Genomic DNA, 139,256 nt, shown 5'->3' with positions numbered 1-139,256 from the left:
AGAGTATCTTACTTCCTCCCGCTTCATCTTGATCTTTCCCCTTTTCCTCTCTTCCTGCATGTAGAAGTTCATTAAGAGATTACAGTTAGCCCGTTAGACGAACGTATCTTCCGCCCTGTACCACGATCCCACCGCCTCTTCTATTTATACTCTTTTTGTCTGGGTTATGCCTTTTAATGAACAAAAACTGTTGTTCATTAGAAGGCATAATGGTAATAGTACCACCAAATTCTGGGCCACCATGCACAAGACTAAAAAAAGGCTCTCCAGTGTCCCCACCCTATACGCACACACTTGGTATGTTTACATGCACCAACAACAAATGATTAAATAAATTTGGCTGAAACCGGCTTTTAAAAAAACATGCAAAAACCTTGATTAGGTTTTTGACTTTTTAACATATCTATAACCTATCTAGATAAACCTCCCTAAATAATTTACCTTTGTTTACAAAAAAGATCGTTTTTTGGCGGGGTTTTTTTACAAAATATTGCCAAAAAATTGAAAATAAAGTGGTCAGAATATGACTTTGAAAATCATATAACCTGTCTATAAATTTTAGTTTTCCTTTACTTCGGAATGTACAGTTGAGATTAGCTGATACATATAAGATTATTAGTGGATAATACGAATCATAATAATAGATCATTATTATGATCATATCATTGTTAGTGCATCTCCTGAGGGTTAAGTCTCCTCTGTCTTTAAAACCTATAGTGAGGCCTCTGTTTCTAACTTTAATCAAGGGTCTTTGAACGAACCACAGCTATGTGCAATGAGATGCAAAAGTGAAACTTGTACGTAACTTTCTACTATGCTGCTACTTATAGATTTATTATATTTTCTTACCCCTCCACTTTGTCGTCCATGATAATAATAATGTTGAATATTTTATCAAAAAAACTTTGCTTCGTGTATCATAGCTTGGACTGGAATAAAGATGGTAAACAGTCAAAGTAAACTTAAACGGGAACTGCACTTATGGAGCAAAAAGTGCCTACAATACTCGAGTTACATATCGTGACTTGAATATTAACTAAGTATTGGTTGTTTTGGTTTTATAAGCGAGCCATTTATAGCGGCACCGTGATAGCGTATGTGCCTATGTTTACATCATCAAGTGGTCAGCTGCTTCTCCGCTTCCCTGCTCGTGAAAGTTTATTGAAGATCATAAATCATGCCTCTCACCTGGATAGTCGAAGGACGAGGATGTAATTAGACCAGTTGGTACACTTTGACAGCCAATTTAGACCTGAAAATGGCTAAAACGACACAAAAGGACGCATGGTTCCACCCCCCTTTTCTTCGCGAGGATTATGAATCATTTTTCATTTAAAATTGGAATATAACAAGCCAGCAGTCAGTCAGCATCCCAATGACAGCAGACATTGTTCAGTAAATTATGTTTTAATATGTATGTTGACTCTCATGAAGTCTGCAGTGAGTACAAATCAGTGTTGTAGTGGCAAATAAAAGTAAACTTTGTGATGCGGTTTTTGAAATTAATGTGACGCAAATGCTTAAAATGATCAAAATACGTAAATATTAAATGTTATTATAAATGTGCTTGTTACTACATTACATACATACTTACAGCATATACATAAACCCTTAATGGAAGTGTTTGGATGTTTTTAAGGGCTTTTATAGGCAGAATGGAGCGACTCCCATAGGCTTCATTGTAAGCGGACTTTTGAGCGCATTTACTTAATATTTATGTATTTAAAAAATACATTGTCTTACATAAGGATTGTGAATGATAGGCACAATGTAAAAAACAGGTGCAGTTCCCCTTTAAAGGACTACTGAAATGATTTTTTTTTATTTAAAGGGGGATAGCAGATCCATTCTATGTGTCATACTTGATCATTTCGCGATATTGCCATATTTTTGCTGAAAGGATTTAGTAGAGAACAACGACGATAAAGGTCGCAACTTTTGGTCTCTGATAAAAAAAAGCCTTGACTATATTGGAAGTAGCGTTACGTCACCGGAGGAAGGACTCCTCACATTTTCCCATTGTTTACAATGCAGCGAGAGAGATTCGGACCGAGAAAGCGACGATTACCCCATTAATTTGAGCGAGGATGAAAGATTTGTGGATGAGGAAAGTGAGAGTGAAGGACTACAGTGCAGTACAGGACGTATCTTTGTTCACTCTGACCGTAACTTAGGTACAAGGGTTCATTGGATTCCACACTCTCTCCTTTTTCTATTGTGGATCACGGATTTGTATTTTAAACCACCTCGGATACTATATCCTCTTGAAAATGAGAGTCGAGAACGTGAAATAGACATTCACAGTGACTTTTATCTCCACGACAATACATCGGCGAAGCTCTTTAGCTACTGAGCTAACGTGATAGCATCAGGCTCAAATGCAGATAGAAACAAAATAAATAAATCCCTGACTGGAAGGATAGACAGAAGATCAACAATACTATTAAACCATGGACATATAAATACACGGTTAATAATTTCCAGCTTGGCGAAGCTTAACAATGGTGTTGCTAACGACGCCATTGAAGCTAACTTAGCAACGGGACCTCAAAGAGCTATGATAAAAACATTAGCTATCCACCTACGCCAGCCAGCCCTCATCTGCTCATCAACACCCGTGCTGACCTGCGTTCTAGCGATCGACGGAAGGACGAAGGACTTCACCCAATCATCCGTGCGGTCGGCGGCTAGCGTCGGCTAGCGTCGGCTAGCGTCGGCTAGCGTCGGCTAGCGTCGGCTAGCGTCGGCTAGCGTCGGCTAGCGCGTCTGCTATCCAAGTCAAAGTCCTCCTGGTTGTGTTGCTACAGCCAGCCGCTAATACACCGATCCCACCTACAACTTTCTTCTTTGCAGTCTTCATTGTTCATTAAACAAATTGCAAAAGATTCACCAACACAGATGTCCAGTATACTGTGGAATTTTGAGATGAAAACAGAGCTTTTTTATATTGGATTCAATGGAATACCAATACTTCCGTTTCAACGATTGACGTCACGCGCATATGTCATCATATATCGACGTTTTCAACCGGAAGTTTAGCGGGAAATTTAAAATTGCACTTTATAAGTTAACCCGGCCGTATTGGCATGTGTTGCAATGTTAAGATTTCATCATTGATATATAAACTATCAGACTGCGTGGTCGGTAGTAGTGGGTTTCAGTAGGCCTTTAATAAGATATAATTTTGCTTGGTTGTACTTTACTTAGCTTAACAAAAACTCTGACAAACTGAGGACATGCACGAAGCCACATCACCAACTACTGGCCTGTCATGTATTTTACAGCTTGTTCAATCGTTTTTTGGAAGAACAGCATGACTTGGGATCATTATGATCAATGTTGGTGTTGGAATGTCCAAAGATATCCAGTAAAAAAACATTCCTATTTTTACTTGGTCATTGTCATCTAATAATACCCTCAGTATGACGATCTAGTTATAATGATGTGCTTTAAAGGAGACACCAACGCAAGAAAATACATTTTATCGTGTTTGAGAACCATTAAAGTCAAATATCTTTTTGCAAACTTCCCATCAGTTCTAACCCTGACTTTGCTCACAGAGGCCTTTGCTGACCACGATCCACCTTGAGGAGTACTCTCAGTGGTGTAAGCCCCCACTAAACTCTTCCAAACCCACTAATGAGATTCGCTGACGTGCCGTGCTGCGTAAGCCACACTGCAGCACTCTCGCTCTCTTGCTGTGTGAGTGAGCAAATACGTTCACGCCGCTTTGTCCAATGTGTGGAAACAGTTTCTTAATAAAAAGCTCGCTCACAGCCCTCCATCCCTGTTGCTCTTTTGCAGAGGAGTCATTAGCAACAGAGAGTACATCTGTGGCTCTGTTTCCTGTATTGACTCACGGTCAAAGATGTGGAGACCTTATTGATACCTTATATGTTTGTCAAATGAGATCTCGGCTTGAAATGATCTGTTTGTTCAGGCCCGCCTAAAGCAGGATGTAGAACAAAACAGGAAATCTGTATTTGCTAAAATAGCGGTGCAGCAGATTGAGCTTTTAATTACCTTAAAGTCTCAAAAACATAACCTGATCTAATGCAGCCCACCATGGCAAGTCTAAGAATAATGGACTTTGTCTAACCAGGCTAAAGGGCATCTTTCCTTACAAAGGTCAACTGCTTAAAGGAGCTACAGCGCCATCTGCTGGAGACCTACTCTTAACCCATTGTATTGCAGACTGTACTCTTGGTGACGCTGTTTTCCTGCAGCAGCCTTTAGTTCATATTCGTTAATGTTGTTTTAATTAAACATGAGCGCATGTGTTTGCACAGCTGTGCCTGCTAGACAGCATTCAGTGTCCTTGAGCGCAGCAAATTCTAATCTAGATGGTAAGAATGCACCTCATGTTCAAAGATTGTTTACATGTGACTCAGAGTCATGATACAGGCCTTTGTTTTTTCAAAAAGTGCTGACATGTTGGTCTGGAAGGCAGGTTGCTTTTTTGTGACTCATCCCGACCTCTTCGCATCAATTATTTAACACTTATTTTCTTTCCTTTTGTTTTTTTGTTTTTAGAGAAGATCATATTATTTTGTTGCCATAGCAACAGCACCCAGTTTCTATTAAGTGGTCACTCTTGAATCAAAACACAATCCAATTTTAAAATTGGAAATCATTGGATTATAAATAATCCATAGATGGACAGCTTGGTTTGAGGATAGCTAACTAGCTAGATGGATTATAAATGGGTAGACAAAAACTCACTAGATCGATGGACGAGAGCTATACCTAGATGTGTGATGACAGCTAGATATATGGCTGAAGACTTGACTGATTGGTGTGACTGTTGCATAGAAACTTTCATCATTTTGAATTCTTAATTGACTGTGGCAAGTGTAGAAAGAAGTTTACCCTTGCAAAACTTAAAAATGACCATGTAGTCCGGTCTAACTTTGTCTTTTGACACTCCAATGAAAGCATGATACTATCAGCTGTATGATGACATATCACATGATTGTGGTCCGAACTTGAGGTTTTGTACTGCTTTAGAGGCGTATACTTTGGTCAAAGTCAGAGGGTATTTTGTTGACCATGCTTTGAATCACTTCAATACTTTTTATAATTTTTTTAGACCTGCATGATTATCTAGCCATAGAGTAAGCAACAGCACACAACTGTACCCTCTAACAAAAAGCTGCACCAGGGGTCCCCAAACTACGGCCCGCAGGCTGGATCTGGCCCGCCAGTGTCCACAATCCGACCCGTGGATCTTCCCAAGTTTACAAAAATAGTTTTTTTTGTTTTTTCTTATATCTGTCCTGTCCAGCCACTCAGGCAAATCATATATTTGATGTAGATGCCCATATCTTGTCCATATCGAGTCGTCGTCATCATGGCGCCGATGAAGGCTGCCTCGGTGCTCTCGTGCGCTCTGTTTTGTTTGTTTTTGTACATAAATTGTGTTTCCGGGTGCTCTTACACCCGTGAAGAGCTACTGACCATCAGATCCATCATCCCTATGGACTTGTTACCAGTCATCTTAGCGTAAGAGGGAAACCGCATCGAAGAGGAAAGAGAGCAGGCGCACTTGTCCGTCTTCGCGGACGGGGATTACGCACGCCTCTACCAGGCATCTTCCTCTCCAACGTCCGTTCACTTGCCAACAAGATGGACGAGCTAGCGTTGCTGATGAGAAGGAACAAGGACCTCTCCTCATCCTGTGTGTTGTGTTTCACGGAGACTTGGCTGAGCGCAAGTGTCCCGGACAGCGTGCTTCAACTGGAGGGCTTTCATCTTCTCCACACGGACCGAGACGCGGCGCTCTCTGGCAAAAAAAGAGGCGGTGGACACTGCTTCTTTATCAACAATAGCTGGTGTACAGACGTGACAGTGATTTCCAGACACTTATCTTCTTCTCTGGAATATTTCTTCATCCACTGTAAGCCCTTTTACTCACCGCGTGAGATTGTTTCATTCATTCTCGTGGCTGTTTACATCCCGCCCGGCGCGGACGTGTGTGACGCTCAGCGCGCGCTCGCAGGACAGATCTTACATGTGGAACGGTCTTTTCCTGACTCTCTTGTTATCGTGCTTGGTGACTTTAACAAGGGAAATTTGAGCCAGGAATTACCAAAGTATAGACAGTTTATTAAATGCCCGACCAGAGAGGAGAACACGCTGGATCACTGCTACACTACATTGAGCAAGGCTTTTCATGCCGTCCCGCGCGCTGCTCTTGGACTATCAGATCACGTGATGGTGCACTTAATCCCTTCATACAGACAGAGACTGAAACTGGCTAAACCTGTTATGAGGAACATCAAGTGTTTCACCGCCGAGTCTGTGGACGAGTTTTGTGCTTGTTGGGAAACGACAGACTGGGAGGCATTTGGAGCGGCCACAAACAATCTGGACGGGTATACGGACACTGTGACCTCATACATACAGTTCAATGAGGCGCGCATCATTCCAACGTGCACCAGGGTTTGTTATAACAACGACAAGCCCTGGTTCACACCCAAGCTCCGACAGCTGCGCAAGAAGAAGGAGGCTGCGTGGAGAAGCGGGGACCGAAGTACATACAGAGAAGTGAAGTACCACTTCACCAGGGAAGTGGAGAAAGCTAAATCTGTGTACTCTAACCGTCTACAGGAACAGTTCCGCTCCAATGATTCTGCGGCAGTTTGGAGAGGTCTAATGGCCCTTACGAACTATAAGCCCAAAACCCCCCAGGCCCTGAATGACCGGACTCTCGCTCAGGGCCTCAACACACACTACTGTCGTCATGAACGGCCTTCAGCTCATCAAAGCCATGCTCCCCCCCACCATCACCCTCCCCACCAATGCCAGCACTTCATTAAAGGAGTTAAAGGACTCAAAGGACTCCAATGACATCACAGGACTCCAAAAACATCATAAGACTGTAAAGACCCTCTCCATCAAAGAAGAGGATGTACGCCGGCAGTTCTTGAAGCTGAATACGCGGAAGGCCCTCGGGCCGGATGGTGTCTCCCCCTCCACTCTCAGACACTGTGTGGACCAGCTGGCTCCTGTCTTCACTGACATTTTTAACACCTCTCTGGAGCTATGCCGCGTGCCGTCCTGCTTTAAGACCTCTACCATTGTCCCTGTCCCCAAGAAAGCACGGATCACAGGACTAAATGACTACAGGCCGGTCGCGCTGACGTCTGTGGTCATGAAGTCCTTTGAACGCTTGGTCCTGCCCCACCTCAAGGACACCCCCCCCCCCCCCCCTGGACCCACTGCAGTTTGCCTACAAAGCCAACAGGTCTGTGGATGATGCAGTGAACCTGGCCCTCCACTTCATCCTGGAGCATCTGGACTCCCCAGGAACCTACGCTAGGATCCTGTTTGTGGACTTCAGCTCTGCCTTCAACACCATCCTCCCTGGACTGCTACGAGACAAGCTCTACCAGCTCAGCGTGCCCGACTCCCTCTGCAGTTGGATTAATGACTTCCTGACAGACCGAAGACAGCACGTACGGCTGGGGAAGATTGTCTCGGACAGTCGAACCACAAACACTGGTACTCCTCAGGGCTGTGTACTCTCCCCCTGGCTCTTCTCCCTGTATACAAACTGCTGCACCTCCAGTCACCAATCCGTAAAACTGCTCAAGTTTGCGGATGACACCACCCTCATCGGGCTCATCTCGAATGGCGATGAGTCCGCCTACAGGAGAGAGGTGGACCGGCTGTCGTCCTGGTGCAGCCTCAACAACCTGGAGCTGAACGCCCAGAAAACAGTGGAGATGATCATGGACTTCAGGAAAGTCACAGCCCCACCATCCCCCCTCACCCTGATTCACTCTCCCACCCCGTCCCCATTGTGGACTCCTTCCATTTCTTGGGCACCACCATCACCCAGGACCTCAAGTGGGAGCTGACCATCAGCTCCCTCATCAAGAAGGCCCAGCAGAGGATGTACTTCCTGCGGCAGCTGAGGAAACTTAAGGTGCCAACCGAGATGCTGGTGCAGTTTTACTCAGCCATCATAGAGTCCATCCTGACCTCCTCCATCACAGTGTGGTTCCCCGGCGCCACAGTCCAGGATAAGAATAGACTGCAGCGCATCGTACGTGCTGCTGAGAAGGTGATTGGCTGCAAGCTCCCATCCCTCCAGGACTTGTTCTCCTCCAGGACCAGGAGGCGTGTGGGTCGGACCACAGCTGACTCTTCTTACCCTGGACACACACTATTCTCCCCTCTCCCCTCAGGCAGGAGACTACGCTCCATCCAGACCCACACCTCCCGCCACCTGAACAGTTTTTTCCCCTCGGCCATCAGGCAAATGAACAATAACTCCTAACAGCAGCTCCTTGAATTCCTTCTAAGTCTATCTGATAGCTCAGTCACAGCTCTTTTTATTACCAAATATGTGTTATATGTGTTTTATGTCGCACGTTTGCACCAAGAAAAATTCCTAGTTTGTGAACCCGTTCTCAAACAATGGCAAAAAAACTATTCTGATTCTGATTCTGATTCTGATTCTGATTCTGATATGTCAGGTATGTTCTTTGTAGCTAAAGGGTTGTGACCTCAAAAGGCAGAGGACAGCAGGCAGTGTACCAGTGAAGAATATTTAATGTGAAAAATACTAAACAAGAATAGAGTGCACGCTGGTTATTGCACAGAAAAGCAAAGGGAAAGCCTTGCATTAAAAATAGTGCCTCAGAGGGAGCTTTACAACGATAAGTGTAACAAAAACAAGAATCTCAAAGTACCACCAACCGAGTTCGTAACCTCAACATCCATAGACACTACTATGTGCACATGGACACATTTAATCGGATCAAAAGCCTAACCGGAATAAAAATGCTTCATGTAAAAATGCCATTTGGAATATTCTGACCCGATCACACATGTTCTGGTCAAAATTGAATTCCGCTCGAAACGTGTGATTTATGCCGAAAGTAATTAGGATTGTAGCGCATGAAAACACATCTTCCGAAATTCAGGTTAGAATTATCCTTACTGCGCATGTCTTTGATGTCAGCTATACTTTGATGGTGGAGTGGGGACTAAATTTAATAGTCTCAGAATGAAGAGATTGTCTTGCTGCTGTCTCCCCCGTATTATATACTGTTGAGTTTGTTGCTTTAAAACGATACTAGCAAAAACAAAAGTATGGTCTGGAGTGTCATGAGTTGGTGTAACAATGAAAGGATGCCTAACGAGCTGTTTTATTCACAACATTACAGCTACTCCAAGTGCTAACTGATCGCCTCAAACACATACAAAGTCGTAACATGAAGACGCGCCACAACCCGTACATAACCACAACATAAAAAGCACATTACAGCTCCATTTCAAAAAGAGAGGCTAAGCAAAAGTAGTGAACGGAAGAAAAAATCTACTGCTTCTTCAGCACCTGCAAGGAGCGAACTCAAAAGATAGCGCCATAGCACAAATAAAATCACACTTTCCGTTTGTTAGGTTCTGCGCATGTCTAAGTATTCCGATTTAAGGTGTGATGCATGAAAATGTACATTATAATCAGATACATTTTTTTCAGGGTCCATGTACACAGTAACATTCAAACCCGAATGATGATCACTTTTATTAAAATGTTGACCATGTACACATGGCTACTGATCCCACAACCAACAACTAAGGGAGACTGGTTTAAATAGCCCTCTAGTGCTCATTAACACCAGGTGAGATAATCAACACAAACAACCCGCAGGTGAGGAGGGAAGCGCTTAGAAGCAGAGTAAAGCTACTGCAAGAGAATACAAACATAACAGGAAGTGGAACCAAACTAAGCGCAAAACAGGAAGTGAAGCCAAAAACACAGGAAAAACACCCAAAAACGAATCAAAGAATGGCGTGACTTACAGGTCTTAACGATACCCCCCTTAAGGGACGGATTCTAGACGTCCTAGAAAACCCCCAAAACACCAGTCCAAAGCCTCGAGAGGGTGAAGGGAGGAATTGGCGGCGGGTTGCCAGACAAAGTGTCCCTGAAGCCACCAAGGACAAGTCAGGTGGCGGCGGCGAGTGGACCGCCTCTGCAGCTGGCGAGGTGGGCGTCCTTGAACTGGCCACACTCGTGGAAAACAAGGAGGAAAACTTGAGCCAAAATGTAGCTTCAGCAGTTGTGGAGCTCCAAGCCCTGGTCCTGGGAATTGCTGCTTATGGCGCGAGGGGCGTCCATGGACTGCTGACGAGGAGGCAGTCCGCGAGAACCTGACAGACGCTTCCACGCCAGTTGAGCAGGCTGCTGGGCTCGAGGTCGAGCTGGAGCAGGCTGCTGGGCTGGAGGTCGAGCTGGAGCAGGCTGCTGGGCTGGAGGTCGAGCTGGAGCAGGCTGCTGGGCTGGAGGTCGAGCTGAAGCAGGCTGCTGGGCTGGAGGTCGAGCTGAAGCAAGCTGCCGGGTTAGAGGCAACGTTGTGGGAAGACCCACTGGAGGCGAGGCTGGAGGCGGCGTCATGGGAAGATCCACTGGAGTTGGCATCGTGGAAAGACCCGCTAGATGCAAGGCGGCGTCTGCGGCCCAACTGGAGTAGCTGGAGGCAGCATCTGCGGACCCTCTGGAGTAGTTTGTGACGGCGTATGCGGACCCACTGAAGTAGCTGGGGGCGTCTGCTGACCCACTGAAGTAACTGGTGGCGTCAGACCCACTGGAGCAGCCAGTGTTGAAACCGTAACAATATTTGCTTGAGCGGGTGTCGAAGCTGGAGCGAGCTTGGTTTGAGCAGACTTTGACCTTGGCTGCTGGCGGTGTAGTCACAAGAAGCGAATCCTCCAGCTCCATCAGCACCTTCCTGTATCAATGGTCTATCCACGCCGCGCTGTGCTTCTGCGCAGGGTCATTTGTTGGTTGGAGAGTGGGAACAGGAAGTGGAGCTGAAGACAAAGCTGATGGCACCCCCACTGGTGAAGAGGCGGACCTCAGTGGAAGGAGCTGTGCCTCCCCAGTCACACAGCTGCCAGTCTTAGCCCCCCCTCAAGGAGCAGATTCCGGACGCTGTCTCAAGCTCAAGGGAGGAGCTGTTGACCCATGACTTCAGCGGAGGCAGGGAAACAGGAAATGTGGGAAATTGAGTCTTGGGGAGCTGGGAATCCAAAAGGGTCAGGGATTCAGCTTTTGAAAACTAAAAAGTCACTGTAGGCCTCAGGGAGAGTATTACAACTATAAGTGTAACAAAAAGAAGAATCTCAACCAACTGTGTTTGTAACTCCATCATCCATAGACAATGATCCCACAACTAATAATAATAATAATAATAATGAATTGCATTTGTTACGCACTTTACATTTGTTAAAATCTCAAAGTGCTACAAATTATTAAAAATAAAAATAGAAAGTAAAAATATATAATAAAAAATTTAAATAGAAATGAATCCTGACACACACTAGATAAAACAGAAACATAGATAAAGTAGAAATAAGAGCCTGAAAGCACTGGATAAAAAAACAGATAAGCAAGCAGTGCATTTAAAAACAAGAAGGCAGAGAAATTAGATAAAAGCTGTGCTAAAAAGGTGGGTTTTTAGTCCCTTCTTAAAATGGTCGACCGACTGTGGTGCTCTAAGATGGTCGGGGAGAGTGTTCCAAAGTTCGGGAGCGGTCGAGCAGAAAGCCCGGCGGCCCATAGATTGTAACTTTGTCCTGATGGGTTTGAGGAGGTTAGTGTTTGAGGAGCGGAGGCTGCGGGTAGGGGGTTGAGGGAAAACTAGGTCCTTGAGGTAGGAGGGGGCGTTGCCGTAGATGCATTGGTGAGTGAGCAGGTTGATCTTAAATTGATGCAATAGGGAGCCAGTGGAGTGATTTGAGGATAGGTTTGATATGATCACGCTTGCGCACTCTCGTCAGGATCCTCACTGCGCTGTTTTGAATGTACTGGAGCTTTTTGATGCTCTTTTTGGGGACCCTGACGAGGAGTGCGTTGCAGTAATCAAGCCTGGAGGAGATGAAGGCATGGACGAGTCTTTCAGTGTCGGCTGGGGTGAGTGAGGGGCGGAGTCTTGAGATGTTGCGGAGGTGAAAGAAAGAGGTTTTGCGCAGATAGTTGATGTGGGCTTCAAAGTTCAGGTGGGGGTCCATTTTCACTCCCAGGTTGGTCACAACTGGGGAGAGTGGCAGGTCCTGTCCAGAGAAGGTGATGCTGGTTATGGGGCATGTGTTGATCTGGTGTGGGCTGCAGGAAGTTGATGCTCATCCATGCCTTTATCTCCTCCAGGCAGGTGGTGAGAATGGAGAGGGGCGTTGGAAATGAGGGTGAGGTTTGCATTGTTTGCAGGTAGAGCTGTGTATCATCAGCATAGCAATGGAAAAGGACATTCCATGCCTGCTGATGATACGGCCAAGGGGTAATAGATACAAGGTGAACAGGGTGGGGCCGAGGACAGATCCCTGGGGTACACCGCAGGTGACAGGCAGGGTGCGCGAATGTGAACCTCCCAGGGAGACATATTCTGACCGACCGGAGATGTAGGACTTGAACCACTGTAGTGCTGTATTGTTGAGACCGATGGTGGATTGAAGGCGACTGATTAGGATGTTGTGGTCGACAGTGTCAAATGCGGCTGTAAGGTCCAGTAGGATTAACAGAGAGGGGGAGCCAGCATCCGCCGCCATCAGGAGGTCGTTAGTGACCCTGACCAGGGCGGTTTCTGTGCTGTGGGCAGAACGGAAACCAGATTGAAATTTTTCGCTAATGTTGTTGAGTTTGAGATGAGTTTGGAGCTGTGAGGAGACTACTTTCTCCAGTATTTTAGAGAGGAATGGTAGGTTTGAGATGGGCCTGTAGTTGGAGAGGGTATCTGGGTCGAGGGAGGGTTTTTTAAGAAGAGGGGTGAGGATGGCGGTCTTAAGAGTTAGTGGAATGTGGCCGGTCTGAAAGGAGAGGTTGATGATGTTGGTGATCAGGGGGCTTATTGTACAGATGTTGGTTTTGACTTGGGTGGTGGGAAGAGGGTCCAGGGCACAGGTAGAGGGCTTCATTCCTCTGACAATGTCCTCAATCTCTTGCTGTGTAGTGCTGGTGAAAGATGAGAGGGGGTTAGGGATCAGAGGCAGTGGGACGATGGTTGGGACAATTTGAGTGACGGGGCCAGAAAGGAGGGAGCGGATGTTGTCTACCTTAGTTCTGAAGAACTCAAGGTAGGTGTTGCATTGATCAGCTGTTGTGTTATGGTGTTTGGAGGATTGTGGTTGCAGAAAGTGGTTGACGGTGGAGAAGAGTGTTTTAGAGTTGCCAGGGTTTTTGTTGATTATGTTGGAGTAAAATTGTGACTGTGCCTCCCTGAGAGATCTTGAGTAGGCCTTTTGGTGTTCCCTAAAGGCATGTCTGTGGACAGTTAGCCCAGTGGAGTTTCGCCGCCGCTCCAGAGCCCGCCCGGCCGTCTTCATTTTCCTCAGCTCGGGTGTGAACCAGGGGGCTGAGTGTGAGAAGGTGACTGTACGGGTTTTAACAGGGGCGTGGAGGTCGAGGAGGTTTTTCAAATTGGTGTTGTAGTGGTCGACTGCATCGCTCAAGGATGGGGGGATTGCAGCAGAGAGGAGTTCCAGGTCGAAGGTGAAAGTGGCGGGGTTTATGTTTTTTAAATTACGGAAATTGATTTGGCGTTTGGGCTTGATATGAGAGGTAGGGAACTGTAGCTCCATGGAAATTACCTTGTGGTCAGACACGCCCAGTGAGTAGGCGACCAGATTTTTGATGGGAGTGGAGTCTGTGATGACCAGGTCAAGAGTGTGTCCCCTGCTGTGTGTGGGGGTATCCACATGTTGTGTGAGGTCCAGAGAGTCCAGTAGTTGTAAGAAATCAGATGCAAATTGGCAGGATGGGTTGTGGATGTTGAGCAGAGGGTGGTGAGGAGGTCAGAAACTTCGGAGATGAAAGTTGCGTTTTGTTTGGGTGGTCGGTAAATGAGGAGCAGGGTCATGGAAAAGGGGGGTTTGCAGTTGAATGCAAAGCATTCGAAAGTGGACAGCGGAGGCAGGGGGACAGGGGACAGTTCCAGGTGGTCCTTGTGGAGAATAGCTATGCCACCACCACGCCCCATGCTGCGGGCCTTCTCCAGGTATTTATAGCCAGGAGGGCATGCACGGTTGAGGTTGATGTATTCCTCTGGTTTGTGCCAGGTTTCAGTGAGACACATTAGGTCTAGTCCCTTGTCGAGGATGTGAGTATGAATGAGTGCTGTTTTGTCAGTGAGAGATTGAACATTGAAAAGTTCAATTTTGAGTAATGGGGAGGGAGTAAATCTCTGGAGAGGGCGAAGTAGATTGAGATCCACTCTACGTTTATTTTGCAGCCTGGTAAGTGGAAGCCTCACGGTGTGAGCAGTGGAATCCACTCCAGTGACTCGAAGCTTCACAGTGTGATCCACTCCATGTTTTCCACGTAGCTTATGGTCGCGTGGTCTCGCGTCATTTCCGGGGTTGCTACATGGTCCCATGTTGCCGGCGTTCTGATGACGCGAATTGGGTGCGACTTGGCGTTGTGTTGAGCAGATGGAAGGGATAGAGGACTGGCTGTAAACAAATTGTCGTCGGGAGCCTCTATGTTTGTAGCGGGATCGGCATAGGAGTCCAAGTTTTTGAATTATTGAGATGCATGCTGGAATGACGCTTTTGTTAAGCTCCAGCAGCTTCGAGAAGGAGTATTTCAGCATAGTGGCAGCAAGCGGAGGGAAAATGTTTGTCCGGGATCCGACGTTAGCAGCCGGGAGTCCAAGGCTAGGCTGCCCGGATTTAAACCACACAGCAACAGGTAGTCAGGCTGTATGTGCAGTCCAGTCGATGGGCCACCACCGCCAGACAGCGGCAAGAGAAGGTGGGAAAGACACGCCGACAAGTTCTCTCAGCGAGGGACAGGTGGTAGCACGATAGCAGGTAGGATGGTTTTGGAGCTGTATAGCTTTTTTTTTTTTTAAAAGTGCTCAAAGTCACAGCAGTAGGCTGAAAAGACAAAAAACTAAACAAAAAACAAAGCGAGACAAACACCTAAACTAAAACGTTTAAGGCTAAAATATTAGAGCTGAAGTTCACAGATTCAGTGATGGAGAGGCGGCGACAGCAGTGCCTGCGTCCTCTCACGTCCAAGTCCAAAAAAGGGAGAGTGATTTAAATAACCCTATGGTGTTTATTAAAATGTTGCGTTTGACCAGATGTTCCTCCAAGTGGGATGTAAAACGCTGGCCAGTCTCAAGTTCCTTAGATGACATATAAACTGAACTCAAATGTACCACCAAACACAGGATAGGTATTTTGTAATTTATTTTCAAATATTCGAGAATAGAGACCAGCCTCGAACAACACATACAAATGCATAGCCCAAGTTGATCTGACCACCTTCCGTAAAACACTCTCCTCTTCAATATCTCTCTCCCCCCCCCCCCCGCCCTCACTTGTCTCACCTCAAACACATGCTCATTGTGCTCCTTATCTAGAGTCGGCCTGAAGGGAAGCAAGGAGGATTCCTTCTCTCTGCCTTCCACCCCAAGGCCATCCCCAGTGCAAGCACTTTGTCATGAGATGATTAGAAAAGCAAAGAGTACAATATGGAACATTAGCTATATGTAATATGACTATGAAAATTAATAAGTAACACAAAATTATGGATAAATGTGGATATATGAATCCGTCAATTCCCCTTTTAAGATCTTCTAAAAAGATCTTCATCACTAGTTCAACACTTCTAAAACACGCCCCTTTTTGAGCAAGCTAGCAATAAAACAACAGCATAGTTACATGGAAGATAGATGGAGGGAGTCCACGTCAATGTCGTCATGGTCAGGGAAGGAAACCAACAATTCTCGAAAGTCTCCATTTTGCTTGACCCCCTTCAGAGACATAGCAAACCTAGAAACAGGGTGGGGTTGACCTTTGACAGCTCTAACAAAGATGCGGGTGCATGGGCGATAAAGCAACCGCATGGGGCTATAATGGCCAAGAAAACTTTAAAGGAGACTAGGGCAGACTTAATTATGTCAGTCCACCTGCCAAAGGTGGTCTAGAGCCAATCTTTAAAGGGGTCAGAGACACCGGAAACTTCAGTAAGTTCCTTAGACAGGGCTTGGAGGCCTTCTAAGGCCTTCTGAACCAAGCCATTTATGTCAGTCAACTTAAAGGGGGCGGGATAAGTGTGGGGAAAGGGGACGTCCAGCGGAACAAGCAACACAGTCACCCAGGTTTTGGCATCCACCTGAGCCACAGGTTTACCTGTACCCGCTCCTAAGGTCAAAGTTACCAGGCCTTCGGTGGTGATGTCATTAGCACGCACAGATGTGAGAGCCTTTGAAACACCACCAAGGTGGGGTGGTACTTTAGGTGCTACAGAGGGTGTAGAGGTAGTTAACGCCCTCTCAAGGACATTAATTTTAATAATTCCTTTAGAGTCTGTATCAGTCAGGTCAACCCCCAAAACAACATAAAAGGGACGATGGGCACCACTTACCATAGTATGTTGTCTGCATCCGACACCAATGGTTCACGGTTGAGTCGTAACAAATATAGAGGTTATTACCACGGTAATAGCTATTGTGTCCCCCGTAATTAATCACACTGCACAGGTAAAAAAAATAAGTCTTGCTATCCCCTTTGACCCAGTCTATTTAAAGTCCGCTGTATGTTCTAAGACATTTGTCAGTCACTGTCGTCAGGAAGGAAGAACTGAGACACAAAGACAGTAGAACAAGCCCAAGCAGCAGTCTGTCAGGGAATACTAGTCGGGTGTAACATCCTGCCTTTCGTCTATCAAAATCAGAGTAATTTAGGTAACAAAACGGGGATAAACATCAAACTTTTCACTTAATGTAACGACACAGATAGTTATGCTGCAAACAAGCAAGAGAAATTGGATAACTTCGAGTATAAAGGCTGGTCTCAAATAAGGATATACAATATAGAAGTTGAAAAGAGTAATATTGGTAGAAAATCTCTCTCTCAGCGTCGTCTTCTGGGCTGTAGGATTATGTGTGTGTAATTAAAGCCTCGCTCTTCTATGACCTAGAGGGGGAGAGGTTACTAGCACAATCACCCCTTATGTGTGTTACTTCGTTAACACACATACTAAAAATGAGTCGTTTTCTGCTCCCGTTCTTCTTCAGATGCCTCAGGCTCAAAAGGCGCTGCTAGGGGGTCGAGTGGGGCAGATAGTGTGGCGATGTCAGCAATGACATCCGCTGGTGATCTGTCAGGTTCTTCAGCAGGAGTGCAGAGGGAGAGGTGGTACCAGGTGTCCCTTTAACCAGCCAATCGAAGGGCGTGGGACGTCCGTTCCACGACCTTGAAGGGACCAGTCCACCCGGGCTCCGTCCACTTCCGTTTGATGACCTAGATCTTGACCCTCTCAGCGGGCGGAAGGGAATCTGGAGTGGCGGGCTGTCATCCTCGTATCTGTACAGAAGAACTGGCACACAAATTCTGCATTTTTTGTGTAAAATACCATTTTGGTTTTACGCTGAGTCCTCCTTCCATGGGGGCTGCTGGTCCTGGGCTGACCTGTATGCAGCTCATAGGGTGAAAAACTCAAAGGGCGGTAAAACAGTTTTATTCACGGACCTTCGAATGATCATTAACGCTAATTGCAACATGTCAATCCAATTAAATTTGGTCTGTGCACAGATTTTAGCCAATTAGTTTTTAATGTTCTGGTCCATCCTTTCAACCTTACCTTGGGACTCAGGATGGTACCCCAAACCTGTGTTCTAGTCCGAAAGCCTTTTCGACCAAGGCTAAGTGAGTTTTTTTTTTTTTAAATGGTTGCCGTTGTCTGACCTAATCTTTTTGGGGAAACCATGTCGGGGTACTAGGTCATTCACATGTCATTTAATTACTGATATTGCATCCTCTTTTGAGGTTGTTGTTGCTTCCGGCCAACCACTGTGATTGTCAACACAAGTCAGTACGTACCTTTTCCCTTGTACCGTATTGATCATATCAGTGAAATCAAAGACTATACATGGTTCACCCTCACCTCCTCCATATTCTAAATTTGATTTACTAAACTATTATCGATGTGTAAAATCGTTATTTTCAAATTAAAATTAGTTATAACTTCTTACCCACGGGAAAAACGTTAAAACTATGGAATGTGTCAGAGTCGGATTTATTGTCGATTTTGTTCCAAGGAGTCTGTATCCACCCTCACTCACCCCCTTCTGTTTCTGAAAAAAGGACTGTGTTAGTAATACTATCACTTTCAGAAACATATAAGAAAAAGGTCAACTAATAGCCAAGTAGCAGAGGACAAGACATGTTTGAGGTCAATGATAGTCTCTTTAGCCTCTGTGGTCCACTGGGGGGTGTTGTTAGGGTAGGGGACCCCTTAGCAATATCACAAATAACTCAAACTCCACTAAATATGCTTATATTTTATATTGTCACAAATACTAGAAAAATACTACCCTTATGGCGGATGCTTTATCAATAGTATTTTGAAATTTTACCACACCTGGTGGCCCCAATAATTGATTAAGTCAAGCTCATGTTGTAGAAAGTCGAATGATGCGGACACATTTGTTACTGAATACTTTCTATCAGACTTCTGCCATGGCAACTTTGTGTATGTAATGAGCAACTATAATCATTTGATATGCTTAAATGTGTAATGTGTCGTTTTAGCTCAGCTGTTGTGTAGCTGCTAGCTCCTCGTAGCCTACAGGTGTCTAAAGTGCAGCCCATAGTTATGTGTTTAACACAACTATGTGCTAAACCTAAACAATTGAAAATGTGGTATTTGGGTGTCGGTGTAATGTTTGGCAGCTACGCCGTGTCTTATCATTGCACCTAAGTTCTTTGGTTTTGTAGGCGAGACAGAGAGCAAGGGAACAATGTGGGACACTATTGTGTCCATCTTATACCATGCTAGCTGTTGCAAAGATAGGTCAACATGAGCAGCCACACCTTGAGTTCCAACATATATAAATAATCATAACATATGGCAAGTTGTGTGGCAGAACACACGGAAGCATCTCAGTCAGTCAGGGTTTTCACTGTTAGAGCAGTTGGATGTCAGCCATTCCTGTTGTTTCAGGCTGTGGTATGAGCTCATGGAGGAGCCTTGGTAGTGGTGTCGCAGCTTGGTGGTTGAGCCGTCAGGTAACACCAGGAAGGTTCCTTCTGTGCGATATTGAATGTCAGGGTACAGTCTGTAAAGGAGGTCATTACCAATCTGGCAGGGTGTGTGCAGGTCAATCACAAAGGGGTGCTTTAGTGTGTGTCCCGCAATCTGAACCGGAAGTGGTTTGGTGACAGGTAACCTTCTTGTGACCCCAGCGAAGCCTTCAACCTTTAAAGAGGAAGCACACAGTTTCTTTGGTACCTCTGCATTCAGAATCGAATGGGTGGCGCCAGTGTCAATCACGAACTGATAACATTGTCCGTTGACACTCATGTCCAGCAGGGGGCCAGTCTGTATCCCCTGCTGGGGCTCCTGCGGTGGGCGTCCTTTGCCACGCTTTTGTGTTCGTTTGTTGGCACTACGGAACATTTCCTGTTCGGAAATGTTCGGACAGTCACGACTCCAGTGACCAGGCTGGTCACAGCCGAAACAGTTTCCACCCCGGACTGGCTTTGAAGCACCGTGTTGTCCACCACCCGAGTCCAACCGTCTGGTCGCACGTCTGTTAAGGATTCTTTCCTCCACCTGTTGGAACTCAGAAGCAAGGTCACCCAGTGCTGAATATACCCTAGCTGATTTTTTACTAATTAGTTCTTTTGACCTTTTATCTTCAGCGATCTGTAAATAAAGGAGTCGTTTCCTTGTTGCTCTGTCATTAGCCCTATTTTGCATGGGATGAATAAAATGTCCTACCATATATTGTTTTTGGCACCGTGTATATCAGGGTTAACTTTGTCCAAAGTGTTTGGCCAAAGGTTCCCTCCCGGAGGTACAGGTGGGAAAGCAAGGTCAACAATGGCTTGCATGTATGCATCGGCAAGAGACTTATATTGTAGTATGTCCAAAGTGTTAATGTCATGTGTCAAAAATGTCTGCCGGAGAAAATGGTCAGACGTGTACAAGGGGTTAATTTTCGGAGGCAGGATTCATCTTAGAGGGGCCGTGTTAATACCTCCTTCTCTTGTCACTGGAGTAGGGGGCGGTGGTCTAGTCAAAGTCTGGGCGGGTCGTTTGAATTGTCTTGCGCATGCGCGGCAGACAAAAAACCAATCAGTCAATTCTGTCATTAATCATCGGTTCTTTTGCTGCATTTCGTTTTTCCACGTAATCCCCGTTTACTTTTATCATACGCCAAACTCTTAAATTCTCACCCTGTGTTCCATTTTCACCAGCGCACGCACACACACACACACACACAAACACACTCAGCAGCACACACACACACGAGCACGCGTAAGCACTCCCGCACACGCACACACTCAGCAGCACACACACACACGAGCACGCGTAAGCACTCCCGCACACACACACACACACACACACACTCAGCAGCACACACACACACAAGCACGCGTAAGCACTCCCGCACACACACACTCACACTCAGCAGCACACTCTCTGCGTTTCACTTTACTATAAAACTTCCAGTTACTTTTTTTTTTTTTTACCAGACGTTTGAGTTCACGACTTTTCGAGTATTATAAACTCCCTCTTAACCCTTTCAAGGAACGTTCTCCTTTTTTTTTTCTTTTTTTCTTTTTTTTTTCTCTACCTGCTAGTTCCATTGTCGACAACCGTCCATTCAATTGATCATTACACAGTAATGATTAATCACATTTTCCCCAGCCGCCATCACATTCTTGTCTGTCACACTCCTTGGCCATTGTGTCCATTTTTTTTTCAGGGGCCTCGAACCCCTGAGATTTATCGTACAATACGCAGCTAGAGCCTCTAACTCTAACCCGTGCAATTTATCGTACAATACGCAGCTAGAGCCTCTAACTCTAACCCGTGCAATTTATTGTACAATACGCAGCTAGAGCCTCTAACTCTAACCCGTTACTATTTGCTTACTCGTCAGTGAAGCAGCCCGTCACGATAATCTTGACACAATGACGTGAGTGGTATTCACAACTTTTATGCAATGGTGGCTACGGCAAAATGCAACCAATCTATCAAAATGCAATCAATCAATCAAAATGCAATCAATCTATCAAAATCACCACTCTGTGTCTGGGGTACAATTCTGTGTTTGACTTACAGACCTCAGGACAGACTCCTAATGCAGATTTTATCTAAAAAGAAAGGTTCTGCTTACCTTGAATTATGTTTTGGCCATGTGAGTCTGTCCAGAAGATTGCAAAAGAAGGTCCAATTGTCAGCGTGTCATCCCGGACGAGCCCCCAAATTGTTGCGTTTGACCAGATGTTCCTCCAAATGGGATGTAAAACGCTGGTCAGTCCCAAGTTCCTTAGATGACATATAAACTGAACTCAAATGTACCACCAAACACAGGATAGGTATTTTGTAATTTATTTTCAAATATTTGAGAATAGAGACCAGCCTCGAACAACACATACAAATGCATAGCCCAAGTTGATCTGACCACCTCCCGTAAAACACTCTCCTCTTCAATATCCCCCGCCCCCCCCCCCCCCCCCCCGCCCTCACTTGTCTCACCTCAAACACATGCTCATTGTGCTCCTTATCTAGAGTCAGCCTGAAGGGAAGCAAGGAGGATTCCTTCTCTCTGCCTTCCACCCCAAGGCCATCCCCAGTGCAAGCACTTTGTCATGAGATGATTAGAAAAGCAAAGAGTACAATATGGAACATTAGCTATATGTAATATGACTATGAAAATTAATAAGTAACACAAAATTATGGATAAATGTGGATATATGAATCCGTCAAAAACCAGGTGAGATAATCAATACAAACAACCCGCAGGGGAGGAGGGAAGCGCTCAGAAACTACTGCAACAGAATACAAAAAAAACAGGAAGTGAAATCTAAATAAGAGCGCAGAACAGGAAGTGAAACCAAAAACAAAGGAAAAACACCCAAATATTGAACAAAAAATGGTTGTAACAATATCTGCTGGAGATATTTACTTTACAAAAGATAAGTGTGGGATTCTAGTTGTTACTTTATTTGTATTTTACTTTATTAAATGTTTCCCCATTCACCCCCATCCATTTTCTACCACTTGTCCCTCTCGGGGTCGCGGGGGTGCTGGAGCCTATCCCAGCTGAATATATTTAGTGTTTGGCGCAGCCGGACCGGGGCAGGAGGGGAATAGATATACAGATATACAGATAGTCCGACCCCCATCTAAATTCTTTTAACCCAACATGGCCCCCGGGTCAAAAAGTTTGGGGACCCTTGAGATACACTAAAGTAGCCATCTTTGTTTTGACACCCCGCCCATGATTAATGTTCAAAAAGGATGCAAAAGTGGAAACAAATGCCTTGGAATCGGCGTCTGTTCGTGTGTGTGTGTGTTTACATTTTGGAGGTTGTAATCTCTTTGTAGATTATTGATATTGTTTTACGTGCCACAGATTTGTGCGAAAAGGGAGTACAGTTCATTGAGACGTTCATTCCTGGCCTTATGTCGTGTGTGTTATCAAAATTATTTATCAGACTGCATTCTTTGCCGTTGTATCATAAATAATTGCTGCAAGTTTATAATCACAAACTCTTCCTGTTTAGGGCGCCATCATGAAAGATGTGTGTGTGTGTACAGTGCATCCAGATGGACTATGTCATCACTCGTATACATGCTAAACTGTTCAGTTTATTCATTTAGTTTACTCTTTTATGCAGCACGTTTAAAAACAACCCCAGTTTGCCAAAGTGCTGTACAGACATAAGAAACAATTTGAAACAAAAAAGGTCACACAAACTAGCCAAGGTTACATTCAAGGCAGACAATGCAACAGTGCAATGCAACATCACAGCAGTGTTGCAACATTCCTCACACATTTCCTCTTGGCAGATTTGGCCAAATTCGACCATAGGAACGCTAGAATTTGAGAATTGAGCTCAGCAGCTGCTCGTTGTTTGGCCCAATCCTTCTTTTTTGTCTGCGCCAATAAATCAATCCTGCAGTTTTATGCTAGTTTTCTAATCCATCATTTCAATACAACTCATGTACAGTAGATGTTAATGTAAGATGTCCTCATAGGTGAGTTATTTTAGACAAATTATTTGGCACAACTGCAAAATCTAATGAAATCTATTGCTGGTAAGAAAACAAAAATCTAAACTCTTGTAGTTTTATACGAAATAAACTTAAAGCTTATTGTAATAATAATTTCAAAATATATATGTATACTTTATTTATTTTTTGTGTAGTTGGGGGAATCTTACGGAAATAATGAAAATATCACTCAGATATATGAGATTTGTTTCTATTTTACAACAAGAAACATGTTTCATGTGTTACAACTAGTTACTAGTAAAAATAAGGTTGCCTCCTGATTGTTATATGGCTGCATTATTCTTATGTTACTACACTTTTAGTGTATTTTTTACTTAAATTGTGTACCTTTAGTAACTTATGTAGTGGGTATAATCTCATACACCGTACTTACAAAGCTAGAACAAAAAACTAAATGCATCCTGTTTAAAGTGGGTTAGTTTCTTCCAAATGGACGCAGAAATGTTTGGAAGCGTCGTGTTCGTCCATGTGCTTTCAGAATGAAGTTGGCCAAATAATATCCTTATGTCTCTCAAGATAGAGAGGACTTTTCTGCTAGATTCCCAAACACTGTGAACACTCCTATGTGGTCTCACAGTCTGAATGGCAGTATAGGTAAATGCTTTCAGTACGAATACAAGTAATAAGCTTGTATAAATATACATACATATACATATACTGTATATAAATTTATATACATATATATATATATACATATGTATATATGTATGTATGTATATATATGTATGTATGTATATATGTATATATATACTATATGAATATATATATATATACATGTATGAATAAATACAGTATATGTGTATATATATACATATAGGCTGTATATCTATTAGGTTCCATTTAAAGTGTCAATTCATTACAGTTGGCCCGCAGCAACATTGAATCGTAGATCTCATGTGACCATCCCCAGTTAGACACAGCTGTTTTCACTTCGGCAATTGTTTTGTATCGGGTATATCTACACGTCCTTTAATGAAGTGTTGGACGATGGCGGTTATCATCACTACATGACTTGGAAAAAACACAGGACACAAAAGGCTGTAAACATAATTGAAGGACCACACACGTATGCATACAATAATGCAGCTAGACCAACAGCAACAAACACTTCCGAGCTACACAAGGCAATGATACAAAACAATTCAATAAAAAATCCTCCCCATGCTGATGGAATAATAGCATGATGTCAAGTTAGCATGTTAGTTCATTCTAAAGAAAGGTTTACATTGATTATTTGCCCTTCTATCTGAATGATTTGTAATATTTCAGCTACAGAAGCGCTCCCCTTTGTTGACCAAGTGTCAAGATAATACCATATAGACAATGAACTATATTACTCTGTTACACGTCTTCAAGCATCAAGGAGAGGAGCTTTAAAGGAACCCGGAGGAGCTGCAGGCAAGAGTGAGTCACAAAAAAAGAGTAGCAGTCAGTGTTGACCTATCTATCTGTTTTCTTTGTATTAGCTGTCGTCTAGACCAGTCAAAACCATGAATGTTGTTGTTTCCTCTGCAGCTGAGGGCTGGAACAGTGATACAAAACTACAGTACTGTTCAGCCACACATCATATTATTTATACACTGTAGATACATAGTAAATTATAGCTGCCTAGATGGATGAATGATAGCAAGCTAGACAGATGGATGATGGCTAACAGACTTGCTCAATAGCTGTCGAGCTGAATATAGTCCATGTGCATGCATTATAAGGTCAGATCCTGTCTTCCTCCTCCCCTGTTTGTTCATCTCTTTCTGTCAAAGCAACACAAACACACATTTCTCATTTCGTCTGCTGGATGTGCTCCAACCAAAACATTTATTCAATCTTTTCATCCTGTCTTTTCATTAATTTAGTTTTCCTCATGACTGCGGAGGGACAACAATCAACCACATAATAATCCGGCGATAACCTGGCGATAAATATTTTCTAATATGATAACAAAACACACACCAGACAATATAAGATGGCAATCACTAAAATGGGTTGCTAAAGTATACAATAAACAGGAAGCCTGCTGTGTAAATGTTCACCAGACGTTCTGATTTGAACATTTTTGGTTGTTGTAGTCAACACTCAGTGGATTTGAGGGGAAACAGCGGTTAGTGTCAAACATGATCGTTAATCATGATTCACAAACACTTCCGTGGGAAATAAAATACACTTTCAACCACAAATGCTCCAACTCTATTTTGGTCTAATATCAAATTAAAAAAGAAGGAAATATTAAAAGCCAACTTCATGGCTGGCCCTCTGTTGCCTCCTTTGGTATACCATAGTGTTACATGAAAACCACTCATGTCCCCTCTGCATCAGCATGTCTGATAAATAGAACAAACTAAATGTATAACAAAGTTAAATTGCCACCAAATTAATGAAATATTACAACCTGAAGAAACATCACTTTCAGTGTACAAAATGTGTTTATTCTCCCCAAAATATCAAGACTTATTTCCATGTGGACCCAAAATGTGATGTCCGTATGTGATCAACATTCAGCAACTTGCAGCCTACCCCTCCAAACACCACTGTTCCCACCCCCTCATCACTGTGGGATGCACAGTGGATATCTATTGGGATGGAACTGCTGAACCACGCGTCTTTTAAGTTGTAGGAACTTTTACTGGATCCTGTTTGTGCGCATTCAAGGTAGGTTTTGAATCTTGACCCTTTTGCATTAAGCGTCTTTGCTGAATTTCAGCTTTTAGGTGTTTTGTACATATGTTGATGATGCCTAATTTGTCGTCATAAACTGCATAATGGTTAAATGTATTTTAGTTCTGTTATGTTTTATTTATTTGCGTATATTATTAGGTTGATTTGCTGTTCTGCACATGTATTACATATTGATAGTATTGTTAATGCAGACAGGCTTGCTCCCTTGGTGAGGGCTTCAATGTTGATTTTGGCAGCATCTTCTGGCTATGGTTTAAAAGCAGCACTTTGTCATAACTGCATGTTTCTAGCAACGTCATGTTTCATCATCAGAGTTGTGCTGAATTCCGTAAACCTGGCTAATCTGAATGTTCAGACCCTTCTGCTAGGAGTGCAATGAAACACTGCTGGAAGTTTATTTGTGTACGTTATGTATCCATAAAATGTAACAACAATGATTGACGCTAACAGAACAGATTAGGTTTGTTGTCAGAACTTAAAGAAACAAAACAAATGCAATCTTCATTGTACCGGTAGTTGCAGCCATTATGATTTTTTGATTTTAATGCTCAATGTGGGTTATTTCTCTGTATTCTTGTCCCCTTGCCCTATTTATCATTTAGTTTATCTTTTTTCCAGCTATGGGTTTCCTAGAACTTATTTGTCTACTGCTTTGTGCGGCTTTCTATCCAGCAAGCAGCGATTTGCACAAATGGACCAAGCAGAACCTTCCAATGCTAATGGATCGACACACTGAACTTCAAACAAAAACTTTGTTCAGAACCCCAAAGCAGGATGCAGATGGAAACGCTGTGGAGACACTATGCGGGATAGAATGTCAAAGACGCCTACCGGACTTAACTACGAACGAACAAGAGAGGATTCTAGGCTACGAAACCATGTACGAGAATGGCACGTGTACACGCACTGATGTCATACTGCAGGGTTTCAACCCTATGAGACCACCTGAGAACGTTCCAGCTCGCCGGAAGCGGCAGGTTTATGGACCCGATGGACGTTTTGTCATTGCAGACTCACAGTTCATCACCAACTACCCCTTCTCCACCTCTGTGCGCTTGTCCACCGGCTGTTCAGGGGTCCTAGTCTCCCCAAAGCATGTGCTGACGGCGGCTCACTGCATCCATGATGGCAGCTTTTACCTGGATGGTGCTCGAAAGCTAAAAGTAGGAGTGCTACAACTCAGAAATATAAGTGGGGGTAGGAGAAGAAGGAGGCGACCGAGGACTGCTATGAAAGGAAACAGGAATAAAATGGAGAATGAAGAAAAGCAGCGTAGCATTGATGGAGATTTAGTCAGAGGGCAACAAGGCGGCGTGGTAAAAAGGGGGCAAAGGAGGACAAGAGTCAGTCGCCTAAAGAGGAAGCCTGTCTTTCGCTGGACACGAATCAAGCAAACGCACATCCCTCAAGGTTGGATGCACTCCAAGAACTCCACTGCTTCCTTGGCTGCCGACTACAACTACGCTCTCCTGGAGCTCAAACGACCTGTCAAACAGAAGTACATGGAGATCGGTGTGGCGCCCCCCACCCTCCTCCCATCCCGGATCCACTTTTCAGGCTACGACGATGACAAAAATCTGCTGGCCAGCCTTGGGGGTGAGAAGGTGGTCTACCGCTTTTGCTCGGTGGCCAAGGAGTCAGACGATTTGATGTACCAGCATTGTGACGCTCGGCAGGGTGCCACGGGAGCCGGTGTTTACATTCGCTTGAGACAAGACGGTGGAAAAGGGAAGTGGCAGCGGAAGGTGATTGGGGTGTTCTCTGGCCATCAGTGGGTGAAGGTGGATGACGGCGAGCAGAGGGACTTTAATGTGGCAGTGAGGATAACTCCTGTAAAATACGCCCAGATCTGCCACTGGATCCATGGAGACCTGAGTCACTGCAAGGCCGTTTGAATGACAGTTTTAAAGGACTTCTTGTGAAACCAATTTTGTCTATTTTTTTTCACACAAATTATAGACTACTCTGGCTGCTTTTAACTTTTGTTCTCTTTCTCCAGCCCTGGTCAGTTTGTCAGACCTCTATGGTAAAGCATCGTAAGTTTAAGTGTACTTGCAGAAACAAAAGACCAATTGTCACTTTTGAATAGTCATACAGTACGATGATTGGTCAGGATTTTGGTCTCCTCCAAAAATGATATTGGACAAATGTAGCCAAATTACAAGCAGATTTCCGTATCTCCTATTTTTCGCTTTTAGGTTTAACAGTACACTGTACGGAAATAATGTGTATGGAGTTCCGTTGTTGTGCACCACTGAATTTACACCTGTCTATTTCTTTATTTTGTTGCACAGCTCAAAGCCCCATGTCTCCAAGCGGGTTCAGGGGGGTAAACTAGAGTTGAATTCAAACGCACCAAAGCGTACCCGTGTAAAAGCATTCTTAAAACTATTGCAAATATTGGTCATTGGTCTTAGACCTTTCACTGTGTTTTACCAATGTTCCCATAATGTGTTAAAACTTTGGTCAAACTCTGGTCATGCTCTATTAAAACTATGCTGAATGGGTCAACATAGTGTTTAGTATTCAACACGTTCCGGGTCATAGGAGTTAACCGATGGCAATGTTTCATCAACCAACGGAAAAGACTGTATGCAGATAAGTGAGGAGCCGTGAGGGTAGTTGGTGTCAGTGTATTTGTATTTTATTGCATCTCATATGAGAGACTCACATGCAAATTGAACAGGGAGGGAGGAAGGAAGGAAGTGGGGTGGCCAATCTCAGAAAAACTACACAGCTGTCACAGAAAATACTGAGCAAACATTTATCCACATTCTGTTTGTATGTAAATGTCATTGTCGTCTTTATTTTCCTTTTCAACACGTTAAATGCCACAATGAGATTAAGATGCAGTCACTTTTTTGGGAAATAAACAACACAGAAGAACATCCAGCATATGTATACATGAGGGCTTTACAGTGAGTCTTCCCAGTCAACAAATGTACCGCACGGCGTCCAATTGCATGCATCGATGCAAGCATGTCTCAAAAAACCTTTTGGAGACCAAAAATGAAGGAAGGCCGGACCTGTCTCCATGCATCCACACCAGCAGAGGGCGCCACACAATAATGTTTTTATTCAATACTGTACTGACTGTACCAGACTGATAGTTTTTTTATTTTCAAAAGTCATGCTTCTCCCTCAATATGTAACTAAAATATATGGTATTTTTTCATCATCAAAATAAATAAAATATGTAGACTGTCTTAAACATAGTCTCGAATGCATATGTTAATTTGAGTTCTAAGAAAAAGAAAGAACACAGTAGATAAAGTCGTATTTGCATGTATTTTTGTTACCAATTAGGAGCATGGAGGGCTTAGCGGACATACTGGAGGTACAACCATGACACAAACATCGCTCAGTGTTAGTTGGGTCAACGAGGATAGCTCAGTATTAGTTGGGACAAGAAAGTTAGACGATAAAAGAGTAGGGGGTATTGTTGGCCAGTGAAGGTACACACATCGAAACACAGTCCACATTTAATTAACAACACAGTCCTTGTCCCCCAAATGCACAAAAAATCCAGTCCAAGTCAGCTTGTATGCAGAAGTCCAGAAGGAATCTAAATACACATTTTTTCCCTCCCCCTCATAGTATATATTAAGTAAAGATTAACACTGATTTACACACACACCCACACACACAAGTTTTTTCTGTATCTATGGTTCACATTCACAGTTGTGCTACAACAGTACATCATGATGGGCGGGGGAGTTTTTGAGGGGTTGCAGCCTCTAGAGGTGGGCGAGGATCGTTGGGCTGATGGTTAATGTGGGGGGCAGTGGGGAAGTGCAGACATCCACAGAGCTCCAGACACAACAATCCAACCTACAGCAGCAGCAAGACATTGGCGTTAGTAAACATAGCCCTAAAAAGTATTTCTGCTGTCTTTTTGGGTGTAAAGCAGAGTGCTATTATTTTTCTGACAAATACTACATAGTGGCCCTGTTTGATTCCTATAGGTGGGGCTTACTTTTAATTTCTCACACAGCTTACAAAACACACACAACTTTATGGTTTTTGGCCAAATTGCCATGAAATTTAGTACATGTCTTCTGGGGGACAAATTTAAGCAAGATTGTAGTGTGTGAATGTGAGTGTGAATGGTTGTTTATCTGCGATGGTGTGGCTGCCATCAAGCTGGGCCCTACCAACTTATTGTCCATAAGTCATTGACCAGTTGTCTTATGAAAATGTCCCTTTGAGGATATCTGTATTACATGTATCCTTGCATGTCTACAAATATTTTGACAACAACACATACGGGAATATAGGAGAAACTGTAATTTTCATGGGAAAAAAATAACAAGTAAGTCAGTACTGTACTTGAACTTAAAAGGGCAGTGTTTACCTTTAAAGGTTTTTGTCGGCCCGTCATAAAGCCCTTGATATAGGGGACAAATTTGAGCAAGATTGTTTGAAAAACATGGCCTCCATCAAGCAAAATGTCTTATGATTATGACATTTTGAGGATATCTGTAGAACATGTATCTCCAAATATTTTTGATCGCAACACATAGGGGGCGCCACTAATGACACTCTTTCGGGTCTAAAAAGCATATGTAGGTCAAAACAGTACTTGGTCTTGTAAGTGCCATGTTTACCTTGAAGGTCTTTGTCGGGCCTACATGAAGTCCTTGATGTTGAGGTCATCCAGAGCGTTCCTGGGTGGAGGAGGCTTTCTGGGGCTCTGGGCTATTCCAGGAGACATCTGAACACATGCATGGAAAATTGTCAACTGACGCGCACTGACTGACACGTAATCAAATCCATTAATTGGTTACCGGGCTGCCCGGGGTGGCACCGGTGGAAGGGAAGCCCGGCCTAACCATACTAGGCATCATGGGAGCGCCGACACCCGGTGCCCCAGGCTTTCACAGAGACAGACACAAAGAAAATGAGACACTAAGAAACAAGCTATGACTTTTAAAGGAAGGAACACCTAACAAGGGGAAGTCCTTTGCTTTCCGGTAATGTCCGCATTGTTATGAGGGACATTACTGGACAGGACTATATGTGGTCTTACCATGCCGTAGCCTGGGTGGCTCCCCATAAATAGAGGAACACCCATGGGTGCTGGCTAAAGGTGTAGAGGGGAGGGAGAGGAGGCGGAGTTGGGGTCACTAACATATAAGACAAACAATGCAAGACAATGCATGGCAAAGACAAGCACACACGTAGACACAGACACACTAACGCAGGGATGTCCAAAGTGCGACCTGGGGGCCATTGGCGGCCCGCAGGTCATTTTTTAATGGCCCCACGGCCAATTTTAAAATACGATTAAAAAAATTTAAAACATCAAAAGTGGTATGAAAGACCAAACAGGTGAAATGTAACAAGAAAATGTTGCAATGTTTACTCTAATAACACAAAGCTGCCATGCAGGCTGTTTCTTTCTTTAAAAAATAATAACGAATCAAAATCAATGTTATTATGAATTATTTACCTATCCAAGGTTCCAATTACATCACATTAAATATTGCACTTTGAGATATTTTTTTGGGAAAATGTTGCATATTTTGTGTTTGCCATATAAAAAATTGAGCTTTTTTTTTTTTTTTTAAAGAAGGGCCTAAAACGAACAAACAAAAAACATAAACAACAATACAACGTATAATTGACGGATAGATCTGAAGTTGATCTCGAGATTATTGTGTTAAAAGTAAACAGTAAAAAAAATGTATAATTTATTTTTTAACACTTTAATGAGTAGGACCCTTTTGGTTCCCCAATAATTTTTGCGTGATTTGTTTTTAAGTGTCATTGCTCAAAAAATAATAATGAATTAAAATCAATAGTGTTATGAGTTATTGACCTTTTCAAGGCTCCAATTATTATATAATCTGAAATATTCCTCTTAAAAATTTTATTGGGTGAAAATATTGCATATTTTGTGTTTTTTCCATAAAAAAACAGGGTTTTCTTTGACAAAAAGAGCATACGACTTAAATCTTTAAAAACGTTATATTGACAGATTGACCTAATGTTGATCTAGAGATAATAATACTGAATAGTGACACATTTTAAATATTTTTTGGACCAAAACCCTTTGGGGTCCCCGGGATCAAGCCTGAGTGGAGGCCTTAATGTATATTTTGTATACATATATTGTATTGGTTTTTAAAATAAAAAAAATATCAAAATGGCCCCCGCTTGCTTTGATTTTTCAGTGTGCGGCCCTCAGTGGAAAAAGTTTGGACACCCCTGCACTAACGCAACAAAACCTTTCAACATGACAAGTTAATAACACCAGTGGTTTACACACATTAACACTAGCATTCGCTTTCTAGCATGCAAGGTAGTGGCTGTGCACATGCACAACGATTTAAGAGTAGGTTTTTTTTTGTAGCAGGCAGCCTTTGAATGAGAAAGTGTAACTCAAAATCTGTTTAAAAAAAAGCAAAAGTCCGGGGCGGAGTTTAGCTGCAAAGCAAGTAGGAACTCCTATCTCCAAGTAACAGCTTCAATCATTGGCCATTTCATCACTCTCCAGCAGATACTAAAGAAACTACATCATGGTTTTAAAAAGGACATTTAAAGGTCCTCTATGCATATTGATGTATATTGATATTATATCAATAATATGTTCCTAGAGTGTGTTTATGAGCACCAAACATCAGAATAATCTATTATCTTTGTCACTTGTTTGCTCCACTTTTGAAAGAAAAAGTGCTGAAGCGGTGGTTTCTTCAGGCTTCACTACATATCTTACTTTAAATCCTGGAGCTCTGCCAACTATCTGTCGGTCAGCTACAGACGAAGGAGCTGTAAGTTTAATCATTTTGTTTTTCTTCAGCGACTATGCTAACCTGGCACGATGTTAAAATGTGAGCGTGATGTTAGCACTGTAGCTTATATAGCTATGCTAGTGTTGCTAAGGTTTGTGTCCTCCTGTCCCATTCCTTAATGTTACTTGTTTGTGATATATGGCATCTATTATGTTGGACAAGTGTAGAGTTACAGTGGAAACACTGGATAAAGTGAACACTAGTGCTTCTTGTAGTCACACACTGTGAGAGACAGGCATGGACAAACATGCACATTAAAGCTACAGACACGCAAAATGGCTTGTTCCCAGTAGTGCTTGTACTAAAAGCACTTTTAAACTGTTTATATTCCAGCATCAAGGCTAGATTTTAAACAACAAAAATCCACTACACTATTGTGGAGCCACTCACACTTATTCAAACGTGATAAATAATATCATAATATGGGATCTTTAAGTAAAGTATTTAATCTTGTTTGCTTTCTTGCTGCCTTTTTAAATACAAGTGGACCTGCGATCAAGGAGAGCACGATGAAGGCAAAGCGTCTCCCCCTGCCTGGCACGGCCATGCGGCTCCACTCCATGCTAATAAGGACACACACAACATTTACCATGGGGGCACCCCAACTGGGAGGAGCTACCTGGGGGGCCGCTGGGGTTCCCATTGTGAGATCTGACGTGGACGAGAAAGAGATAAAGTTACTGCAATATTACCGTCTTCCTAAACGTGAGTCAAATAAGTCAACATTTTGGGGAGCATTTCATCTTTGTATTTGTATTTTTTGTAATTATTTCATAAATGTTTCAGTTCCGAGTTTTCCACAAACTGCTGTAAAAATTAATGACTAAAATGACTACTTACTACTTGCCATGTTAGCCATGGAGGTGTCAACATCGCCCGCTTGGGGGGTCAAGGTGGGCTTCATTACATCTCCTAGCCCATCAAATGCTACAGGAAGGAAGGAAGGGGGACACAATGGGAGAGGAAGAATTTAGCTATCTACGCAGTCTTGGAGCAGACACACTTACTACTTGGAATCACCATGACAACCAGCTGCAGTCACCATGACGACAGAAGAAGGAGAGGAAATGAGCAGCGGAGCCGATAACTACGAGTTAGGCTTAGAGGGAAGTCATTTTAGTCCCAAACAAACTGCATTACTTATTCAATATTACAGTTTCACTTTTAAAATAAGATGCTACTTAATGGTGTAAATTAATGCACTGAAATTCATAATTAGACAAAATATTAGGTAAAAATGGATTGATCTGTATGTTTAATTCCAACTCTATTTCTGTGTTATATCAAAAAGAAATAACTATGCTTTTTAACTAGAGTTGACCATTTTAAGGCAACACCTTAATATATTTAAATGTAATATATTATGTAGTGTATTTATACATTTTATTATTCTCTTAATGTTTTAGAAATTGAAGCAAAACATGACTTTTTAGTAACATATATGAAGGAATTACATGTTTTGTTTGTATATTTTTTTCAGCTTTGTTTAATTAAATTTTTCGAATTGAAGGCATCATACAGATGCATTTTAATCATTTCTATGCCACTCCTGTCATTTTATTATGGGCTTCATAGTGCTTTATGGGAAGGGAAAGTAGCGCTGCAGCAATGATGGCGGGCGGGGTTCCCTCTTAAAGGAGCACTGCACTGCAATGCAGTACTGCACCGTGAGACACCATGAGCAAGGCGTTAAAAAGAGCGAGGAAACTCACCAAGTCAAATGGCGGGAAGCAAGCAATGATCCAGCCCGAGAGCCAGATAGGAAAAGAGAGCGAGAGAGCAGGGAATATATGAGAGGAAGATAGAAAGAGGAAATAGAATGCATCAATGCCAAGTATATAAGAGACAATAGTAGAAGAAGAGTTAAGCCTCAAAGCATCCACACTGCACACTGTCAATTGTATAATAATTAGAATGATATGATGCAGAGCGGTGGCAGGGGCTAGCTGTCTCAGTTACCATAGTTACCAATGACACAGTGGGGAGTGGAAAGGTGGAAGGAATTCCCTCAAGACGCATTAGCTCTACATCGGCGTACAAACGAGGTGATGCTGTGATGACACTAACATGTCTGAGTGGGATTTAGTAGTAAATGCACTATAATTAGTTATAACTGTTAGTTCATTTAATAGATACAACATAAAAAAATCACATGTATCTACAATATGTCATGTGGAGATGAAACGGATGAAACTGCATGTTGTTATTAGCCCTTCAGTGTGCAGAGTTGGGGGTCAATATTTCAGAGGGTTTACCTGACATGAGTTCCGCCCCGGGGGCGGCAGGTGCAGGTGGTTCTCCTCCTCCGGTGGACTCTGTCAGGTCAACAGGGCAATTGTGTCAGAGCAGAGCCCGCAGAGATCCGTCCATCGCAGCATTAAGGCACAGAAGGGGGAAGGAATAGTCAGCCTCGGGCTTCACAGCACACTGCTAACACCAAAAAGCACATGTACACACCCATCCAATACACCAGGAAGTACATTACATTTCTGCAGTCATCATCAAAGCCATAAAAGAACCCACACGTGCAGCACTCTTAAGTGGGCATCTTTCGAAGTCTTCTAAAAAGTTTGACACCCTGCTGTGAAGCTAGCTACCCACCACAAAACAGGCTCATGATGTCTCCACTGTCAGTTTTGGGTGGGGGCACAGAGGAAAGGATGGGTGGGATTGCGGACGAGTTGAATAAATCCGCTGGGGTAGAGGTTAACATGAAGATGGTGTTAGAATGGAACAATAGCAAATCATTTCATGGCACGCAAGAGCCATACATCCTCAAATAGTGGCCTATGCGCTTTTAAACGCCTTGCTCTAATTAGTTGCCAAATTAATTTTAGCATTAATGCTTTCTTAATGGACATCTCCTCTTTTCCTCTCAATATAGGAAATATAAAAAAGGTATTGTCTTGCATGGTCTTACAACCATGCTAATGCAAACTTAGATGTAACTTTTTTTCATTTTTTTTCATTTATTTATTTATTTCAGGCAATGACATAAAAAAGTACAAGTTGACAACACATAATAATATAAATTAATATAGTGCAAAAGGTAATGTATAGTATGTAATGCATGATTGTCCAGTTTTGCCTGAAAGGGAGTGGGAAGAAGATAATTTATTTAATCCCACCCCCAGAGCTGCACTTTTGTTTCACAATCATTATGAGAGATATGACGATGGATGTTTTTTTTTTTGGTTTTTTTGCTTTTTGCATTCTAAATATTAAATAAATGCGATCAAACCTCTTTTTGTGTCCTTCTCGCAATTTCCGGGCCCTAAATGGCTGTGTACCAATTTGTCGGATTACCTCCTCAGACTTTTTCTGTGCAGGTGAAATGAATGATTTATGATCTACAATAAACTAAGCGAGAAAGCAAACATAGGGACATACAGTAGTTATCACGGCGCCGCTATAAATAGCTTGTTCGCGTTAGCGCTTATAATAACAATATTACTATTACTTGGTTAATATTCAAGTCCCGAAATATAATTATTACAATTAGTATTGTTGGCTGTTTTTGAGTGGTTATTTATTGGATTTTATAGGCGAAATAGCAGACTATTATTTAAAAAAATGTTTTTATTATTTGGAATGCATTAAAAAAAATCCATCCGTTGTAATGTTTTTCATGATTGTAAACGATAGGCAAAATCCTCCAAAAAGTGCAGTTCCGCTTCAAGCTCATCAGCATCATGCCGTTCGATCAAGCGTGTTCATAATATGTGACAGTGAGGGAACAAGCAGGAGGGGACAATTAGTTCCTTCTCCAACTGCACTACGTTGTTGATAGGAAATAATACTCACAAATGAAAAACGCAAATAAAGCAGTTACACATTTTATTGACGGAATTGATAGTTTTCCTTCGACAAATACACGCTGCACGCGCGTTGGTGTGGCCAAATGTTTTCCAACATTGGCCTTTTCAATATTTAGAATTTTGTATATAGGCTAAAAGTGACTCAAAGCTCTTTACATAGTGAAACCCATTATCTAAGTTACATTTAAACCAGTGTGGGTGGCACTGGGAGCAGGTGGGTAAAGTATCTTGCCCAAGGACGTATGGCGGAAGCAGAGATCGAACCTGGAACCTTCAAGTTGCTGGCATGACCGCTCTACCATTCGAACCACGTCACAAAACCAACCCATCTAGATGTAGATATACTGAGATGTATACACTGTAAAAAAAATATTCAGATGTTACAGTAAAAAAAACTGTCAGCTCAGTCGCCAGTATTTTACTGTAACATTTAAAGTGTTTTTTTACAAAGACATATTGTGAATTGAAAAACAGTATCATTATTATTTTTACAGTAGAATTTTGGCAACTGAGCTGCCAATCTTTTAATGCATAAGCTACAGTCATTGTTTTTACAGTGCATTACTGTAAAGTTAAAGTCCCAACGATAGTCACACACACATCCAGTGGTGAAATTATCCTCTGCATTTGACCTATCCCCATGTTCACCCCCTGGGAGGTGAGAGGAGCAGTGAGCAGCAGCGGTTGCCGCGCTAGGGAATTATTTTAGGGATTTAACCCCCAATTCCAACCCTTGATGCTGAGTGCCAAGCAGGGAGGCAATGGGTCCAATTTTTGTAGTCTTTAGTATGACTCGGCCGGGGTTTAAAATTCTCGACCTTCCAGTCTCACGGCGGACACTCCAACCACAAGGCCACTGAGCAGGTAATTGGTAAATTGTAATGTAAATGTTCAACTGATCACCACCTGTAATGGTGGGGGAGGACGCCGGTCAGACCTGGCAGGCCCAAACGCATTGTGAGATTCTGCTGGGAATGGCTGGCAGAATCTCCCATCAATTCCCACCTCTGGAAGAGCATCGAACATGTTCGAGGGAGGCAGGGGACATAAAGTCTGAGTGGGCCATGTTCTGTGCCTCTATTATCGAGGCAGCTGATCAGAGCTGTGGCCGCAAGGTAGTTGGTGCCTGTGGTGGCGATAATCCCAGAACCCGCTGGTGTACACCAACGGTGAGGGATGCCGTCAGGCTGAAGAAGGAGTCCAATCAGGTCTTTTCTGGCTCATTGGACTCCGGAGACAGCTGACAGGTATCGACAGGCAAAGCAAAGTGCAGCTTTGACGGTTGCCGAAGCAAAAACTCTGTTTGGAGAAGCCATGGAGAATGATCTCTGGACAGTTTGTCAACACTGTGTATGGTTGGGATGGTGTCTTCAAAGACTTCCTTAATCCCACTTACACATCTTCCTATGAGGAAGCAGTGCCTGCGGACTCTGTGGTGGGCTCTCTCATCTTTGGGTCTGAGGTTGTCGAAGTAGTTAAGAAACTCTTTGGTGGCAAGGCGCCGGGGGTGGACAACCTCCACCTACATCTGGGTGGAGGTTGGCTCTGTATGCTGTGGGGCTGTCTTGGTTGACAAGACTCTGCAACATTGTGTGGACATCGGGGGCGGTGCCTCTGGATTAGTAGACCGGGGTGGTGGTTTGTCTCATTAAAAAGGGGGACCGAAGGGTGTGTTCCATCTATTGTTAGGTCACACTCGTCGTCAGCCTTCCTGGTAAGGTCTATTTAGGTGTACTGAGAGGAGGTTACACCGGATAGTCAAACCACAAAATCAAGAGGAGCAATGTGGTTTTTGCCCTGATCATGGAACTGTGGACCTACTCTACACTCTCGACAGGGTCCTTGAGGGTGCATGGGAGTTTGACCAGCCAGTCTACTTGAGTTTGGTGGACTTGGAAAAGGCATTTGACCATGTCCTGTGGGGAATGCTCCAGGAATATGGGGCATCTGACTGTCTGATTACAGCGGTACGCTCCCTGTATGATGGGTGTCAGAGCTTGGTCCGCATTGCCGGTGTTCTGTCAAATTTGTCTGCTTCCTCAAAAAAAATCAACTTAACCTACTCAGTGGCCTAGTGGTTAGAGTGTCCGCCCTGAGATCGGTAGGTTGTGAGTTCAAACCCCGGCCGAGTCATACCAAAGACTATAAAAATGGGACCCATTACCTCCTTGCTTGGCACTCAGCATCAAGGGTTGGAATTGGGGGTTAAATCACCAAAAATTATTCCCAGGCGCGGCACCGCTGCTGCCCACTGCTCCCCTCACCTCCCAGTGGGTGATCAAGGGGATGGGTCAAATGCAGAGGACACATTTCACCACACCTAGTGTTTGTGTGACAATCACTGGTACTTTAACTTTTTAACTTTAACTTAACTTGATAGTGGGGTCTACCACGTCATTTTTGCTGTCGAATTTTGTTTTACTCAGGTTCTGCTTAGTATTCAGACACGACTCGTCATAAACTGTGATTAAAACGAAAATGCAAGCTACCATTGTTTGCGTCAATGTGAACTTCCTCACGCTGTATTTGTCTACATGCTTGTTGTCTGTTAATATACAATGTGAACTTCCTCACGTTGTACTTGTCTACAGGCTTGCTGGTCAGAAGATACAATGAAAGAAATATATTTTAAAATCACTGCTCATTTGAGCACGAGGAACACGAGACAGTTGTTTTCTATGGGTGTTTCGTTCTAGGCAAATGTTTGAAATATTTGCGCGCGCATGGCATGCTCAGTAGAGGTAGGTTGCAGACATCGATAGGTTACAAACATCGATAGAACACCGGCAGTAGGTCAAACCTGTTCCCAGTGAGGGTTGGACAGCGCTGAGGCTGCCCTTTGTCACCGACTCTATTTATACGTTTTATGAACAGAATTTCTAGGCGCAGTTGGGGCGTTGATGGGCTCCGCTTTGGTGGCTGCAAGATTTGGTCTCTGCTTTTTGCAGATGATGTGGTCCTGCTGGCTTCATCTGGACATGATCTTCAACTGGGCTGAGAATCAGCACCTCTAAGTCAGAGTCCATGGTTTTATCTCAGAAAAGGGTGCAATATCATCTCCGGGTTGCGGATGAGATCCTGCCGTGGGGTCTTGTTCACGAGTGAGGAAAGAGTGGATCGTGAGATCGACAGGCGGATTGGTGCAGCGTCTGCAGTGATGCAGATCCTGTATCGATCCGTTGTGGTGAACAAGGAGCTAAGCCGGGAGGCAAAACTCTCAATTTACCGGTCTATCCTTTCCTATTGTCACAACCTTTAGGTTGTGACAATGACCTTCCTCCGTAGGGTGGCTGGGATCACCCTTAGAGACAGATACAGAAGCTCTGTCATTTGGGAGGGGCTCTGAGTAAAGTCGCTACTCTTCCACATCGAGAGGAGCCAGATGAGGTGGTTCAGGCATCTGGTGAGGATGACCCCTCGGAAGACTTCCTGGGGAGGTGTTATGAGCACGTCAGACCTATAGGAGGCCTGGGAACGGCTTGGGATCCCCGGGACAAGCTGGGCGAAGAAGCTGGGGAGAGGGAAGTATGGGCTTCTCGGCTCAGGCTGCTGCCCCTGCGACCCGACCCCAAATAAGCAGAAGAAGATGAAAAGTTGGATACTATAAATGGAAAAACTGTGTCACTTTTATTTTCACAGTAAAATTTAGGTGAATGAGCCGCCAGTATTTTTTGTACTTTTTTGTACTTTTTGTACAGCGTAAGTAATTGTAAATAAAAGCCTCCATTTAAATACAATCCTTAAAATTAACAACTGCTGCACGCTCAAGTTGAGGAAACACATAGGCCACTATTTAAGGAAATATTATTTACAGGTAATGCAGAGCATGCAAAACATGCTGAATGAGTGTGTGAAAATTTCAAACACGTTTTCTGTTGTAGTTCAAATAGAGGACAACGCCACCATGTGACACCGCAAGGCAGGAAATGTGAGCACACCAGACGGGACAGCATGGATGCAAAAAGGGGGTACCTGCTGTGAACAAGCCAGCAGTGGGTGTGGCCTCTGCTTGGATGCACCTTGTGTCAGGCATGGGCTCAAAGAAAGCTACAAACGCATGACCAGAAAGCTCAAAACATGACAGCAGACAAGCGCAAGATTTCTTCCAATAAAGAGAAGTGATTCGGGCACAGTGAAAGAGGAGAGGCAGCGCAAACACGTCCGTTGTTTACCGCTGAAAAAATCGACCGCAGGTGCTGAAACAGTTGCCGTGGTGATGACAACCATGGTGGATGCGGCGGTAGACAGCGATGAGGGTGAAGGTGCGGGCAGTGTAGAGCTAAAACCTGTGTTCTCCATTGACATCACGCCAAAAAGGTCTAGACCTGGAGATGCTGCGGTGGTGGTATTGGTGGTGGTGCTACCATCTGAGGGGGCAAAGGGGTCTTGTGGAAAGATGAGGGGGGATGTTAGACACACAAAAACACAATAGATGTTTGATGTGGTTATGAAAGCTGTGAAAATTGGAAAGTTGTAAGGGGAACAGCACTTTTTTTCAAATTTTGTCTATTATTGTTTCCAATCATTCTGAAAGATATGACAACAGATGGATTTTGAAAAAATGCATTTTAAACATTAAATAAACTTGATCAAAAGTCAGCTTACATTGGAGTCTATGGGAGCCATTCAATTCTGCCTATAGAGCCCCTAAAAACATCCAAACACCTCCATTAGGGTTTTATATACATGATGTAAGTACATATGTAATGTAGTAACAGGCACTTTTATAAAAACATTACATATTTATATATTTCAAAAATGTTAAACATATGTGGTGCATTAATTTCAAAAATGCATCACAGTTTGCTTTTTTTTCCTCTTCATCACTGATGTTTGCTCACTGCAGACTTCACTTACTGTACAATGTCTCCTGTAATTAGGATGCCTACTGCTAGGATGTATACATATTCCTATTTAAAAAGTTAAAGTACCAATGATTGTCACACACACACTAGGTGTGGCGAAATTATTCCCTGCATTTGACCCATCCCCCTTGATCACCCCCTGAAAGGTGAGGGGAGCAGTGAGCAGCAGCGGTGGCAGCGCCCGGGAATCATTTTTGGTGATTTATCCCCCAATTCCAACCCTTGATGCTGAGTGTCAAGCAGGGAGGTAATGGGTCCCATTTTTATAGTCTTTGGTATGACTCGGCCAGGGTTTGAATTAGATGAAAAATGTCTCATAATCCTAGCGAAGAAACGGGTTGGGGGAGCGGGGGAAGAACAAGCGCTTTTCGTGTCATCCTCTACAGTTCCAGGTCCAAAATGGCTGTCAAACTATCCCAACTTGTTGGATTATATTCTCAGCCACCTTCTGTCCAGGTGAGATGCACGATTTATGATCTACAATAAACTTACAGGGAGCAAGGAAGCGAGAAAGTGACAGACCACTCGATTATGTAAATATAGGAACACAGGAAGTGATCACGTCGCCGCTATAAATAGTTTGTCTGTGTTAGCGCTGATAATACCTTTATCACTAATACTTGGTTTGTATTCAAGTCACGAAATGTAAATTGAGTATTGTTGGCGCTTTTGACTGGTTATTTATCGGACTTTATGGGCGAAATAATGGAGCGCCCATCGGCTCCGCTCTCAGCGGACTTTCATAATGATTGTGAACGATTGGCAAAATTCCCAAAAAAGTGCAGTTCCCTTTTAAGATGTTGGACTCAGAAAGAAGAAGTTGAGGAAAATGGATGATGTTTAGCTTTTAGCTGTGGTCAGCGATGTTTTCTGTTTAGATTCAACCATGTTCACCTTTCAGACTGTACCTCGACACGATATTCCATGCTTCCCACTGTTCTTGAGTAAAGCAGAGAGGATCCTATCCGCTCCTGTTATCTGTTGTTGGCTAAACGTCCCAATGCAAAACAAAGGCAACTCTTTCTAACTCGACCCAAAAACCAGCCATCTGCCGCATGTCCTCCTTTTTTTCGCAGACGTGTGAAGGCAAGTAATGAAAGCGAAGAAGGGAAGTTCATTGTCTTCTGTCGCCATGGAAACAACAAAAGCAAAGGCACCAGCAACACTCAATCGGTGCACCTCCTGTCCCCACACATAGAGGGATGTCAACTTTAAAGCCATACTACTACAGTTACCACTACGACAATCATTGTTGGACTACTCCTTCATCTTAGTGAGACATTGTGGACAGTAATCATTTCCAACTGAACAATTTGGCCAGTTCCCTAGCTCCTTAGAGGGATTTTTTGGGATGAACTACAAGAGAGGCTATAGCAAAGCCTGCAGGCCGTCTCTCTGGTCTAACATCAATTATTTCCGAGCTCACAAAAGGCCCAAAATTCCCAGAGACACAAAATCTTCTAGCTAGCATAGCCACAAAGGATGGAATCAAGTCCACATTTCCTTCCACGTCCATCCATCCCCACTCGTTCACACCGTCTTGTTGACTTTATGTCACCCACCAGCTCCAGTGGTAGTGGATGTTGCAGTGGCAGCAGTTCCGCCGTCCGTTGCTGCAGCAGGGGTCTCCGTGGTGGCGGCGGGTGTGGAAAAGGCGTCTGAGGTTCACACGCAGAAAAAGCCCAATGGAGGATAGACAGAGGAGGAGCCCAAAGTGGTCAGAAGAGAAGAAAAAAGTCAAGAGAGGAAAAGAGAGTCAGAAAAAGAAGTCAATAACATGCATCCAGCAGCACTGGCAGGTTGCCATGACACAGAAGTGACAGACAAATGGTGATACAGACAAGGAGGCATTTTAGCTTTTTGCTAACAGAGTGCAGAGAATGTTCCATACAAATAGCCGATACACTGTAACAGCATATGTTTCAGCACACGTTTGCAGCAGTGACAAGTTTGATAGAAGTGCTTTTTTTGCTGCGTTGAAGGAAAGCACACCAGTCTATCAAACACAAACTTCATATACAGTAAAATGTAAGCTGATTGGGTCACCAATGGCCAGCATTTTAACATCAATGCATCGCTATGGATCGATTGATTTTGTTGATTCAATTCAATTTGATGCATTTTGCTTGCAGATTATAGATTGAGTGAAATACAGTGGAACCTCTAAATGTCAAAAGTTCAAAAATTCAGTCCTCCAATGTCGCACCATACATGATGCTTGCATTGGAACTCACTAGGCATTAAATAAATTATTATGGGTGTTTTGTTTTTTCCTTCCTTTTTTACTACACATTTTCCCCAAAAAGTAGAGTCATACATGCTAAGAAAAGAAAAATATACAGAGGAAGTGACATGACGTTATTAGACTTGCATTCAAAGCAGTGAGATGCCAGCGTCACATACTCACACCCCAGAGTTAAGGTGGCATGCTTTTTTTTTTTACTTCTTTTTTATACTCTATCATTTACAGGTATTACAAAAACTAGATGCTTAACTACAACTTTAAAGCTTTATTGTTTTAGATCAGTATATTCTATTATTAAGACAGTGGTAGTGGTTAATGTTGGAGTTTGTTCGTTTGTACATTACTCAACTCATAAAGTTATGGGTGGATTTTCATGAAACTATGTATAAATGTCTGAAATGAAATAAGAAACAAGTGATTACATTTTGTGGGTGATCCAGATCATTTGTACTGTTACCTTTTGTTTTGGTTCTGAGCCACAACTTCTGTGGGTGTATACTAACGGTCCTGCTTCCCACCAACAATGAGTGGATTTAATTTCATTCTGCTATAAATAGCTCAAAAAGTTCCAGTCCAGATCACCGTCTGGATTCAGGAATTCCTTTTTACTATTGAAAGTTGTGGCTTGTGCAGCCCATTGAGACACTTGTGATTAAGGGCTGTATGAATAAACGTTGATTGATGATTGATTGATTGAAAGGTAGAGCTTGGTCTGCGCTCTCCCAAAGTGCTTTTCTAGTTTACACTGGTTTGAGCCAAAAGGTTTGAGTTTGAGTTTGAGTTTGAGTTTGAGTTTATTTCGAACATGCAAGCATACAACATGATACATCACAATTTCCAGTTTCTTTTCAACATGTTCGAAAAGGAGTAGGAAGAAGCAGAGCTTATTTAATCCTACCCCTTTTCTTCACATAACAGTTGCAAAACTTTTTGTTCACTTCCTGTTCACAATTTTTTCACAATAAACTCCATAAGTAATCACAATAAAAATAAATAAATAAATAATAGTAAGAATTTAATAATAATAATTGGTGAAGTAAGTCATATTTCATATGATGAGATAAGTAAGATTACTTTAAGAATGAATGAATGGATGGATGAAATAAATTGAGAATATTTGTCATGGTTCTTCTTCTTTGTACTTTGTAAACACTTTAAGTTTGAAGAGTTTCTTGAAGTGTATCATATTAGTACATTGTTTGATTGCTTTGCTTAATCCATTCCATAATTTAATTCCACATACTGATATACTGAAGGTCTTAAGTGTTGTACGTGCAAACAAATGTTTTAAATTACGTTTTTCTCTAAGATTATATTTCTCCTCTTTTTTTGAGAATAATTGTTGTATATTCTTGGGTAGCAGGTTATAGTTTGCTTTGTGCATAATTTTAGCTGTTTGCAAATTCACTATGTCGTGGAATTTCAGTATTTTTGATTCAATAAATAAAGGGTTTGTATGTTCTCTATATCCAACATTATGTATTATTCTAACTGATCTTTTTTGTAACACCGTTAATGAATGAAGTGTACTTTTGTAATTATTTCCCCATATTTCTACACAGTAGCTCAGATATGGTAACACTAGTGAGCAGTAGAGAATATGAAGGGATTTTTGGTGTAGAACATTTTTTGCTTTATTCGTTATTGACGTGTTTCTTGCAACTTTATGTTGTATATTTTTTACGTGAGATTTCCAGTTCAATTTATCATCAATCATTATACCTAGAAATTTGGTTTCGTTTACTCTTTCAATTTCTATTCCGTCTATTTGTATTTGTGTTTGACTTTCTCTTCTACTGTTACCAAATAGCATTATTTTAGTTTTACTAAGATTCAACGATAGTCTGTTTTTGTCAAACCATCTTTTTAATTTGTTAATTTCTTCTGTTATTATTTGTATTATCTCCTGTGTTTTCTCCTGAACAAAACGCTGTTGTATCATCCGCAAATAATACTAACTTTAAATATTTTGTAACTTTACAAATGTCATTTATATAGAGATTGAATAATTTAGGTCCTAGTATTGATCCCTGAGGTACACCACAGGATATATTTAGCGTTGTAGACGTGTGTTCGCCTAGCTTCACGTATTGTTTCCTGTTCGTTAGATAACTTCTTATCCAGTTTAAGACTAACCCTCTGATGCCATATCGTTCTAGTTTTTTGATTAAAATATTGTGATTAATTGTGTCAAATGCTTTAGTTAGATCAATAAAAACCGCTGCCGCACATTTTTTACTATCTATTGCATTGGTAATTTCTTCTGTAATTTCAATTAAAGCCATTGAAGTTGAAACATTAGCTCTGTATCCATATTGTTTCTCTTCGAGTATTCTATTTTTATTTATGAAACTTTCTAATCTGTTATTGAACAGTTTTTCAATGATTTTAGAAAATTGTGGAAGTAGAGAAACAGGTCTATAAATTGTAAATTGATGTTTGTCTCCAGTCTTATAAATTGGTGCAACTTTAGCTATTTTCATTTTGTTTGGAAATGTACCTGTTTGAAATGATAGGTTACTAATATACATTAATGGTCCTGAGATCTCTTCAATAACCTTTTTTATCGTTTCCATATTAATTCCGTTACAATCAGTTGAAGTCTTAGATTTACATTTTTTCACGATTGTAACTATTTCCTCCTGTGTCACATTACTGAGGAACATGGAGTTGGGATTTCGCTCTATGGTATCATTATAGTCCTCAATTGGAACTGGGTCTGGAATCCTTTCTTCCAATTTTGGTCCAATATTTACAAAATAATTATTGAAGCTTTCAACTACTTCCTTTATGTTGTCATTTTTTTTATTTTCATCTAAGAAGTATTGAGGGTAGTCCCTCTTAGTTCCATTTTTAATAATGCTATTGAGGATGCCCCATGTTGCTCTCATATTATTTTTGTTCCTGTCCAATAAATCACTGTAATATTATTTTCTACATGATCGTAGTATGTCTGTTAACTTGTTTTTATACTTTTTGTACTTAATTTCTGCCTCTATAGTTCTTTGTGCTATAAATTTTCTATATAGTGTATTCTTCTTCTTACAAGCATTTTTTAATCCTTTTGTCATCCATAGTTGATTATTCTTTCTCTGCTTGTTACTGAGTTGTATCCATGGACAATATTTGTCATAAAGTATTATGAACTTGTTTAAGAAATGTTCATATGCTTCATCAACCTCTTTTTCATTATACACATTGTCCCAATCTTGCTTTTGTAGCTCAATTTTGAAGGCAGTCATCCTCTTCTCTGTGCATAGTCTTCGAAATGTCCTTTTGTCTTCCATGTTCTTCTTGTAGTTTCCATCATATATTGTAAAAACTGGCAGATGATCACTAACGTCGCTTATAAGTAGACCACTTGTAGTGTTATTATCAAAATCATTGGTAAAAATATTATCAAGAAGCGTGGCTTATTGTCCTGTGATTCTGCTTGGCTTTGTGATTTTAGGATATAGACTGATGCTTTACATTGTATCAATGAAGTCATCAATAGACTTTTGCTTGTTGGGGTTCAATAAGTCAATATTAAAGTCACCACATAAGAACATTATTCTTTGACCATTGTCCATGTAAGTTGCCTTGATCCATTCTTCAAATGTTTCTATACTTGACTTAGGTGATCTATATATACAACTGATTAATACGTTTTTGCTTTTTTCCTGACATATTTCAATGGTTATACATTCTAAAATATTATCTATGGCAAATGACATGTTTTTTACCACTTTGTAGTTCAGGTTCTTCATCACGTACACAGCTACTCCTCCTCCATTTTTGTTGGTTCTGTTGATGTAGTTTAGTTCATATCCCTCCAGATCAAAATCTATTCCTTTTTTATCATCAATCCATGTTTCTGTGACAGCAATCACTTTGAAGGGTTCGTTGATGTGTTCCAAAAAGTTCTTAATGTTGTTGTAATTTGCATACAAGCTTCTACTATTAAAATGAATAATTGACAATTTGTTATCACATTCAATGTTGCTATTATATTGATCATCTGTATAATAAAAACAACTATTGCTGATGTGGGAGAAAAAAATTGTATCTGGATCTATATCATTTTCCAAATCCTGGTTTTTGTGATCTTTGTTGCAGAAATTTTTTAGTTCCATATTTTCTTGTTCAACAAACTTTGATGTTGTTTCAATAATCTCTATAAGTGTAGGTGGATGCAATCCTGAATCTAGGTCCTCTTGTTTAGTCGTCCCTTGGAACATAGTAGTACCGATGCTGAATTTAGGTGCTTGTTTTCTGTCAGAGTCCATTATCATCGTTGTTGTGGTAGCTGTGTAAACTTTAAAAATTGTCCAGGTCCTTGATGTCATGGACAACAATTACTCTTGCTTCTGGACTTCCATTCAGCTTGATGTAGATTTTACAGTTGGTGCTCCAAGTTCCCTGGATTTTTCCCTGCCTTCTCAAGTCGCGTGCTTTCTTGGCGATTTCAGCATTACGTTTTGTGAGATGCTCATTCATGTACACATTTGTTCCCTTCAGCTTCTTTCCCTGTCTCAGCAGTGCCATTTTAGATTTTCTGTTTACGAGTTTCACGAGCACGACTGGAGTGGCGTTGTTGTTTCTTCCGTTCAGTGGGATGCATGTTTCGATGGTATTAATGTCAATTTCAATTTCTTTTGATTGCAGAAAGTTGACCACTTGCTGTTCTGCTGAGACCATATCCATTTCATCTGGTTCACCTTCATTATTCACAGCTTTCGCATAGGATCTTGGTTTAATTCGGTGCCCTGTCACAATGATATCATTCATTCGTTTATCCTGATCCATTTCATCTATGATGTTCCTCAGCATGTTGTTGTCTTCTTGAAGGATCTTCATTTGTTTGCTCATTTCAGTGGCTTCTTTATTTCTGGAGTTGTTCTCTTTTTTCATTTCTTTAATTTCTTCTTTCATTTCTTTCATATCCTCTTTCCATCCATCCATCAATTATTCCAATTTTTCTATCATTTCTTCTTTAAATTCGGAGTATTTTTTGTAGTATCCCTTCTTGAATCCCATCATGTCCTGTGCCCAGCTTCAAATCAGTCTTTCCAGTCAATCCTTTTAACTTTTGGCATCGCGGCAGTCACTGACGTCAGCGCCTCTTATGTCTTAAGGGCAGTTACTTCTTTAGCGACTTGCGGCACTTTTAACTTGTTTTTTCAACAATTTCGTACCTTGCGCCGTTCAGAGATCAATTTGAGGTGTCAGCCTGTCAACTTATATCACTCTGCTAGGCAACCGCTTTGAACTGCGGGAGGCGCCTTTGGCTTGAGGCTAACGGCTCTTCCACTCGCCTTATTTCAGCGTATCAGTGCCTCTCAACTGACCAAAATCAGATCGAAGATGCCAGGTGACTCTCCTGTGGCTGTGATCGCAAATCAGTGGTCAAATCAGTGGTCAAAATCTTCAGACTTAACAAAAACTCCGGTAGCAGAAGCGGAGCTTTTTTTCTTTGCGTCCTTTCTCATTGACAGGAAGTGACGCACTTACTTAGAAATTGTACAATATTGAATGTTTGATGATAGTTTGATATTGGGACAGATTGTTTCTATCTCCATAGTTCTTATGCGAGTAATGATTTAAAAATATATATATATATATATAATCTGTGGTAAACTGTCATCTTGGAATATTTATTGTGTTTAGGGATGGGGTACCTTTCACATTTAAATTGATACTGTACACATTTTTGGTACTTTTGTGTGTGTTCATGTATTAATAAATGTGTGTCTACCAGTAAAATATATATATACATATATTTTATTTAACATTTAACAGTGAGTTGATAATAACTGTGCTATCCAGTTGTGATCTTGTTTTGTTACACTTATGACTTTCATTTGCAAGTATTATATAGTAGACTTTGCATGTAGTTGCAATTCTAAGACATGTATAGACTTTGGTGTGTTGCCCAGTCAGGAAGTAGTCTTTGCCATATGAAGCTGATTGTGCCAATATTTTCTTTTGTTGAGCCCTACAAACTGTTTGTACTAAGGCTGTCAAAAATAACGAGTTAACTCATGTGATTAATCACAAAGAAATGTATAATTAAGCAGGTATTCACGCAGATTAGTCATGCCATTTATTTAAACCTTTATCCTAACCATGAATGGGTACCTAAAATGTGGCACTGGTAGTTATATGGTCAGGGATCACGTCAATGCATAAATCAGTGCAAAGATGAATGAGGAAACTGTTGTGCTCACCGGAAATGTTTTACTTCAAAATACACCCTACTGGACTTTAGATAAAGCTGTTGCCAAGTTTTGAGCAAACAAAGACGCACATTTAAGTAACGCATTGTAATTTTTTTTCCTGTATGACATTCTGACAATAAAATTGCATTTGTGTCCAAATATTTTTGTCTTTTTAAACTTCAAATATGCCAGGGAGCAATTAACTCAAACTTCAAAAGTGTGATCGATCTATTTTTTTTAAAAATATATACTTTTACAGCAGTAGTTTATGCTGTAATTATTGTACTTATTACACACCAGATGTTTGATTGTAACATGCATCTTAGTTGCAGTTTTCAATTCCAAATTTGTAGGTGTTGAAATTAGCATGTAAAATCGCTAATGCTAATCAGTAACACATCTATGGCAAATCCAATGTAAATTAGCAACTCACTAGCACAATTGAAAAGCGGGACCTTGCTGTAATTTTGAGCGCCTTCCTCTAGGATTGTTGGCAGGGAAAATTGTAACATTACTTTAAGGCAGTCTGGTTGAGTCCACTCTGAGTGCTTGACTGCTTGTTTCCCAGCCAAGAGCCTGAGCCGGTGCCGGGATGTCACGTGCAACAAAAAGTATCAAAATATGGCACCATTTGATTTTACATGAATTGGTACTCGTTACTACGGACGGACTCCGGTCGGTACTTACAAAAATACCAAATTCGGTAACCATCCCTAATTGTGTTTGACCTTAAAGGTTCCATTGTATAAGCATTTTTTCTGTGGTTGCACTTCTGATTACAGCATGAAAATTCCAATCAAATGATTTCCTCAATAAAAAGCTTCTAACAATGTTACAAGGTAGAGAATAACATAAACTTCATAGCCAGTTTATGAGGTGCTTTTAGAGAAACAATAGTAAGTATTGTCATTTTAGTGATAACTGCTACATGTTATCCCTATGACTGGCCCTCATCACAGAAACTACAGTACCATTTACCAATCTGAAAAAAGTGCTGACAAGAATTTGGGCTGTAATTTAAAGCGCTACCATGTCAGTCAGTAAACTGTATGTGCATGCAACTGAGTGTGGCTTCACACCATCAAAAGGGTTCTGGGGTGCGTGAATTGAGCTTCCCAGAGTGGTTCTGTGGTACAGAACACCCAAGAAGCCCACTAACCTCCTAACAGATCCATATTGGTGGCGCCAGGGGAAGAGGTGGCCGCTGTGCTAGTGGGAGGAGCTACGGGGACTCCGGCCTCTGGTGCCGCAGGGGTGGGAGACGCCGCCGAAGGTGACTGGGCGGCCTCCGCTGCGAGGGTGGGCTCGGCTAGCAAGGAGTCGCCCATTTCTGCGAGTGGCGGCGAGGAAGGGGGGAGTGCGAGGGTTGGCGTCCCCAAATTAAAGGCGCCAAAGTAAAGAGGAAGCAAAAAGAGCCAGCCATGGCACCCATACACAAAAATAAAATTCAAAAAATTCAAATTAAGATTATTTGGAATTAAAAATCAAAATCCATTGAAATCAAAAATTAGCAAAGAGACAACAACAAAAAAGCCCCCGTTATAAACCAAAACCACAGAATGGAGGATGCGGGAGGTAGGGAGGAGAGAGAGAGAAACCAGGACACTCAGACGAAAGAAAAACAGCTACAAGGAGACAAACCAGGAGGTAAACATGACACATCCTAACACACTGACATTGTTTACAGGCTGGTTTTGATCAGGTTCAACAGACAAAAACACATGGAAACCACCTGGAGGAGGAGGGAAGAACACTCACCCGAGCCGAGAAGGTCTGTGGACAACACAAGAAATATTAAACTGTATATAATACTCCCTAAAATAACGTGCATGTACATGCAAGCACGTGGATGAAACACTGCCTTACCTCCCCAGGATGTGGGGGCGGCCGATGTTGCCGGGGGGCCAGAGGAGGAGAGAGGATCCAGGTCCAACAAGGAACTGGAGAATAAGGTTTAAGAACAATTAGTCCCTAAATTCTTAAAATGTATTGTTAAAATGTACATAAACGTTTTGCTTGGTTAGCTGCAGTGCCCCACCATATTCAACAGATGGCAATGTAGTGGGGAAAACAACCAGTACCACTTTACAATATATACTGTATACTGTACTTACAGTAGCTAAATGTGGGTTCACTATTTGGCAAAACATGTGTACTATTGCCTTTTCACTCAACAAATGATTATATATTTAATATAGTGCAGTCATTCAGTTCCTGTCAGACGACTCCCTATGCCGGATCCACCTGCCCTTTCTTCGCTGCGTATGGCTTGCCTTGTTTCCACCTCAACTAGCCAAGAAACTTTCTAGTTTCATCTGCTTTTACACAAAGTGATGTCATACAGTAAAAATATAATTTTCCTGCAAAGATGTGTTAACATTTACACCGTCTATGTTACTACAAATTACGGGGGAAAAAAATGAGGATATCATTATATTGTACAAAACCCAAAACCAGTCAAGTTGGCACTTTGTGTAAATCGTAATTAAAACAGAATATAATTATTTGCAAATCATTTTAAACATATATTCAATTGAATAGACTGCAAATACAAGACACTTAACGTTAGAACTGGAAAACTTTGTTATTTTTTGCAAATATTACCTCATTTGAAATTTGATGCCTGCAACATGTTTCAAAAAAGCTGGCACAAGTGGCAAAAAAAGACTCAAAATGTTGAGGAATGTTCATCAAACACTCATTTGGAACATCCCACAGGTGAACAGGCTTATTAGGAATAGGTGGGTGCCATGATTGGGTATAAAAGCAGCTTCCATGAAATGCTCAGTCATTCACAAACAAGGATGGGGCGAGGGTCACCACTTTGTGAACAAATGCATAAGAAAATTGTCAAACAGTTTAAGAACAACATTTCTCAACGAGCTATTGCAAGGAATTTAGGGATTTCACCATCTACGGTCCGCAATATCATCAAAAGGTTCAGAGAATCTGGAGAAATCACTGCACGTAAGAGATGATATTACGGACCTTCGATCCCTCAGGCGGTACTGCATCAAAAAGCGACATCAGTGTGTAAAGGATATCACCACATGGGCTCAGGAACACTTCAGAAAACCACTGTCAGTAACTACAGTTTGTCGCTACATCTGTAAGTGCAAGTTAAAACTCTACTATGCAAAGCAAAAGCCATTTATTAACAACACCCAGAAACGCCGCCGGCTTTGCTGGGCCCGAGCTCATCTAAGATGGACAGATGCAAAGTGGAAAAGTGTTCTGTGGTCTGATGAGTCCACATTTATTATTGTTTTGGAAACTGTAGACGTTGTGTCCTCCGGAACAAAGAGGAAAATAACTATCCGGATTGTTATAGGCGCAAAGTTCAAAAGCCAGCATCTGTGATGGTATGGGGGTGTATTAGTGCTAAAGACATGGGTAATTTACACATCTGTGAAGGCGCCATTAATGCTGAAAGGTACATACATGTTTTGGAGCAACATATGTTGCTATCCAAGCAACGTTATCATGGTTATCAGCAAGACAATGCCAAGCCACGTGTTACAACAGCGTGGCTTCATAGTAAATGAGTGCGGGTACTAGACTGGCCTGCCTGTAGTCCAGACCTGTCTCCCATTGAAAATGTGTGACGCAATATAAAGCGTAAAATACCACAACGGAGACCCCGGACTGTTGAACAACTTAAGCTGTACATCAAGCAAGAATGGGAAAGAATTTCACCTGAAAATCTTAATAAATTGGTCTCCTCAGTTCCCAAACGTTTATTGAGTGTTGTTAAAAGGAAAGGCCATGTAACACAGTGGTAAAAATGCCCCTGTGCCAACTTTTTGCAATGTGTTGCTGCCATTAAATTCTAAGTTAATGATTATTTGCAAAACAAAATTAAGTTTCTCAGGTCGAACATTAAATATCTTGTCTTTGCAGTATATTCAATTGAATATAAGTTGAAAAGGATTTACAAATCATTGTATTCTGTATTTATTTACAAATTAGACAACGTCCCAACTTCACTGGTTTTGGGTTTTGTAGATATTACAAAATAAAACTAATGTTTATAAATAGTGCCGTTCTTGCCGACTCTGCTTTTCCTTTCCTGGCCTTGTGGGATTGCTCTCCGCCCCTAGTCAGACACCGCAATTGTGAGTAACTTTTTTGTCGATTTATTTGGTGTTTGCAGGAATTGAACAAGTCGGTACATACTCTTCCACTGGCTCGGGTGCAGCCGGAGCAGCAGCAGCAGCAGCCTCCCCAGGCGGAGGCTGCAGTGTGGGGACGGCATTTGAGGATTTGGCCGGAGTGGAAGTTGGAGACACATTGTTAGTGGGAGACCCCTGGAAGGTACGTAATGGCAGCTCAGTCAGTGGTCCAGCAGACACAATCTAGAAACTGTTTAAAATGTGAAGCTTACCTTCGTTGGAGACCTGAAAGGAAAAGGAGAGTATTTTGATTAAGTGGTGGAAGATTTACTTTTATAGATTTTCTCCAAGAAATCTGGTAAATTACTCCACAAAGTGCATCATGTAAGCATATGAAGGGTTTAATTCCATTCATCACATTGATGAATGATGATGATGATGGTTTAAAATACTTTTTGTCGGCTAAACTTTTTTTTTGCTAAATTAGCAAATAATTCATGAATCAAGGAATTAACCACTTCATATTTTGCAGCCTGCTCTCACAAGAATTTAGTAGCAATTATTTTAGGTACATTCACATTTATTTCATTGTAAATGAAATACATTTGTGATTATTTGATTCATTGTATGTGTTATATTATAACAAATAAAAAAATCAAATTTTCTGTGAGATTAAATATTTTTTCAAGCAAAATTGTAAAATTATATTTGAAAATGTTATACAATTTTCCCCTAAATTCTTATGGTTCGTATTGCAGGTGTGAATGAGACAACACACAGTTTGTCTCTGGTAGCATGTGCGTCTTGTAGAGTTCACACATGTATACACACACACACACACACACACACATCACATGTAAAATATAGGTTACTAATAGAATCTATTCCCATGGGAAACACCTACTTGCTTCCCATTGGAATAGCACATCAGTTTACCTGTTAGATGTGTGATATAGTAAAAAAAAATAACATTCAAAGATATTACTGTCCGCTGCCCCAAAGCCAACACACGGTTGATGCTCACCCTTCACTGGGGATTCCAAATGAACAAAAAAAGAGGATAAGAGAGAGGAAGGGTTAAAGGAAAAGAAATAATTACAACAACTGCCATTGACTAAAGCCACTTGCCACAACAAATATAAATGTCCGAAAATACATATAATTTTACAAAATATTTTTTTATATATTCTGTCATAATAATGATGATATACCGTAATACCTAAAATAAAAATAGTACATCTTCAAAGCAATGGGAATTATTCCCTAAGTAAAACAATACAGCAGTACCTTAACTCAAGAGTGTTTTGAAATAAGAGCTGTCTCTCAGCTAATTATTATGCTTAGAGTTCCCATAAAAATTTTTTTAATTACATCCCTGCCATTAGTTGGCATAGTAAAAGCCAGAGTGAACCCCTTAATATAACCAAATCATCTGGTTTTACTCGCTAGCATTAGCTTAAAGCTAGGGATGGACATTACTAACTTTGCAAAATAATTCGAGCATGTCACTGCTAGTCTGCACCATACTGAAGCAGAATGCGTCTTACAACATCCAAAGATATTAAAATAATATTGAAACGGTGGACATTTATCCATTAAAAATATGGAGAAACTGCTGATGATGTTTTTGACGGGGAAGCAGCTAGAAAGAGTTCCCGTAGAAGTCCACTTTAAAGCTAAATGCTGTACATTATTATTACATTACTTCATAAAACTATTGTAGTTGTTAGTAGTACATTATATTGTATCGTTTCTATACAATATTTATTGTCTAAAATGTTATTTTCTTTTGAAAAGGCATGTTACATGTTCACTTTTTTTTTTTTGGTGGGGAGGCAAGCTCCAATTAAATGTATTTTAATTAATTTCAACGGGAGATGTTGAAGTGTTTCAAGTTAAGAGCTCCATCACAGAACCAATTAAACACATAAGTTGAGGTACAACTGTATTTTAAAAATTGGGAGAAAAATCCAGAAAAAAATGTAGTTGTGTTTAATTTTTTTAGGTAGCTTTTGCGTAATCCTACTCACTAGCAAACAAACAAAACCTCTTTGGCAATAACGAGAGTCTAAATATGAGCATCTGATATTTTAATTAAATGGCAAAACAATCACGTTAAAGCCTTGAATTAATGAAATTGAAATAACACAAATAAGCTCCAAAATGACACTCAATTCAGAATTACCCCTTTTTGCCGCCTTTTACATCCTCCAAGCCATTCATGTGTGTTTCCAGAGACTCCAGGATACTGCTGGGAGCCTGACAAAAAAACAAAAACAATCATCAAGCTTAAAATAAAATCACATGAAAAGCTGCCACATCAGAACACACAACAGTGTACGTCTACCTGATTACTTACCAGGATTTATCAAAAAACAGAAAACACACACCCGCCGTGCATGCACACACAAACACATAATCAGTGTGTGTATCTGACTCGTGTCACACAGAATAAGGCTCAACATGCCGACACTCCATCCTTCAAACAGGCACTCAGCCCACGTTACTATGGTTACCGGCTCCTCGAGAGGTTCAAAAGGACAGTCGTCATCGTCTGAGTCCGCTAGGTCCACCACCGTCCCCGGGTGGAGACACTGAGGTCAAGGGTGTTGAGATGGCAGTGGGTGAAACATGGCATGTGTTTACATGCAGCCACATGCCATGCATGTTACCAATCCGAGTATGTTGTGGGAATTGGTTTGAAATATCATGTGGTGACTTACGTAGTTGATGTCAGGAATGTCATTTTTCTCAACACCAACTGTCTGTAGAGAGAAATAAAGTTGAAGAAAAAAACCACCACTATTTCTGCTGTGTTTAAGGGGTACCTCCGCCAGCTTCATGAATTCGCCAATCTTTGTCACTCGGGTCAGGAACCTCTTGTAGATCTCCAACGCCTCCTTACAGTCACTTTTTTTCATCTTGAAGTATTTCTCTGCACAAACAAACAACATTTGTTTCTACTGAGTGCCACATACTAAAAAATGAAAGAAAAACGGGGGGCCACTCTGATACATTTTGTACATGCCTTAACCATTTCAATGTACAGTACATCAGAATATGCTAAGGTATTTTAAAAAACATATGAGCAAATAGTTGTTGTAATCTAACACTCCTGATTAATAACCACTTTATTTCATTTTCAGAACATGTCAAGGGACAATAAAAAATATTATTAAAAAAATATCACTTTGGAGACTCTTGGTTTATATGGTAGGACCTCAGAGGATGCTGGTCCAGCAATATTTACCATTGACAATTAAATCAATGTTTTCCAGTTTCCAGTTGCATTATTAGCTGTCGTAAGAAAGTGTAAAAGAAGTTAACGCCTGTATCTCTACATAGACTTAGACTTACAAAAACTTTATTGATCCACACAGTAGCTCAGTTACAAATAACGGAAAGGGTAAGGATGGAAAGGATAATGCAGTATAAAGTAGACTAAAAATGTACCATAGTAACAATATAAAATATAACATATATGTAATATTTACATATTATATATACAGTATATAATATATACTGATACATCATATTATTATATTATATTTTCATATAATGTATACAATATATAACCAATCCCAATTACCATGTACAATATTACAGTATATGTAACAGCTGCAGCAAAAAAAGGGCAGCATAAAATAGAGAGTAGATCCAGCAGAAAATATACATTATATATATATGTATGTATGTATGTATGTATGTATGTATGTATGTATGTATGTATGTATGTATGTATATATATATATATATATATATATATATATATATATATATATATATATATATATATATATATATATATATATATATATATATGTATATATATATATATATATATATATATATATATATATATATATATATATATATATATATATATATATATATATATATATATATATGACTAAACACAATTAACTAACTCACTAGCTTTTATGTAAGTAGAAAGGGAAGGTTGCAGACTTCATGGATGCGTTTTCACAGTCTTAACTCTCATACAAGTGCAAAAAGAAGTTAACCCCTTTAATCTCTATACAACTAAACATAATAAAATAGCATACAACTACTCACTAGCTTTTAAAGAAGTAGAAAAGGAAGGTAGCAGACTTCATGTATGCTTTTTCAAATTCTTAACTGTCATACAAGTGCAAAAAGAAGTTAACCCCTTTAATCTCTATACAACTATCCATCCATCCATTTTCTACCGCTTGTCCCGTTCGGGGTCGCGGGGGTGCTGGAGCCTATCTCAGCTGTATCCGGGCGGAAGGCGGGGTAAACCCTGGACAAGTCGCCGCTTCATCACAGGGCCAACACAGATAGACAGACAACATTCACACTCACATTCACACACTAGGGCCAATTTAGTGTTGCCAATCAACCTATCCCCAGGTGTATGTCTTTAATAGCATACACACTACTCACTGGCTTTTAATGAAGTAGAAAGAGAAGGTTACAGACTTAATTTATGCTTTTTAATATTCTTAACTGTCATACAACTGCAAAAAGAAGTTAACCGATATAGTGAAACAACTAACTTTGCGATGTATATGTGTTTTTTTTTCTGATTTATTGTCCATCTTTGGAGGTGGTAAGAAGCCGGAGTACCCGGAGGGAACCCACGCAGTCACGAGGAGAACATGCAAACTCCACACAGAAAGATCCCGAGCGCAGGATCGAACCCAGGACCTTCATATTGTGAGGCAGACGCACTAACCCCTGTGACACCGTGCTGCCCTGATTTATTGTGTTTGTCAAAATGATAAAGCCAAGACAGAAAGATGTGTACCACTTTCCATTTCTGTCTACTATGGTGATCGTCACCCTTTTTTAGAGGTTCCACTGTATTGTGTTTGTTGCCATGACTGACCTAATAGGTTGATGATGCCATCGTTGTAGGAAGCAAAGAGTTTGACCAGATCCTTGAAGAGGAGCATGAAAGCACCATTGATGATCCCGTTGTTTAGCTCCTTGGGGTGAACCTGTCCGGAGTGATGTGAGAGCTTTCTTATTGCCTTGTTATCAAATCCAATCATAAATGTCGCCAAATAGTAAGCCTTTTAACCGAACTTACGTCAAACTCCAGGAGCGTGTCGATCTGAGTCTGCAGGACAGGCATGCCCTTCAAGAGCTTCTCTGTGGTCATGGTCCTCATCACGCCCTCAGCCCTGGTTTACAAACACAATATGGTCACACCAAGACACGGAAACAAGCCAATTCAATGACAATGGCCAAATACTACACAGAATGGATTTTCAACCAATGGTTTTGGGGTGTACATTTCCAAAAAGCTAAAAACCAGGGGGCTGGACTTCTCCCTTCACTGTCAGTCTTATGTTGTATATTCTGCAGAACCAGTGTCCTCTATAGTAGACATTTGATTTTGGTCTATTTATTTTGTCAGAGTTACGGAAGCGCTCTGCTGTATTTTAAGGACTTTCTGCAAAACAGCAAGTCAAAGGTCATCTCTGTCACAGCACGCTAGTGTTTTTAAGTATCAACTGCAAAAATATAAGTCTATGACAAGTTTTTTTTTTAACTGAATTCGCCAGTTGCATAGCCCACATTAAGAAAAAGAGAGGACCTAAAATTGAACTTTGAGGAACACTTGTAATACAACTGATAGCAACAAGCTACAGGAACACCTTAGTTACATAAATCACATTATGGAAAAAATGTGTAAGGAGAGGACTTAAAGGCCTACTGAAATGAAATGTTTTTATTTAAACGGGGATAGCAGATCCATTCTATGTGTAATACTTGATCATTTCGCGATAGTGCCATATTTTTGCTGAAAGGATTTAGTAGAGAACATCGACGATAAACTTTGCAACTTTTGGTCGCTGATAAAAAAGCCTTGCCTGTACCGGAAGTAGCGTGACGTCAAAGGTTGAAAGGCTCCTCACATTTCCCCATTGTTTTCAATGCAGCGAGAGCAATTCGGACCGAGAAAGCGACGATTACCCCATTAATTTGAGCCAGGATGAAAGATTCGTGGATGAGGAACATGAGAGTGAAGGACTAGAGTGCAGTGCAGGACGCATCTTTTTTCGCTCTGACCGTAACTTAGGTACAAGCTGGCTCATTGGATTCCACACTCTCTCCTTTTTCTATTGTGGATCACGGATTTGTATTTCAAACCACCTCGGATACTATATCCTCTTGAAAATGAGAGTCGAGAACGCGAAATGGACATTCACAGTGACTTTTATCTCCACGACAATACATCGGCGAAACACTTTAGCTACGGAGCTAACGTGATAGCATCGGGCTTAACTGCATATAGAAACAAAAGAAATAAGCCCCTGACTGGAAGGATAGACAGAAAATCAACAATACTATTAAACCATGGACCTGTAAATACACGGTTAATGCTTTCCAGCCTGGCGAAGGTTAACAAAGCTGTTGCTAACGACGCCATTGAAGCTTACTTAGCAACGGGACCTCACAGAGCTATGCTAAAAACATTAGCTATCCAACTACGCCAGCTCTCATCTGCTCATCAACACCCGTGCTCACCTGCATTCCAGCGATCGACGGTGCGACGAAGGACTTCACCCGATCACCGATGCGGTCGGCGGCTAGCGGCGGCTAGCGTCGGATAGCGCGTCTGCTATCCACCTCAAAGTCCTCCTGTTTGTGTTGCTGCAGCCATCCACTAATACACCGATCCCACCTACAACTTTCTTCTTTGCAGTCTTCATTGTTCCATCCATCCATCCATCCATCTTCTTCCGCTTATCCGAGGTCGGGTCGCGGGGGCAGCAGCTTAAGCAGGGAAGCCCAGACTTCCCTCTCCCCAGCCACTTCGTCCAGCTCCTCCCGGGGATCCAGAGGCGTTCCCAGGCCAGCCGGGAGACATAGTCTTCCCAACGTGTCCTGGGTCTTCCCCGTGGCCTCCTACCGGTCGGAGGTGCCCTAAACACCTCCCTAGGGAGGCGTTCGGGTGGCATCCTGACCAGATGCCCGAACCACCTCATCTGGCTCCTCTCGATGTGGAGGAGCAGCGGCTTTACTTTGAGCTCCCCCCGGATGACAGAGCTTCTCACCCTATCTCTAAGGGAGAGCCCTGCCACCCGGCGGAGGAAACTCATTTCGGCCGCTTGTACCCGTGATCTTGTCCTTTCGGTCATAACCCAAAGCTCATGACCATAGGTGAGGATGGGAACGTAGATCGACCGGTAAATTGAGAGCTTTGCCTTCCGGCTCAGCTCCTTCTTCACCACAACGGATCGATACAGCGTCCGCATTACTGAAGACGCCGCACCGATCCGCCTGTCGATCTCACGATCCACTCTTCCCTCACTCGTGAACAAGACTCCGAGGTACTTGAACTCCTCCACTTGGGGCAGGGTCTCCTCCGCAACCCGGAGATGGCACTCCACCCTTTTCCGGGCGAGAACCATGGATTCGGACTTGGAGGTGCTGATTCTCATCCCAGTCGCTTCACACTCAGCTGCGAACCGTCTTCATTGTTCATTAAACAAATTGCAAAAGATTCACCAACACAGATGTCCAGAATACTGTGGAATTTTGCGATGAAAACAGAGCTTTTTGTATTGGATTCAATGGCGTCCGAATACTTCCGTTTCAACGTTTGACGGCCCGCGCATACGTCATCATACATAGACGTTTTCAACCGGAAGTTTAGCAGGAAATTTAAAATTGCACTTTATAAGTTAACCCGGCCGTATTGGCATGTGTTGCAATGTAAAGATTTCATCATTGATATATAAACTATCAGACTGCGTGGTCGGTAGTAGTGGGTTTCAGTAGGCCTTTACAGAGGTGCCTTGAGGAACAACTCAGTTATGTCAATCACAAATTTAGTCCCTGGTGTTCTACATTGGCTAGCAAGTTTAAAATGTCAATGCAAGGATCTGCCAATGTGTTTACAGAGGTCCGAGTTCCTCTGTACAACAGGAGCACTGCAGTGTTTCATGGAATTTGTAGCAAAAATGTTTGTCTCCCCAGTTTTGAATTGATCTCAGGGGGGCGGTATGGTGTCATTACCATGCCAGATCTGGCCCCCGGGCCGCCAGTTGAATAGTCCTGCTATACAGGCTAAGTTCTAATGAACATTTTCACAATCATTAGTTGTCATGTAAGCGTTATACAAGTAACTGTCTCTAACAGTAAAACTGAAAAAAAAGGCTGCTGGTGCTAAGTAACTTTTTGCTTCGTTTTTTTTCATGACTATTTTCCTCTTTGATCTGTCTTTTAGTGATTGTACTGTGTACACATTAAAACAACTATAAAGAAATAGTAGGACCTGATTTACTAAAAGTTTGCGTGTACTAAAACACATGCAAACCTGGTAGCATCGGCAAAGTTGATCTACTAAACGTGTGCAAAGTGGATTGCGTCTGTTAAGTGAGCAGAATAAGGTGTGCCATCCATTTAGCGCCTCTGTCTTCAATAATATGCAGAATATACGCTGATAATCACAACGCCCATAATACTGGGAGGAGAATATCCAAATATAAATATTTAGCACGCGCAATGGAATTTATCAACACACATCACCGTTTTGCGAGCACTATTTAGCGTTTTATTTAGCACGTGTCAGAAGAACGTGCAAACTGACAGTTCCACACACGGCTGCAAAATCGGATGAGAATCCTCTGTCCTGTGTGTGTGTGTGTGTGTGTGTGTGTGTGTCAACATTTTGGACGGCAAGAATGACAAATTATTAGACCTATCATCTATTCAGCAATTTCCCTTTACAATTTTATTGCTGCTGGATGACTTAGGGGGCAAATTAAAATGAATTCAATTGATACGTTTTGGTGTTTGTTGGCGTTTTCTTTTTTTAATATTGTTCGTTTTTTTTAAATTTAGGAAATATATTACCATAATAAAACCCCGAATGAAAATACGTTTTTCATTTGGCTTTTTTTTTTGCATCTGAGTCATTCCAGTCGCACAAATGCGCTGATGATGCGATCCACAGTCTCGAGCACAGAATTAAGTGTCAGTGTGCATATGTTTCTGTTGTCTTAATTGTGATTCAGAAAAAGTGTTACAAATTATAAATGTGTGCTACTGGTTCAATACATCGCACACATGTAGGAGCATGATAACATAAATGTGCAGAAAATGATCGTCTCCGTGGTGAAAGCCCCGTATGCATGTAAAATCTTCATTTAAATAAGGCGGTCTGCACCACTTTTCAACTGCACATGCAGTGTTAGTAGATCAAACGCAACAGGTCCACTCATAGTACATGCTATTTTTGCACACGCTGTTTAGCGCGTGGTATTTGGATCTTAGTAAATCAGGCCCTTAGACTATAAAGCCAGAAAGCTGCTTGTCTGTTCTCATCTTATCCTATTCTTTTGTTTGTTTGTTCAACTTGTGGGCAATGATTTACTTAAAACTGTAGGTCCAATTTTGACTTAATCAATCTTTATCTGTGATGAAGCGATAGTTTCCTTTTTATGTTTATAAATATTACCTCCGCCAGGACGTAATGTAATCGCTGCCACTGGTGTGTTTTTCAGTCAGTTAGTTTGTTAGCAACATAACTTAAAACATTACGGGCTTTCAATATGATTTTGAGGATGATCCGGATCATTTTTACGACATTATTCTTATGTTATGAGCTTTACAAAGATAATGAAGACTGACAAAATGGTTCACTCCCTTTCTTTCCTTCGGCTTTTGAAATCTCAAACAGCTACATGCAAATTTGTATTTAACTTTCAGAAAATGTCCAAAATGATATCAGAAACAAGTCATTACATGTTGGGGCTGTTCCATATTATTTTAGTACGTTACCATACATTTACGTTACAAGCGTCCACTTCTGTGTGTGTGTGTGTATTAGGGATGTAACATCATGAAAATCTCATATCACGGTTATCGTGACCAAAATTATCCGGATTATTATTATTATTTTTATTGCAGTATTGTTGTATGTGCTTAAAAAGTACTTATACACACACACTGAGATATTTTGACCAAATCACTTTTTTTAAATAACTTAATATTTTGTAAATGACAAACTGTTAGGAAAGCCACTATTTTGCATCATGTTGAAGAGGTTCATTTAGCCTACTAATGTGTATTTATGTGTACTTGTCAGGTACAAAACTTTACCTTACTAGCCTATATAAATCAACCACTTATACATAAACACTATTTTGCATGTTTTGTGTTTCTTAAGCTTCACTAATAGTGTTTTAGTCTTAGTATTTTGTCTGTTTTAATCACTAAGCTTTTATATTGTTTTTACCTGTAGCACTTTAAGATTTATTTCAATGAAAAGTGCGCAACAAATGAAATGTGTTTTTATCATTTCTGGCGGGCTTTATGGCATCCTACTCTGTTTGGAGGTCCTTGAACGCACCGTAAAAACACCTCCGTCTCGTATTCCTCTGAGTATAGAACGATCACACTGAGAGACACTAGAAGAGCACAGCTTGTAGGTTCAATGTGCACAATTGAATCGCTTAGTTGCTCAGACAGAAATGTGTTGTATAAGTTTATCAGAATCAGAATCAGAAATACTTTATTAATCCCCGAGGGGAAATTGAGATTTTCAGTAAAATCCCATTCATAGAACAGGATCGCTAACAGGTCAGCCAACTTCGGGCGCCCCTTAAGATTGGGGTTTGTCATTTCTTAACGGGAAAATACTTGAATGCGTCTTGTTTTCATGTTAGCATTTAACTGGCAAGCTGGCACCAGTCAGTCTGTGAGTTTATCAAAGTGCAGTTATCAATCATGGTTTTTTGATAATTTTCATTTAAAACAGTAACACTAACTGTCTGAAGTTTCACCGTGGTTATCATTATTACCATTTATTGTTACATGCCTAGTGTGTATCCTTGCAGCCCCACCTCTACTCACAGAGACAAAGACTGTGGATGACTGACAAGAGGCTTCACTCAGTTTTCTTGTATTGCACTGTAAATAACTCAAATGTGATGGGCAAATTTTAAATTAAACTTTCAGAAAATGTCGGAAATGGGCTTAGGCAGGGGTTCTTAACTTTTTTGACCTTGGGGCCCAACTTTTTTACTACAGAGTGGCCCGGGGCCCACTCAAATATTAACACTGAATTAGCAATCTTACTCTTGATTTTAATTGTATTCAATAATTATATCTAACAAAACTAACAAAAATAACCACCTTGCTAAATAATACAAATATTAATAATAAATATTAGAATAATTTAATTATTTATTATTTCTGTCAATAAAATTAAAGTGCAATTGATAATACAGCTTCATCACTTTAGTCATAATTTTGCGCTTAAGAAACTCCTCTATGACTAACCCCAGACTTCTATTTGTTGAAGTTTGTCATTACTCCCACAAGTGGTGAAAAAGTGTATTACAACCAGTGTTGGGTTAGTTACTGAGTAACTAATTACAGTTACTAGTTACTTTATTTCAAAAGTAACTCAGTTACTAACTCAGTTACTTACACCAAAAAGTAATGTGTTACTGTGAAAAGTAACTTATTTATTTTATTTTTTTATTTTATTTTAAGGCTCCCATTAATGCACTTTTAGCCTTCATTCCAGTACTGTTATTGCACTGTAGAATAATACAACTTGTTGATCAACTTGACATGCATTTGCATCACTGAACTCTGCTAAGCAATGTGGTCTACATACAACACACAAAGACAAAGAAATGTTTCAAAGGGCCAATTTATTTCAGGCCAGAACAAATTGACAAAACTATTTTAAATAGCTGCAACATAACATAACATACATAAGTAACAAACCACATAATAACAACATGTCACAACATAGCTGTAAACCTGGCTTCACCCAAGGAAGGCACACATGACATGATTATATGGCATGTCACTATATACAACACACATACTGCTTTACACACGCCAAACCAGGCATTTTTCTCTCTCAAGGAATTGTGAAATAAAATCATGTCTTCAGTGAAGCCCAGAACACTCTACGCATTTCCCCAGTTTTAGTTTAAAGAAAAGGAAAGATTGGCCTGACCCACTGGGATCCCTCTTTATGTTTTTGAACTTTATAATCTATACATTTAGAGTGATATTATAATCAAACACTCTAGAAGTCTAGAATGAAAGAGCATATAAGAGAATTGACAGAGTGTGTGTACCTTCAGTGATGAATGATGAGCAGAGGCAGAGTTTGGAGTGTCTTCTTTAGCTTGCTTTCCATGTTTATGTGCTCACTGTCCACTGTGTCCAGGAACTTGGAAAATGTTTTCGTGCCATTTGCCTTTTGACGCCGGTATCATGCTAATTAGCTGCCTGAAAGCGGGTGACTCCACTGTAGAAATAGCCTGCATGTCTTCTAGCACATACGCTGCAATGGCTCTATCAATGTTGTCCTGGCTTGCAGTCCCTCCGTTAAAATCCTTGAAGTGTGTCTCTCTTTACTAGCTTCGTCGAAGCATGTTGCTTTTGTAGCTGTTTCATCAGATTTGAATTGCTGTTTTGGGCAGTAGATGGGATCTTTGATCCAAGACACAACTTACATTTAACTAAAATGTTCTTTTCTTTGTGCTCGACAAAAGAAAAGTAGTGAGAATATTCCATGTTAAGAAACTCGGCTTCGGCTCTACCATGATGTCTTGTTAGTAAACACAGACACGCCTCTTGTGACAGAGGAAGAATCAGAAGGACGACACCGGCAACTCTCCAATCAAACACACTCAGATCTTCTCAGTTTCTAGCCAATACTATATAAAAAATAACGTAAAATAACGCAGTAACGCATCATGTAGTAACGGTAACTGAGTTTACTGAATATAAAAAAATACCGCATTAGACTACTCGTTACCGCCGAAAATAACGGCGTTACAGTAACACATTACTTTGTAACGCGTTAGTACCAACACTGATAACAACTGAGTACTGCTGCGGCCCATATGGCCCACACCTGAGAAACAGATATTTTTTGGTGGCCCTCTAGGGAGCGCTCGCGGCCCAGCAATGGGCCCCAGGCCTATTGTTAAGAAACACAAGGCTATGATAAGAAACACTGGGCTAGTGATTATATTTTGAGTGATTGTATTTTGAAGGTGATTTGGATCACCATCTGGATTCAGGAGACTTTTTATTATTTCCAAATGTTATTATGGTTGTTTGTATTTTTGTTCCTTGACTTACCATAATTTATGTACTCGTCCCATCTCATTTTGTTTTTGGTTGGATTGTAGTTTGACTTTTAGCCCTAATTTTCCATGAATGTTGGTTGCTACCAATTGTGACTTACTATGTGTGGGTTTTTTTCTGAGAAAAACAAGCGTCACTGGAGATTCTGGTTATGGTGACGTACCCTTTCTTGACTCTGGTGAAGTCAAATGCCATCTGGCGGTAGGCGAAGGCTTTCTCATTAAGGTATCGTCCATACCGTCTGATGAATGTAGACATGTCGTAGCCTTAAGAAGAAAGCACATAATGTCCATCATGTATTGTCATTTTCCACCTAAAGAAGTCCTGCAATGTGTCTGTGTGCTCATATGGAAACAGTTGATCTTGACACTAGAGTGGCATACATTATGTAAGACAGACCTCAGTTTTTGTTTTTTTTTACCATGAGAGCCAGTTTTGTCGATGAAGTTGCTGAGGTTGAACAGGGAGGTTCTGGAGGCCAAGTACTGGATGAACCTCTGCAGGTAAAAATATTCAATTGAAAGATGCTTTTAACCCCTGACAACTACATTCCTCTAGATGGCTCTTGTTGCTGTACCTCATTCCCGTGGACACACATGTGGTGGGTGGTGACAAGGGCCTTGAAGACCACCACCCAGCTGGCATTGGTGGCCCGTTCGAACAGTGTGTCGGCCATCTGGGGGATGTTCACGTTGGTAGTGTTGGTGGCCGACACCAGGTCTGTAAGACAAAAACATCATCACATTTATTTAACATCATTATTAATAGTGGAAACAGGAAACCATGCCCCACAGAATGCAGCAGACAGTGATATGCGTCCTAATTTACACTTTATTAGTAATACAGAGGATGACTCAGCAGTGTGTATAAAAAGCTTTTTTCTGCCATTTAAACTGCCAAATATACATTATTTGCAGACCTCTATTGGCCTATGGGGCAGTTATAGCTGTGCCCAGTGAACTCTGCCCAGCAACAAGTCTGTGACACAAGGAAGAAAAATAACTGTTGATTGTTTTGTTTTTTTAATCTATATTTGTGGTTGTACAACTGCATTGCATCATACTCAGGGTTGTTTCTAATATTTTGGTGACCAAATTTTTAGGTAGAAGGGCAAAATATTAGTAACATGGACAACAATAATAAACATATTGTTGGATGAATACCGCTAAAACAAAGTATTATTATATTCTGTATGACATTTGATTGTGCTAGGGTACCTAATGTTCTGTCCGCAGAATGTATCATAAGACTGTTGAGAAATGAAGCAAATGATAGATAGATGACAAGTAAAGATTAGTGCATTGCTTGTCCTCCGACAATGATGTCTAGAAAAAGTAAAGGGAAAGAGTAGCGCATCAAATATATTGACAAGCAGCTTCGTTAATGGAAGCAGACCTATTGAGCAGGCCTTGGCTTTGCTTTAAATAGACACAGATATTAAACAGTAAACATGGGTGAGGAGTGCAGTGAGCTGAAGGGAGGATGTCAGGAACAAAACAGGTTAGCAGTCTGGTCATGGAGGTTTATTGGGGGTAGAAGTGGGGTCTTGTAAAGAGATTATATCTAATCACTACTCTGTTTTACTGCACAGCCCCTTTCATGGCATCATCAGCACCTGTTTCAAGACATCATTTAAACATTCAGCATTTTTAATAGGCGAAATTATGCTTTTTTTTTTTCTTTTTTTTTTTATCACATTTGCTTTGTGTGTTTACATTTGATCAGTTTTGCAATATGGCCGACTCTTGCAGCCATAGCATGCTTGACCCACTATGACTGCTTGTACTGCACAATATTATCTTTTCGCAACTACTACTACTTGTTATCATTCATTTAACACTACATACAATATACCGTCGTGGTCAAAAGTTTACATACACTTGTAAAGAACATAATGTCATGGCTGTCTTGAGTTTCCAATAATTTCTATGTCGTAGAATTTCTGACCTTTTGACCTATATTTCTTGTCTATTAAGAATGTCCGCTCATTTTCAATTCTCTTCTATTTTGTGCCATTGAATGGACCAGTTGTGGGACAAAGGTGAATATGGAGTTATGCCAACCTGTCTACAGAATGCTTAGATTTTCCAAATATGACTAAGAGATACAAGGTTGTTTTGGAACAGACAAACCAAAACAAAACAATCATGACGCACGAGATAAAGACAGTGACGCACGAGATAACAAACAGTGACGCACAAGAGACATATAAAAAATGGCAGAAGACCGGGACTAAGAAGAGATTTTGGCTTGTGTGTGTCTTGTTTGCTCCGGAGTACATGTGGTCTGTCTGCACGACCAACTCAATTCAACCTGCACTTCTGATAATGGGTAAATACATTTGTTGTACTAAACTACTTTTGTTGCCTGCTTAAGCTTCGGACAATCCACTACACAAATTGGCGTCACGAACAGGATGGCCTAGAAGCTACAGGTCGACAGCCGCTCCCGCTCTCTCTGTCAGGCAGACAGTGTGTTGCACGCGCGCATCACAAGGTAAGCAGTTTGCTTTAAAGTGTAAACATTTTCTGCCTGGAGAGAGCCGGATCGATAAGACTAAAGCTGAACCTGTTTTTGATAAAAGATAGGTTTAGTCAGGTTCTCCAAAAACAACCTGGAATGGGGTAAATTATGGTTGGATTGAGTTGTTTTATATGTGATCATTTGTCTGTGTGTTTGTTGAAAACTTGTGATTTCTTGTTTTTAGCTATAAGGGGATTGTTAATAGAATTTTGGTGGTTTGGAGTGTTTTTGAAGCATAAACGATGTGAGACGAAAAATGTATTTTAACCTCTTCATCCTCTGTCGTTGTTGGCAGAGGATGCTTTTTTCTGCAAGTACATTAGGTTAGCCGGAGTTGGACACAGCGAAATTTAAGGCAAGGTTTGCTAACTGGTGTGACATTTGGCCCACACAAATTTATGACGTCTATGAAGGTCCTACGTATCTGTCTATGTGGAAACTGCAGCCGGGTAAAAAGCCTGATATAAGGTGATCGTTCAGTGACTCCGGTAAAGGAGATCAACTGAGCCAAGTTGTCACGAATTTGGAAATTTGCTGCAGTATAGATGGATAGAGTTAAGGGCTCCATATGGTAAAGCCTTGGTGAAACTATATGGACTGACCAGACACGATGTACTGTAGGATTGTTGGGTGATTCCTAGTGATTCTACAGCGCCTTAGGCCGGTTATCCGTGTTGGTCAGGAAGGATAACGCAGGTGCTGCTCCAATGAAACGGGTTAATCGCCGTTGTATGAGCAATGATGGAACCTGGTTTTTGTGATATGAGACGGCCGATTCCACAAAAGCACGCGTGCATTAGTTGTTTATATTTGTCCGGACATGGGGTGGTATTGTAATTTATAAATGTGTGTGTATAATGATGAATGCTGAAATGTGTGTGTATTGAGTGAGTCAGTTTATGTTGGTACATTTAGATATATGCGTAATTTAATAACTTTTGTGTAGCACCTGGTTTCTTATCTGTTTTAATTCCCCTCTTATGAAAGGCAAACATTATACCTCTCGGTATTCCCCCTCCCTCACGCAACCTCCCCCCTCCCCTCCCTTCACGCTTTTTCTCACAGCCCCGCTATCTGTAAAAGTTGGGAAATTGTCTAAAATGTGTGTGCTTGTGAGAAAGTAGACAAAGTTTATGTACAGAAAACATATGAGTGAATGATCTATCCATTTAATTATCTTATTCCGCTCTCGGAGGTTTATGTACAGAAAAAATATGAGTGAATGATCTATCCATTTAATTATCTTATTCCGCTCTCGGAGGTTGGATCGCGGGGGCAGCAGCCTAAGCAGGGAAGTCCAGAATTCCCTCCCCCCTTGGCTATTTGTCCATCTAAGAGTGAATGATAAATGTTGTTTCTTATTATTAAGGTTCTGATATGATACAGCTGTGCTTCTGGATGAGAAAAATAGTTGACTGTTGCATTTATTTTTAACTGTGCTGGTGATTGTAACTGTGTGACACTGTGGTTTGCAAGAAGGCTCTCGCTTTTTTGGGGAAAGATGTGTGTGCATGTGACTCAGTAAGAAAATTTTTAAAAAAGGAGGCCCTGCTGGAAGACATTTTAAGATAAGGGATGTGTGCGTGTGACGAGGCTGTGTGAGAGACAGCTGCACGTGAGAAGTGGGCCGAAGAGGTGTGACACTGTTAGCATAGCATTGAGCTAGTTTAGCATTGAGTTAGCATAGCATTGGATTAGATTAGCATTGAGCTAGGTTAAAATATATATATATATATATATATATATATATATATATATATATATATATATATATATATATATATATATATATATATATATATATATATATATATATATATATATATATATATATATATACTGGACAGCTGTACTCAGTCTGAGGAGAGTGCTGACAGGTTGGTTTTGATAATAGGAAAAATAAAATATACTGTATATGAATAAATAAACATTTAAATATCAATACATACATTTGGACTGGGACATTTAAGCATTGTTAAATTCATTAGTCATTAATTATGTGTGTAATATACTGTTTTGAACAGCCCTGTTGCTTATCTGATCCATCCAGTTCCTGTGTGGAAGTTGAGACAAACACACACGCACGCACATCATAGATTAGAACACATTGTTGCTTTGAATTAATAATGATATAGCAAACACATTAAATAAAATTGAATTAAATTTAATAAAGGTGAAATGATTATTTAATTATATTGACATTTTAATTATATCAAGAATAATCACGATGAAGTAAAATTTTAATTTATATTCTAAAACTTCTAAAAAACATCTGTGCAAACTGTGAAACATGTTGTCTGAAGAAGTACAGATAATAGTCGCCAACACTCAGCGCCTTAGTCAAAACAAAACGTAGAGAAGCGTTAAACAAATTCCAATCAGAAGACAGACAAAGAATGAGAACGAAAGCTAACAGCAAAACTAAAATTTAAATTAATAACAAAGGATGGCAAAATTTCAAAGTGATAAATGAAGGTGCATGTAGAATTACATGTAAAGAATAAAATTAAATGGAAATAACTGTCTGCAAGATGAGCATGACGTCATGAATTGTGCTCGGGTTGACAATAGATAGATAGATAGACAGATAACACGTTATTGATTCCTTCAGGAGAGTTCCCTCAAGAAGAAGAAGTAAAAAGTAAACAGTAACTAATAAGGGTATAAATGGAAACAAAATAGAAAAATATCACAATGAGAATAAAAATAGAACAGTAAAATAAGAGAAACTAGGCATTAACGACCATGATATAAAAAAAAATATTGCACTGTTATTATTTTGCATTCCCTGTCATCCTAGCCCCCCCAAAGAGGAGTTGTACAGTCTAATGATGTGTGGGGCAAAGGATTCTTTATAGTCTAAACCAGTAGTTCTCGAAGGAGGGTATGGTGTTTCCGCCCGGACAAAAAGGGGGGTACCTGAGATTTTAAATATTTTAAAATAGCGACAATTCAAAATCCTTTATAAATATAATTATAGAAGAATAATACTTCAACAAAATAAATATTTAGAATTAAGTTCATGAGCCCAGATGGATCTCTATTACAATATCCAAAGAAGGTTGATGATTGATTATATGTATAGAAATCTTTATTATAATTTAATCACTTGTTTAATTTTTAAAACGTTTTAGTTATTCTTATATTTTTTTGTTGTCCAAATAAGTCAAGTAAGACCACAACAAATGAGCAATATGGTGCACTGTTATACAATTTAATAAATCAGAAATTGATGACATTATGCTGTATTTTATTTCTTTATTTTACTGGAAAAAAGGGGGTTGAAAAGCACTGCCCTAAATCATATTTAGAGCTAAAATTATTTTATAAGACTGATTATTTTGGATTATTGTGTTTGTATTGAGAGAGAAAGAGAGAGAGAGGTGAAGGAAGATTGTTTGTTTGGTTGGTTGAGTGAAATGGGAAGAAATCAATAGGAATAATTACATGCAAAATGGAATAAAACTATGAGTGCAATAGATAATGAATGAATAAATTAAATAAGTTTATTTTGGTCATATAATTAACCAGTTTATGTGAGCAGTTTAACAGTACAGATTAGACAAATTAACATTCATACACATTTACACACAGAAAGAAAATAAAAGAAAAAGGAATAACCGAAAAAGGAATAGGCGGAAGCCAAAGATTATCCTATACATTCACTGAACATTAAATTACCTGGAACATCAACGATAAAAGATGAAAGTAATTGTTACTATATTTCATAATGTTCAAAAACTTCACCTTTCAAGGATATCTTAAACCATAACAAAAAACTACCTGTGTTCAGCTCATCACTGAGGATGGTCCATCATTTAACTCCTAGAACTGAATTACATTTGTATTTGTATTTTTATTTTACTTGACCTATTTCAAAAATCAATATCCCCCGTAAATGATAGTTTTCTCCTCATAATGTAAATAAGCTAAGAATACAAACTGGAAGGCTGTTGTTCTTTACTCGAAACATAATTGCCATTGTTTTAAAAATAGATTATCTGAACATTTAACACATTATGACTTATAAAAATGGATTGGTATGATCATAATAATAATGCTTTGTGTATTATTGAAATGAGCCTTTTAAGTTTAAGTATTGGGTCTATATTTCTTCTATAAACATTTCCCCAAACTTCAAAACAATGTTACATATGGAAAAAATAAATGAATGACATAACATATGCAGACATTTCTTATTCAGCATGTGTTTTACTTTATACCGAATAGCAATGGATTTGGATATTTTTCTTTAATATGTTCAATATGCGGCTTCCAACATATTAATGATCAATTATTATTCTCAAGAATGTAGTTCATATACTCTGTCAATTTCCACTTGATTCAACTTTAATTTTTGTTTCACAATTTGACTTTGCACCCTGGACAGGTCGTCACCTCATCACGGGGCCAACACAGATAGATAGACAGACAACATTCACACACTAGGGCAAATTTAGTCTTATCAATTTCCCCATATTGAGATCTATTACTTAAAATACCTACTTAACCACTATTGTGAAACACCTTTCTAATTTATGGGAGTATTGGGATAGGATTGAGGAAGATGTCTGCTGTGGCGATGGTTAGTTTGGAAATTAATTTAATAAAAGTAAGTTTAAGTCGGGTAACTTTAAAGTGTAGTCTGACATTTTTAATTTGGAGTAATTTATTTTTATTTAGACATTGCAGTACACCATACTTCTGGATGTTGAGCTAGAAGAGGATAATGGCATGACAGAATAAAGTTAGAGTTAAAGTTAAAGTACCAATGATTGTCACACACACACTAGGTGTGGTGAAATTTGTCCTCTGCATTTGACCCATCCCCTTGATCACCCCCTGGGAGGTGGGGGGAGCAGTGGGCAGCAGCGGTGCCGCGCCCGGGAATCATTTTTGGTGATTTGGCTCCCAAATTTTTTATAGTCTTTGGTATGACTCGGCCGGGGTTTTGAACTTGCGACCTACCGATCTCAGGGCGGACACTCTAACGACTAGGCCACTGAGATGAAGGAGGCAAACCAAATCTCAACAGCTTTCAGTTAGCTATAGATTTTGAGAGTATAATGCAAATAACTATAACTTTACAACTGTTTGCTGTGAATAGTGTTGAATAATAATTACAAATAACAGCCTACATTAATAATTAGAATAAGAGCCGATATGTAAAGTGTTAAAAAGAGGAGAATTGTGATTAGGCCTGGCGCTTATAGCATGGCCTTGTGTGTTTGTTGTGACTAGGTTGGCTAACCAGTCGGAGACAGGCAAGGCAAGGCGGGGCAGCTTTGTTTGTGTGGCGTTTTTCATGCAAAGGGCAGACTCAAAGTACTTCACAGACAACAAAGTGAAATGAAAGAAAATAAAAGTAAAATTAAAATGCAGACAATAAAAATAAACACAGTGCGGACGTTAAAAGTTAAAAGATTAAAAGATTTAGCTGAAAGATAAGGAGAAACGTGAATAAAAACATTATTTTGTTTTGGAGAATATCACGCACAGCGGGAGGTCAGAGTGCAAGCATGACAGCTTGCTCGAACCTACTGATAGACAAATGATAGTTTAAATTAACTTATAGATAATCTTTAAGTGAATTAAAAGGGTACTTAAATACACATGAAGTAGTATGTATAATCTTTGAATTAGGGTTATTGATTAACATTTAATGGGATAATTAAGACTGTGATTTTAAAACGTGATATGCAAATTTGAAATAACCGAGAGGATATGAAAACGATGGGTGTACATGTTTTGAGTTCCAAATTCTGGAGGGAAAAAATCTCAACAAAACGTAAAACCATACAGACGGACTTGGGTGGTAGTCACGGTTGTCCTAGGTCAAGCTAGGGTGCTGTTAAGCAGCCGGGGGACTGCCAACTTCTCTGAACAAGACAAGCTCCAGAGTTGTAGCCAGAACATGCTCACAAAAAATACAGGTGTGACAGAGGACGCCCACAGCAGGACGAACAGCAGGATACAAACAGACCCCTGCTGGACATAAGTGTCAACGGACAATGTTCAACACAATCTTTAAAGCATTCCTTTGTGGTCAACCTGCACACACCTTGTAATGACCTGCTTACGAACTGTGCCCTGACAATTCAATACCGCACAGAAGGAACTTCCTGATGTTGCCTGACAGCACGACATCAGCTGACAACTACTGGGGACGCCTCCCAGGAACGAGTGGAAGACGGGGACTGCTCCAACTGTCCTAGCACTGGCTGACTGAGGTGCGTCCGTGTGTCCTGCCACCCAAACCGCCAAAGTGTATGATCACCAATTAGACGACTCATAATAGGAGCCTTTTGACTCTTATATATGGTGGGACTCAAGGTATGGCCGCTCATGTGAACTATCCTTACAACAATTAGCATGGTATAAGATGGACAATTGCTGTCCCACATTGTTCCCTCTGTCCTGCCTACGAAACCAAAAATTTAGGTCAAATGATAAAACAGGGCGTAGCTTCTGCTGATTGAACCGATTAGCTAATACCACATTTTCAATTATTTCGGTTGTCTGTTCAAAACATAGCTATTGGCTGCAATTTGGACATTCCTGCTGTAGGCTACAAGGAGCTAGCATATATATATATATATATATATATATATATATATATATATATATATATATATATATATATATATATATATATATATATATATATATATATATATATATATATATATATATATATATATATATATATATCAGTGACGTGCAGTCAGGGGAGGCAGGTGAGGCCTCACGTGCCATCATGGAAAGTAAAAAATCGTAAAAAGAAAAAAATTTCATTAAATTGTTATATGTATTCAGTGATTATACTATAAAGTTATTTTCCATTTAACTTCACCAGTTTTAGATTATTTTTATTCAAAATCGCTGAATTTTCATATTTGCCGTTCAAATACTGAGAACAGACTTGCGGTGATCAGCAGCCAGTTGAGGCACGTCACTGATTTGAGCCTCACCATTGTGCAATGACTCGGCTGACTGCTGGCCTGCTGTGCAGTGAGACCGTATTGCTATATGAATTATATTATACATTTCCATAGTTTAGTTAGCTGAGGTATATAATGTACAGTGTATTTTGTCAACAACTTTATGTGTGTAACGTATTTCTTGTGCTGAGCAATCATAAAACGGCTGCGAAGACGCACTGGCTGAGGCTCGCAGTAATCCTGCCTCCTGGTGGATAATGCACCACCGCCGTAGAATGCACCCCCTGACGGGAGTGTTGTATCAACTAAAGCCCACACTTAAAGTTTCCACATGCAAGATTGAATCTATTTAAAAAAGTTATTTAATAAGAAGCCAAAAAGTGAAAAAACAATAATGTTCGTGTTGGAGGAGTTGTGAATGACTGAAATATGAAATACATACACTTAATACATATACTTTGACTGCATGTCAGGTCATATCAGTAGTCGTGTTTGATCTTTTTTTATGTAGGCTGTGTTGCTGTGCAGATTTCTGCTTTATGTCATGATATCATTACCTGAAGTAAACAAACAAGCAGTATGTGACACTTAACGTGTGTGTGTGTGTGTGTGTGTGTGTGTGTGTGTGTGTGTGTGTGTGTGTGTGTGTGTGTGTGTGTGTGTGTGTGTGTGTGTGTGTGTGTGTGTGTGTGTGTGTGTGTGTGTGTGTGTAATAAGGATTGCCCGAGCTAAATAAAGACTCTTATGGTAATCCACGGGCTGCGGAAGCACTCTAAGATTGAAATGTGGGCTGTACTGGTCATTAGGTAAACCTACCTGCGCACTGTTTAATGCAAGAGTTGCATCGAAAACGTGTGTTTTTACGAATATAAGCCTCCCATACAACTTGCATTGTATGGGAAGTACTTTCTAATAATTTGGTTGGTACAGAAGAGATGCTAAATATTAGGAACCGCTTTTAGTGTAATGCCGTGCAGTTCTGCACCGCTACAAACCACAACAACAAAAATAATTGCTCTTTTGATAGTTTTGTATTAGATCTTTTTGACAAATCAATGTGGCTGTGTGCATAAATGAGATGTCCATGTGTGTCCTTGCAATCGCGGCAATTCAAGCAAATTCAACCAATCTCCACAACTTTGCCTTATGCCTGCAACTTCTCTGCACAATTTGCGTAATTTTCCTAATCGAATTTGTTTCTGAGTGATGTTCAAACGCGCACGTCAACTGTCTAGTCAAAACGTATGTTTTTTTCTCGTGTAGACGAAGCAGGGACAGCAACGTGTAACAATATATCAACTCTTTATTACTCACACAGCACAATTGTTGTCCTCCCGCCCTGCATGACTCAGGCCTACTTCTGGTTCTCTACAGCACTAAGCCTTCAGGGTAATGTAGAAATACACATTTAGCAAAACACAGGCGTCCTAACTTCCTAATCTACATGTATTTATTTTCTGTATTTATTCAAACTTTATCAAAGTCAAATTAAGAGCATGATTTTAATTGCAATGCTGACCTAGAAAAGAGGCAGCATTTAAATGATAGAGATGTTGAAGTGGGATGATAACCTCTCATCGTCTATCATTTACAAACAAAAATTCTCGCAAAAGATCGCTCTCAACAGTTTCACAAATGCTCTTAACGTGCGGTAATAAATGTTTAAGATGGACAAAGGCTCTTCATGCGTAAAACATACTCAGATAATGTCTGCAACTTGTGCACAACAAAGCATACAGCAGATAATGAGGATACTTTTGGTGGTGTTTTTTCAATAGTTATAATGTATTATTAGTATTATTACTTATGAATTGAAACAGTACAGTAATTTGACAATGAGCCCCTGAGTATGTACTTTTACAGCCAACTAGTGTCTACATTTAAGCCTGCATGGTAAAAAACAAGTATAAATTCTTACTTGTTTTCCACTTTTTGTTGCAATCATGTGCTAACAAATTCACAGAATCACAAATCGATTTACCGTAATTTCCGGACTATAAGCCGCACCTGACTATAAGCCGCGCCAGCTAAATTTAGGGGAAAATACAGATTGCTCCATATATAAGCCGCACCCGACTATAAGCCGCAGGGTTTTGATGTGTAATTAGCGTAGTATATAGGGGTTCCTGCTACCACGGAGGGGATTGTCGGGACAGAGATGACTGTTTGGGAACGCAAAGCGTCCCATTTATTAACAATAAATCTTTCAATCATTCAATCAAACTTTCACATCTTTGACATGGCGAACAGCATTTGTGCAGAGTACAAATAATACAACGGTGCAAAGTAATACAAAGTGCTCGCCTGTACGTTATCAAAATAACCAGCCTACCGGTATATGAAAAGTCAGTCTTTAATCATTGTGTCATCGTCTTCCTCCTGTGTACTAAAACCACCGAAATCCTCTTCGTCGGTGCCGGAGAAGAACAGGCCGTATATAAGCCGCACCCTTGTATAAGCCGCAGGGACCAGAACGAGGGGAAAAAGTAGCGGCTTATAGTCCGGAAATTACGGTAAAGGCCTACTGAAACCCACTACTACCGACCACACAGTCTGATAGTTTATATATCAATGATGAAATCTTAACATTGCAACACATGCCAATACGGCCGGGTTAACTTATAAAGTGCAATTTTAAATTTCCCGGGAAACTTCCAGCTGAAAACGTCTAGGTATGATGACATTTGCGCGTGACGTCAATGGTTGAAGCGGAAGTATTGGTACACCATTGTATCCCAATACAAACAGCTCTGTTTTCATCGCAAAATTCCACAGTATTCTGGACATCTGTGTTGGTGAATCTTTTGCAATTTGTTTAATGAACAATGAAGACTGCAAAGAAGAAAGCTGTAGGTGGGATCAGTGTATTAGCGGCTGGATGCAGCAACACAACCAGGAGGACTTTTAGTTGGATAGCAGACGCGCTATCCGACGCTAGCCGCCGACCGCATCGATGATCGGGGGAAGTCCTTCGTCGCGCCGTCGATCGCTGGAACGCAGTTGAGCACGGGTGATGATGAGCAGATGAGGGCTGGCGTAGGTGTAGAGCTAATGTTTTTAGCATAGCTCTGTCGAGGTCCCGTTGCTAAGTTAGCTTCAATGGCGTCGTTAGCAACAGCATTGCTAGGCTTCGCCAGGCTGGAAAGCATTAACCGTGTGGTTACAGGTCCAGAGTTTGGTAGTATTGTTGATCTTCTGTCTATCCTTCCAGTCAGGGGCTCATTTATTTTGTTTCTATCTGCATTTAAGCACAATGCTATCACGTTAGCTCCGTAGCTAAAGTGCTTCGCCGATGTATTGTCGTGGAGATAAAAGTCACTGTGAAGGTCCATTTCGCGTTCTCGACTCTCATTTTCAAGAGGGCATAGTATCCGAGGTGGTTTAAAATACAAATCCGTGATCCACAATATAAAAAGGAGTGTAATCCAATGAGCCCTTTTACCTAAGTTACGGTCAGAGCGAAAAAAGATACGTCCTGCACTGCACTCTAGTCCTTCACTCTCACGTTCCTCATCCACGAATCTTTCATCCTCGCTCAAATTAATGGGGTAATCGTCGCTTTCTCGGTCCGAATCGCTCTCGCTGCTGGTGTAAACAATGGGGAAATGTGAGGAGCCCTTCAACCTGCAACGTCACGCTACTTCCGGTACAGGCAAGGCTTTTTTTATCAGCGACCAAAAGTTGTGAAATTTATCGTCGATGTTCTCTACTAAATCCTTTTAGCAAAAATATGGCAATATCGTGAAATGATCAAGTATGACACATAGAATGGATATGCTATCCCCGTTTAAATAAGAAAATTTCATTTCAGTAGGCCTTTAATGTTATTTAAAAAAATACAAATAAAATAAGTTGTTGCAAATTCAGGCATTTTTGGCCACAACAATCGCAAAAAGAAGCCAGCAAAATATTGTCCGGACTGATATTAGCATGACCTTACAGACTGCTCAAACACTTAACTAATGGTGTGAATGCGCTAAAGTGGACATTGGACTTTTGGGTAAATAGTTTAAAAGTGACATTTTGTGTGTGTGTGTGTGTGTGTGTGTGTGTGTGTGTGTGTGTGTGTGTGTGTGTGTGTGTGTGTGTGTGTGTGTGTGTGTGTGTGTGTGTGTGTGTGTGTGTGTGTGAGTGTGTGTGTGTGTGTGTGTGTGTGTGTGTGTGTGTGTGTGTGTGTGTGTGTGTGTGTGTGTGTGTGTGTGTGTGTGTGTGTGTGTGTGTACATATATATGTATATTTACAAAACCCAAAACCAGTGAAGTTGGCACGTTGTGTAAATCATACATAAAAACAGAATACAATGATTTGCAAAAGCTTTTCAATTTATATTCAATTGAATTCACTGCAAAGACAACATATTTAACGTTCGAATTGGAAAACGTTGTTATTTTTTTGCAAATATTAGCTCATTTGGAATTTGATGCCTGCAACATGTTTCAAAAAAGCTGGCACAAGTGGCAAAAAAGACTGAGAAACACTTATTTGGAACATCCCACAGGTGAACAGGCTAATTGGGAACAGGTGGGTTCCATCCATCCATCCATCCATTTTCTACCGCTTATTCCCTTCGGGGTCGCGGGGGCGCTGGAGCCTATCTCAGCTACAATGGGGGCGGAAGGCAGGGTACACCCTGGACTAGAGGGCCAACACCATGATTGGGTATAAAAGCAGCTTAAATGAAATGCTCAGTCATTCACAAACAAGGATGGGGCGAGGGTCACCACTTTGTGAACAAATGCGTGAGCAAATTGTCACATGGGTTTAGGAACAGAAAACCACTGTCAGTAACTACAGTTGGTCGCTACATCTGTAAGTGCAAGTTAAAACTCTACTATGCAAAGCCAAAGCCATTTATCAACAACACCCAGAAACGCTGCTAGCTTCGCTGGGCCCGAGCTCATCTAAGATGGACTGGCGCAAAGTGGAAAAGTGTTCTGTGGTCTGACGAGTCCACATTTCCAATTGTTTTTGGAAACTGTGGACGTCGTGTCCTCCGGACCAAAGAGGAAAAGAACCGTACGGATTGTTATAGGCGCAAAGTTCAAAAGCCAGCATCTGTGATGGTATGGGGGTGTATTAGTGCCCAAGACATGGGTAACTTACACATCTGTGAAGGCACCATTAATGCTGAAAGGTACAAACAGATTTTGGCGCAACATATGTTGCCATCCAAGCAATGTTATCATGGACGCCCCTGCTTATTTCAACAAGAAAATGCCAAGCCACGTGTTACAACAGCGTGGCTTTGTAGTAAAAGAGTGCGGGTACTAGACTGGCCTGCCTGTAGTCCAGACCTGTCTCCCATTGAAAATGTGTGGCGCAATATGAAGCGTGAAATACGACAATGGAAACCCCGGACTGTTGAACAACTTAAGCTGTACATCAAGCAAGAATGGGAAAATATTCCACCTGAAAAGCTTCATAAATTGGTCTCCTCAGTTCCCAAATGTTTACTGAGTGTTGTTAAAAGGAAAGGCCATGTAACACAGTGGTAAAAATGCCCCTGTGCCAACTTTTTTGCAATGTGTTACTGCTGTTAAATTCTAAGTTAATGATTATTGGCAAAAAAAAATTTACGTTTCTCACTTCAAACATTAAATATCTTGTCTTTGCAGTCTATTCAATTGAATATAAGTTAAAAAGAATTTGCAAATCGTTGTATTTTGTTTTTATTTACGAATTACACAATGTGCCAACTTCACTGGTTTTGGGTTTTGTATATATATGTATAGATATATATTAGTCTTGGTATAATTTAGCATCCTCGCTTAAAATGAACAATAATTCAGCTTAGCGTACTTTTTACATGGCCACAGATTCATTTAAAGCCCCTGTTGAGTCAGTTGACCTTGTGTGCGTGTGTGTGAATGTGTATGTGATTGTGTATATATGTGTGTGTGTGTGTGTGTGTGTGTGTGTGTGTGTGTGTGTGTGTGTGTGTGTGTGTGTGTGTGTGTGGCCACATGTTCCCTATGAATGCCCCCCAGTGCCCATTTGACCACAGCGTCTAATTAAGGATCTATGCTTTAAAGCTTAGAGAGAGCAATAGAACATGATTTCCAGCTGGTATTTTATTGGTGTATTTCAATTTAAGCTTTTGTTAACAAGGATACAGTTTACCAGCCCAAATAACCACCAATGCGCCTGTAGTAATACAAATTCCCATTGTAAAAAAACGTCAAAGATTCTTTCCTGATACCCTGTCATTTGCCCTCTTGTCATTTTAGTGCCAAATCCTGACACTGTCGGTGGTTACCATGGCAACTGCACAACCAACATGCACACCATGGGTCGCATGCACTGCTAAAACAACTGGTATAAAATGGTATAAAAATGCCATCTTATATCAAACTACGATATACATCAGGCTTATCTGTAAAACACACAGTAACATACAGTATGACAACATCTATTATAGTTCCAGGCGAGTGTTACTTGTGAGCCCCCCCCCCCCCCTCCCCCTCCCCCAAATATCTAGGTTAGAAACACAGAAAGAGAAGCACAGTGGCCTACATACCGCAACAAGCCGGCCTTGAATTAGACACAGGAATGCATGAAAATATGTTTAAGATTGTCAAGAAATGATAGCACAAAGTTTGTTTAGTTGGTGTGCCTGTGGAGCCCCTCTTGAGCAATCATGCATACAACACATGCACAGCAGCACATTGCAGTTAGTTTTAACTCCAAGAGGTCAAAGAAACGCATTCTTAACATTGACGCCTTTTGCTGTGTAAATAATGCAGGACAGTCATTGGCTGATTAGTGAATTATTCACTAGGGGAGCGGATCACAAGTTATGTGGCCTTCGTCCAAGACGACGAAGAAGCGTCCATTATAGATAGACCAAAATATATCTGTCATGGTGTATTTTAGCTCTGCGTGTCAGTATAAGTCAACATCTATGGCGAGTGCTGTATTGATTCATGCTGGTTTGCCTAAGCTGTGTTAAAGCTGTCAAGGGAACGTCTCACTTAGCTTGTATGTACAAAAACACTCCTATGCACATTGTATTGACATGCAGTTACGCTACTCTCTCCAATACCCTAATTAATTTCTGGTTCCTTGTCTTTATAGTTGTTTTATTAAACTGAAAATAATATTAAGATTAAAGTACCAATGATTGTCACACACACACTAGATGTGGTGAAATTTGTCCTCTGCATTTGACCCATCCCCTTGGGGAGCAGTGGGCAGCAGCGGCGCCGCGCCCGGGAATCATTTTGGTGATTTAACCCCCGAACTCCAACCCTTGATGCTGAGTGCCAAGCAGGGAGGAAACGGGTCCCATTTTTATAGTCTTTAGTATGACTCGGCTGGGATTTGAACTCACAGTGGAACCTCCACGGCCAATTTACGGACAGATTTGCGGGTGTAACCTATTCAGTGGCCTAGTGGTTAGAGTGTCCGCCCTGAGATCGGTAGGTTGTGAGTTCAACCCCCGGCCGAGTCATACCAAAGACTATAACAATGGGACCCATTACCTCCCTGCTTGGCACTCAGCATCAAGGGTTGGAATTGGGGATTATATCACCAAAAATTATTCCTGGGCGCGGCCACCGCTGCTGCCCACTGCTACCCTCACCTCCCAGGGGGTGAACAAATGCAGAGGACACATTTCACCACACCTAGTGTGTGTGTGACAATCGTGTCTGCCCTGAGATCGGTAGGTTGGAGTTTAAATCCCAGCCGAGTCATACCAAAGACTATAAAAATGGGACCCGTTTCCCTCCCTGCTTGGCACTCAGCATCAAGGGTTGGAGTTGGGGGTTAAATCACCAAAATGATTCCCAGGCGCGGCGCCGCTGCTGCCCACTGCTCCCCAAGGGGATGGGTCAAATGCAGAGGACAAATTTCATGTGTGTGACAATCATTGGTACTTTAATCTTTAATCTTAATTGGTACTTTAACTTAACTTAATTGAAAACACGGAAATGGCAGTAATCTGTTCCAGCGGCAAACAAAGCTTCCAATAAAAACTCTGGGGATTTTTGTAAAAAACGAACATATCATTGAAGCGTATAAATAAGTTACCCATCATAATATTAACATGTTAAACTAGATAGGACATTCCTGGGTGAATTTAAAACGAGGCGATCATTAAAGATCATAAAAATTGTAATAATCGGTTCCAGTGTCGACATGTCCCGGATATAACACCATAGCTACAGGCATTCTAACTATATATAATTCATTAAACATCAAGGTGTATGAATAAGTTAACCACCGTCATACTGATATATGTTTTTAACACTCTTAAACATTGCACAGGTACATGCAAAAGGTTGACCATCCATCCATTTTCTACCGCTTGTCCCTTACAGGGTCGTGGGGGGTGCTGGAGCTTATCCCAGCTGCACTTGGGTGGAAGGCGGGGTACACCCTGGACAAGTCGCAACCTCATCGTAGGGCCAACACAGATAGACAGACAACATTCACACTCACATTCATTCGCTAGGGCCAATTTAGTGTTGCCAATCAGCCCGAGCCCAGGATCGAACCCAGGACCTTTGTATTGTGAGGTACACATACTACACACCCTGTGTCAACGTACTGCAATATAATGCAATATATGCAATATAAAACACAAATACAACACCGCAAGAAGCCAGATGATGGCTAGTTTGCAGCTCCCTTTAGCAGCTTTTTAAACAGTTGTGCAATTTTAGAACTAATTTTACGCAATTTGAAATGACCTCATGGAAAGTTGCATTGTGTTAATTGCGAAAAACAACATTAGATGATTGCACTCAGGTATCGTGTCTCTATTATCTTATTGTTGTTGCAATATTTATTGGCAGTTCTGCTGCAGTGCAAGTGCTACATGCTAACAGCCAGCCTGCCCTGACTCATGGCTGAGACATTTTGTTGCAAGTGATAATGATGAATCAGGAGTTGTTTGTGGCTTGGCCTGTAGTATTGCCATGGTTACATCAATTCACTCAACCGTGTCCTGTAGTCGGGATACAAGGTGGTAACTACAAAAAAAAGTAACATGTCTCAACATTCCAACATTTAATTTTTGACATCTTTCTTTGCTGTTTTCTTTGTTGTTTCTTCCTACATGTCTACAGTGTGCTGCAAAAGGCTCCCCGGCATGCACTTTGAACACCCCTGAATGAATTGCACCATTATCGAGCATGCACGTTGCAGCCATTAAGCAAGATCGTTCCACTGCACGTTGTGCTTGACTTACAGTCCAGGTGCTTCTTCTTGGGCGCCATCACTTCGTGAGTGGTGGCTTTGCACACAGCCCGGGCCATGTCTGAGCCCGTTAGCTGGTACTGGGCCGCGGCGATGCGGTCCGTTAGCGTCTGCCCAGACATTTGGACCCTCTGTGGGATACTTCACCGCAGGACAGACAATCAATCCGTATCGCCCAGGTGGCTCTGCAGCAAACAGGCCTTTGACCTTCTTCGTGCCTGCACAGAAAAGGCACGGGAAATATGCTTTCGAATAGAGCTGTCGTGCTGATATAAAATGAGTTATTTTTTTGGTTATTTTTTTTATCGTTTTTTGTGTTTTTGTGGTTGGACTTACGTGAATTGCTCACGGCTGGCCCGCTTTTCAGCACCTCGGACAGCTAAAAACCACTCGGTTACGTAACAGCCCACAAGCGATGGAAGCCCCGCAGCTTATATTAAGCCCCCAAATGTGCGAAACAAAATAACCGTTTCGCTTAACACTCCATAGGTAGTAGCTCCGATATCACGTTCCGATGGCACTTGTAGACGATTCCTCTTCCGGCGTCATCAAAAAGAGGAGGGGGAATAAATCATCAATTATAAACAAAAAAATAATCGGTGTTTGTTTTTTGTTTTTACCCCTTGATTCTGCGGCGAAAGAAAAATGTGCATCGAATGCGCAAAAGGTGTGCGCAGTGTAAGGAGCCGAGGAGGAGGAGACAGGATCCCCGTTCTCCTTTCTTACGCTATTTTCTTTATTTATTCGCCCTTTAGCTGTATGGACACAGAGGCTCTCCTCCCCCAGTGGATGCTTGGACACGGGTGGGTGACACACACAGACCAGCCCACGTCTCTTAAAGGGAAATAGACACGGGAGGGAGCGGTTATTGGTTATTACCGGCTATAAAGGGTTAATAGCTAACATGGCTGCGTTAAACCTTAGCATGATATATTTTCAAACCCCAACTAGAGTGAGATATATGACCCAATTTTGTTTTGACACAGTACGATACAAATGTGTCTATAAACCATCCCCTTGGTTTAATTAAGAGTTTTAGTAATTTCAATACTTAATAGTGTCATACTACGTCCTTAATGTCGCTACCATTTCCATAAAAGTGTATTTCTTGCACAATATAGCGATGCTTTGCGGCCCTGGTTGTCACGTTGCCCAGCGTCATGACCTCACATGACGTACCCGCATAGATATGAACACGTAGACGCCGCCGTCCCCTTGTCGTGGATAGACGCCGCGTTGGGTGCTGGGGTGCAGGAAATTCAGCCGCCATCTTGAACCGGTCAACTACTCCTATTTTGAGCAGCATAAAGAACAAGACACCAGAGCATGCAATTCGCTACACCTCCCTGATACCAAATTACTTGTCAAACTACTTCCTTAACTTAAATGACCGCCATAACCACAACACCAGAGGGAGCTCCACTAACCACGTTAAACCCAGATTCCGAACTAACAAAGGTCTTAACTCATTCTCTTTCTATGCCACATCAATGTGGAATGCGCTCCCAACAGGTATAAAAGAAAGGGCATCTCTATCCTCCTTCAAAACCGCAATAAAAGTTCACCTCCAGGCAGCTACCAACCTAAACTAACACCCTCCCCGGATTGCTAATAATCAAATGTTTGAGTTTGAGTTTGAGTTTATTTCGAACCTGCAAGCATACAACATGATACATCATAATTTCCAGTTTCTAAACAATCAAATGCAGATACTTTTTCTTATGCCTTCTGATCTCTCTCTCTCGCTCTCTCTCTCTCTCTCTCTCTCTCTCTCTCTCTATGTCCACTACTTGCTGTCCATATCCTACCCCCCCTCCACACCCCTGATTGTAAATAATGTAAATAATTCAATGTGATTATCTTGTGTGATGACTGTATTATGATGATAGTATATATCTGATAGTATATATCTGTATCATGAATCAATTTAAGGGGACCCCGACTCAAACAAGTTGAAAAACGTATTTGGGTGTTATCATTTAGTGGTCAATTTTACGGAATATGTACTTCACTGTGCAACCTACTAATCAAAGTCCCAATCAAAAAAATCAATCTACCCTCCTTCAAAACTGCACTTAAAGAACACCTCCAGGCAACTACAAACCTAGACTAACACCCTCCCCCCACCACATCTCACCTCCCCGGATTGTAATTAATCAAATGTAAATAATCAAATGTATATACTTGTTCTTATGCTTTCTGTGTATGTTCACTGCTCGCTGTACATATCCTACGAAGTCCGACCTTCACTGTTTCAATGTCCATTTCTCAGATGATATAATTGTTGATTACTGAAGTGCTGATATCAACCAAACCCAACCCCCCCCTCTGCCCCCACCCCAACCCCCTCCACGTCCCACCCCCCCATATTGTAAATAATGTAAATAATTCAATGTATATACTCTGATTATGATTAACTTGTGTGATGACTGTATTATGCTGATAGTTTATATTTATACCATGAATTGATTAACGTGGACCCCGACTTAAAGAAGTTGAAAAACTTATTCGGGTGTTACCATTTAGTGGTCAATTGTACGGAATATGTACTGTACTGTGCAATCTACTAATACAAGTCTCAATCAATCAAAGCACTGTCCTGGAAAACAGGGCTCACAGCATTACTTTTCACAAGTAAGGGTGAACTTTACTATTGTCGATTGAATACTATTGTACTGTATTCATGCCTACCAGTGAAATTGTTGCCATCTATAGCTTTAAGCTTAGCTACTGTGTGTTTCGTGGCAGTGTTCTGGATATGAACTGAGACTTTATTAGACACATTCCATAACACTGACTTAGATTACTGACACAATAATGCTATTGTAGGTATAAAACAAATATTAGACTTAGACAAACTTTATTGATCCACAAGGGAAATTGTTCCACATAATAGCTCAGTTACAAAGGATGGAATGGCTAAGGATGGAAAAGATAATGCAGGTACAAATTAGACTAAAAATGTACCATAGTAGCAATATAAAATATAACATGTATGTAATATTTACATATTATATATACAGTATATAATATATACTGGTATATTATTGTTTCAATGTCCATTTCTCAGATGATATTGTTGATGAAGTGCTGATACCAACCAAACTTAAACCAGTGTGGGTGGCACTGGGAGCAGGTGGGTAAAGTGTCTTGCCCAAGGACACAACAACAGTGACTAGGATGGCGAAAGCAGGGATCGAACCTGCAACCCTCAAGTTGCTGGCACGGCCACTCTACCAACCGAGCTGTACCGCAATAGACAGATACCATCTATTGCTGTATGGCGAGTGATTATACAGCTGGATGGAGTGCGGAATGAAAGAGTTCTTGAATCGAATGGTGGTACAGCATTGACCATCAAATTTGTCATATGTAATTCACCAACATCAAGCTCGCTGTCATGTTTTAATATACAATATGTACAATATAATATACAATACTTTGGCATCAAGCTAATTTGGCCGTTGATGTATTCTCAATTTTAGCTTCATTATCAACAGACATGCATCAAAATAGGACTTTTGTTAAAGGGGAAATGCTCTTTTTTTGGAATTTTGCCTATCGTTCACAATCATTATGAAAGACACGACGGCCGATGTAGTTTTTGTATGCATTCTAACTCGTAAATAAAATGGAGGTCCTCTATTCCACCCATAAAAACCCAATTAAAAAACATCCAAAAAGTGCCAACAATACTCAATTTATATTTTGTGGCTTGAATATTAACCAAGTGTTTGTGGTATTGTTATTATAAACGCTTACGCAGACACACTATTTATAGCGGCACCGTGATCACGCCTATGTTTACATCATCGAGTGGTAAGGTGCTTCCTGGCTTTCATTGTTCGTGAAAGTTTTTTGTAGATCATAAACCATGCCTCACCTGGTAGAAGGACAAGGATGTAATCCAACATGTTGCTACATTTTGTGTTATGTACAGAGAAGGGAAGGAGGCGACAACCAGGGCACAATTGCGGTTCACAAGGTTTATTCAAACCTTTGATGATTACGTGGCGTGTGTATGCTAATCAAAGTGAATGAGTGTAGACTATGTGTAATATTAATAGTGTAAATGTTACCAGGGGTTGTTGTCTGTGAGTGTTGGTTGTATCTTTCGTCGAGTCCAGAGGGGCAAGGCAAAGAGGCAGTTCGTGAACAGGCAAGAGGTCGAGGGCAGGAGCGAAGCAGCGTGGTCTGCGTCCGAGCAGGGAGGTCGTGGATCGAGGAAGTCAGTCACTGCGGAAGACACAAGGGACATGAACAAGGGAGACACGGGGATAGAGCAAATAGCAAAGCACAGGGGAGGGAATGCCAGACGTGATGCTTACTGGGAAGATTAGCGACGTTCTGGCAAAGGTTCCTCGGGTCCGCTGGTCTTCATGCCGCTCCCCCTCGTCAAGTCCAGCTGTGCTGATAAGTGATTGTTTGCAGGCTTGTTGCTGTGTGGGTGTGTTGTGCTCAGCGCGAGCAGAGGCGTGTCTGAGCATGCTGCCAGCAGAGGGGTTAGCAGAGGTGCCTGCAGCTCCAGCCGCAGAGGAAACGCGGGTTCGACTCCGCGTCATGACATTTTGACAGCCAATTTAGACCCGGAAATGGTGAGAACAACATGAAAAGACACTTGGTTCTGCCCCCCTTTTATTTACGAGAAACATGAGTCATTTTTCATCCAAAACGGGAATATAACACGTTTCTATCAGTCGGCATCATAATGGCAGCAGATATTGTATAGTAAGTGATATTTAGTTATGTTTGTTGGCTCTCATAAAGTCTGCAGTGATGTGTTTTTAAAATAATGCGACGCATATGCCTAAAATGATCAAAATACATAAATATTAAATGTTATTATAAATGTGCCCATTTCTACATTACATATATACTTACATCGTGTATATAAAACCCTAAAGGAGGTGTTAAGATGTTTTTTTAAGGGCTTTCACAGGCAGAATAGTTTGACTCACATTGGCTCCACTGTAAGCGGACTTTTGATCAAATGTATTTAATATTTAGAATGCATTAAGAAAAGAAAAACATCTGTTCTTGTTTTATACAAGGATTGTGAATGATGGACAGAATGTTTTATTTTTAAGTGCAGTTCCCCATAAAGAGATGTTTAACGGACTTGTATTAAGTCCCACATGACACAGGTGTCATTACATCATGTTTGCTGAAATGATGCTCATTTCAATGTTTCTCACTGTTCTGTTTTGTTTGTCTTGTTTTCAATGTATTGCAGGTGTATTGCTTCTAAATGTATTACACAACATCGATGTTATGCAGGTGTCAGAAGGATGGTAAGTATGTTACATAATGATCTCTTTTAAATTATTTTTAATATGCAGTTTTGTTCTTGTTTGATTTGATCTTGTATTCAGTGTATGTTCCCACATTCCTGCAATTACATTGTTCCATTGTCTTAAAAGTACACTCTATAAGCTAAACAAGATACTGATCCTATTACTAAAAACATGGATGCAAACTAATTATCTATGCGCCCTTGCAGCTGCAATTTTCATTTCATTTCATTTTTAATAATTTGATGGGTAGTCAGCTGTAAAATCATAAGTCAAAGCAGACTTTTAAGTATTTATTTTTATTCAGACAAAAAATGTTTGGACAGTATGATAATATACTGTAATTTTTGTTGCAATAATGGATACTATTAAAGTTTAAAAGTTAAAAAAGTTAAAGTACTCATGATTGTCACACACACACACTAGGTGTTCTGTCTTGTTTGTTGAATTTGTTGATGATATATGTAAAACCAGTGTTTAAGTTCACTTTGGAATTCAACAGTGAGGTGCACTTCCTCCTTTAGACAGCGGGAGGCAGCATTGCCTAGTTTACAGTAAGGAGTTCCTTTCAGGTCTACTTTAAGCTAGTTCGGTGACGCTTGCAAACGTTTTCATCTGCTCGAATCTCATGCCAAACAAAGTATCATCGGTATGTATCGTTGAGTTGTAGTGATAGGTTGATGAGGCGTCATGAAGCGTTTCGACACATTGCAAAACTGTATTGATACTGTGTCGATACTGTGTCACTAAATACTGACATCTGCTGGACATTAAAAATCCCTACAGGCAACCTATGGACCGACTCAACTGACACTGATTTTATGACCTAGTATATACAATAATATAAACCAAGTCATTGTATTTAATTTAGGATTATTTCATATCTTCATTTAAATAAAAATATATTTTTTAGATACAGTCAATAAATAATGTGAACATGTATCATAACATGGAAATCTAAGAGAACGTGTTGTGAATGAGGATGCTTGTGGACTGGGAATTTTTTTAATTAATTTTTTTACACATTTTTATTAAAAAAAACAGTTTTTCCAACGTATTAAGACGTATTTTAGATTATTTCTCTTCTCAGTTATTATTTATCCGGCTGTAGAAAAGACCCGCTCACAGGGCACATAGGAGGAATCAGTGCGACACAGTTCGCGTATCGGTCACGTGACCGAAACAGCTCATGATCGGTCACGTGACTTTCTAAAAGCGGTACGCGCATCGACACAGGGTTTTGCTCTATGAGCTTGACGCATGCGCCGATGCATCGGTGTTCCCGAACCCATCACTATTGAGTGGTATGTTAATATTTGATTGAGTTGTATTATTTGTTGGCTGTGATGTAATTTGGGACGTTTTATGGCCAAAAGTCAGTCATGCTAATTTTTGTAATTCATACAGTGAAGTGAATGTTAGCATAGTAAGCTAGTTTGTTGTAGAGCACTTAAATTACATATTTTGTGGCTTTTATGTATCCATTTAAGTTCAATACAGAGCATAATGCATGTTTTATAGTAGTATGCTTGTGTGTGTAATTGGCTGTGTGTGCATGTCTGCAATGTAAGCATCCTTCTGCTTGTATATTTTCAGTTTTACCCTTTTTACGGTCAATAAACCTGTGGACAAGAAGACGTTTTTCAGAGTGTTTGATCAAGAAAAGGTGCTTGGGTAAAGCCAAGATATTTCTACATATCGATGGCGGCACAGTAAAACGATGTCTTTAACGCAGAAGATAAGACAGCATACACAAGAACAAATTGCACAGAAAGCTCAATACGGACAAAATCTACCACTTCACATGCTTCAACGAGGTCAAAAGCTTCCTCCACCGAGGCTGCAGCTGCCAGAGCACATGCAAAAGCAGAGGCAGCCAAAGTACGTGTGTACTTTGCACAAAAAGCACTCAAAGTGGAAAAAGCACAACTAGAAGCTAAGATGGACATGCTCTTACTGGAGCAGGACGCAGCAGCTGCACTCACCAAAGCGGAGGTCTTGGAAGCCGCTGTGGAAGGAAGTGATCGAAGCAGCTTCTATCTTCACATCAAGCAGTTGTTTGAACATTCAGTTGACAAATTAGAGCGCACAAAAGAATACATAGACACTCAAGATACATAGGCCAAAGAGAAAAGTCAAATAAAAGTTGAATCACCACACCAACGGCCATCAACATGGAATGAAACACAACATTATAAACCGCCAGATGTGAACTCCATTCAACACCCACATCTCCAGACAGAGCACAGGGAACACAGAGTTGGCTTTGTTTCTACCCTACAACAAAGGACGACACCTTCACAGCCAGAAGTCACATCAGTCATCAGTCCATCGGCTTGCCTAAAATCATCAACAGAGACTATTCAAAGCTCCATGAGTTGAGTGATTTTCTCATAGAATTGGAGGCAGCCAAGGAAGATGGAGACCTGCCTGGCCTTGCATATTTGGACACAGCGCGTGGGATAAACCCATTAGTTCAAAAGTTACCATTCAACCTTCAAGAAAAGTGGCTCAACGTTGGCACAAACTATAAATTACAACACAATGTAACATTTCCCCCCTTTTATGTTTTTGTTGACTTCATTGGAAAACAAGCTATAATTAGGAATGACTCAGGCTTCAAGTTTGCAGGTCAAATTGACACCTCAAAAGCAGACAAGAGTCCAATGGAAGCAGATCCAAAATAGAGAAGTCTCAGTTCATAAGATCGATTTCCAGTGTACTGCCCCTCCTATTAATGACAAACAACACTTTGAAGCTGATGATCCCGAGAAACAATGCCCTATTCATAAAAAGCCTCACATGCTCCAGAAATGTCGGGCCTTCCGTACAATGACGTTGGAACAACGCAAGGAATTCCTGAAAGAGAATGGCATATGTTTTAAGTGTTGCACATCCACTCAACACATAGCAAAAAACTGTACATTTATTACTAAGTGCACTAAGTGTGAGAGCACAAAGCACATTTCTGCACTTCATCCTGGACCTGCACCGTGGATCCAGGTCCCAACCCCCCTGACACAGCTTGGCGGGGAGCAAGACTCAGAACCTTCAACTGAGGTCAGTACAGATGTATGTGGTGGCAATCAAAGCTACAAATCCTGCTCAAAGATCTGCCTTGTTAAAATATATCCTCGCGGCCGTCCTGAGAAATCCCTGAAAGTTTATGCAATCATCGACGAGCAGAGTAACAAGTCCCTTGCTCGTTCAGAGTTCTTTGAGATCTTCAACATTCAAAATCCTTCATCTCCATACACACTCCGAACCTGCTCTGGAGTGACGGAAACCACTGGGAGAAGAGCTTCAGGCTACAAAATTGAATCCATGGATGGAAAAGTGTGCCTCTCTTTACCAAGCCTCCTGGAATGTGATGATCTACCTAACAGATCAGAAATCCCAACACCTAATGCTGCAGCCAACCATACTCACCTCAAATCAGTTGCTAATCTCATCCCAGAGCTGGATCCTAACGCGTCCATCATGCTTCTCCTTGGGAGGGACATCATCTCTGTCCACAAAGTGCGCAAGCAGGTTGATGGGCCACGCGATGGTCCCTATGCTCAAAAACTTGACCTGGGATGGGTGATCGTTGGAAATGTATGCTTGGGAGGTGTTCACAAGCCGACCACAGTGAATAACTTCAACACCATTACGTTTGAACAAAGGCGTCCCACAGTCTTTACACTTTGTCCTAACGTATTTCAAGTCAAGGAGAGACATGGCCAGTTTCAAAGCCCTGAATACTCAAAGGTAACCTTCACAAAGAAATGTAAGCAAGATGACGTGGGCGCTACAGTGTTTCAGCAGACCAAAAATGACAACAATGTCGGTCCATCCATTGATGACATCGCCTTCCTGCAAATCATGGAGAGGGGTTTGAAAAAGGACATAACCAACAGCTGGGTGCTCAGCTGCCATTTAAGACTCCAAAGCCCAAGCTTCCTGACAACAAAGTTCACGCCTTGAAGCGTTTTTCCTCTCTGGGACGCAACTTTGAAAGAAAACCAGTGATGAAAGAGCACTTTTTTAGCTTCATGGAAAAGATCTTTCAAAATGAACATGCTGAAATAGCTCCTCCACTCACATCTAATGAAGAAAGATGGTATTTAACGGCCTTTGGTGTCTACCATCCAAAAAAACCTGGGAACATTTGTGTGATGTTTGACTCCAGCGCCCAATACAATGGTGTGTCACTAAACGACGTGCTGTCAACTGGACCCGACCTCAACAACACCCTTATAGGGGTACTCCTCAGGTTTCGCAAAGAAGCTGTAGCCATAACAGCAGACATTCAGCAGATATACCACTGTTTCTTAGTCAGAGAAGAGGACCGCAATTATATCAGGTTTTTATGGTTCAGAAACAACAACTCATCTGAAGACATCATGGCATACAGAATGAGTGTTGCGGCGATCTGCCTGGAGGTGCGGCTGAAGGTGTGTGTGTGACAGCGGCTGTGCTGCTGCATGCGCGTCACAGCAGAAGCGCTGCTCCGCGGCGCGCCTCACCAGGTGCGCTCTCCAGCAGGTGAGCGCAATCAGACTGATGAGCAGCGCAGACAGGACAAAGCAAACAAATGCACCCGTTTCATTCAGTGTGCAGGACGGAGCTGAGAGCAGCAGAGACAGAGACGATCACTAAAACCACGAAAGCACTTCACAAACGCATGGGAAAAAGGACTCAAACCAAACGGACTACCGGTGAGCTCACCTCTTTCCACTGGACTGTTTAATCATGATCCGACTGTTGAAGTTTATGCGCTGTGATTGATGGCAGAGCTCAACTTCAGAAGAATGTTTATTTAGATAATTGAACTGTTAAATAAGGTACAATTGGTGCTTATTTTGTTTCTTTTCTTTATCTTATTCACCACAAATATTTGTTTTACTTGTAGAGACAAGAAATGGGCAATTAGGGCGCTTAAAGCCTTGTAAATGTAATTTGAAGTATATGAATATAGAGAGTGGATTTTGCTTTATTAAAAGGCAAAGTAAAACATTTAATTCATGTATAAAAATAGTATTTCTGTTAAAAGTGTTTATGTTAAAAACTACAGTAATATTGGTTTAAAATGCTTGATTTCATATGAATTAATAGAGAAGTGTCAAGTTAAACGTGTTGTAGAAATTCATGTCTAAAGTCTGTATAAAATAATTTAGGCTAAAACTTAAGGTAAAACACGTTGCTTTAAAAGTAGATGGTTCTAACATGTGAACTATATTTCTGTTTATTTAATGCCTAATTTACCTTATTAATCTAAGTTAATTAAGTTAAGTGAAATGCTGGTTAATGTGTATTAATTAATGTTAAAAATGTACTTACCTTTATAAAATACCTGAGTTAATGTACTTACTTTGTTTGTTGCAAAATGCTGTATTTTATTTAAAAGCTTTTATTATTGTGTGTTTAAAGGTTTTTCACCTTCCAAGATTCCAGTTAATAAACTGAAATACGAGTGAAATCCTGAGCCTCATCGAGTCCTTCCTTTTCAAGTGTGGGAAGCCATGTCGTTATAAATACACCTGACAGTGAAAAACCGTCTGTGACCAGCAAAAGACTCCACTTGCGGCCACCACCGAGAGGGAGGACACTCCACCTGGGGCCTGGAGGACAAAGACTGCTGTCTGTCAGCCAAAGAGAGCAAGATGGCTGATCCAAAGCCAACAGATGAACTGAAAGTGGAGAGGGCCACAGCTAAGAGACAGTTCTCCCGCCTTGCCAACAACATTACGAGAACCTACATAGAGATGTCTAAGGAGGAGTTACAGGAGAACTTCAAGAAGCTGATGCTAGAGAGCTCTCGTGTCTTCGAGGCAAACGAAGAAGTGGAAGCCGCTTACATGGCAGACGCTGAGGAGCTGAGCGACCCCCAGAAAGCCGACATAGCAAAGACGGAGAAAGAATGTGAGCAGAAGACGAAAGAAGTCAAACTCCTAATCCGAGAGACGCTCTGGACCACATATGGAGAAAAGGAACTTTCCCTGGCTCTACAAGTTGCAGAGGCCGAATTCAGGAACGTCTCCTTCCAGCCAGACACAACTCTAGAGGCTTGTGAGTTCATGCTGACCCACCTACAGAAGTTGGTGGACAAGGCAAAGGAAGCGCACCAGAACTGGAACCACTGGGCTCCGCTTGCCGAGAAAAAGGACTTTGATTACCGTTTAAGAGAGCTCGAGGTGGTCCTTCCCAAGCTGGTGTCACAGAAGGCCCCCCTCATCCAAGCAGCAAGTATAAAGAAAGACGCTGGACCCCAGCCCATCTCAGCCCGCAGCTCAGCTCCAGTGGCAGCGATAAAGCTAAAGGCCACAGCCTTACCAAAGTTTGCCGGCAACCAGCGAAACTACTACAGATGGAGGAAGGAATGGGAGGCTCTGCAGAAGCAAGGTGAACCAACCGGATCTTCAGAGGTTAAGAAATTCCAACTACTGGATAGCCTTGATGAAAAGGTGGCCAGGGAACTACGTCTGTCAACGTACAGCTCAGCAGATGAGATCTTCAGAGTCCTGGAAAACCGGTTTGGGAACCAAGCCAGCATTGCTCTTGAGATCATAGAAGAGCTACAAGCAAGACCATCAGCCAGGAGCGGCCATCCAAGGAAAATCGTAGAGCTCATCCAAACTGTGGAAAAGGCCCTTTATGATCTAAACGAACTGGATAATGCAGACGCCTTAAAGAACCCACTGGTGATTAGATCCATCGAGAGCAAACTCCCAGAAACTCTGAAGAAAGACTGGCTCACCTATGCTGCTGACAGAGGAAACACTGTTAACCCCCAGAACCGCTTCGACAAGCTCATCACATTCCTAAAGTTCCAAGAATCTATATATGAGCAACTAGATCAACTGAGCAACGTCTTTGAACCCGCCAAGGAGCAGACTAAGCTCATCAAGTATGCCAGAACAAAGTCAGCCAAGTCCAGCAGTGAAACAGCAGGCTGCATCATTTGTGGTGACCCAAAGCACAGAAGAAGACTCTATTTCTGCAGAAGGTTTAGGATCAACCTAAAGCCATCGGAGAAGAGGGATGCAGCACAACAGCTCGGTGCCTGCAAGAGATGTCTCGAGGTCCACAGCAGCGACCCCTGCAGAAACACCACGTATCTGTGCGGGAACCCAGAGTGCAAAGACCAACACCATTACCTTCTCTGTCCAGTTGCCAGACCCCAGTCCCAAAGAACACCTAAATCCAGTCCAGTGAGAGCTGAGGGGAAAAGATACACCGAAGCTCAAAAAGACTTCCTATCCAGGCTTACCCCTGAGCTGGCGCAGCAGTGTCGAGACACCTTCTGCAACGTCACATCCAGAGCATACAACACCACAGCAGTTGAAAGAGGTCTTCTAGAGGAAAATGGCTTGCATGAGTATCCAGTGATCCTGATGCTCTTTGATGTCACTGCCAACGATGGACAGAGAATTGGGACCCTCATCGACCTGGCATCAGACACGAACTATATAACACATAGAGCTGCCAGCAAGTTGAACCTGAGAGGTGAAGATGTGACACTGGTGGTTTACGGCGTTGGAGGGATGAAGGTGTCTGTTGCAACTAAGCGCTACCTCCTCAAGATTCGGGTCAACACTCCGAGAGGGACCCTCAGGTCACATCAACTAATCTGCTATGGCCTTGATAAGATTGCAGAGTTTCACAGACATGTTCCAGCTATTAAGCTACAGAAAATCTTCCCAGATGTTCCCCTAAGAGACCTTGCTAGACCCAAAGAGGTGCAACTCCTGATCAGCCACAAGGAAGGCCAGCTAGTACCCCAGAAGGTTCGTTCTGTTGGCAACCTTGTGCTCTGGGACGGCCCCCTCGGCAAGACGATCGGAGGCACACACCCGGACCTCTTTGAAGAAGTCACCTTAATGGCCCACACATCAAAGACACACTTCGCAAGATCCATGAGAACTGCAGCAGTCAAATACAGTGAACTCATCTGTAGAGATCCAATCTCCTGCCAGTCTCCCGACAAGCCCCACACCCAGTCCAATACAGCCACTAGCAGCAGAGACTTTCTGAAGTGGTGGAAGTGGGAAAGTATTGAAGCTGCTTGTGAGCCAAGATGTGGAGGATGTCGCTGTGGGAATTGCCAACCCGGGGGAAAAGAAATGACACTGGCTGAAGAAAGAGAGATGGAGATAGTGAAGAACGGGTTGATGTATGTGAATGGAGACCATCACAGCCCTGATCCCCACTGGCATGCCAAGTATCCCTGGACAGAAGATCCAGCATCTCTACCCAACAACAGGAGAGCGGTTGAAGCCACATTCCTCAGGACAGAGAAGCAGCTGGCAAAGGAACCGGAGTTGAAGACAGCCTACATGTCACAAGTCCATGAAATGCTTCATCGCAAAGCTGCAGTGAAGCTATCCAAAGAGGTTCTGCAGAGTTGGACTGGGCCAGTGTGGTACATAAGTCACCTGATTGCACCAAATCCACATTCAGTCTCCACCCCAGTGAGGCTAGTATGGAACAGCAGCCAGAAGTACAGAGGCCTGAGTTTGAACGACATACTAATCAAAGGTCCTGACGTCCTGAACCCAATCAGAGCTGTCCTACTGAGGTTCCGAGCTGGTGTCTTTGCTGCCCTCGGTGACATCCGCAAGATGTACAACTCTGTCTGGTTGGAAGAGAGAGAGGTCCACCTGCACAGGTTCCTGTGGCGTGACACTGAAAAGGCTGAAATAGAAGACTTCGCCATAACAAGGGTCAACATGGGAGACAAACCTGCTGGTTGCATAGCCCAAGTCGCCATGAGAGAGACCGCCAACTTGCCTTCATTCAAACACTTCAAAGAAGAGAAACGTGTGATAGAGGAAGATGCATATGTGGATGATATCCTGACCTCTCACAACAACCTCCAGCATCTCAAACTCCTCACATCCAACATCGAACAGATCCTTAAAGCTGGAGGATTCATCATGAAGCCCTGGGTCTACTCCGATCAAAGTGGGAGGAAAGGGCCGAGAGGTGAGAAGATGGAGTCAAAGACCATGATCCTGCCAAACCAGCTCACTGAAGAGGATAACAAAGCCCTCGGCCTTGGTTACACCATTGAGGATGACACACTACATGTCATGGTTGCAGTGAACTTCTCCAAGAAGAAGAGGAAAATGCGCCTTGGTCAGGACTTACTGAGAGATGAAGTAAGAAGACAAACCCCAGATCCATTCACCAGAAGAGAACTGTTGAGCCAAGTCTCTGGTCTCTATGATCCACTCGGCCTCGTGGCTCCTGCAAAGCAGAAGGGAGCCATCCTCATCCGAAGAGCTTTTCAAGAAGCAAAAGTCATGTACTGCATAGAAGACACCTGGGATGCCGCCTTGTCCAAAGGACTCAGAGAAGATGCCATAAAGCTCCTAGAAGACTATGCAGAGCTGAGCCAACTCAGATTCACCAGACCCCTGACACCACCAAATCCACGTGCAAAACCAAGTGGCATCACCTTCTCTGATGGCAGTGAGCACGCATATGGCGCTGTGCTGTACCTACGCTGGAGCTGCAGCCATGGTGTTGTTGTGAGGCTAGTTGAATCTAAGGCCAAGCTGACCCCTCTCGACCACAAGGGTGACCCTGTGAAGGCGGAGATGTGTGGAGCAGTCTTTGCCGCCCGGTTGAAGAACTACTTCCAGAGACACTGCCGAATCGATGTTGAGAAGTGGTACCATCTCGTCGACAGTCAGACCGTCCTAGGCGCAATCCAGCGGGAGAGTTATGGTTACCAGACCTTCTTTGCCAACCGAGTCGGCGAGATCCAAAGCAGCACAAATGTCCAAGACTGGTGGTGGATTCCAGGGCCCGAGAACATTGCAGATATCATAACCAGAGGGGCCAGTCCAAATGACTTAACTGAGGAATCCGAGTGGCAGTCAGGTCCAAAGTTCCTTCGACTTCCTGAAAGTGAGTGGCCGAAGAAATCAGCCAAAGACGTCGCCGCACAAGCAAGAGACAATATCACAAAAATACAGAAGAAAACATTTGTCGCCGTACTCACCCGAAGTCAACAGAAAGCACAGGACCCAAAAAGAGTCCAAGAAACAGAGTCCAGATTCAGAAGACCACCTGCAGCAGCAGCAGTCCAAAAGCTACTGGACGAAAGGCGCTTCAGCAATCTAAGACGGCTGGTCGGGACAATAGTATGGACTTGGAGAGCAGTAAAGAAATTCCTGTGCCCCGGCGATAAAGAAAAGTGGGAGGCAGTACCTTCATCTGGTGTCATCACTGTGAACGAAAGAGAAGATGTGTTCAGAGACCTATGCTTGGCAGCACAGGAGGGCGTACACTTTCCAAACACAACAACAGACAGACTGGTTGTTTACAAGGACCAAACAAGCGGACTCCTGATGTGTGGTGGCAGGATCCAGACCTTCAGAGAAGACCACAGAGCTGTTCCCCTGCTACCGTTCCAGGCCTGGATCTCCACCCTCCTAGCCCGGGAAGCACACAGTGAGGGACATGAAGGAGTGGCAGGAACTACACTGCGGATGCGAAAGAAAGCATGGGTCATCAAAGGAAGAATTATTGCCCAAAAAGTTGTTGACAAGTGTGTCGTGTGCAAGAAAGCAAAAGCAAAGACCTGCCAGCAAATAATGGGAAACTTGCCTGAGGAGAGATCGAATCCGGCTGCACCATTTCAATTCACATCTGTCGACCTGTTCGGACCGTACCAAGTGAAGGATGATGTCAAGAGGAGGGTGAGCATGAAAGTATGGGGCGTGCTCTTCTGCTGCATGTCCAGCCGAGCCATCCATGTCGAACTGGCAAACACGCTAACAACGGAGAGCTTTCTACTTGCTTACCAGAGGTTCACTTCTGTCCGAGGCCATCCTCAGAAGATCTGGCCCGATCCAGGTACGAACTTTATTGGAGCAAAACCTGTCCTTGAAGAGATGTACAGTTACCTGAGACGACAAAACAAAGGATCACTAGAAGAATATGCTGCCAGGAATGGGACCGACTGGATGTGGAGAATCCTTCCAGCCGATTCACCTCACCGAAACGGTGCCGCCGAAGCTGCTGTCAAGATCACCAAAAGAGCTCTACAAAGCCTTGGTAGAGGAGAAGGCCTTGCCTTCAGTGAATTCCTGACTGTACTCAAGCTGGCCGCCAACCTTGCCAACGAAAGGCCTATCGACGCTAGAGTCCAGTGCCGTGAGGACGGCATCCAATACATCACTCCAAACACCCTGTTGCTTGGTCGAGCCACACAAAGTGGAGATTTCAAAACATTCGACTACACAACTTACCCCTTCAAAAGGCTGCAAGAGATTCAAATGCAAGTCAGCTACTTTTGGAAGTCCTGGAGCCAACTCGCAGGTCCAAACCTGTTCATCCGCAGTAAATGGCATACTGCTGAAAGAAATGCTGCCATTGGAGACATAGTGTGGCTCTGCGACCAAAATGCACTGAGGGGTCAGTTCAAGCTAGCAAGAGTTGTCAGTGTGAACGCAGATCCCAAAGGCATTGTCCGAGATGTCCACGTGAAAGTCTCTCCAAGTGGGTGCGTTCAGGTGAAGACTCCAAACCCTGTCGTTAAAGAGTCCAGGTCTAAGGAGAAGGACTTCCAGGGCACCATACTGCATCGAGACGTCCGACGCCTTGTCGTCCTCATCCCGGCGGAGGATCAGGTCAGGGGAGACCAGCTCGCCTGAGAGGTGCGATCTTTCCAGGTTACACTGCAAAGATCGAGTGGGAGGTGTTGCGGCGATCTGCCTGGAGGTGCGGCTGAAGGTGTGTGTGTGACAGCGGCTGTGCTGCTGCATGCGCGTCACAGCAGAAGCGCTGCTCCGCGGCGCGCCTCACCAGGTGCGCTCTCCAGCAGGTGAGCGCAATCAGACTGATGAGCAGCGCAGACAGGACAAAGCAAACAAATGCACCCGTTTCATTCAGTGTGCAGGACGGAGCTGAGAGCAGCAGAGACAGAGACGATCACTAAAACCACGAAAGCACTTCACAAACGCATGGGAAAAAGGACTCAAACCAAACGGACTACCGGTGAGCTCACCTCTTTCCACTGGACTGTTTAATCATGATCCGACTGTTGAAGTTTATGCGCTGTGATTGATGGCAGAGCTCAACTTCAGAAGAATGTTTATTTAGATAATTGAACTGTTAAATAAGGTACAATTGGTGCTTATTTTGTTTCTTTTCTTTATCTTATTCACCACAAATATTTGTTTTACTTGTAGAGACAAGAAATGGGCAATTAGGGCGCTTAAAGCCTTGTAAATGTAATTTGAAGTATATTAATATAGAGAGTGGATTTTGCTTTATTAAAAGGCAAAGTAAAACATTTAATTCATGTATAAAAATAGTATTTCTGTTAAAAGTGTTTATGTTAAAAACTACAGTAATATTGGTTTAAAATGCTTGATTTCATATGAATTAATAGAGAAGTGTCAAGTTAAACGTGTTGTAGAAATTCATGTCTAAAGTCTGTATAAAATAATTTAGGCTAAAACTTAAGGTAAAACACGTTGCTTTAAAAGTAGATGGTTCTAACATGTGAACTATATTTCTGTTTATTTAATGCCTAATTTACCTTATTAATCTAAGTTAATTAAGTTAAGTGAAATGCTGGTTAATGTGTATTAATTAATGTTAAAAATGTACTTACCTTTATAAAATACCTGAGTTAATGTACTTACTTTGTTTGTTGCAAAATGCTGTATTTTATTTAAAAGCTTTTATTATTGTGTGTTTAAAGGTTTTTCACCTTCCAAGATTCCAGTTAATAAACTGAAATACGAGTGAAATCCTGAGCCTCATCGAGTCCTTCCTTTTCAAGTGTGGGAAGCCATGTCGTTATAAATACACCTGACAATGAGGGTCCATGTCTTTGGAAATTGTCCCTCTCCCGCAGTGGCCATCTACTGTTTAAGACAGTCAGTGAAAAATGCAGAGCCCGTTGTAAAGCAGTTTGTCAACCGCAACTTTTATGTAGATGACAGGCTAACGTCACTTCCCTCCGTCGAAGCTGCAGTGAAGCTGCTCAAGAGGACGCAAGAGGTTCTGTCAGACTCAAACTTGAGGCTTCACAAAATCGCCTCAAATAAAGGAGAAGTTATGAATGCATTCCCATCTCAGGACCATGCCATCAACTTAAAGGACCTGGACTTCACTTCAGATATTCTGCCCATGCAACGTAGTCTGGGACTTAACTGGGATCTAATGTCAGACACATTTACCTTTCAGTAGCTGATGAGCAAAAGCCTTTCACCTGCAGAGGTGTCTTGTCAACTGTCAACAGCATCTATGATCCCCTAGGATTTCTTGCCCCTGTCACCATACAAGGCAAGCTCATCCTGCGTGAGCTCATGCAGAACAATGGAGATTGGGATGCACCTCTTCCTCAAGAAATGGAAGAGACATGGTCAACGTGGCGATGCTCATTGAAAGATCTCAGCAATTTCCAGATCCCAAGAGTTTACACACAGGCCTCTCCGACAGCGGTGTCAAAAAGAGAGATAGTCATCTTTTGTGACGCTTCGACAAAGGCAATTGCAGCAGTTGCATACTTAAAACTAACAGAGAAAAATGGAACCAACCTCATGGGCTTTCTGATGGGAATGTCTAAGCTTACACCCTTGTCAGAACAAACTGTCGCTAGACTTGAGCTTTGTTCTGCACTATTAGCGGTGGAGCTTGCCGAGCTCATCACCTCAGAGATGGACATGGAGGTTGACATCACTTTCTACAGCAACAGCAAGGTCGTTCTTGGTTATATCATCAATGCCAGACCTCTTGTACCAGTGTCCACAGACCCAGATGACCTCCAAATACTCTCACCAGCAACACTCCTCACACAAAAGGTCAGTACCTCAACTGCACCCGTAGGCGACTGGGTTAAAGATCTCCACAAGCAACAGTGGCGTCAAGTCCAGCATTTGGCTCAAACCTTTTGGGACAGATGGAAGAAGCAATACCTATCCACACTTCAGCCACAAAGGAAGTGGCATTCACCCCACCCAAACCTCCTGTCTGGAAGTGTAGTGCTCCTCAAAGATGACCAACTGAAGAGAAACCATTGGCCTTTAGGACTAATTACACGAGTCTTCCCAAGCAAAGATGGCAGAGTTTGCAAAGTGGAGATAAAGTCTCCAGAAAGGATGGGACCAAAGTGTTCCTGCGGCCAGTCACAGAGACAATCCTGCTTAAGGCACCAGAGAAGCCATAGTATCCTTTGAGACAGTTTGGTAGTCTTGTTTGTTGAATTTATTGATGATATATGTAAAACCAGTGTCCAGGGTGTACCCCGCCTTCCGCCCGATTGTAGCTGAGATAGGCTCCAGCGACCCCCGCGACCCCGAAGGGAAAAAGCGGTAGAAAATGGATGGATGGATGGAAGTTCACTTTGGAATTCAACAGTGAGGTGCACTTCCTCCTTTAGACAGCGGGAGGCAGCATTGCCTAGTTTACAGTAAGGAGTTCCTTTCAGTTTTACTTTAAGCTAGTTCGGTGACGCTTGCAAACGTTTTCATCTGCTCGAATCTCATGCCAAACAAAGTATTATCGGTATGTATCGTTGAGTAGTATGTTAATATTTGATTGAGTTGTATTATTTGTTGGCTGTGATGTAATTTGGGACGTTTTATGGCCAAAAGTCAGTCATGCTAATTTTCGTAATTCATACAGTGAAGTGAAGTGAATGTTAGCATAGTAAGCTAGTTTGTTGTAGAGCACTTAAATTACATATTTTGTGGCGTTTATGTATCCATTTAAGTTCAATACAGAGCATAATGCATGTTTTATTGTAGTATGCTTGTGTGTGTAATTGGCTGTGTGTGCATGTCTGTAATGTAAGCATCCTTCTGCTTGTATGTTTTCAGTTTTACCCTTTTTACGGTCAATAAACCTGTGGACAAGAAGACGTTTTTCAGAGTGTTTGATCAAGAAAAGGTGTTAGGGTAAAGCCTAGATATTTCTACATATCGAGGGCGGCACACTAGGTGTGGCGAAATTATTCTCTGCATTTGACCCATCACCATTGATCACCCCCTGGGAGGTGAGGGGAGCAGTGAGCAGCAGCGGTGGTCGCGCCCGGGAATCATTTTTGGTGATTTAACCCCCAATTCCAACCCTTGATGCTGAGTGCCAAGCAGGGAGGTAATGGGTCCCATTTTTATAGTCTTTGGTATGACTCGGCCAGGGTTTGAACTCACAACCTACCGATCTCAGGGCGGACACTCTAACCAAAAGGCATGCCATTTCAAGCAGTACATATATTTTTTCTGTCAAAATGAAAAAAATCCATTACATTTAGTGAGAAAATATGAAGTACTTTATTGACACATATCATTTTCAGGTGTTTGTGGGCCAGATTTGGCCCCCGGGCCTTGAGTTTGACATCCCTGATTTAGAATGTTATGATGGATTGAATGTGCTGACGCTTCACTGCGCTTGTCACTAGATGGCGATGTCGACCGGTTTAACATGGCAGCCCCACGGCTCATTCATATCTATGACGTACACGGAAATGCCAAGTCTCCTCTCGCTCATCAACGTCGGTAAATTTTATAAGATAACATTTTATAAAACGCCCGGTCTGGCTGTGGTGTACGTCTACTCTTAAATGGCTGAATTATGTGTCATTAAACTGAAAATACCCGGAAGCTTCCATACATCTGTTTCATTTTTGTACTGTATCTCTTATAGTTTCTCCACCCAGACGTTCCACCAAGATGATATATTTAGCATAGTGTATCTGTATTGTTTTTACGGCCAAGGTAAAACATATGTATTAATACCATATTGATGTATATAAGTTGACGTGAGACAATTCTACTTCCATAAAAACACAACTCTCCACCCTGTTGCCAAGAAGTCACGCCGTGCGCAATGACGTCATCGTGACGTGACCCGGAACTCTGGCCACGTCGCCGGGTCTTGCTGGGAGAGGAAGTTGTACTCCTTCCATGTCATCACGCTGATTACACTACATAACACGTAAGTAAAGCTTTAATCCTGTCAGAGTGAGCTGTTTGTGTTTGTTAGCACGACGTTGAGGTTTGTGTGTGTACGATGAATGCCATTTAGAGCGAGCTTCTTTAATTTGGGTGTATAATGCAGTGTTAAATCAGTTTGTTTGCGTTTGAACTTTGCTCTTTTCTTGTGGGTCCAGGTGCCATTGATACAACTAGACTTTTGGATATGTTCATACCTGTAATGTATGGACCTATGTTTCCTTGCGGAGTAATACCACCTACTGCCAGTAAAGCACCTGTGCGCTTTGATTTATTTGATTGATTGATTGAGACTTTTATTAGTAGATTGCACAGTGAAGTACATATTCCGTACAATTTACCACTAAATGGTACCACCCAAATAAGTTTTTCAACTTGTTTAAGTCGGGGTCCACTTAAATTGATTCATGATACAGATATATACTATCACAGTGTTTCTCAACCTTTTTTCAGTGATGTACCCCCTGTGAAAAATGTTTTAATTCAAGTATCCCCTAATCAGAGCAAAGCATTTTTGGTTGAAAAAAAGAGATAAAGAAGTAAAATACAGCACTATGTCATCAGTTGGACCACTTAAACACCATAGATGAGACGGGAAACATAAAGTTTACTCATGAAGAGGAAGAGCACAAATCCATCGCGTTCCTGGACATGAAAATCAAGCACACTGAGGATGGAAGCATCAAGATAACAATATACAGAAAACCCACACACTGGACATCAGAGCACCCCACAGCACACAAATTGTCAGTAGTCCGCACCCTATATGATCGCACCAAGGTGATCACAGACAACCATGACAGAGAAAAGGAGGAGGACCATATAAAACAGGCGCTCAAAGCCTGCAACTACCCAAACTGGGCCATAAACAAAGGCAAACGAGAGGTCCAAAGGAACAACAAGGAGGAAAAAAAGAAGAAAGGTTCTAGGCCTGAGAACCTGGGCATGGTCACCCTCCCATACGTCAGGGGCGTCACAGAACGCATACAGCGAGCGATGAAGAAACACCACATCAGCACACCAGTGAAGCCGCACATCAAGCTTCGCCAAATCCTAGTACACCCTAAGGATAAGATCCCCCCCTGAGAAAAAGTGTGATGTGATATATGAGATCCCTTGCCTAACATGCAATAAAACATACATAGGAGAGACAGGTCGACAGTTCAGCACACGAAAAAAGGAACACCAGAAAGAATGTGAAAAGGAAACATCTGGAACGCTCACCCGTGCAACGAGAATGAAAGCAACGCAGGAAAATCTGAAATCAGCCATTTCAGACCACTGCAAGAGGGAAAACCATTTAATGAACTGGGAGGCAGCCAAGGTAATTAGAATGGAAAGCAACAAATTCCATCGGTGGATCAAAGAGGCGGTTGAAATCAGGAAGCGGGCCCCAAAGACTGTCAACAGGGACGAGGGAGCCTACCAACTATCCCACACCTGGGACACAGTCCTGCAGAGCCGCCCCCGGCCGTTTGGGGGACATCCGGACGACAGGGGGGGGCCCCGCCCTACCCCTGACGCACACCAGGGGACACCGCCATTCCACCACCTCAGGTGGGATGGAACAATCCATATAACACGTCACAGATGACGTCACACTAACATCACGTGACACCTCTGAGGAAGGCTGCAGAAGCAAGATAGCCGAAACTTGTCAGGTACAAAACTTTACCTTACTGGCCTATATAAATCAACCATTTATAAATAAACTATGTCATCAGTTTCTGATTTACTAAATTGTATAACACTGCAAAATATTGCTCATTTGTTGTGGTCTTTCTTGAACTATTTGGGAAAAAAAAGATATAAAAATAACTAAAAACTTGTTGAAAAATAAACAAGTGATTCAATTATAAATAAAGATTTCTACACATAGAAGTAATCATCAACTTAAAGTGCCCTCTTTGGGGATTGTAATAGAGATCCATCTGAATTCATAAACTTAATTCTAAACATTTCTTCACAAAAAAGAAATCTTTAACATCAATATTTATGGAACATGTCCACAAAAAATCTAGCTGTCAACACTGAATATTGCATTGTTGCATTTCTTTTCACAGTTCTTTTTGACAGACATTTAAAAAAAATCTCACGTACCTTTGGCATACCTTCAAGTACCCCCAGGGGTCTGCGCACCCCCATTTGAGAACCACTGTACTATCAGATATATACTATCATCATAATACAGTCATCCCACAAGATAATCATCAGAGTATATACATTGAATTATTTACATTATTTACAATCCGGGATGTGGAGGTCGGGGGTGGGGGGGTTAGGTTTGGTTGTTATCATCACTTCAGTCATCAACAATTGAGAACAGATAAATTGACATTGAAACAGTGTAGGCCTGACTTGGTAGGATATGTACAGCAAGTAGTGGACATAGAGAGAGAAAGAGAGATCAGAAAGCATAAGAAAAAGTATCTACATGTGATTATTTACATTTGATTATTAACAATCCGGGGAGGGTGTTAGTTTAGGGTTGAAGTTGCCTGGAGGTGTACTTTTATTGCGGTTTTGAAGGAGGATAGAGATGCCCTTTCTTTTACACCTGTTGGGAGTGCATTCCACATTGATGTGGCATAGAAAGAGAATGAGTTAAGACCTTTTGTTAGATCGGAATCTGGGTTTAATGTGGTTAGTGGCGCTCCCCCTGGTGTTGTGATTATGGCGGTCATTTACGTTAAGGAAGTAGTTTGACATGTACTTCGGTATCAGGGAGGTGTAGTGGATTTGATAGACTAGGCTCAGTGCAAGTTGTTTTACTCTGTCCTCCACCCTGAGCCAGCCCACTTTGAAAAAGTGGGTAGGAGTGAGGTGTGATCTGGGGTGGAGGTCTAGAAGTAATCTGACTAGCTTGTTCTGGGATGTTTGGAGTTTAGATTTGAGGGTTTTGGAGGTGCTAGGGTACCAGGAGGTGCATGCGTAATCGAAAAAGGGTTGAACGAGAGTTCCCGCTAGAATCCTCATGGTGCTTTTGTTGACCAGAGAGGAGATTCTATAGAGAAATCTTGTTCGTTGGTTGACCTTTTTGATTACCTTGGTTGCCATTTTTTCACAGGAAAGATTAGCCTCTAGAATGGAACCTAGGTAGGTGACCTCATCTTTCCTGGTGATAACAATGTCACCCACTTTTATAGTGAAGTCATTGACTTTCTTAAGGTTGATGTTGGACCCAAATAGGATAGATTCTGTTTTACCCAAGTGTATGGATAGCTTGTTGTCAGCGAGCCAGGTGCAAGTTCTACAGAGTTCAGCACTGAGGATTTTCTCCACCTGTGACTTGTCCTTGTCTGATACCAGCAGGGCCGAGTCATCCGCAAACAAGAACAATTCACAGTCGCATGCTGATGACAAGTCGTTTATGTATATTAGGAACAGTAAAGGCCCTAATATACTGCCTTGGGGGACTCCACAGCTTACTGAGAGGGGGGGACGACACAATGCCGTTCACCTCTACCACCTATTCCCTCCCCTCCAAGTAAGATTGCATCCAGCTCGATGAGGTTTTGTCAACTTTGATTGCTCTGAGTTTATCAGTATAGCGTGGTTAACGGTGTCAAAGGCCCTCTGAAGGTCCAGCATGACCATGCCGCAGTATTTGCCCGCGTCCACCTCATGTTTGATGTGGTCGGTCAGATAGAGAAGGCATGTGTCAGTGGAGTGGTTAGTTCTGAAGCCTGATTGGAATTTGTACATGAGTTTATTGGTGGCAAGGTAACTATCGACCTGTTCATAAACTATTTTTTCCATTACTTTCGAAATGGAACTGAGAATAGAAACAGGTCGGTATTTGCCAGGTTCCAATTTGCTTCCTTTTTTAAAGAGAGGAGTTACTCTTGCTATCTTAAAAGGAGTTACTCTTGCTATCTTAAAATCTTTTGGTACTTGGCCTTGTGAAATTGAGAGGTTTATTATGTGCGTGATGATTGGGGCAATGGTGGAGGCAGAGTCCCTGAGGAATCTGGAGGGGATATTGTCAAGGCCGGCGGCCTTGTTTGGGTGGAGCGCGCTCAATTTTTTAAGCACCTCATCAGCTGAGACCATTTCTAATTTGATATCGTTGTTGGATACTCCTAGCTTTCTGTAGAAGGCTTGAATGTGTTCTACTCCAAAGCGACCAGATTGGTGGGACAGCTTGTTGACAAGAGTTGCGGCTATGCTGGTGAAAAAGGTGTTAAGTCTGCTTGCTACCTCCATTTTGTCTGTAATGAGGGAGTCACCCTCCTTGATGCTGATGTTGGTGAGTCTGGTTTGAAGTTTTTGGCTGCAACTGGGAAGCTGGTTGTTGAGGATTTTCCAGAGCTCACGTGGCTTATTTGTGTTTTCCTCTATTTTGTCGTTAATGTAATTTTTTTTTAAGGATTTAGTCAGGTTGGTTGTCTTATTTCTTAATTTATTGCATTGCTTTTTGAGAGTTGAAAGGAGTGATTTGAGGTTATTATTGGGTTGTTTATCTACTTCTGTTTTACACTTTTGGTATTTGGTATCTGTCTCTGTCTTTTATGGCAGTTAATAGGTCCGGATTCATCCATGGTTCAGAGCGTGCTTTTGATCCTGACTGTTCTCACGGGAGCCATGTCATTTAGTATCTTTAGGAATGCTGTTTTGAAGCGATCCCAAGCAACATCGACCAGGTTGCTCGTGAGCACAGGGGACCAGTCCCACTCATCTAATTTTAAATTGAAATTATCACTGGAGTATTTTTTAAGGGATCTGGATTGGGCTGTTATGTGGCCATTGGCTTTGGGTTTAGCTATTTTGCGGGTGCAGAAGGTTAGATAGTGGTCGCTAAGACCACAGACCATGACCCCCACTATTGACCCCACAGAGACTTATAAATGACACTCTGTTCAACAGGGGTTAGTGCATGTGCCTCACAATACAAAGGGCCTGAGTTCAATCCCAGGCTCGGGATCTTTCTGTGTGGAGTTTGCATGTTCTCCCCGTGACTGCGTGGGTTCCCTAGGGGTACTCCGGCTTCCTCCCACCTCCAAAGACATGCACCTGGGGATAGGTTGATTGGCAACACTAAATTGGCCCTAGTGTGTGAATGTGAGTGTGAATGTTGTCTGTCTATCTGTGTTGGCTCTGTGATGAGGTGGTGACTTGTCCAGGGTGTACCCCGCCAGAATGCAGCTGAGATAGGCTCAAGTGGTAGAAAATGGATGGATGGATGGATGGATGGACTCTGTTCAATATGGCTGCGCTCTATAGAAAACAAACTGGGCTGTAGCTAAGCCGACTCTCCTCAGTTTAATGGGTGTCAAAACATCCATCCATTTTCTACCGCTTGTCCCTATCGGGGTTGAGGGGGGTGCTTTAGGCTATCTCAGCTGCATTCAAGCGGAAGGCGGTGTACACCCTGGACAAGTCCATCCATCCATCCATTTTCTACCGCTTGTCCCGTTCGGGGTTGCGGGGGGTGCTGTAGCCTATCTCAGCTGCATTCGGGCAGAAGGCGGGGTACACCCTGGACAAGTCGCCACCTCAAAACATACCACCTTTTAAAGAATTTATTAGCCTCTGAAAAGCCTGCAACACAGATATTTTTAACAATTATGAGGACTTTATCAATCAATCAAAGTTTATTTATATAGCCGTAAATCATGAGTGTCTCATAGGGCTGCACAAGCCACCACGACATCCTCGGCTCAGATTCCACATCAGGGCAAGGAAAAACTCAACCCACAGGGCTTCAATGAGAAACCTTGGAGGGGACCGCAGCTGTGGGGTCCCCCGCGCGACCGTTGCAATGGACGTCGAGTGCATCTAGTTAATAGTGTGAGAGTCCAGTCCATAGTGGGGCCAGCAGAAGATCATCTTGAGTGGAGACAAGTCACCAGCGCAGAGACGCCCCAACTGATGCACAGATGAGTGGTCCACCCCGGGTCCCGACTTTGAACAGCTAGTGCGTCATCTGTGGTCATCTAATCAGTGCCCCCCCTCCACGAAGGAGAGGGGGGCAGAGCAGAAAAGAGACGGCAGATCAACTTTAAAAGAGCACCTGAGCCCAAAGCCCCTTGTAATAGCTGAAAGGTTTTCATAACAGAAATCAGATTAAAGATGAGAGCATTGCACTGTCAAGGCACACAAAAAAGGCTTCTGTCCGAAAAGGATCTCACACTGGATGAAGCAATGGCTTTAGCTGTGTCAATGGAAACAGCAGCTGAATAGGCCTTGGAGTTACAGAAAAAGGCTGTGGATAGCGGTACCAACAAAATGGCAATGAATGAAAATAAAAGACATGATTGACCGTAAGGCCCTTAGCCTTCTTTGCGGAATAAAAAAATTCCACCATTACCTCTATGGACAAAGATTTACTCTTGTGACAGACCAACAGCCTCTAGTGTCTATTTTTAGTCCTCGAAAGGGAATCCCTGTACTGTCAGCAAACCGCTTACAACGGGGGGCGATTTTTTTTAGAAGCCCACTCCTACCATATTGAATATAAAGGAACAAAACACTGTAACGCTGATGGTTTGTCACGTCAGCCACTATCAACAAGAAAAGACGAAAAAGCTTTCACCTTTGACCCTGCAGAAATCTTTCACGTAGAAGTCATAAACGCGCTGCCTGTGACAAACAAGGAATTCCAGAGACATACTAAATATGACCCTGTGTTGTCAAAGGTGTATGAAATAAAGCAGGGATGGCCAGCTCATGGAGACGCTAGGTTCCCAAAGTATTCAACAAGACGAGATCAACTTTCTGTGTGTGTGTCAAGGAACCCTGCTGTGCGGCTCTCGTGTGGTGGTTCCATCGAGACTAAGAGCTGTTACAGAGGCTCTACGAAGGCCACTTTAGGATTGTCAAGATGAAAAGTCTACCCTGAGGGCAACGTTCCCTCTAAGGTGTGCGCCTGCGCAATTTCGCACTGCTCACGCGTCCTCTGCGCACAGCAATTTAATGCTGCGCAGAAAATCAAAAATCCCATCTGAACTTTAAACAAAATAAACACATTACAATTTATTCTGTATGATTTTGCAATGCAACTCTGTGAGTGACAGGTGACAACAAGAGTGGCCCCAATGAATAAAACAATATTTGTCAACACAGTTCAATTATCGTCTGTCGAGACACTTTACGGACAGGAATTCCATCAATCACTTTATTGAGCAAAACTGTTTGTAACCACACCAAAAACATGAGTAAAAAAAACTTATCTATAAAAACTGGTAATTTTCTGCCATACAAACCAGGCTGAAACCAACGTTGTCATCCGTCGTTTCAACAGAAGCCGCTCGCTCTGTCTCACCTGCACCAACACACGCACTCATGGCACTTATCCAGTGCTGCGTTTATGGCCACACAAAAAGTCGGACAACTCCCACGCCACACTATGTGTAAATGCCAGGTTATAACACTCCGACTCCTCAATCAGATGTGTGCTTATTTTACTGCCATTTATTAAGAATGTTAATCTAAGGATATTATTCATGAAATATTGTCACTAGATTTCATAAATGCTAATGAAAAGATGTATTTTACAGACAGAAAGTTACAGGAACTAAATGTAATCTCTGAAAGGGGTAACATTTATTTTGAAGGCAGGACCCACAGCCAGACATACAATACTAGCACATAGGTCATGAAAAACATGTTTTTTTGTTATTGTCATTGTAAGAGGGCAAAATCCCTTCCATCCATCCATCCATTTTCTACCGCTTGTCCCGTTCGTGGTCACGGGGGTGCTGGAGCCTATCTCAGCTGCATTCAGGCGGAAGGCGGGGTACACCCTGGACAAGTCACCACCTCATCACAAGGCCAACACAGAGACAGACCACACTCACATATACACACTAGGGACCATTTAGTGTTGCCAATCAACCTATCCTCAGGTGCATGTCTTTGGAGGTGGGAGGAAGCCGGAGTACCCGGAGGGAACCCACGCAGTCACGGGGAGAACATGCAAACTCCACACAGAAAGATCCCGAGCGCAGGATCGAACCCAGGACCTTCGTATTGTGAGGCAGACGCACTAACTCCTCCGGCAAAATCACTTATATCAGAAAATTATTTTAATAAAACATTTAAATGGTTATGATGTCAGGTTTGGGACAGGTGTGACGCTGGTGTGGCCACAGTGTGCACGTCTGATGTTGCTCACATGTGCTCCACTGAATGCTCAGGGAGTTTGTGCGTTTGCTCACACACATGAAAAATTAGAGGGAACATTGCCTGAGGGTATATCTGGTAGCCAGCGTTAGACAGACAATTGGAAAATTTCACCAAAGGCTGTTTGGGATGCCACAGAGTTCAGAATGCACCACTTCACCCTTGTGAATGGTCATCCTCGCCATGGCATACTATACATATTGATTTTGTTAGTCCATTTCTAAATGCCATGTTCCTTATTGTTGTGGATGCTCATTCTAAGAGGCCGGAGGTTATACAAATGAAATCAACAACATCATAAAAAACAGTGAACACTTTAAGATCAATATCTTCCAGGAATCGTCTGCTTGTACAAATTGTTACTGATAACGGCCCACAATTTACTTCAGAAGAGTTCAACCTGTTCACAAAGAAAAATGGCATCAATCATATCAAGTCCGTACCTTACCATCCAGCAACAAATGGATTGGCTGAAAGGTTTGTCCAAACATTTGAAAAGTAGGACATTTCTCTTCAGCACAAGGTGGACAACTTCCTCTTTGTCTACAGAAACTCAATCCATGCAACAACAAATCAAATGCCAGCACTGCTGTTCCTAGGAAGGAACCTAAGGTCCCGCATTGATCTTTTGAAACCAAGCCTGCGGAGGAAAGTGCAGAACAAACAATTTAGTCAAACGTTGAATACATATGCAAGAGAGTTTGAGGCTAGACAAGAAGTCCTGGCACGGGACTACAGAGGAGACAAGTGGGCCACTGGAAAATAATAACAAGATCAGGACCACTAACGTATTTGGTTGACATTGGAGAGCAGACCTGGAGACGTCATGTGGATCAAATTCTGGATGCACAACCCAACTTGGTAACATGCACTGCAAACAGGGAAACTGCTACTACCATCTCACCTACCAACATGTCACCTGCAAAAGAGACTGTCTTGGAGACTGTTGTTCCAGAGAAGGCCTTTGTTACCCCTGAGATTACTCCAGTTCAGAGACGCTATCATGTAAGATACAGACAGAACACCTCTCAGAAGACTGAATTTATAAGTCCAAAGTTCTATAATGACTGCAATAAATTGTTATGGACTGTGATGCATCATAAGATATTTGTCATACACACGTGAAGAAAAAAAAGAAAAGAGGCTGCACAAGAATTGTATTTGTGGTTGCCAAATTGCTTATGTATTTGCTTTTCTAATGTACAGTCATGTGTTGTTGATCTAAAATGTGAGGACATGTAGTGTATGATTGTATTTTGCCTTGCGGAGTAATACCACCTACTACCTTTGAAGCACCTGTGCGCTGTCATGTATAAATGGCACTCTGTTCAATATGGCTGCGCTCTACAGTAAACAAACTGTGCTGAAGCTAAGCTGGAGTCTGTTTTCATTCGAGAAGTTGTAAATGGTAAATGGGTTATACTTGTATAGCGCTTTTCTACCTTCAAGGTACTCAAAGCGCTTTGACACTATTTCCACATTCACCCATTCACACACACATTCACACATTGATGGCGGAAGCTGCCATGCAAGGCCCTAGCCACAACCCATCAGGAGCAAGGGTGAAGTGTCTTGCTCAAGGACACAACGGACGTGACTAGGTTGGTAGAAGGTGGGGATCGAACCAGGAACCCTCAGGTAGCTGGCACGGCCACTCTCCCAACCGCGTCACGCCGTTCCCAACGTCTCGTTGTAAGAACACAATACTGCTATCAACTAAAAAAAGCATGAGCAGAACATTGACTATACAGCATTTCTTTCCTCCACCAAATGCTGGACATTGCATTAGATTTATTTGACTGAGGGATGTTTGTGTGATGTGTTTCAGCCATGGCACACTTTCAGGAAGTGTCAAAACGGTCCGCTATGCACCCTAAACCTGCAGGCTTGGTATTGGAGTATGGTACTGCTGGTTTCCGGTCCAACGCCAAGCATCTGGACCACATCATGTTCAGGATGGGACTGCTGGCCACACTGCGGTCCAAAAAAACCAAAGCGGCCATTGGAGTAATGGTCACCGCCTCTCACAACCCTGAGGTTCTCTCTGACACAGTCATGTTTAATTGTCCATTCTGCAACACGCATATACTAATAGTAATGTCTTCATGGTTGAACGTGTAGGAGGACAACGGTGTAAAGCTGATTGACCCCATGGGTGAGATGTTGTCTGCAGCATGGGAGGACCATGCCACCCTTCTGGCCAATGTGGAGCAGCAAGATTTACCATGTGTTCTTGAGGACATTGTAGAGAAAGAAAACATTGACATGAGCCAGGAAGCCATTGTGTTTGTGGGCAAAGACACCAGGTACAGTGGAACATTGGCAAACACTGGAACAGTTAAGGCAAGATAAGTTAATCTTTACACCACAATTCAATATTTTTAAATAATTTTCAGTTGTCATAATGTACAATTAAAGGCCTACTGAAACCCACTACTACCGACCACGCAGTCTGATAGTTTATATATCAATGATGAAATCTTAACATTGCAACACATGCCAATACGGCCGGGTTAACTTATAAAGTGCAATTTTAAATTTCCAGCTAAACTTCCGGTTGAAAACGCCTTTGGATGATGACGTATGCGTGTGACGTAGCCAGTGAAACAGGAGTATCGGTAGCCCATTGAAGCCAATACAAAATAGCTCTGTTTTCATTTCATAATTCCACAGTATTCTGGACATCTGTGTTGGTGAATCTTTTGCAATTTGTTTAATGAACAATGGAGACTGCAAAGAAGAAAGTTGTAGGTGGGATCGGTGTATTAGCGGCTGGCTGTAGCAACACAACAAGTAGGACTTACTTGGATAGCAGACTCGCTAGCCGACGCTAGCCGCCAACCGCATCTGTGATCGGGTGAAGTCCTTCGTTGCGCCGTTGATCGCTGGAACGCAGGTGAGCACGGGTGTTGATGAGCAGATGAGGGCTGGCCGGCGTAGGTGGAGCGCTAATGTTTTTATCATAGCTCTGTGAGGTCGGGTTGCTAAGTTGCTAAAATAGCTTCAGTGTCGTTAGCAACAGCATTGTTAAGCTTTGCCAGGCTGAGAATTATTAACCGTGTAGTTACATGTACATGGTTTAATAGTATTGTTGATCTTCTGTCTATCCTTCCAGTCAGGGATTTATTTATTTTGTTTCTATCTGCATTTGAGCCAGATGCTATCACGTTAGCTCAGTAGCTAAAGAGCTTCGCCGATGTATTGTCGTGGAGATAAAAGTCACTGTGAATGTCCGTTTCGCGTTCTCAACTCTCATTTTCAAGAGGATATAGTATCTGAGGTGGTTTAAAATACAAATCCGGGATCCACAATAGAAAAAGGAGAGAGTGTGGAATCCAATGAGCCAGCTTGTACCTAAGTTACGGTCAGAGCGAAAAAAGATATGTCTTGCACTGCATTCTAGTCCGTCACTCTAACGTTCCTCATCCACGAATCTTTCATCCTCGCTCAAATTAATGGGGTAATCGTCGCTTTCTCGGTCCGAATCGCTCTAGCTGCGTTGAAAACAATAAGAAAATATGAGGAGGCGAACAACTGACTACGTCACGCTACGGTAGGGACAAGGCTTTTTTTTATCAGAGACCAAAAGTTGCAAACTTTATCGGCGTTGTTCTATACTAAATCCTTTCAGCAAAAATATGGCAATATCGCGAAATGATCAAGTATGACACATAGAATGGATCTGCTATCCCCGTTTAAATAAAAAAAATTCATTTCAGTAGGCCTTTAAATAAAAGTGTTTTCAGCCTGGATTTAAACATTGCCAACGTTGAGGCCTTTCTCACATCTTCTGGAAGACTACTCCAGATTTTAGGAGCATAAAACTGAAACACATCCTCATCGTGTTTGGTCCTGACTCTGGGCAGGAGCAGTAGACAACGCCTTGAGGTTCTCAGAGCCAATATTGATCTTAGATGTCAGAGATGTACTATGGCAAAAAAGAATGAAACGACTTGTACACAAGCAGTGCTCTTTTAAAGTCTATTCTTTGAGTAACAAGAAACCAGAGCAGTGACCTAAACACTGGACTGATGGGGTCACATTTCCTGGTTCTAGTCAGGACTCGGGCAGCAGCATTCTGGATGTACTGCAGCTGCTTTACAGCTTGATTAGAGAGCCCAGTGAGAAGGTCATTACAGTAGTTTAACCTGCTGGAGACAAAAGGCATGGACTAGTCTTTCAAAGTCTTATTTAGACATTAGTTCTCTGATGATTTTGTCAATGTTTATTCGGTGGTAAAAAGCTGCTGTTGTTATTGATTTAATGTGGCTGTTAAAGTTCAAGTCCATTATTACCCCTTGATTTCTAACCTGACTACTCATTCAATCGATCGCAACTGGACTGTTTGGTTTGTCTTAGAAGATGTTTCGCCTCTCATCCGGGTAAGCTTCATCAGTTCATGCTCATAGACTTACATTGGTCAGATCTAGTCTTAGACTTAGATTGGTTAGATCTAGTCTAGCGGCTGGTGCCAATACCTCAGTAAGCTTAATCAGTTCATGCTCATAGACTTAGATTGGTCACATCTGTATTGTCTGTGTCAGAGGTGGACATGCATTCTACTGAGGTGGCAAATTATGATATGTCCAGTCTATTGCAGCACCAAGCAAACAATCGGAAAATTCCCGTCATATCAATTCCTAGATATGGTCGAAACTATTTAAAGTGCACTACGCATAATAAACGCAACATTGTTAATATTGCCACTACGGATAATCTTAACAAAAACTCGTCAAAACAGCCCAATACCTATAATATGGGCTTTTTAAACATAAGATCATTGTCTCCCAAGGCGTTATTGGTTAATGAGGTCATTAGAGACAACAATCTTAACGTCATTGGTCTTAGCGAAACCTGGCTCAAACCGGACGAATTTTTTGCGCTCAATGAGGCATCTCCTCCTAACTATACGAATGCGCATGTTGCCCGCCCTCTTAAAAGGGGAGGGGGTGTCGCACTAATATACAATGAAAATTTCAACCTTACCCCTAACCTAAATAATAAATATAAATCGTTTGAGGTGCTTACTATGAGGTCTGTCACACCGCTACCTCTCGACCTGGCTGTTATCTACCGCCCCCCTGGGCCCTATTCGGACTTTATCAGTGAATTCTCAGAGTTCGTTGCTGATCTAGTGACGCACGCCGACAATATAATCATAATGGGGGACTTTAATATCCATATGAATACCCCATCGGACCCTCAGTGCGTGGCGCTCCAAACCATAATTGATAACTGTGGTCTTACACAAATAATACATGAACCCACGCATCGCAACGGTAATACAATAGATCTAGTGCTTGTCAGGGGTGTCGCCACCTCCAAAGTTATGATACTTCCATATACTAAAGTAATGTCCGATCATTACCTTATAAAATTTGAACTTTTGACTCTTTGTCAACAAGCTAATAATAATAATAACTGCTATAGCGGCCGCAACATTAATGCTGCCACAACGATGACTCTTGCTGACCTACTGCCTTCGGTAATAGCACCATTCCCAAATTATGTCGGCTCTATTGATAAACTCACTAACAACTTTGACGATGCCTTGCGCGAAATTATTGATAGTATAGCACCGCTAAAGCAAAAAAGGGCCCCTAAAAGGCGCACCCCATGGTTTACAGAAGAAATTAGAGCTCATAAATTATCATGTAGAAAACTGGAACGCAAATGGCGCGCGACTAAACTTGAGGTTTTCCATCAAGCATGGAGTGATAGTTTAATAACTTATAAACGCATGCTTACCTTAGCTAAAGCTAAATACTACTCAAATCTCATCCGCCTCAACAAAAACGATCCTAAATTTCTGTTTAGTACAGTAGCATCGCTAACCCAACAAGGGACTCCTCCCAGTAGCTCCACCCACTCGGCAGATGATTTTATGAATTTCTTTAATAAGAAAATTGAACTCATTAGAAAGGAGATTAAAGACAACGCATCCCAGCTACAACTGGGCTCTATTAACACAAATACGACTGTATATACGACGGACACTGCCCTCCAAAATAGTCTCTCTATTTTTGATGAAATAACATTAGAGGAATTATTACAGCGTGTAAGTGGGATAAAACAAACAACATGTTTACTTGACCCACTTCCTGGGAAACTTATCAAGGAACTGTTTGTATTATTAGGTCCATCAGTGTTAAATATTATAAACTTATCACTTTCCTCCGGCACTGTTCCCCTAGCATTCAAAAAAGCGGTTATTCATCCTCTGCTCAAAAGACCTAACCTCGATCCTGACCTCATGGTAAACTACCGACCGGTCTCCCACCTTCCGTTTATTTCCAAAATTCTCGAAAAAACTGTTGCACAGCAGCTAAATGAACACTTAGTGACTAACAATCTCTGTGAACCTTTTCAATCCGGTTTCAGGGCAAATCACTCTACGGAGACAGCCCTCGCAAAAATGACTAATGATCTATTGCTAACGATGGATTCTGATGCGTCATCTATGTTGCTGCTTCTTGATCTTAGCGCCGCTTTCGATACCGTCGATCATAATATTTTATTAGAGCGTATCAAAACACGTATTGGTATGTCAGACTTAGCCTTGTCTTGGTTTAACTCTTATCTTACTGACAGGATGCAGTGCGTCTCCCATAACAATGTGACCTCGGACTATGTCAAGGTAACGTGCGGAGTTCCCCAGGGTTCGGTTCTTGGCCCTGCACTCTTTAGTATTTACATGCTGCCGCTGGGTGACATCATACGCAAGTACGGTGTTAGCTTTCACTGTTATGCTGATGACACTCAACTCTACATGCCCCTAAAGCTGACCAACACGCCGGACTGTAGTCAGCTGGAGGCGTGTCTTAATGAAATTAAACAATGGATGTCCGCTAACTTTTTGCAACTCAACGCTAAGAAAACGGAAATGCTGATTATCGGTCCTGCTAGACACCAACATCTATTTAATAATACGACCTTAACATTTGACAACCAAACAATTAAACAAGGAGACTCGGTAAAGAATCTGGGTATTATCTTCGACCCAACTCTCTCGTTTGAGTCACACATTAAGAGTGTTACTAAAACGGCCTTCTTTCATCTCCGTAATATCGCTAAAATTCGTTCCATCTTGTCCACTAGCGACGCTGAGATCATTATTCATGCGTTCGTTACGTCTCGTCTCGATTACTGTAACGTATTATTTTCGGGCCTCCCTATGTCTAGCATTAAAAGATTACAGTTGGTACAAAATGCGGCTGCAAGGCTTTTGACAAAAACAAGAAAGTTTGATCATATTACGCCTATACTGGCTCACTTGCACTGGCTTCCTGTGCACTTAAGATGCGACTTTAAGGTTTTACTACTTACGTATAAAATATTACACGGTTTAGCTCCAGCCTATCTCGCCGATTGTATTGTACCATATGTCCCGACAAGAAATCTGCGTTCAAAGAACTCCGGCTTATTAGTGATTCCCAGAGCCAAAAAAAAGTCTGCGGGCTATAGAGCGTTTTCTATTCGGGCTCCAGTACTCTGGAATGCCCTCCCGGTAACAGTTAGAGATGCTACCTCAGTAGAAGCATTTAAGTCCCATCTTAAAACTCATTTGTATAATCTAGCCTTTAAATAGACCCCCCCTTTTTTAGACCAGTTGATCTGCCGTTTCTTTTCTTCTCTCCTCTTCTCCCCTGTCCCTTGCGAGGGGGAGTTGCATAGGTCCGGTGGCCATGGATGAAGTGCTGGCTGTCCAGAGCCGGGACCCCGGGTGGACCACTAGCCTGTGCATCGGTTGGGGACATCTCTGCGCTGCTGACCCGTCTCCGCTCGGGATGGTTTCCTGTTGGCCCCGCTGTGGACTGGACTCCCGCTGATGTGTTGGATCCACTGTGGACTGGACTTTCACAATGTTATGTCAGACCCACTCGACATCCGTTGCTTTCGGTCTCCCCTAGAGGGGGGGGGTTACCCACATATGCGGTCCTCTCCAAGGTTTCTCATAGTCATTCACCGACGTCCCACTGGGGTGAGTTTTTCCTTGCCCGTATGTGGGCTCTGTACCGAGGATGTCGTTGTGGCTTGTACAGCCCTTTGAGACACTTGTGATTTAGGGCTATATAAATAAACATTGATTGATTGATTGATTGACATCTAGTCTGTAGACAATTATTGAAGTTTGTCTGAGTTTAGTTGAAGTCAATTGTTATGCATCCACACACTGATCTGTTCGATGCAGTGACAAAGTGAATCAACAGGCCGACATTCACCTGTCGTCAGTGACATGTAGATCTGAGTGTCATCTGCATAGTTGTGGTAGAACGCATTGAAGCTGCTTATTAGCTGGCCAAGTGGCAGCATGTACAAGTTGAACAATAGGGGTCCCAGAATTTAGCCTTGATTAACCGCACAAGTCATAGCCATTTAGTCAGAGACAACAGTTACCAATTTCAACAAAGTATGTCCTGTGATTGAGATAGGACTTGAACCAATTAAGAATAGAACCAGATATTCCCGCCCAGTTTTATACTCTCTGCAATAAGATAGTATGGTGAACTGTGTCAAAGGCAACGCTCAGTTCCAGCAGAACCAAGACTGAGCTTTTTCCTGTGTTTGTGTTCAGTCGAATATCATTTGTCACCTTGTTTAGCGCTGTTTCAGTGCTGTGCTGGGGCCTAAAGTCTGATTGGAAAATATCAAACACATTGTTAGACAAGAGAATTTCACTTATCTGTTGGTATACAACTTTTTCCAGTATATTTGCCCAAAAATGGCAGGTTTGATATGGGCCGATAGTTGTTCAGGCCTGTGGCATCAAGACTACTGTTCTTTAAAAGGGGCTTAATTACAGCAGTTTAAGGCTTTCGAAAGTGTTCTAGTCTGAGGTGAGATCTAACTAGATGAGCGAAGTGCGGTAAAAAATGCTGAGCACAGACTTTAAAAATCTAGTGGGTAAAATAAAGGCAGCTAGTTAATGGACTCAGACTTTATCATAAAATAATTTTGCAAACTCATATAATACTCACATAGTTGAAGTGAGGTGGACTATTTTTAACAATACCTGCATTTGTGATGCTTTTGTGGAGCAATGTCTCGGTTAAAAATTAAAAGAAATTCAATTATCAATTAAAAAATGATTTGTTACTTAAATATTTGACATTGACTACTTTGCGTTTGAGATTGGCTGGAGTTGCACTGGACATTGTGTTCTTCAAAGGAATGTGTTATATTTCTCTGACCAAAAAATCTGTCAGTCTGTCTTTTTAATAATCTATGTGCTTTGATAGTAGGTATTGTTTTAGAAGAGAACACTTCCTTATTAGGCCTATGGTTGATATTATGTTGATCAGCGCAGAGGCCCTTAGCATCCTAGACAGCAGCTTTGACACTGTTGGGAACAACAGTGAAGGCCAAACTGGTGGAGCTTGGGATAATTGAATAGGCTGAGGAGGGAGAAGGGCGCAATTATTTTTTTGATGACAGAATCTTTGAGCGTATCATGTCCGGAGTAAGGGAAAACATTTTAATCCCTAATTTTTTGATGGTCAGGAAGTCTAGTGGGTGAAGGTGGCGAGTAGAAAGACTGTAAAGCAGCTCCGAAGGGTGTAAATCAGGGGTCGGCAACCCGGAATGTTGAAAGAGCCATATTGGACCAAATATACAAAAAATAAATCTGTCTGTAGCCGCAAAAAACTTAAAAGCCTTATATAAGTGTTATAATGTAGGCAACACATGATGCAAGTGTCTATATGAGCTACAGTATATTAGCCTCCTATGAAAGGCAGATGCAAATGTTGTATTTAAATGTTTACATTTTTGCAACATCGGAAATCATTAGTAAAATAGAGGCTTGTCACAGGATGAGATAACTCCTGGAAATTACTGGCTCAGAATGGCCAAAGATATAGATGTGTGTGTCCAAGTGTAAGGAAACGGCAGGCTGTCTTCTTCTAATGGATTTATTACTATCTTTGCAAGCTGGGTAACGTTTGCTGTGGTCTGGAACAACATGGCAAACAACCATCAGAAATGCAGCCAATATTACACACAAATAATGTGTCATGAGACATGCACATATAAATTAAATACACAGAGGACATAAGTAAATTAACTCAAATATACCTACAAACGAGGCATAATGATGCAATATGTACATACAGCTATCCTAAATAGCATGTTAGCATTTATTAGCTTGCAGTCATGCACTGACCAAATATGCCTGGTTAGCACTCCAGCAAATCAATAAAATCAACAAAGCTCACCTTTGTGCATTCACGCACAGCATACAACGTTTGGTGGACAAAATTAAAAAAAGAGGGAGTGGCATAAAACACGTCTTTCTGTGGCAGCATCAGAGAAAGTTGTACATGTAAACAAACTACGATGAGTTCAAGGATCGCTAAAGTTAGTAAGACAAAATGGTGCTTGCCAAATACTCTCATCAGTGAAGCATGTATAACATAAACAGTGGGATTTCCAACAATTAGGAATGTTTGTGTCATGTTTGTTCTCCTACAAAAAACATATTAAAACAAAACAAAAAAAAATTTCTTAATCTTTTTCCATTTTTACACTTCTCTGAAAAAGGTCCATGGAGCCACTAGGGCAGGGGTCGGCAACCTTTACCACTCAAAGAGCCATTTTGACAAGTTTCACAAATTAAAGAAAACAATGGGAGCCACAAAACTCTTTTGAAAATTTAAAATGAAATAACACTGCATACAAAGTTTTTTTTTCTTTGTGCTATGTATTAACCAGGGGTCTTAGACACACACCCCGGCCCGCATCTTAATATGAAAATGTAATGTTAGTGCGGCCCGCGAGTTTTAGATGAATGGCGCTTGATAGCCCTCACAATTTTTCCGGGAGACTCCCGTATTTCAGGGCGTGATGGCACTGCTTTAAGCGCCCTCTACAAGGTGCCTGCTCGGTCACATGATGAATGCAGCTTTTACCTGCGCAAGTCAGTGACAGCAAGGCATACTTGGTCAACAGCCACACAGCTTACACTGACGGTGGGCGTATAAAACAACTTTAACACGGTTACATTACAAATATGTGCCACACTGAACCCACACCAAAAAAGAATGACAAACACATTTCTGGAGAACATCCACACTGTAACACAACATAAACACAACAAAACAAATACCCAGAATCCCATGCAGCCCTAACTCTTCCGGTCTACATTATACACCCCGCTACCACCAAACCCCGCCCACCTCAAGCGACGCACGGGGGTGGGGGGGTTGATGTGTGGGGGGAGGGGGGGGGTTTGGTGGTAGCTAGGGCTGCATGGGATTCTGGGTATTTGTTGTGTTGTGTTTATGTTGTGTTACGGTGCGAGGTTCTCCAGAAATGTGTTTGTCATTCTTTTTTTGGTGTGGGTTCTCAGTGTGGCGCATATTTGTAACGTAACAGTGTTAAAGTTGTTTTATACGGACACCGTCAGTGTAAGCTGTGTGGCTGTTGACCAAGTATGCCTTGCTGTCTCCTACGTGTGCAAGTATAAGTTTCGTACAACATAAGGACAGGCTGGCACGCTGTTTGTGCTGGCTATAGAGGACAATAAATACAGTGCTCGTTTGTGCTGGCTACAGAGGACAATAAATGCAGTGCTATTAGAGCACGCCCTTAATTTAGTTGTTAGGGTGAAGATTGGAGAATATTTGCCCTGGGAGATTTCAAGGAGAGGCACTGAGATCTGTAAGTCTCCTGGGAAAATCGGGAGGGTCGGCAGGTATGCAGCTGAGCCGCATCAGAGTGGTCAAAGAGCCGCATGAGGCTCCGAAGCCGCGGGTTGCCGACCCCTGCACTAGGGCAACACTAAAGAGCTGCATGCGGCTCTAGAGCCGTGGGTTGCTGACTCCAGGTGTAGATGCAGCAGGTGGGTCCCAGGTTAGTGGTGAGGGCCGTGGTCAAGGTGGTGATGATGTAGGAGTTGCTGCTTAAATCTTGTGTCTGGAATTCTGGATGTGCTGTGGTTGTTGTTTGTGAACAATTTTTTGAGTTCCTGGGTGGCAACAGAGGAGTTCTTCACCCGCCCCCCTTCTCATCCTTTATATCATCTGTAATATGGCACTACAGGAGCAGCAGTGATAGACTCTCACAAGCAGTACTGGATGGAGTGTGTGTTCTGCATAGTCATAATAAAGGTTAGCATCATGTCTTGTATATTTGTTATAGTTTTTTGTTTTTAGAATGTATCTTCTCATGTACAATCAGATTATGGGCTGGTGACCACTCCGCAGCTTCACTACTTGGTGTGCTGTAACAACACACAGGGGCACTATGGCGAGGCCACAGTGAACGGCTACTACAGTAAACTCTGCCAGGCTTTCATTGAGCTTACCAAGAATGTAAGACAATCATTGGACATCATGTTAACACTAGATTTCAATATGTATGTGTGTGTTTGATTTTGTCACATATATTTTCTGTCATAAGACACCCAACCGCACAGATGATCAGAAGCACCTCACTTTGGACGGCGCCAACGGCATCGGTGCGTTGAAGGTGCGCGAGATGGAACGCCACCTTAAGAGAGAGTTGCAAGTTTCGCTCTTCAACCACGGCAACGGACAACTCAACCACCAGTGTGGCGCTGATTTTGTCAAGGTCCAACAAAAACTTCCAGCAGGTGTGATTTTGGGATGAAGATGCCGGTTTTATTACAAACCCTGTTTCCATATGAGTTGGAAAATTGTGTTAGATGTAAATATAAACGCAATACAATGATTTGCAAATCCTTTTCAACCCATATTCAATTGAATGCACTACAAAGACAAGATATTTGATGTTCAAACTCATAAAATAAAGTTTATGAGTTCTCATAAACTTTTTTTTTTTGCAAATAATAATTAACTTAGAATTTCATGGCTGCAACACGTGCCAAAGTTTTTGGGAAAGGGCATGTTCACCACTGTGTTACATGGCCTTTCCTTTTAACAACACTCAGTAAACGTTTGGTAACTGAGGAGACACATTTTTTAAGCTTCTCAGGTGGAATTCTTTCCCATTCTTGCTTGATGTACAGCTTAAGTTGTTCAACAGTCCGGGGATCTCCGTTGTGGTATTTTAGACTTCATAATGCGCCACACATTTTCAATGGGAGACAGGTCTGCACTACAGGCAGGCCAGTCTAGTACCCGCACTCTTTTACTATGAAGCCACGTTGATGTAACACGTGGCTTGGCATTGTCTTGTTGAAATAAGCCAGGCGTCCATGGTAACGTTGCTTGGATGGCAACATATGTTGCTCCAAAACCTGTATGTACCTTTCAGCAGTAATGGCGCCTTCACAGATGTGTAAGTTACCCATGTCTTGGGCACTAATACACCCCCGTACCATCACACATGCTGGCTTTTCAACTTTGCGCCTATAACAATCCGGATGGTTCTTTTCCTCTTTGGTCCGGAGGACACGACGTCCACAGTTTCCAAGAACAATTTGAAATGTGGACTCGTCAGACCACAGAACACTTTTCCACTTTGTATCAGTCCATCTTAGATGAGCTCAGGCCTAGCGAAGCCGACGGCGTTTCTGGGTGTTGTTGATAAAACGGTTTTCGCCTTGCATAGGAGAGTTCTAACTTGCACTTACAGATGTAGCGACCAACTGTAGTTACTGACAGTGGGTTTCTGAAGTGTTCCTGAGCCCATGTGGTGATATCCTTTACACACTGATGTCGCTTGTTGATGCAGTACAGCCTGAGGGATCGAAGGTCACGGGCTTAGCTGCTTACGTGCAGTGATTTCTCCAGATTCTCTGAACCCTTTGACGATATTACGGACCGTAGATGGTGAAATCCCTAAATTCCTTGCAATAGCTGGTTGAGAAAGGTTTTTCTTAAACTGTTCAACAATTTGCTCACACATTTGTTGACAAAGTGGTGACCCTCGCCCCATCCTTGTTTGTGAATGACTGAGCATTTCATGGAATCTACTTTTATACCCAATCATGGCACCCACCTGTTCCCAATTTGCCTGTTCACCTGTGGGATGTTCCAAATAAGAGTTTGATGAGCATTCCTCAACTTTATCAGTATTATTGCCACCTTTCCCAACTTATTTGTCACGTGTTGCTGGCATCAAATTCTAAAGTTAATGATTATTTGCAAAAAAATAAAAAATGCATCAGTTTGAACATCAAATATGTTGTCTTTGTAGCATGTTCAACTGAATATGGTTTGAAAATGATTTGCAAATCATTGTATTCCGTTTATATTTACATCTAACACAATTTCCCAACTCATATGGAAACGGGGTTTGTACTAAAGATGTCATCTAACACAGCACTTGATGAGATCCAATACTGGATCAGTTTTAGATACTCTGGGACTAGCTTAACATTATGTTAAAATTTAACAGTGGTGTACTTTGTTGTGTGTGTACAGTATACATATATATTTTGTGTCACATGTAATTTACAAATAAATTATGTACACATTTTTCATGTTATTTTATTATTGTTTAGTACACCAACCTGACATTGCTTTATTAAGCAATGAGAGGTACATATTTATAGGAACATCTCTAAGTATGACGCAGTGCAATTCAAACTACAGCCACAATACTAAATAGTGTTATTGAATACCTCTCTCCTTGTGTCCACAAAAGGGATTAAGGTAAATGCCGGCGAGCGCTGCTGTTCATTCGACGGTGATGCTGACCGCATCGTTTATTACTACACCGACTCGGACGGACACTTTCATCTGATGGATGGAGACAAAATAGCGACGCTTATCAGCACTTTTCTTAAAGAGCTGCTCATCCAGGTATGGCAAGTTAACAGTAAACAAAGGTAATATAGCTACAAAAATGCTAAGAAATTTGTGTGATTCTTTTAAAGGCTGGTCTGAATTTGGAGTTGGCAGTAGTGCAAACCGCTTACGCTAACGGGAGCTCGACACGCTTCCTGGAAGACACCTTGAAGCTAACGGTGAGGTGCACAAAGACCGGAGTGAAGCACCTCCATCACGTGGCACAGGAGTTTGACATTGGAGTGTACTTTGAGGCCAACGGTCACGGAACGGTGAGTGACGCTTACCAATGAGAAGGATGTACTTCTTCTTCCTCACGAGCAACAAGCTTTTGTGTCTGCTTTGGCGTCAGGTGTTGTTCAGCAAATCAGCCGAGGAGAAGATAAAGCAACTTGCCGACAACCCAAACACTGACGACGGCAGGAAGAGAGCGGCTATTCTGCTGTGCCATACCATCAATGTCATTAACCAGGTCTCAAACACACACATCAGGGCTTACTGTAACTGGCTGCAAAGATAACATTGCTCACTTTTGAGTAAGTGTTTATTAATGCTGAAGTCACTTGGTGCCTTTTAAATCCGTAAAGACCGTAGGTGACGCCATCGCTGACATGCTGCTAGTAGAGGCTGTTTTAGCCTTGAAGGGAATGACTGTGCAGCAGTGGGATGCCATCTACACTGATCTGCCCAACAGGCAGCTAAAAGTCAAGGTAAAGCCTCACTGACACCACAGACTAACACTGGAACACTTATCATCGATAACCATACAAGCTTCTTTTTTTGTGTATTGGGGTCCGCACTGGGGTGGTGGGCGTTGAGTATTATGACACAGGAAGTATTGAGATTCAGAGGCCACTAAAAGGAAATCTATGTATCTTCAAATAGTGATGTTATTTACTCAATTGGTATTTAAATTATATTTTTTTACCATTTTTATATTATATTGGTGGAAGTTTGTGAAAAAAATAATGAAACTGAACGAATAATTCTGTATCAGTGTCAAAATGTGTTTGTTTAATTAAATTCCAAACTACAATCAAAGCCATGAATGTAGGGATTTACTTATTTTTTGCTTCAGTTACTAAGCTTGGTAGCTGGTGTGTATGTTCTAGCCTGGAAGAGTTAGGGCTGCAAGGTGTTCTGGGTATTTATGCTGTTGTGTTTATGTTGTGTTACGGTGCAGATTTTCTCCCGAAATGTGTTTGTCATTCTTGTTTGGTGTGGGTTAGCAGTGTGGCGCATATTTGTAACAGTGATACAGTTCTTTATACGGCTACCCTCAATGTGGCCTGCATAAATAAATAAATAAATGAATAAAAAATAAAAAATAAATTAAAAATAAAAAAAATAAAAAAAAATATATATATATATATATATATATATATATATATATATATATATATATATATATATAAATATATATATATATATATATTTTAATGTGGCCTGCATAAATAAATAAATAAAAAATGTTAAAAAAATTTAAAAAAAAAAATAAAATAAAAAAAAAAAATATATATATATATATATATATATATATATATATATATATATATATATATATATATATATATATATATATATATATATATATATATATATATACACAAACCCCGTTTCCATATGAGTTGGGAAATTGTGTTGGATGTAAATATAAACGGAATACAATGATTTGCAAATCATTTTCATCCCATATTCAGTTGAATATGCTACAAAGACAACATATTTGATGTTCAAACTGATAAACTTTTTTTTTTGTTGCAAATAATCATTAACTTTAGAATTTGATGCCAGCAACAGATGACAAAGAAGTTGGGAAAGGTGGCAATAAACACGGATAAAGTTGAGGAATACTCATCAAACACTTATTTGGAACATCCCACAGGTGAACAGGCAAATTGGGAACAGGTGGGTGCCATGATTGGGTATAAAAGTAGATTCCATGAAATGCTCAGTCATTCACAAACAAGGATGGGGCGAGGGTCACCACTTTGTCAACAAATGCGTGAGCAAATTGTTGAACAGTTTAAGAAAAACCTTTCTCAACCAGCTATTGCAAGTAATTTAGGGATTTCACCATCTACGGTCCGTAATATCATCAAAGGGTTCAGAGAATCTGGAGAAATCATTGCACGTAAGCATCCCTCAGGCTGCACTGCATCAACAAGCGACATTGGTGTGTAAAGGATATCACCACATGGGCTCAAGAACACTTCAGAAACCCACTGTCCGTAACTACAGTTGGTCGCTACATCTGTAAGTGCAAGTTAAAACTCTCCTATGCAAGGCGAAAACCGTTTATCAACAACACCCAAAAACGCCGTCGGCTTCGCTGGGCCTGAGCTCATCTAAGATGGACTGATACAAAGTGGAAAAGTGTTCTGTGGTCTGACAAGTCCACATTTCAAATTGTTTTTGGAAACTGTGGACGTCGTGTCCTCCGGACCAAAGAGGAAAAGAACCATCCGGATTGTTATAGGCGCAAAGTTGAAAAGCCAGCATCTGTGATGGTATGGGGGTGTGTTAGTGCCCAAGACATGGGTAACTTACACATCTGTGAAGGCGCCATTAATGCTGAAAGGTACATAAAGGTTTTGGAGCAACATATGTTGCCATCCAAGCAACGTTACCATGGACGCCCCTGCTTATTTCAGCAAGACAATGCCAAGCCACGTGTTACATCAATGTGGCTTCATAGTAAAAGAGTGCGGGTACTAGACTGGCCTGCCTGTAGTCCAGACCTGTCTCCCATTGAAAATATGTGGCGCATTATGAAGCCTAAAATACCACAACGGAGACCCCCGGACTGTTGAACAACTTAAGCTGTACATCAAGCAAGAATGGGAACGAATTCCACCTGAGAAGCTTAAAAAATGTGTCTCCTCAGTTCCCAAAGGTTTACTGAGTGTTGTTAAAAGGAAAGGCCATGTAACACAGTGGTGAACATGCCCTTTCCCAACTACTTTGGCACGTGTTGCAGCCATGAAATTCAAAGTTATTATTTGCAAAAAAAAAAGTTTGAACATCAAATATCTTGTCTTTGTAGTGCATTCAATTGAATATGGGTTGAAAAGGATTTGCAAATCATTGTATTGCGTTTATATTTACATCTAACACAATTTCCCAACTCATATGGAAACGGGGTTTATATATATATATATATATATATATATATGTATATATATATATATACACATATATCCATCCATCCATTTTCTACCGCTTATTCCCTTCGGGGTCGCGGGGGGCGCTGGAGCCTATCTATCTATCTATCTATCTATCTATCTATCTATCTATCTATCTATCTATCTATCTATCTATCTATCTATCTATCTATCTATCTATCTATCTATCTATCTATCTATCTATATATCTATATATCTATATATCTATATATATATATATATATATGTGTATGTGTATGTGTATGTATATATATATATATATATATATATATATATATATATATATATATATATATATATATATATATATATATATATGTGTATATATATATATGTATGTATGTATGTATATATGTCTGTGTATATTAACATGTATTTGTGTGAATATACGTGTACATATACGTACACGTGTGTATATTTATAATGTGTGTGTATGTATGTGTGTATATTTATGTTTCTGTATGTATATGTATATGTATGTATGTGTATATATATATATGTATGTATGTATATATATGGATAAATGTGGATATATGTAGATATCTGCATCCGTCAATTTATATATATATATATATGTATGTATGTATGTATGTATATATATATATATATATATATATATATATATATATGTATGTATGTATGTATGTATGTATGTATGTATGTATGTATGTATGTATGTATGTATGTATGTATGTATGTATGTATGTATGTATGTATGTATGTATGTATGTATGTATGTATGTGTGTGTGTATATATGTGTGTGCGTGTGATTGTGTGTTATATGTATGTATTATATGTATGTATGTGCATATCTGAGCCGAGGATGTCGTTGTGGCTTGTGCAGCCCTTTGAGACACTCGTGATTTAGGGCTATATAAATAAACATTGATTGATTGATTGATTGAAATGTATGTGTGTATATATATTCATGTGTGCATGTGTATATATGTGTGTGTATATGTATGTATTGAATGGGATGTACAAAAGAAATGTGCTTAGATTAATACATTTGAATATTTTTGTGCTGGATTTTTAAGCGTAGACCATTTTTAGTGGGGAATCCACGCAAGTCTTAAATACATGAGACCCTTGCAGAACAGTTCAACAACAGTAATGAACAGCTTCTGAAATGACGAGCCGGTATAAACATGTGGCCCTAAACAACCGCATATAGTGTTTATACCAGATGCATATTCACTGTGAGTGCTTTTTAATGTGCGCTGCAGGTGTCAGATCGTAGGGTGATTAACACGGCCGACGCCGAGAGACGCGCCGTGAGTCCAGCGGGCCTGCAGGAGGCCATTGACGCCCTGGTGAAGAATTACAGACACGCTCGCTCCTTCGTCAGGCCATCTGGCACCGAGGATGTCGTAAGAGTTTACGCCGAGGCTGACACCCAGGTATTTTTAGTTTTTCTGTGAAGCACTTCATGATTTATCTATATTGCTTACCCCAGGTGTGTTTGGTTTTAGGAGAGTGCTGACTCACTTGCACACCAAGTCAGCCTTGCAGTGTATCGCCTCGCTGGCGGGGTGGGAAACGAACCCAAGCCTTTGCACTAGACAACAAAACCTTACTCTTCTACTACAACACAATACTTGATGCTCACATACCGGTACTGAAATACTTTTTTCGAGCTTTTATTGAGGTGACAAATTATTTATCTGACATGACACTACAAGGGAATTAAGAACCACAATCAGTTTTTTGGTTGTTTTTTTTACACAATATGTATTATGATGTCCATTTTGGGTACAGCAAGATAATGCAAAACAAGGCTGCACAACGGCAACTACTTTTGTCTTTGTCCGTTAATGGATTTCACCGGTAAAGAAGGAAGGAGCTCTCCTGGATTTGCCGTCTCCTTGGCATTAATGCTAGCCATTTTCCGTTAGCCAAAGGCTGCATCTGTCAAGTAGACGCGTAAAGTGATAATCTCAACGTGTACTGTGTGAAAAGTGGTACCTCTATATACTACAAAACATCCGAATACAAATCCATGCACAATTACACTTGTGCCTCATAACTGAATGACACTATCGTAATCATGAATTATAATAACTAATTATATCTGTTAATTCATGCGTAATTTTTATTTTTCCAGTGTAACATTTTATCTATGATGTAAATTGTCATCTTTATTCTGTAAATAATCAAACAAAAATCATGTGTTTACTCTGCACTGTTTTATTCATGATTGAAATAGACTTCTTCAGTCCAAAAAAATAATGCAAAAATACATCATTTATTCTGTTTACGGTACTTGCATTGTTTACATAAAAACACCCAAACACACACACACACACACACACACACACACACACACACACACACACACACACACACACACACACACACACACACACACACACACATTGGAGTGAAGCAGTTTAGATTGCCAATGGGATGATTGGGTAGTTTTCTTCTTCTTCTCCAGAAATATTAAAGGTACGCCGGTGTGTGTCCTAACTGAGGAAGAAGTAACATAAGATTAAGAGGCAGTCCTTGACAGTTTAAGTGTGATTAGTCTGCTTTTTTTTTAATCATGAATCCTCTCAAGAACTTCTCACTTTGGTTTGTCTCAATTCCACCTGGGCAAGGTGAACACAAACTGTTGTACGAGACAAGGCGTGTATAAGAAATAACATGAACTGGAACAAAAAAAAATGTTTTCACTGTAGCCATCTTTGGTGCGGATTTATCCCAGTTGTAGTTAAACTTGGTGGTCTTGTGGACTGACTCTACACACCACTTTCATTTTCTATTGGAGAGCCGTGTCTTGTCTGTATGAATTTAAAAATAAATTGTAAAAGCCTGTTTATTGATTCATTCCGTTGTATTCATTTATTTACTTTTATTATTCTTATATGAACATTTATCTTCAGAAAACTTACATGGATTGTACTAGTACAGGGGTCGGCAACCCGCGGCTCCGGAGCCGCATGCGGCTCTTTGACCACTCTGATGCGGCTCAGCTACATACATGCCGAGAGTGCAACAGTTGAGGAAAATGAGCAAACTACATAAATAACATCCTGTAATTTGATTTTGATCATATTTTTTTATCTTGATAGATTGAAAATAAACACCAATGAGTTGACTGATGAACATTATCACATAATTTATTCAGAAAGTATAAATAACGTCAAATAAAAATAGAATACTATTAACCGCAACATGTAAGAGTAAAAAAAAAAAACATGATTTGTACATTTTCAGAATGTGCTTGTTCTATTTTTAAACAAAGAAAACAATCTGAAGTTGTCTTTATTTTGAAGTTATCGTGCCGTGATTTTACCAGTCCGGCCCACTTGGGAGTAGATTTTTCTCCATGTGGCCCCCGATCTAAAATTAGTTTTGACACCCCTGGCTTAATGCATGTCCTTAAAGTGGAACATGCGCAATGTGAACATGAAGGGGTCCAGGTTCACTTATAGCCTCGTATAACTATTGTTTTAAACTGAGGCCCCATGAGACTTGAAGTTGACCAGAAAAGGAACAAGATCTTCTTTTGAACAAGGTAACAAAGTGAGCACTACAGGAATTGAGACCAGTTTATTTTGGTTCTGTTTATGTGTTAAATGAGAACTCATCACAAAGTGCATTTACAAGAGCTGCCACTAGGTGGCAGATGTGTTCTACTTGATGAGGGGAAGTGTTCCAGTGGTCTGTTCTTCAGACATACACTTGGGGCTTCCATAGGCAAGCGCCTTCTATAGACCAATAGATGCTATTAATGTTTGCTCATGTTTCAAGTCTTTATCACGTGTCTAAAATGCATTTTTATTTTTTATTGCAAATTATGCCTTCCGCCGATTGCAGCTGAGATAGGCTCCAGCACCTCCCGCGACTCCGAAAGGGACAAGCGGTGGAAATGGATGGATGGATGGATAGTTGGTCATAATGTTGATTTTTTTTTCACTTCGTCTTCATTCTTATAATACAACTTATTTCACATAATTATTTTCTCATATTTTAAATGATACATTAAATGACAATTTATTGTATTAAATTTTTTGTAATTTGTTCTAAATGTTATTATTTGTAAAATGTTACATTTTATTCTTTATTCTTCTTTAATGCAAAAAAATTTAAAAAAATGCATGAAACTGTTATGTACAGTTGTGTTATGACTAATGAAACAAATGAATGAAACTAAATTTTCTTGTTGGAGACATGTCTAAAAGTGAAAATCAGTTGGAATATGTATTCTCAGTATTTGAGTTTAACAGTGTAGAATGTCAGAGATTGAACCTAGATTTTTTTTAATTTTTGTTTTAAGAAAAAAACTTTGTTTATTAAAGCACATTGCAGATATTATTTTCCAACTAGTGTAATTCAAAGCATTACAGAATGGGAACTAAACAAATAAGTCTCAACTGCAGTATCTTAATTGAAATTGTACTGAAAACTGAATTGCAGCAGATTAAACTCCAAATTGATATCTGCACCTTGTGGCTTTTTTTATCCTGCACTACCATGAGCTATTGCAACGAAATTTAGTTCTTATCTGTACTGTAAAGTTCAAATGACAATAAAAAGGAAGTCTAAAGTCTAAACGTCACAATTAATTAACATAGGCTAGGATACATAGGCTGATTATTTGAACAAAATAAAACTCAGTGAGCTCACACAGATAACTACATAAAAATGCATTAGGAAAAAAAAGACACTATAAAATAATAAATAAACCATCCATCCATTTTCTACCGCTTATTCCCTTCGGGGTCGCGGGGGGCGCTGGAGCCTATCTCAGCTACAATCGGGCGGAAGGCAGGGTACACCCTGGACAAGTCGCCTCCTCATCGCAGGGCCAACACAGATAGACCGACAACATTCACACTCACATTCACACACTAGGGCCAATAAACCCTGAAATACAAATCAAAACTGGCCAGGATTTATAATATTTATAATAATAATATTTGAGTGTGGCCTTGGTATAGTCACGTGGATTGAAAACAAAAAATAATACTTTATATCATGATTAGATGATACTGTACCGATTAAAAGTTTGGACACATTTTTTAATTCAACAACATGAGAAAGTTTCTCCTTACTTTTGACTTATAGTGATAGGGCACTCAAATCATACCTATTTAAAAATGACTTTTAAAAAAAGACAAAACATGTTTTAATTTGTATGTACATGCTATACAAATGTTAAAGACTAGGTTTCTATTTTTTGTTCTCGTCGACTTTGACTAGCGGAACCTTGTTTTACCCGCCGTGGTTTTCACCCGGAGTCTTTTCACGTTACTCTGCTATCTCCATTAAACACTTCTGTGAACGAAAGTAACGGCAATTTAAAGTGTTCTCTTCTACCTCGTCTCATCCGGAATGGCTGGAAACTTCTGGCAGAGTTCTCACTAGTAGGTTTTAAGTAAAATAACTCGACGCAATTGTATTTTAGGGCCATAACTGCAGCCGTTTAACGCGGCCTTACGTTAGCATCGCGGAAGCTAGCTGCCGCTCTCGAACTCTTAGTGCCAAACAATGCTATTGTCTGAGTAAAATATCACCATTTTGGTTAAAAAAGACTACTTTAAACCTGCATATTGGTGCTTTTTAACCAACCGTCCTAATTGAATTGGTCACTTCTGCTGCGTTGTGTTGTGTTACTTGCTATTACTTACTGCCAATAAGTAACTGTCTGAAGTGAAAATAACAGTTGAATAAAATCTTCTCCAGTCTGCAGTGGGTGCTGGACAAGCAGGACCTCATCAAAGAACGGCAGAAGGACTTGGGCAAGTCCCTGTCTGAAGAAGAATACTGGAAGCTGCAGATCTTCTTTGCCAATGGTATTACATATTGTGTCATAGTATTTGCTAGATAAATGTTCAAGTGTGTGGTTTTTTCCCCTGTCAGTCATCCAGGCTTTGGGGGAACATTTGAAACTAAGACAACAGGTTATTGCTACTGCGACAGTCTACTTCAAACGTTTCTATGCAAGGTAAATCATGTTTAATCTCAACATCAACATGCAAAACCTCAGATACCAGGCATTGTCACCTTTCTCCTCTTGCAGATATTCATTAAAAAGTATAGACCCAGTTCTGATGGCTCCGACCTGTGTTTTCTTAGCTTCTAAAGTGGAGGTAAGGACTATTTCCATTTATCAATTGTGCTCCGGGGGAATATTAGGGCCATGCTGCAATGTAATAAATAGTGAAATTACAAAAAAAGGTAATCAAAACAGTTATGCATTCATACTTGAGGGTTTTTTTAATCACGTATATGTATGAATTATTACCCTCACAATATATATATATATTTTTTAAGATTAAGCTTTTTTTTTCTTCTCATGATTAAAATGTTTTCTTGGAAATGTAACACATTTCCTTTGTAATGTTTTACTCTATTGAAGTACTGAGAAAATGTATTCTTGTAATTTTTTTCTCCTACTTTTAGAAATATATATTCATAATGTAAATG

The 139,256-nt window shown here is 41.4% G+C and overlaps 5 protein-coding genes across 18 annotated transcripts in view; 4 read left to right on the top strand and 1 right to left on the bottom strand.

The window, feature by feature from the left end:
• The first annotated feature begins 25,493 nt into the window (after positions 1-25,493).
• LOC133648558 (inactive serine protease 35-like) lies at positions 25,494-31,801 on the top strand. Of its 2 annotated transcripts, none has more exons than XM_062044773.1 (2): positions 25,494-25,696; positions 26,396-31,801. In XM_062044773.1, the coding sequence occupies exon 2, from the start codon at positions 26,437-26,439 to the stop codon at positions 27,616-27,618; it is 1,182 nt and encodes a 393-aa protein (XP_061900757.1). In that variant the 5' UTR covers positions 25,494-25,696; positions 26,396-26,436; the 3' UTR covers positions 27,619-31,801. The 2 variants fall into 2 exon arrangements, with proteins under 2 accessions (XP_061900757.1, XP_061900756.1); XM_062044772.1 differs by having other exon boundaries at positions 26,342-31,800.
• On the bottom strand, positions 28,351-86,360 carry LOC133648557 (clathrin coat assembly protein AP180-like). 12 transcript variants are annotated; one of them, XM_062044771.1, is made up of 24 exons: positions 85,884-86,360; positions 85,540-85,765; positions 67,460-67,602; positions 67,304-67,379; positions 67,046-67,148; positions 58,835-58,928; positions 58,631-58,742; positions 56,586-56,692; positions 56,481-56,522; positions 55,943-56,016; positions 54,030-54,042; positions 53,822-53,952; positions 51,512-51,585; positions 51,404-51,418; positions 50,805-50,975; positions 42,763-42,858; positions 35,119-35,211; positions 34,773-34,832; positions 33,358-33,444; positions 33,107-33,168; positions 30,753-30,806; positions 30,511-30,597; positions 30,331-30,437; positions 28,351-29,554 (listed from the first exon to the last, which is right to left on the bottom strand). In XM_062044771.1, the coding sequence occupies exons 2-23, from the start codon at positions 85,667-85,669 to the stop codon at positions 30,351-30,353; spliced, it is 1,911 nt and encodes a 636-aa protein (XP_061900755.1). In that variant the 5' UTR covers positions 85,670-85,765; positions 85,884-86,360; the 3' UTR covers positions 28,351-29,554; positions 30,331-30,350. The 12 variants fall into 12 exon arrangements, 11 of the variants coding, with proteins under 11 accessions (XP_061900755.1, XP_061900744.1, XP_061900746.1 ...); XM_062044760.1 differs by lacking the exons at positions 30,753-30,806; positions 35,119-35,211 and having other exon boundaries at positions 85,884-86,359; XM_062044762.1 differs by lacking the exons at positions 30,753-30,806; positions 35,119-35,211 and having other exon boundaries at positions 33,137-33,168; positions 85,884-86,359.
• A 15,999-nt stretch (positions 86,361-102,359) lies between these two features.
• LOC133647827 (uncharacterized) lies at positions 102,360-105,616 on the top strand. 2 transcript variants are annotated; one of them, XR_009825787.1, is made up of 3 exons: positions 102,360-102,656; positions 102,725-102,829; positions 103,542-105,616. XR_009825787.1 is itself a non-coding variant. In XM_062043538.1 (2 exons), the coding sequence occupies exon 2, from the start codon at positions 104,152-104,154 to the stop codon at positions 105,019-105,021; it is 870 nt and encodes a 289-aa protein (XP_061899522.1). In that variant the 5' UTR covers positions 102,360-102,829; positions 103,542-104,151; the 3' UTR covers positions 105,022-105,616. The 2 variants fall into 2 exon arrangements, 1 of the variants encoding a protein (XP_061899522.1); XM_062043538.1 differs by having other exon boundaries at positions 102,360-102,829.
• A 1,039-nt stretch (positions 105,617-106,655) lies between these two features.
• pgm3 (phosphoglucomutase 3) lies at positions 106,656-135,638 on the top strand. The gene is made up of 12 exons (XM_062044759.1): positions 106,656-106,780; positions 116,750-116,958; positions 117,043-117,227; positions 126,961-127,028; positions 127,099-127,232; positions 127,321-127,513; positions 129,493-129,650; positions 129,725-129,907; positions 129,988-130,107; positions 130,223-130,345; positions 134,048-134,221; positions 134,294-135,638. Exons 2-12 carry the CDS (start codon positions 116,752-116,754, stop codon positions 134,381-134,383), a joined length of 1,635 nt encoding a protein of 544 aa, XP_061900743.1. The 5' UTR covers positions 106,656-106,780; positions 116,750-116,751; the 3' UTR covers positions 134,384-135,638.
• Positions 135,639-138,021: 2,383 nt separating this feature from the next.
• Positions 138,022-139,256, top strand: part of ccnc (cyclin C) — an 8,769-nt gene continuing 7,534 nt past the window's right edge. The window contains exons 1-4 of the mRNA XM_062043537.1: positions 138,022-138,193; positions 138,513-138,622; positions 138,690-138,774; positions 138,850-138,919. Of these exons, the coding sequence (XP_061899521.1) occupies positions 138,162-138,193; positions 138,513-138,622; positions 138,690-138,774; positions 138,850-138,919 (297 nt within the window). The 5' untranslated portion in view covers positions 138,022-138,161. The remainder of the gene's footprint in view (positions 138,194-138,512; positions 138,623-138,689; positions 138,775-138,849; positions 138,920-139,256) is intronic.

Source organism: Entelurus aequoreus, linkage group LG04, assembly GCF_033978785.1.
Source record: "Entelurus aequoreus isolate RoL-2023_Sb linkage group LG04, RoL_Eaeq_v1.1, whole genome shotgun sequence".
NCBI classification, from domain to species: domain Eukaryota; kingdom Metazoa; phylum Chordata; class Actinopteri; order Syngnathiformes; family Syngnathidae; genus Entelurus; species Entelurus aequoreus.
Note: the sequence above shows the minus strand (reverse complement) of the source record. Positions and strands in the feature narration are given on the sequence as shown.

What these genes read in the sequence shown, in the direction of transcription:
- LOC133648558 (XM_062044772.1), top strand. Translation starts at nt 26,344, where the DNA reads ATGGGTTTCCTAGAACTTATTTGTCTACTGCTTTGTGCGGCTTTCTAT.
- LOC133648557 (XM_062044771.1), bottom strand. Translation starts at nt 85,669, where the DNA reads ATGTCTGGGCAGACGCTAACGGACCGCATCGCCGCGGCCCAGTACCAG. An exon ending in TGGCATCATCAACCTATTAG is followed by an intron (nt 56,693 to 58,630) that starts GTCAGTCATGGC and finishes TTGTTTGTGCAG; the next exon opens with AGAAATACTTCAAGATGAAA. An exon ending in ATCCACTACCACTGGAGCTG is followed by an intron (nt 35,212 to 42,762) that starts GTGGGTGACATA and finishes CCTCTACCCCAG; the next exon opens with CGGATTTATTCAACTCGTCC.
- LOC133647827 (XM_062043538.1), top strand. Translation starts at nt 104,152, where the DNA reads ATGCAGAACAATGGAGATTGGGATGCACCTCTTCCTCAAGAAATGGAA.
- pgm3 (XM_062044759.1), top strand. Translation starts at nt 116,752, where the DNA reads ATGGCACACTTTCAGGAAGTGTCAAAACGGTCCGCTATGCACCCTAAA. An exon ending in CCGCCTCTCACAACCCTGAG is followed by an intron (nt 116,959 to 117,042) that starts GTTCTCTCTGAC and finishes TTGAACGTGTAG; the next exon opens with GAGGACAACGGTGTAAAGCT. An exon ending in CCATCAATGTCATTAACCAG is followed by an intron (nt 130,108 to 130,222) that starts GTCTCAAACACA and finishes AAATCCGTAAAG; the next exon opens with ACCGTAGGTGACGCCATCGC.